At 53.4% G+C, this 138,955-nt stretch overlaps 2 protein-coding genes across 2 annotated transcripts; one reads left to right on the top strand and one right to left on the bottom strand.

Moving 5' to 3' along the window:
* The first annotated feature begins 36,043 nt into the window (after window positions 1–36,043).
* ZMAT4 (zinc finger matrin-type 4) lies at window positions 36,044–112,221 on the top strand. Its single transcript, XM_054396618.1, has 6 exons — window positions 36,044–36,154; window positions 49,316–49,405; window positions 56,408–56,564; window positions 62,850–63,077; window positions 71,495–71,591; window positions 112,005–112,221. The coding sequence occupies exons 1-6, from the start codon at window positions 36,053–36,055 to the stop codon at window positions 112,219–112,221; spliced, it is 891 nt and encodes a 296-aa protein (XP_054252593.1). The 5' UTR covers window positions 36,044–36,052.
* Window positions 112,222–117,380: 5,159 nt separating this feature from the next.
* TCIM (transcriptional and immune response regulator) lies at window positions 117,381–118,517 on the bottom strand. The gene has a single exon (XM_054396582.1). It carries the CDS (start codon window positions 118,483–118,485, stop codon window positions 118,165–118,167), a length of 321 nt encoding a protein of 106 aa, XP_054252557.1. The 5' UTR covers window positions 118,486–118,517; the 3' UTR covers window positions 117,381–118,164.
* Between the last annotated feature and the right edge of the window lie 20,438 nt (window positions 118,518–138,955).

The raw sequence follows: 138,955 nt of genomic DNA, 5'->3' as shown, positions 1-138,955 counted from the left end.
GACTCTGAGCTCTCTCCTGCACTGCTTACGCCTGAGTGTGCAGCTGGCAAGGCTCTCTTCAGGGCACAGAGCAGTCAGGTTTGGGCAGATTTTCAGTTTTTATTGTTTAAAAGACAGGAAGAGTGGAAGCAGCATCAGCAGTTCCTGCAAACCCCAGCCCTCGTCTGCTCCTGTGGTGCTTTGCCAGGCTGTGCCCTGGGTAGGAGTCAGGATGTGGCTGCCAGACTCAGCCTGTTTGCCCCTGAATGGAAACAAAATGGGAGGCTGTGGGGCCTGGGGTACACCACCCTGCACCCTCCTGTCAGAGCAGGGCTAGGTCTTTGCAGTGGGGAGAAGTGTGTGGTCTGGAGCTGAGTCTGTGTAAGGTACAGGTTGATGGTGCCACAGAATGGGTTGGGCTGGAAGGGACCTTCCAAGATCATCCAGGTCCAAGCCCCTGCCATGGGCCGGGACACTTCCCACCAGCCCAGGCTGCTCAAGGCCTCATCCAGCCTGGCCTTGAACACCTCCAGGGAGGAGTCATCCACAGCCTCCCAGGGCAACCTGTTCCAGTGTCTCCCCACCCTGTCACTGATTCTTCCTCATCTCCAGTCTCAATCTTCCCTCTTCCAGCTCAAAGCCATTGACCCTCATCCTATCACAGCCCTTCTAAAACATCCCTCCCTGGTGTCCTGCTCATTTGGAAGGTCAGATGATGCAGGACTGAGTTTGATTTCTTCCCCCCTCTCAGGTTTTTAGTAGCTGACAGTTGTTACCAGCGTGAGGCACTAACTTTTTATTCTGCAGGCACGAGCTGGGGCTGGTTAATCACTTCCAAATGCCCTCCTCTGAAGGCTATATTGTTTCAGCATTCAGCCACTCAGTTTTTGAAATCTCTGAAATAAGACTCTGCTCTTGAGCATGTGCTGGAGAGTTGTTCCTTTCCACTGTATTTTAAAAATATACATGTGGTTTAATTCAACCAGAGGGCTGGAGGGGACATTTTTCCACCAGGTTTTTTTCCTCCCCCCCCACCTCTTTTTCTTTAGAGCTTTGTCTGCCAAACCGCCCTGCTCCGTGCCAGCAGCAGCCCCTTGGATGATCCCAAATGCATTTGGGGGATTAAAAAAGGGGATGTTTTGGGGAAGCCCAGCATCACTGCCTTGGGATACAGACCTTGAGGTGCCCCAGGGGCTGTTCACACTGACCTGCTGCATAAGGATAACTGCCACCAGCTCTGGGTGCGGGTACTGAAGAGAAACAAGGAGGAGAGGGGAGATTGAGGCTGGAGATGAAAGAGAAATTCTCGACAGTGAGGGTGGGGAGATACTGGAACAGGTTGCCCAGGGAGGCTGTGGATGCCTCCTCCCTGGAGGTGTTCAAAGCCAGACTGGATGAGGCCTTGAGCAGCCTGGGCTGGTGGGAAGTGTCCCTGCCCATGGCAAGCGGTTGGAACTGGGTGACCTTGAAGGTCCCTTTCAACCCAGCCCCTTCTATAAAGGGTCTTCAGATGGGGTTCCGAGCACCTTGCAGACTGCCTGGTTGAAATAGGGACAGATGGACTGGACCTGGGGCCATGCTCCCCTTGTGCCCCTTGATGAGGAAGGTTCTCTATTCCCTCTGTCCCTTTGCCAGTGCCACTGTGCAGGGACAAAACCAATGCCAGACCAAACTCAAGAGCTTCATGATGTGGCTGCAGGCTGAAGCTCCGAGCTGGGCACACAGCTCAATGTGGCTTGTGTGGTACAGTCTGAAGAGCAGTTGGGTGCCACTGCTAAGGGAGCCTGGCATGCTCTTTGCACAGATCATTAAACAGCCTAAGGGCTGGGACCTGGAAGTTATCATCCTGTTGGAAAACTCCCAGTTTATGTTTCCCTGTAAATTATCCTCCTGGGCTTAAGCACCTCAGTCTCTCTGTGCAGGCAAGTTCCATGCAGATCCCCACAAGCCCCCTGCCCTTACCATAGGCAGAAAGGTTTCCCTCCAGGTACCTCCAGCTCTACAGGTGCCCTCCATCAAGCCTGTCCTCATGAGCAGCCCTTTCCCAGTCCCTCAGGAACACGTGCAGGTTAGTACAGGCTGAAAGGAAAAGCCAGGAGGGATTCAGCCCTAACCCCAAACACGGCCCAGCCCTTCCCATTCCCGTGCTTTCCCAGCAGGCTCCCTGGCTTTGCTGGGCTTGGTGTGGATGCAAATGGCATTGTTCATCTCGGCGGGAGGCTGGGCACGAAGGAACCAGTTTCATGTCTTTCAGAGTGGCTGCCTGGGCTGCTGTGCTGAGCAGACAAAGGCAGCTCCTCAGCCCACCTGGCTCTGCAGGCTGCTGTCCTGGTGCCTCAGCTCAGAGGCTTCATCTGGCCAAAGGAAGACTTTCCAAGCCTTGGGTTTCCCTTGGCAAATGTCTGAGTGATGCTTTCTTAGGGCACTTGAGATGCTGCACTGCTGTGCTTGCCAGGGCTGCCAGCTCCACGCTCTCTGCGGGCTTGCCACACAGGATCGCACTGGGGTGGGAGGGACCTGAAGGACATTCACATGAAGCCCCCCAAAGGTTGCTCCGGCAGCAAACTGGGGCAGAACTCTACTGGGGACGGTGACGAGGCACTGGGGACGTGCCCCCCACACCCGGTTGCCGCAGCTGCGGGCGGCTGGTGCCATCTCACGGCCACCGAGGGGAATGGGCCCGGGAGAAGCCCAGGAGCACCGTGATCTCCCTCGGGAGTATCCCCCAGGAGCATCTCCCCGGAAAGCGCTCCGTGCCCCGGTACAGCTCTGCCCCTGCCCAGCTCCTGCCCAGCTCCTGCCCAGCTCCTGCCCAGCTCCTGCCCAGCTCCTGCCCTCTCTGGAGCACATCTCTCCATTCCTTTGCAGAGGCTCTGGCTCGTCCTGCCCTCCCCTCCTTTGCCCTTGCTGTGACTGTGCTGTCTCTGTATCCCCTCCTCGCTGTGACCATTTTGGGTGGAAAAGATCCTTGTTTCCTCACAGACAGAGCCAGAGTGGCTGCTCTGAGCACAAGGAAGTGCTGCCCTGAGCCCCAGGCTCTCATGGATGGTTGCTCTGTCCCAAGGGTGGAGACGACTCAGGGGGTGACTGTCCCCAGTGGGGCTAGACTGCATTCTTTAGCAGCTGAGCTTCTAAATGCCTCAGCAGCAACCACCAGGATTGTAACCACGCAGTTTCAAGTCAGCTGAAGGGTTAACTACAAAAATCTCCACCACATCCATTCCTTTGACGTGACCTCTGCAGGGCTCTCCCAGAGATGCAGCTATCTTGTCTCCATGCTCCAGGAGACAGCACTTACCCTGGGCCTGACAGTTGGCTGCTGTCTCCAGACACTTCCTCAGCAGCTGGCTTGCATTAGCAGCACTATGTGGTACCTCACCTGCTCCTGCAAACTTGGCACCATAATCTATGGAGAGATTGAAGCAGTATCAGAGGGTCTCCTCCCCGAGGCTGGACAGGAGTTAAGCACTGGGTGTCAGCATGAGAGGATCTTCCCAACACAGCTCCTCCGTGAATTGCTTCGCTTTATGCCAGGTCTAGATCTGGCCCTGTGAAAGGGAAACATCTGTAGGAAATGCTCCTTTTTCCCTCCTGCAGCACTAGAAGGGTTGTGAAGCTCATTTTGGTGGATTCTAGAGCTGCCTTGTGCAGGACTCTGCTTGGTCTGAAGCAGGGAGGTGGAGGAAGCATACCTGATGGACACACACAGCTCCTTCCCTCTGCACTGCTTTGCCTCATAGCTTTTGGGAGCTGGGACTCGAAATAATCTCCAGCCTGGAGGAAAGGCCCTTGAGCAAGCAGTGCCAAGCATTCCAGTGCCCCCCCTGGGCACTCCCCAGGACCTGTGGGTCAGCTTTTTCTGGTCAGCAAGCCAGAAGCCTTGCCAGTGACAGAGCAGTGCTGCAGTCACTGCTGAGGTTGGACCTGGCTGGGGAGGTGGAGACCACAGTGGGCAGTGGGCAGAAGGCAAAGCTGCCTGAGGCTCATTTTGCAGGCCCAGAGGCCACTTGTTTCCCAGCTAAGCTCATGTCAGAGGTGTGATCCAGAGCTCTGCTCCTTCCTCTCTGCCTGGATGCTGGAGCCATGAGCTGCTGCCCAGGGCAAGCGAGGAATGGTCTCTGTGATCCCTGCTGTGGGACACACCAGCACTGTGTGCAGGGCACCACTGTCTGCTAGCAGCCCTCCAGATGTGTTTACACCACCCTGTCAATGAGTAACAACCTTGAAATAAAGCAAAAGCATCCCAAGGAGAGGAAAGGAAGGACCAGTTCAGTGAAGTTCACATTGGTTCCACTCCCTGGAAAAGCAACAAAGCCCCAAGCCACAACCAGCACACTCAGAGCCTCTCAGTGACAGAGTCCAGACCACATTTTTTTGGGAGCAGAAAACTCCCTGATAGGTTAAAACAAATATTGCAAAAAGGAAACTACTCATCACAGGCCCTCAGATGGCTGAAGGTTTCTTCCCACTCTTTCCTTGCGTCCTAGGCTGGCCCAACCACCTCTTTCTTGGAGATCTTTATATAGAATCATAAAGTCAAAGAATTGTTTGTGTTGGAAAAGCCTTCTGAGGTCACTGAGTCCAACCATCGACCCCCACCTGGCTCCAGCCCCCTCTCAGAGAGCAATGAGGTCTCCCTCAGCCTCCTCTTCACCAGACTGAACAACCCCAGCTCCCTCAGCTGCTCCTCCCCAGCCCTGTTCTCCTGACTCTTCCCCAGCTTCGTTGCCCTTCTCTGGACACACTCCAGCCCCTCCATGTCCTTCTTGGAGTGAGGGACCCAGACCCTGCCCTGCAGGGCCCACATGGACCAAGTGCTTCCAAGCAGCATGGGATCTGCTCTGCTGCAAGGATCCATCCTGAGCAGCCCCAAGTGCATCCTCTGAGCCCTGCCCCAGAGCTACTGCTCTTGTCTTCCTTGCTGGCTGGCTCTGCCAGTGTCACCTCTGCTGCAAAAGAAGGGTCACGGGATGCATCTCAGTCAGACCTGGTTTTGAGCTGCAGGGAGCAGCACTGAAGTGGCTTTCCCACCCCTATGCCCAGGGGCTCTCGCTGGAACTGGCTCTGCTGGCCAAGTGAAAGCTGGATGCAAGCTGAGGGGAAACAGATGGTTTCAAGATCAAGCTCATCAGAGGAACAAGAAGCCAAACTGCTGATGGATGGGGCAGTGTTTAGCTCAGGCAGAGAGCCAAGGGCAATGTTGTCCTTCCCAAAGTGTAGGGCTGCTGATGACCGAGAACACAAACCCTTGCTGAGGCCCAGAAGAGCCTGGCTGTAAGCATAGCCTGACCTAGCTGAGCTCTGGCTGTGTCCTTGCATCTCAGTCCTCCTGCAGCATCCTCCCACAGCACAGCCTCTGGAGCTCTGTTTACATTTCTGTCCCTGCTGTTCAGTTTTGGAGGGACAGCAGAATGTGAGCTTAGGAGTTGAGCTGTGGCTGCCTGGAAGCTGTCCAGATGTGGCTCCTGGACTTGCAGTTGTGGGGTGCAAAGCCTCCTGTGGGCTTTGAAGGGAGCAGAATGGGTATGGGGCTTTGGGGTCCTTTCAGTCTGGAAAAGAGCAGCCTGAGGGGGAGCTCATCAGTGCTGATCAATATTTCAAGGGTGGCTGTCAGGAGTCTGGGGCCAGGCTGTGTTCAGTGGTGCTCAGTGATAGGACAAGGGGCAATGGGCACAGATTTGAACATCAGAAATTCATTTAAACATGAGGAGGAGCTTCTTGAACTGAAGGGTGATGGAACCCTGGAGCAGGCTTCCCAGAGAGGTGGTGGAGTCTCCTCTGTAGACATTCCAAACCCACCTGGAGGTGTTCCTGTGTGACCTTCTCTAGGTGACCTGCTTTTGGGACTGAGTGATCTCCAGAGGTCCCTTCCAGCCTCTGTGATTCTGTGATCTCAGCAGCCTGCCAATGGGCACTGTAGGTTTTGTGTGCCAAGGAAAAGGCTGATGGTGTCATCTCTGGCAGAAAAAGGCTGAGAAAGATGCTCCAAGATGCAAAGAGGCACTGCCAACAGCCAACCCCTTCATCCCCAGGCTGCTGACCAGCACCTGCACTGCTGCACCATGCTCCTGGCTTGGTCTCTGGTGGCTAGGAATAGACACTGGCTCTGTTTTGGTGAACTCACACTGCACCTGGGATACACCACACAGGGAGAGAGGTCACTCATCACCAGCTCATTGAAGGCAGAAACCCAAATCCCAAGGGATTTCTGTGCTCCCTCTGCAAGGAGCCATCTGCAGCAAGCCCTCTGCAGCTGGGCTGTGGTAGTTGAGTGCAGGTTGTGCTGTGCCCCGAAGCTGTGGCCAGACTGGGTTGGTTTTATTATTTTTAGCATTCCTTACACATTTTTCTTTATTCTCCTCCTGCAGGACCAACTCTGAGGTTGTGTTTACTTCTGGAGATGCAGAGGCTTTGTTTCTGTAAGGTCCCCTGGCAGGGCTGTGTTGTGTTTTCATTTGCATTTTTCACGTGTAGCTGGGTACAGGAGTCAGGGAGAGAAAATGAGCTTCGTGCTTGAGAGTCTGCATGGCCTGGGGGCAGGAATGTTGCTCCTGGCTGTTGCTGTGACCTGGATGGGATCACCCTGGGACTGATCCATGGGGAACTGGCCTGGCAGAGGTGGCTGCCAGGGTGCCTGGGTCACAGGGCAGCTGGTGCAGCCCATGGCAGCAGGCTGGGAAGTGTCCAGACAAGAGCCATGGGAGTGCTCAGAGGGCTGGCAAGAGCCCCTGTGAGGAAGAGCTCAGAGGGCTGGGGCTGTGCAGCTGGAGAAGAGAAGGCTCAGGGCAGGCCTCATTGCCATGGAGCAGGACATCAAGGGTGGCTGCCAGCAGAATAGAGACTCCACCTTCACAAGGAGTCTGATGGAATAGACAAAGAATGATGGGGATAGGTTACTGCTGGGGAGAATCCCATTGGACTCCAGAGAAAATGTTTCCCCATGAACAGTCAGACACTGGAATCCCCTCCCAAGGGAAGCAGTGGGGTCCCCTCCATTGGGCAGTTTGAAGCTTCAGCTTGCCAGGGTGCTGGGCCCAGCTCATTGCAGCTCTGCTGTGACCTGGGAATATTGGAGCAGATGATCCCTGGGGCCTTTTCCAACCTGGCAGTCTGGGATTCTGGGATAATCTGGTGCAGGTCCATGCCCAGTTGCCTGCTCAGGGCAGGAGGGCTGCACCAGGAACATGCAGAGTGTGCAGCTGGCATCTTTCCCAGAGCATCCTCTCTTCTCCCAACAGTGTCAGCATCCTGCACCAGCAGGCACAGACTGCCCTGGGGAGCCCTCAGCCGAGGAGCTGCCTCACCTAAAAGGTTCCTTCCCCCTTTTCACCAGCCAGCACCATCCCCTTGCTCTGCCCCCATGGAAAGGAAGAGGGAAGGAGCTGCCTGCACCCCCACAGCCACCCCACACCCCTGGATGTGCACATCACTGCCCTCTCCCTTGTGGGGGGAATTCAGGCACTCCATATCCAGCTAACACATAGGCAAGGGCTTGATGTCCCAATCCATTTCCAGGGCTCACTCCCATAAGCTCTTAGCCTCACCCTCGCCCAGCTGTGCCTGCATTTTATGTGCTGTACATTAAAAAAAAGGCAGAGAACTGCACGGGGTGGAATGTGTTGGAATTGGCACTTTTGGAAAATGCACTCTCTGCTGGAATGTGCTAACATCCAGCTCCCACAGAAGGGCAATTAACTCTATTTATGTTCATGAGACTGAAGCTAAAACTGGCTTCAGCAAGCAGCTCACTCACATTAAAGGGCTTTATAATCATTATGCTCAAGGATTTCTTTTTGAAAACATTTTTCAGTTTCTTCAACAGTTAGGATATTTATAAAATATGGCATCAATTACTGCATATTTCTTTATTCACACTGATTATACAGCCTATAATTATACTTAAGCCTCTTATTTGTATATCATGGCAGCATTAAGCAAAGCTCTGTGATTTGTCTGCATCTTATTCTTTCCAAATAGCAGAGGGTTGCAGTCTCTTCCTTCCCCTGGAGAATTAGAACCTGGTTGTGTTGCCCAAACAACAGCAGCCAGGTGTCTGCAGAAGCTGCAGGCTGAGGCTGGCAGTTCTTCCTGACAGGTAATGTGTTGTTGTTTGGGCTCCCAGGGCTGTGTTTACTGCCAGCTTCTCACAACCTTTTGCTTGCAGGAAAACATTTTCCTGGATGGCTTTTGCTTGCTGCAGCACAGCCAGTGCTGGAGTCACAGAATCACAGCGTGGTGGGGGTTGGAAGGGACCTCTGGAGCTTGTTGAGTCCAACCCCCCTGCCAGAGCAGGGTCACCCAGGACAGGGCACACAGGAACACATCCAGCCTGGTTTTGAAAGTCTCCAGAGAAGGAGACTCCACAACCTCTCTGGGCAGCCTGCTCCAGTGCTCTACTACCCTCAAAGCAAAGAATTCCTCCTCATGTCTAGATGGAACTCCCCATGTTCAGGTTTGTGCCCATTATCTCTTGTCCTTTCTCTGGGGACCACTGAGAAGAGTCTGGCCCCATCTGCCTGGCACCCACCCCTTAGATATTTCTAAGCATTGATGAGGTCCCCTCTCAGCTGGGGAGATTCCCATTGGGCTCCAGAAGAAAATATTTGCCCATGAGCAGTCAGACACTGGAATCACTTCCCAAGGGAAGCAGTGGAGTCCCCTCCATTGGGCAGTTTGAAGCCTCAGCTTGCCAGGGTGCTGGGCCCAGCTCATTGCAGCTCTGTTGTGACCCAGGCAGGTTGGAGCAGATGATCCCTGGGGGTCCCTTCCAGGCTGGCAGTCTGGGATTCTGTGAAATGCAAATAAATCTGCTGAGGTCTCCAGCTTGTTTGTAAAGCTATGGAGCAAGCTGGTGTCTGACAAACATTGAGCAAAGCTCTGGCTGGGGTCACTGGAAGGTGTGGTAAGATGTGACAGGAACTGTGGTCAGGGAGTGTGGGATCAGACCAGAGGTCTGGATGGACCACTGGTGAGAGTTGGTCCCTGCAGATCCCTGCCCCCTGTCAGGTTGTCCTGCTTAGGGCAGTGCTGTGGTGGATCATGAATACCTTCTGAGAGACTTTACCTCTGAGCCAGGGCCATGGAAAGGAGGCAAAGAAACCTCTGCTCACCCTGCTGCACTCCTCAGCAGCCTTTCCTGTGCATGTGTGTGGCTGTGGAGGGGTTAAGGGAGCAGAACACTGAGATTTCAGTGCCTGAAGAAGCTGTGTGGCAGTGGAAGGGCTGCACACAGCTTTCCTTGTTACGCTTGACAGCTGTGCAACAATGGACAAAGAGTGCAAGGGGAGCGCCAGGAAAGTCAGGGAAAAGCTGCTGGGAATTACTGGCCTGGCTGGGAAAGTGAAGCTCTCCCGTAACAGAGCATTGTTCTCCTGGACATAAATCTCAGCTGAAACTTGGACTCCAGGGTTCCAAGGACTTCCCAAAGCTGGAATCTGCATCATCAATAACCAAGCCAAACGTGTCCTGCGTGGAGTCCTATTTATACTGAGGCATGAAATCCCCCCCCCCCACCCCGCGGGGCTGGGGTGACAAACTGGCTTTAACTGGTGCTAAACTTGGGGGTCAAGCAACAGGAAGGGCTGGAGGAGGCTTTCCTTGGTAGAATCCACAGCTGAGGAGTTGTGCCCACAGCTTGCCTGCAGCTCGGGAAGGCCCTGACAAGCTCATTCTACACCAGACTGGTGCAGCAGTGCTGCCAGCTGGGGCTTGGGGGAGCTCACCAGACACTGAGAATTTTGGGACAGGGCTGTCTGGTGTCTGAAAGTCCAACACAGCATCATCTCCAAACCTTCAGTGGTGGCTCTGCCCTTTGTCTGGGATGTGAACAGGAGCTGTGCTCTGCTCCATGTCTGCTGAGGGCTTCCTTCCTGCCCAGCGTGAAGCTGGCTGGAGCTAATCTTGCTCTGAACTCCTCTTTCTCCTGCCCTCCCTTTGGCATGTCTGGGTCCCCAGACAATGAATCCACACCTCGTTTGCTGGCAGAGCAGTGCTGGCCTAGATAAGGGACTTAGTGGCAGAGATAAGGACACAAGGAGCTTCCCCAGCACCAAGCACAACTTCCCTGCTTAGCTCAGGAGGAGTTCCCATTCTGTCCCAGTTCCTGGGATGTATGACTGGGGCTGGCTGAATAACAATGCAAAGGGAGGTGGACACTGTCCTTCTCCTCCCCTCAGGCAGCAGGGAGCCATCCATCCTGCTCCTTCCCAGCTGGCTGGTGAAAGTTCTCTGCTCCCTAGCTGCTCGCAGTCGGCAGCGCCGGGACCGGTCCCAGGAGGCAGCCTGGGATTCCTGCCGGGCTGGCACCTCCTCAGCTATTGTTTGTCTCCCTGACAGAAGGGCTCCTCGAGTCCCAGCACAGCATGGGCTGTGGATTCTTCTGGTTCTGTAAAGTTCTGCATTGTTTCTGCCTGACCTCTGTGCTCAAAATACTTCTCCTCTCTTGTGAAACTGCTGCCTGCCTGCCTGGAAAACTCTGCAAGGCTGAGAAGGTTGCACAGTGGCAGAACTGGAGCCCAGCTTTGTTTCCCCACCCTGTTTTTCTTCAGTGGTCCTTCTGTTCCACTCACTGATGGAATAGGAAGTCTGACAACGGATATATAGCAGGAGCAGACAGATTGGTCCAACTGAGAGCTTGACTCACTTCCAACATCCCTACAGCAGATTTCCCAAGCCACATCTGAGCCTTGAAGCTCCTCCTTCTCTGTGATTACCTCTCCTGTCTCACCTGGGGCCTCTCCTAAGTGCCCTTCTACTGCTCTTTCAGATCCTGCTGCACATCTGGTGCAGGTCAGGATCCTGCTGGAAGGAATGGCATGACCAGGCAGGCACCCAAATGCCCTTCTCCATCTCAGCCAGCTCCTTGCTCCATCAGGCAGAACAGCTCAGCTGGAGCTGGGGACTCTGCTCTCTGATAAGAATCTCAATAGCTGAACTGTTTAGTCAGAGTAAAGGGGACTTAATGGCAGGATATTGGTATCACTTCTGTGCAGATATCAGATTCCAGTTAGAAACCAAATGGTCTGCAATTACCTGAGTGAATCAAAGGGAAGGCAGAGAGCAGCAGGTAGCATGTGAACCAGGGGCTTTGTTTGCCTGCAGATATTAAAATTTCTTCAGCTCAGTCTCAGAAAAGCTCTCTTGTGTCTTTCAGAGTGGTACAGAATTTGATCTGCTCCTGCTTTCAGCTTTGGGATGGAGTCCAAAATTAATTGCCTGCGGATCATCTTACTTTATGAACAGGAGGAGCTCCTCCTGCAGTACCTGGGCTGAGAAAAAAAGAAAAAAACAACAGAGGGAATGCTGCTGGAGCTGGATCCTGGATCCAGGGTGCTGGTGGGCTGGGAGCTGATGCTGGGCTGCAGAGGAGCTGCCAAGGGAATGTGTGTCTGGAAAACTGCTCTGACTCCAACTACCCCGAAGTGGTTTATGCCTGACCCTCCAAAAGGCAGTTGTCCCCATTGGAGGCATGCAGGAGAAGGAATTCTTTAACAGCAGGAAAGGACCCCGGGACCGTCCGCATCCCTCCCGCGAAGCAGCGGGGCCCGGGCCGGTCCCTGAGCCGCGGGTGCCTCCTGCTGGCACAACTGCGCAGGGCGGGGGTGTGGAAGGGGATCCACCGCCCCCGAGGACCCCCGCAGGGTCCGGCAGCCCTCTCCCGCCCCACAGGCACCGGGCTCGCTCCCGGGCCGGTCCCGGCGGGAGTGCTGGGATCTGGGGATTTTACCCCAAAGAGGCGGCGCGTGCCGCGCGGGGGCGCATTGGTCTAGGAAACGGCGCGGGAGGAGGGGGGAGGTCTGAGCATCCCCCCCGTGTCCTCTTCTCTTTAGGGTGATGCTGCTGCAGCCACCCCAAGCCCCAGCTGGCAGTGTGGGACCAGCGCGGGGAGCTGGAAGTGTCCCCACACCACTCTACAGCCCCTAAAGTCCTTCTCTGCCAGGCTTGGGGCTTGAGTGGGGACACGATCAGTTTTAAATGATTTTTAATTGCAGCTCAGGAAAGAAATCTTGGCAAGATTAAATTTTCCCTAAATATTGCATTTTAATTATTTTTTCTTTTAAGGAATAAGAAATGCCAGAAGCAGCTCTTTGCAGGTCCTCTGCCCAGATAACAGCACCCAGGATGATTTATGCTGCCAGTGTGGGGCTGTTGGTGAGGAATTGCTTCTAAATTTTGCACATCTCCTGTGTTTTGTGTTTTTTTTTTTTTTTTTGTTTGTTTGTTTTTTTTTCCCCAGGATCAGGTGCAGCACTCAAAAGCTTCCATTCCTGTCCAATTAGGATGGTGCCTCTTTGTGGCATAACCAATCTGGACACACAAGCTGCTGCTTGATTCATTTCACTAATTGCTTGTGGCTGTCAGAGCTTTTCATAATTAAAAAAAAAAAAAAGGAAAAAAATTAAAAAGATTAAAAAAAAAAAAGGTAAAAGTCAATCCCCAGAAAATTCAGAAACTGATAACAATCTCAGTGCTGGAAGGAATAGAGATGAGAAGTCTTTTGATTTGTAATTTCTGGTCTAATAAACTAATTAGGAGGGAACAAAAAAAAAAAATGGAGGCCTTACTGGCTTTATTTAACATCTAAGAGAAAATCCAAGTGGGTTAATTTCTGCCAACGTGACTTTAAATGCTGGTTGTGTGGTGACTGCAGACCTCCCTTCACAGCCCAAGGGGAGGATGAGGAGGGCAAGGCTGGGGTGTCCCTGTGTGTGGGCACTTGAGAAAGGATGAGGAGTGGTGGCATCTGCCTGGTGCTGGTGGCAAAGTGGCCTGCCCCAAAAGCAGGATGCTCAGCAGGGAAACCAGATCGCAGAATCACAGAATGGTAGGGGCTGGAAGGGACCTCCAGAGATCATCCAGTCCAAGCCCCTGCCAGAGCAGGGTCACCCAGGGCAGGTCACACAGGATGCATCCAGGTGGGGCTGGAAAGTCTCCAGAGAAGGAAACTCCACAACCTCTCTGTGCAGCCTGCTCCAGGGCTCCAGCACCCTCACACCAAAGAAGTTTCTCCTCGTATTGAGGTGGAACCTCCTGGGTTCCAGTTTGTGTCTGTTGCCCCCTGTCCCACCACAGGACATCACTGACAAGAGCCTGGCCCCTTCTTGCCCCCCACCCTTCAGATATTTATAGACATTAATGAGATCTCATCTCAGCCTTCTCTTCCCCAGGCTAAACAGCCCCAGGGCTCTCAGCCTCTCCTCATCAGACATGTTCCAGTCCCTTCATCATCGTCATAGCCTCTGTTGGTCCTTTGGAAACAGAGGAGTTCTGCATCGAGGGGCACATCCTGCCTGCAGCCTGGTCCCTGCATGCTGTGGCTGCTGGGCTGCTGGAATGGTCTCCAGAACCTCCAAAGCCAGTCAGGATCAGGCTTGAGGTGTCACTGGGGTAAGGTGCCTGAGCATCCCCACTTGTCCAACACCCCCTGGGGCAGCCACAAGTGCAGACAGGACATGAGCCTGTTGTGTGGGTATGGTCCATGGAATTTAGACCCTGTGGAAAGGGGAGGGCAGCCCCTGGGCTGTGCTCTGAGTTTGATCCTTGCTTCTCTCTGTGCCTTGGTTCTCCTGACCCTGTCTCTGGTCCCACTGTGCACTTCATCTCTGTGGTGGAGAGCAGGCTCTCATACCAAAAGTCATGATTAAGTGATGGGGCCTGCAGCAAGGCTTAATGACAATTTAAATCGGGAACCTGAGTCGTGGCTTGGTAACTCCAGAGTGAAGCTATAATTAGGAAGGCAGCGATTTCCCACTGACCTTTTATCTTTTCAGTGTTCTGGGTGGCCCAACCCCCCCAGCAGAGCCCCCTCTCTCCCTCAGAAATTTCTCTAAATGTGGGTCAAGCCTCTGCTTGCCTGCAGGTGGCACAGGACACGATCTGCATCTTGTGCTCTCAAAGTTAAAGTGCCTTTGAAAGGCAATTTTCCATCTAAGGCTGCGATGCAATAAAAAGGCTTTAAAGAGCTGCTGACGCCTCGTGGAGAGCTGAAAAACGTTCTGGGGAGAAACAATTCCACTGGGTTGTCTTATCTGCTGCTCCCTTTGCTCGAGTTTGATAGCAAGGGGCACTATAAATATGTAGAGTTATACATAAAAATGAGAAACCTTGGCAACCACAGGGAAGGTTACTTCTTTCCTGGTGTTCCTTGGCTGTGGGCAGGTGGGTGACCCAGAGCTCATCAGCTGGCATTTCGCCTTCCCAGCTCCAGGAATGATGGCTGTGGCCCTTTGCTGAGTGTTGGGCTGAGAGGGAGTCATGTATCAGTGGATTCTTTTTTGTGTGTTTTGCTTTGGTTTTTTTTTTTTTCCTAGAGGTATTTGTTAACCCTCTAAAAATAGCAGCAGTGGTTTCTGGGGCACTCTGACAAGGTTGGCGGTGGAAGAGAAGCGAAGCTGTGCCTCGCAGCCTGGGGGGCAGGAGCTGCCATATGGCAGTGGGGGCCCAGCCCCTCTCCATGGCAGCAGGGCTGCGTGTGGCAGCTTCCCAGGAAGTGTGAGGCTGTGGGCTGGGCTGGGCTGGCCCTTACCCTCTTCCAGCTCCAAGCCCGCAAGTGTTGAAAACCAGGTTGGGTGTGGCCTTGAGCAGCCTGGGCTAGTAGGAGGTGTCCCTGCCCATGGCAAAGGGGTTGGAACAAGATGACCTTGAAGGTCCCTTCCAACGCAACCCTTTCTCTGGTTCTATGATTCTCTTGCCTTGAAGCCCCAGCAGTGCAGCTCTCCCAGGCTGCATTGGTCCTCTATGCCCTCCTGCCAGGCTGTTCTGACGCAGTGATGTCACCCCCCCAACAGGAACCACAAGGACCACTCCTCCCTGCGCTGAATTCCACAGCAATTCCTTTAACCTGAGCTGCAGAACCCCAAGCTGTTGCCTTATGGAACTGATGGAATTGTTACTGCCTCAAATTAGAGCTGACAAAGGGCAGGAGCTCTCCTGCAAGCCCTGACTTGTGTTGTTTCCAAAAGGCAAAGTAAGTCTCCTGATCCCTTCCCTTCAGATGGTTCCTGCAAAGCTGTTCCAGGAGCCCAGCAGATCCTACTGAGTAGTGCTCAGCCTCTACAGCACTGGATGGAAAATGTGGCTCCCAGAGGGCAAGCAGCAGAGGGAACCAGGCCTGGCTGCCCCTGCACAGTGCTGCAGTCACTGAACAAGGTGCTCCTTGGCTGCTAAGTTTCCTGGTAATTTTCCCAGGCAAATGCTGCACCTGCCATGGCCTCAGGAGAGAACACTTCTTGCCATGGCCATAAACCCTTCAGAAATGGAGAGCTGTTTTGGCAACAGAACCCTGCACTCCCCTCCAAAACTGCATCTTGCTCATGATGCAATAAAACAGAACTTAAAAGGCAGAAGGTGGCCTGAAAGTGCCATCAGGTGATGCAAGAAGTGCTCTCCTACTGCTGACATTTGGGGAAACAAGATCCCTTCTGCAGGAATGCTTGTGTGGCTGATAGCAAGTCATGTGGAACAGGAATGTGTGGACAAAAGGGAAGGGGATTTACAGCTCTGGCCTGCAAGAGCTTCTAGGAGCTGGTGGATCTGTGTGGAGGCGCAGGGATCAGGCTGCTCAGCCTGGGCAGTGCAGGCATCTGAAAAATCCTCCTTTTCAGTAGGACAAAGACAATTTAAAATCAAGAGATAATCAGGAAGCTGATATGGAACAGGTCTGCTGTGTGCTCAGAGGGAGCAGCACTTTGGGGTGGTGCAAAGCAAGATGTTTGCAAGGAAATGCAGCCCTCTGAGATGCCAACCGAGCCCAGAGGGATTCCTTTTGGTATCTTGGAGTAGGTGTGGGTGGGTTCCAGATGTGTCTCATTTAATATTAAGAAATACCTTGGTTTGATTTGCTTTGTTTAGTTTTGCTTTGTTTTGTTTTGCCTCACTTGTGGTTTGATATTCCTTGGAACTCTTGGAATGACTTCTGGGTAAGTTCTGCACAGAGCAGCTCAGCCATGCACCGGGCAGTGGGCTCAGGCATCTGCACAGCATCATTCCCCTGCCACCAGCTGATGGTGATATAATTAGAAAAGTCATTAATCCTTGCTCAGCAGTGCTAGAAACTATTTCTAGCAAGGCAGATAAATGTTCCCCAGCATTTTGGGCTAGGCTGGGGGTGGAAAATACCCTGGTGGTACACCTATGGTGGAGCCCAAACCAGAGCAAGTAATTTGCTTCTGAGGGGGAAATTCCTTCTCTGCCACATGCAAGCAGATGCAACCTATCCGCTCATTTCAACCTTTCTACATCCTCTCTACAGCTCCCTGAAAGGAGGCTGGAGCCAGGTGGGGGTTGGTCTCTTCTCCCTAGTCTCAGGTGATAGGAGGAGGGGAAATGGCCTGAAATTGTGCCAGGGGAGGGTTAGATTGGAGATGAGGAAACATTTCTAGTGGGGAAGGGGCAGCACAGGGCACACCTTGCTGGTGGAATGGAGCTCTGCAGGGTCTGTTAGTGGTGTGGGCTGGGAGATGGGGCCCTGTGTCTCCAAGCCAGAGGGCAAACTGAGGAGTTAGCAACGCTGGGTGAGCTGCAGGCCAAGGGAGCTGTTTACAAGCTTCCAAGATGCAACTCGGCCCGGGCTGAGGTCCACATTTTCCCTGTGCAAGAGCCAACCTTTGTGCCAGGCTTTCTGCTCCAGGGTGTCCATCTCCATGCTGCCTCCCCGTGCCTGGGCTGTGCCAGACCTCCCCACGCAACAGCAGCTTCTGTGCTCCTCTGCTGGAAGGGGATGGGAGAAACCCCAAAGCTGCTGGAGCAGCAGGAAGAGGGTGGCAATGAAGGACTGCTGGATGGTAAACAGTGTGTGAGGAGCCTGCAGAACTGGCATGCAGCTAATAATTGCTGGGGAGTGGAGTGCTGCAGGTGGCTGCAGGGGTGGGTGTGGGTGAGGTGCTGGGGGAGCCTGTGGTACTGTGCCAGGGTCAGTCGAGGCGGCTGTGTTCAGAGGAGTGCTCCTGTTGTCAAGTTAAACACTTGACTGGGTTCTGCCTAGTGGGGCACAAATTGCATGCCTGTGTGCTGGCAGCCAGGCATCAGGGGAACCACAGGGGAAATATGTTTCTGTCTGGGCTCGCTGCATCTTCCAGGTTTTGCTCTGAGGATTTCTCAGAAGAGTAACATTCAGTATTAGTTGGACCCAACCCTCCTGTCCTCAGGGATGGGCCTGCAATCCTTCACAGAGTGGTGGCTGGTGGCAGCTGGTCCAGGGTTCAGCTGCTGGGAAGGTGGGAGGGGACCTGTTGAAGATGTTTTGTAATCGCGGGGAAGTCCCCAGCGCTGCCTTTGGCTGACAAAAGCAGCGCTGGGCTCCACTTCCCTGGATGATAAAAGGTGACCTCGGAAATTGAGTTCCAAACATCTTCTCCTCCCAGTGAGGGATGGCATTGTTCCCAGTGTTTCAGGCTGGGGCTGCCTGGGGCTCTTTGTTCAAGCTCCCTGGGTGCTGCGGTTCTGATGCACAGAGCTGAAGATGCTCCTCCAGAGTCGGAGATCCTGGAAGGCAGCTGCAGTTCAGCCTTTTGTTATCCTGAGGATTAAAAAAGTGCAGCAGAGGATGAACTAAAGAAATCAAAGAAACCTGTCTGGGGACATCCTGCGGGCATGTTCAACAGTGTGATGGAGCTAGGGTCAGGCACCAGCTTGGGCTGTTTGAAACGGCACCAAGCAGCAGAAGGGTCCACGAACCTCAGAGAAGGACTGAAACGTGCTCAGCACACTTTGGCACAAAAGCAGCTGCTGCCTGCTCCAATTTCACTGCTGAATGTCAGGGAAGGAGAATCCTAAAGGACATCTTGCCTTAGAAGAGGATCTCCGTTGCTATGATCTCAAAGAAGCAGGGACTGCCCAGGTCCCTGGAGGTTGTTTGGTGCTGCTCTGGGTGCACAGAGGGTGGGCTCTGGGCAAGACCACGGACTGCAGCAGCAGCTCTGCCAGGCAAAGCTGAGGAGCAGCAGGATTGAGCAGAAAGAGCCTCTTGTGGGGCAAGCAGAAAGCATCTGGTCAGGGCACAGCCCTGCTGATGGGACCTGCCAAGGCTGTGCACAGCCTGAGTGTGCAGGTCCCAGAGCTGAAGCCTCTTACTGTTGTGCCAGACAGCATCTTCCCCAGGGCAGAGACTGTGCTGCTGGAGGAGATGGGCAGCACAGTGAAGGTGATAGGCAGCACAGTGAAGGTGACAGGCAGCACAGTTCAGATGCCATTCAGCCCTGCTTTGGCTTCTTTGCACGCTGGCCTGGCTGAAAGCACATCCTGGCACTGCGTGCCCATGCCCGCGGGGCTGTGACTCCATCAGGAAGCTTTGCTGAGCCTCTGTCTGTTTTCCCCAGCTCTTCTGAGCAGCTGCTGTGCCCTGAGCTGGTGCAGCTCTGTGCTCTGCATTGCTCTGCAATCTCTACTCTCATCAGAAATGGGAATTGGATTTGGGAGAGGAGTGGCAGCAGCGCTGGAGGCTGCTCTGGTGACTGCTGCAGCATTCACCTGCCCGCAGCCTCCACCTGCCTGCAGCTTCTTGCACTGGGGGCACACCAGGGAGGGGGCAGTGCCAGCCACTCAGTTGGTCCCATGTCTCGTTGGAAATGAGATCCCAGTTGAGGCAGAGTTTGCTGCAGGGATGTCTCATAAACAACACGCAGGTGACTCTGCTTTTGCCTACGGTTTCCTCTCCTCCTCACTCCCCCATGCCTGCCAGCTCAGAGAATGGAGCAGGGATAGCACAGAATAGCCCAAGGGAGGGAAGGGAAATAGCAAACGCTGAGAGGAATGCCAGATGTTGCTGCATTGCACAGCAGAGGATCATCTCTGCTCTCTCCTGAATTCACTCTGAATCCACAGGCTGACGCCCAGTTAGTGGCATTCTAGAGGGAGGCCTGGACCAGTGCCCTTTGCTGTCCCCTGGCTAGCCTGGCATTCACCACCTGTCAGTTGTTCTAATGGAATGAGACAGAAAGGAGATTTTTTCAAGTGCAAAATGCAGCTACCTCCAGCAGTCCCCCCTCTGTCTCACGAGGTGACCTGCACCTTGCTAGCCTTGATTGTTGTTCAGCCAAGGGCAGGCTGTGCACTGTCCTTTGAGATGCTTTGATGTGCAGGCACCAAGCTGTGGATGCACACAGGAGCTGGCTCTGCCTGTGCCTTGTGAAAACCCAAATACTTATACTTACTTTGCTTATTTCCCTGCCACCCCCTGCCTTTGCCATGCCCCCTGACCTGTGCAGTGATTGCTAATTAAGAAAATTACTTTGAAGACAGTGGGTTTCTTTTTCCCCCTCTCCTGGAGAAAGGGGTGAACAGAGCTTTTAAGCCAAGGACAGATCAATAGTCCTGCAGACCATGGTTCTCATCCATCCCCTGGCCACATCAGGGCATAAATTCCCCTTCCACACCTGCCCTAGTGCTGCTGCCTTGGCATTGCCCTGCAAGAGAAGCAAGGCTGGGGCCTCCCTCGAGGCAAAGAGTGACTGGAACTGGCCTGACTGGGCAGCTCCAAGGGGCACATTTGTCCTTGCTGCCTTGTTCAATGCTGTGTCCATCAGGCTCAGGTTGTGGAAACAGCCTCAGAGGGTTTGCAGCCTGGGCAGGATCAGGCCATGGTGCTGGTGAGTAATCTCCCTGTGCAGGTGGCATGTGGACATCTCAAGAAGCTTGCCAGGGATGTCAGTCAGACCATTTCCTTCTCTCCTGGGGGTAGCTTGGCAAGTTCACTCATCTGTCTTGATCTTCTGCTTCCCACAGGAACTGGATGCTCAGTACAGCCTGTCCAGAGCCTCTCCCAGGAGCAAACAGCCCTGGGTTTGCTCTGCTTTGTTCCATGTCTGTGGTAACCTCTCCTTCTTTGGAGAATAAGATGTTAAAGAGCCTTAGAAAATGATCAAACCCTTCAGCTTTACTACTGTGATTAATCAATCACAGCTGCTGCTTTACAGCTCCTTGTTTTGATGTGTTTCAGGTTGTTTCAAAGTTATCCCAGCTCAGGACCAGTAAACACATTCCTGAGCCCTGGCTGGGGGCTGGGCTGGAGCAAGAGTTGAATTTTCCAGCGCTGTGCTCTGCTGAAAGCCAAGGCTGCCCAAGTCTATTGGAGAAGGCCATGGGGCAGCCTGTTTGCTTGGCACAGAAGAGGGCAGGGATGAATCACTCATTCTCACCATTATTTTTCTGCAAAAGACAGTTCTGCTCATAGGCATTTTAGTCTGGGGAGCCTTGTGTGGGGTCCCTGGCACTGTGCCACGCTGGCACACTGAGCTGGCACCACGGGGACACTGCCAGGCTCTTGAGGAGACCCAGAGGAGTGTTTGGGGCTTTGAATCCCCAGGCAGAGGGAAGGTTCCTGCTCCCCTGTGTGAAGAAAGGCAGGGGAGAGAGACTGCACCTTGACAAATGCTAAAGGATTTATTCATTTTTGTTCTCCACCATTTCTGGTGCTGGTGCTGCCATCACAAGGGGGGGTGGAAGCTGCTGGGGGATTATATAATCCTAAAAATAACAAAATAAATGTAAAAAAAAAAATGTGAGGAAGAGATTTAAGAAATCTCTCTTCCCTGGATGGCAGCTGCAGCACTGCAAACATTCTCTGATGTGCCCTTCTTAGCTCTGAAGTATCTGAGGCTGCAGGTGGCAGCTCGAAGGAGTTTGTGTCAGTTTTGGAGGCTTAAATGCTCTTTAGAAGGTTTCTTTTTTTTTTGCTTGTCTGGGTTTCTATTTATTTATTTATTTTACAGCTTAAAGGGCCAAGAAGGATCATGAAGGTAGTTTGTAAAAGAAAACCAAAACCAACTGCTGTCAAATAGGTGAAGCTGGAAAATGGAAGAATTGCTGCTGAAGTCTTTTCACTCCTCTCTAACGTTCCTGTGGTAGAAGGTGATTTAAAGTCCATTTCACCACTTAGCTGAGGCTCCAGACACCCCGCAGCAGAAGTGCAGCACTGTGGCTGCTACTTTGTGCTATCAAAAATCCCTCAGACTCTCTGCAAGGTGGATTTGATCGAAAGAAACCAAACGAAACAGAGTCACTTATCAAAGGTACTCCAGGCACAGCCTCTTAGTGGCCATCAGCCACCCCTGACTGCTAAGTGCCTGGCACCCACTCGGGGTTGGCTGTTCTCTTATCTCTGTTACCTTAAGATCCAGGATTGTCATCATGCTGTGGCCAAGGTGATGCCTAGACAGCAGAGCTCTTCTGTGAGAGAAGGGAGAGGCCTCTAATCACTTTGATCAGCTGTTCTTGGAGGCATCTCCTAAAGCTGGCACAGCCACAGCTCATGGGATCTGCAAGGAGTGGGCTCTTGTTTGGCAATTTTGAAGAGCTGTGAAAGTGGGGGTGCAGCCAGGGGTGGGCAGGGCTGTCCTTCAGAGCAGGGTCCCTGTACCCCAGGGTACTGTCTGCTGGGCAGGGACTCTGCCACCTGCCAGGGTCAGCTCTCAGCCTGCCTGGGGAGCTCCCCACAGTGCTGTGGGGAGAAGCTGTGGGTGGAAGGCACCACCCCCAGCAGGGCAGGGCAGGGCAGGGTCCTTCTGCTGTCAAGAGGATCCTGTGTGGGTCAAAGCTGCTCACAGCTCAACTTACCGCTGAGCATTTCCTCTCTGGAGAAGACACTGAGACTCCAGTGCTCGGTAGCCTCTATCTGAGCTGCTTGTTGAGCCCCTGCACACCCTGTCCTCCATCCCTGCAGGGCTCCTGCTCTCCCTCAGTGGGTGCTTGCAGTGCCCAGCAATGTGCTCCATAAATCCAGGGTATTAAAACAAGAAGTGCCACCTGCAAAAGCATGGATCTGGAAGTCCAACGATCCACCCTGGAGCCTGGGATTATCCTTCACAGCCTCTGCCCTGAACATCACACCTGCACAGCCTTCTAAAATCTCCTTTGGATGCTCTGCTCTAGGCTTGTGTCAGGTATCTCTGCCATCCCCTGCCCTGCCATGCCAAGCCTGCTCCAGCCCAGGACCTGTCTCGGGCCGTGGGAATTGGTGCTGGGGAAGCTCTTGCTGTTAGTGGTAGCTGGATGCGGAGGGAGGCTGCTGGGACCAGTGCAGCCTTGCAGAGCTCGGCGGAGCCAATCGCTGCTGCTAGGGGTGGAGCTGGAGCGCAGCCGAGCATCGCCCAGCGCCTTCCCAGCACAGTCGGCCTGGGCTGCTGCTGGAGGAGCTGGTGGGGGAAAGGAGATCCGAGCTGGCAGCCCCGGCGTGCGCCTTCCCCGGCAGCATCGCTGGAGCCGCCCCGCTGCCCCCGCCGCCCGGCCCCGCCGCCGCGCAAGGTACCGCCCGGCCCCGCTCCCTGCGGGAAGCTGCTGGGGAGAGTTGGAGGAAAGTTTACCGGGAAACCCGAGCTGCTTCACGGCAGCGGTGGTGGGAGAGCGGCGGGAGGCTCGCCGGGATCAGGGGCCGGGTGCGGCGGGGCTGCCGGAGCCGTTTGGTACCGCAGCAGCTGCTACGGGGGGGGGGAGCCGGTGATGGGGGCCCGGCCCGGTACCGGTGACGGTTGTGCCAGCCTGGACCCGGGGTGGGAAGTGGTCCCTGTGCGGGTTGTGCCAGCCTGGACGCGGGATGGGAACCGGTCGCTGTGGCTGGTAACTGGTGCCTGTGCCAGTCCCGACCCAGGATGGGAACTGGTCCCAGTGTCTGGTGCCGGTGCCATCCTGGACCAGGGGTGGTGGAAAATGATCCCTGTGTCTGGGAACTGGTGCCTGTGCGGGCTGTGCCAACCCAGTGCCCGTGGTGCTCAGCAGACGCTGTGTGAGTGATCCAGCCCCGTGCCTGTTGGAATATTTTCCCGGAGGAGTTTTTGCTGAGCTCCGCATCCAGCTGTGAGCCGGACCGGCCCCTCGGGGCGAGCATCCCTCGGGAGGCAGCCCCAGCAGCGGCCACTCGGGAAACTCGGGGTGCTTTTCCTGCAGGAACTCTGCACAGGCATCCCCACATCCAGCGTGGGAACCGGAGCTGCCTGTGCCGGCAGGATGCGAGCAGGGATGTCTGCGGATGCAGGAAAACAAGGCTATTCTCTCCCTTGTTTGGGAAGTTTGGAGAACTTCCCAAGTCAGCATCTCTTAGAGAGCAAAAGCTCCGTTTCCAGGGAGGCAGCTGGGCGCAGGGCACTGGGGCTGCTGTCCCTGGGGACAGCCCTGGCCCGACTCACTGCAGCACCCGCGGGAAAGCAGCTGCCAGCCCGTATGGCAGCGAAGGGGAACGATCTGGGATCAGTCTGGCATCTCCGTGGGGCTGGTTGGCATCTCTGGGAGCTAACTAGCCCCACATGTTGCTCTGGAGTCATCCATAGGCTTGAGAGCCAAGCAGAAGCTGTCCCTTATGCAGCACGAGCGAGGTGACTGCTGTCTGGGACTGCACAGCAACTGACCCTTAGGCTGACTGAGATGCTGGTGATCTGCACTGATTAGTGAACCCAGACCTGGGCAGTGTCTCCTCAGCTCCTGGATGCTGCCCCAGGTGCTGCTCTTTGGGCAGCCACACTCTCCTCTTGCCTTCCTCTGATGCTGAAGTGACCTTAGCGTGCAGTGCTGGGTGAGGAGTGAGGTCTGCAAAGCCTGGAGGAGCCTGTTCAGAATCACCAGCCTGCATTTGCTGCCTGAGATGCTGCTGCTGGCTCTCGCTGGGGCACGTGCTGCCCATCTGCAAAACCAAACAACTGCCTGGGGAATGCAAGAGGTGAGCCCAAGGAGGTGGGGGTGCTGCTGGAAAGGGGAACGAGGAGCAGCTTTGGGGCTCTTGGCATTCCCCAGGAAAGGGACAGTGACCTGGAGCATCTCCTGCCACTTCTCCTTGCATTGGACTGCTGGGGACAGGGAGTGGCAGGGACTTTATCAAAATACCTCCTAGAATTTTTTTTTTTTTTTTTTTTTGTCAAGGTGCTAGACAGTGACTCATCTGCTGTAGGAAGGGACAGGAGGGAGGGGCAGCACAGCAGTTTCTAGAGTAAAAAATGGGTTTGTCCCCCCAGTTTAGCAGAAGGGCAGGAATCTTTTGTTACCTCCAGGGCAGTGTAATCTGTCCACTGTAAACCTCCTAATCCCAATCTTCTCACTCCAGCAACTCCTGCATCCCTGTCCCTTCGGAGAATCCTGCCTTCTGGCCACATCCTGGGGTGGGACTCTTACAACATTTGGATTGATTTCTGCCCCCTCAGCTGATTTTTATCTGACCACTCTGAGTCACTCCAAAGAATTAATCCTTTTCCCTACCCAGCAGTTTGCACCATGCACCTGGCTGACTTGGGGGTGAATGTTGCAGGAGTCACTTCTCTTGGCTCTGAATTGCACTGCCTTAACTTTCCTCCCTCATCCAGCCTTCCTCCCTCATCCAGCCTTCCTCCCTCATCCAGCCTTCCTCCTTCATCCAGCCTTCCTCCCTCAACCAGCCTTCCTCCTGCAGCCTTCTCTGCCCTTCTCTATACTCTCCTGTGCTGAAAAGCCCAGAGGAGGTGAGGTGCTGCTGCATTTCTGCATTTCCAGGTGTGCTGTGGAGCACATCCTGCACCTTGGAGAAGTCTCCCCAGTGATTCCCAGCGTTGCTGACCAACCCTTCTTCTAAAGGTGTCTGTGTGGAGAGGTTTTGCTGCTGTTTACCTGGATCTGCTGCTTCCAGTTTGGGAAGGGATTGGTGCACCCAGCTCCTCCTTGCTGACTTGCCACCTTCTGCCAGCGAGCAGCCCAACTTGATTTCTCTCAGGGCTTATGGCTGGGTGTGTGGCACTGCACCACTCACCTCTCCTTCCTCATGCCCAGAGATTCACCTGGCCATGCTGGTCCAGCCATGGATTTCTCATCCCCCTTTGCAGGAGTTTTGCAGTTGCAGTGGAAGAAAAATCCTCAAGCCCACCAAGAAACAAAGCAGCTGGGGCTGGCCCTGGCTGATCCTTGCCCTGGCTGGCCTGGCTGCTCTCGGAGCTGGGCGTCTCACTTTATCTGGGTTAAGCTCCCAAGGAAGGAGGTGTGACTTCAGATCCAGAACTGGTTTGAGAGATCAGAACTGGGCCAATTTCTAGGCCAAAATGGGGCCTCTGGTGTTCCCAAGGGTGGATTTGGGTACAGAAATGGAAGAAGGTCAGGGCTGCCACCTCCCTCCATTGCACAGGTGCCTTCCTTGACTGAAGGCAGAGGGGCTCATCTCCCTGACAGCAGGCAGCAGGACATATGGAAGCTTTGTGATTCCTCACAAAGTGTGAAAAACAGCCCTTGCTGAGAAGTTCTGGGGCTGGGTAGTGCAGATGGAGCTGTGCCCAGGAGCAGCAGCAGCTTCAGGACCAGAGGAGGAAGGCTTTCTTGCAGGCCATGCTGTCTTTTCTGGAGAGTGCTCATTCTGTTGTGTCCCCTGAAGGAAGGTTAAGGGGAGCCAGGCTTTGCTGTGTTGGTTTTGCAGCTGTGACCTTCAGGCAGCCTGTGCAGGGGCCTGGAAAGGCTCAATGGGACGGTGCCTCCCTGACCCTTTGTTTCAGTTCTCCTGCAATTTATTAGGCACTTTCTTGGCACCACACTCCCTGTCCTCTGCTCTCCAGGGAAGGACGTGCCAAGCACTCCTTCCAGATTTGCTGGGGTGATGGAGAGATGAGCTTGGGCAGGATGTGGGCACTCATGCCACCGTGGGCTGCTGAAGGTACCTTGTGCCCTGCCCAGGATTCAGGGGAGACCAATGCCCAGAGGACATCCTGCCCCTTTCTGCAGCTCCCTGAGCAGTTGGATTGAGTGGCACAAACAGGATTGAGGTTAACAAGCCAAGAAGAACTGCACTCAGGGTTTCCTGGGCTTTGTGGGAGCTGTGTGTAGGAAAACCAAAGGTTTTCCAGGGTAGCTGCTGCCAAGCTGGCTGCTGGTGCCTGCTCAGCCTGGCTCTTGAGCAGGAGCTTTTGGGTTTTTGCATTTCTGGTCACCTTGCCACAGACACAGGAGGTGATTTCTACTCTCCCTGCCTTTGCACCTGGTTCTGCTGACAGCTGCAGTTCTCCTCAGCTTGGAGGTGTGAATGCTTCTACCTGCCCCCACCTTCTGCTCCTGCAGAGCAGGAGATGGTGTTTTGCAGGGGACTGGGGGAGGTGGGGGGGGCCATGCCACTCTCCTCTTCATTTATTAATTAGAAAGAAATACAGTTGCAGGGAGATCAGATTTTGAGAAAGACCCAGAGTTCCAAAATGCTCCCAGAGGACGGCTCCCTAATTGCTCTCTAATTGCATTAGCGTTTAATTTGTTGTTGTTTTGACTGTAATGTTCCCATTTTTCTCGACAGTTTGCTTTGTTCCATTAAGCAGAAATGGCTGCAGATGAATATTCTCAATATTAAACCTCTCCTCTTCTGCAATGGGTGACAGCTTTCAGGCCCTGAATGTGCTGGTGGGGGATACTGTAGCTGAGCCTGTGCAGGGGGACTTGGTGCAGCCCTCACCACGGCAGTGTTTTGGCTCTGTGTGAGGCTCAGGACTCTGTAGACCTGGTGGCACAAAGCCAGGGCTCTGGGAGGGAGGCATGGTTTGTGCTCTGGGCACCAATGCAGGTGGGCATTGGCTGGGCACTGCTGCAGAGCTTGTGTTCCCCTGGCTAGAGCTGGGCTGAACCCCAGGTGGGCTTCACCCTGCTGGAACCATGCATCACAAGGATGTTTTCTACCTGCACACTTACCACCTCTTTGAGCTTCACAGAGTCTAGGCTCCTGTGGCAGCAGGTGGCAGAGAGTGCCAGGGCTTCACTTGACTTCAGGTGAAAACTAATTAATCAGTTTGGTGTTTTCCATCCTGCAGTGTCAGTGGGGAAAGCATCGAGATGCTAACTGTGGATCCAGCTGCTCATTTGAAAATGCCATCAGACAAGTGGATGACAACATCCCTGCCTGCTGCCAGAGACATTTCCTGGTACCACTAATTGGAGCAATAATTAATCTGCCTAATTTTCAAGCATGTGGCTGTAGTTCACAGGAGTCTGGCAGGGCAGGAACCACGCAGAGTGTGGGGACCTGTTACTGTCTCTCTTTAATTGGAGGAATTCTCTCTAAAAGGAGGAAGTTCCTCATGAGGAGGGTGGTGGAAAACTGGAACAGGTTGCCCAGAGATGTGGTGGAGGTCCCATCCCTGGAGGCATTCAAGGTCAGGCCTGATGGGGCCCTGAGCAAGCTGATCTGGTTGGAGATGTCCCTGCCGAGTGCAGGGGGTTTGGACAAGATGACCTTTGAGGGTCCCTTCCAGCCCCATGCAGTCTATGATTCTGTGCCTCTCAGACACTTTCACTGTCATGCCAGTTTGCTGTGCCAGCTTACCAATACCAGCAACAAGGCTCAGGATCCTCTGTGCTCTGTGGTGCTGCCCTGGCCTCTTAGCTTCTGGTAGGTAGGATGGGGATGGCTGAGATGTGTCCTCAGTTGGCTTTGTGGGAGCAGTCTGCAGCTTTTCAGAAGTTTTGGGTCTGTGTGGACACAATGCAGCAGTATTTCCCCACCCCTACTAAGGCACAGGGGAAGCTTTTGAGTTAGCAGAAGATACAAAAAAGCATTTTTCAGCCTTCTTTTGCCTCTAGCTTGAAAGGAGGGCAGATGGCCATGGCTGAAGGATAACTTGCAAACCCCATTCCTCATCCCTTGGTAAGGAACAGAGTAGAGTTGTGGGGTTTGGGTTTGTTTTTTTTTTTTTTCAGAAGGATGAATTTCTGAGTGCTTTGCCTTCCAAATACAAGGCAGGTCTGACATAAAACTTCAAAGTCCAGCATGCCTCTGTTCCATGGGAGATGCTCCTGCTTCTTAGAAGGAACAAATGCAAACAAAAGGGCTGTGAGTTGTTTTTTTTTTTGTGTCTGTGTGTTCTTTTTAAAGTCAAGAATGGGCAAAGAAAAGCTGTAGGAGGCATAGGGTTGTGCTGTGTTTTACTTGAGATAAAGCTGCTTGTTGTTTGCTGTTGCACAGAAAGCTAATTGACAGATGACATGATGCTAGGGAGAAGTTTAATGAAATCTGCTGATACTCTTTAGGGGCTGTGGTGTTTGGAGGTGCAGTTAAATCAGGCCAGGGGCTTAGCTCTTTGTTAACAAGGGGACTTAAATTCAAGACATTTGCATTCCTGGTGTCTTGTTCCTAAATCATTTCATTGATGACAAAAAGCTCTGCCGCGGCAGGGGAGCTGTAGCTGAAGGGAGCAGAGTCCATCAATCATCACAGGCAGGAAGGGTTCCTGGCCAGACTTGGACTTCTGTGAATCCTCACCGAGTGGCATCCAGTGAGGCAGCATGGGCTGGCCCCTGTTGGATGTGTCGCTGATGGACAGACTGTCCCCAGGAGGGGAGAGGAGCTCCTCCCGGGACTGTCCCTGGGAGGGGAGAGGAGTGAATCCCACCCGCAGGAGCTGGGATGGCAGTGAGGATAACCAGGAGCATCTCTCCTTCTGCTGGTGCTAACTTCATTAACCTTTGCTGGGCAGGGAGCTCTCAGTGCTGTCGGCAGTGACAGCAGTGACATTAAACTGATTGGGGGTTAGTGGTGCTGAGGCTGAAGCTGGGTTTGGTAGGAGATGCTTAGGCAGCTAGGCCAGTGTGGAGGCTTTTATCGTGGAATCCAGCATTAAAATAATCCCCCATCAGTGATGGGCAGATTCGTTCTCTGAAGGCTCCTTCTAAGCTCGTTGCCACCTTACATGGCTTTGCCTCTTGGGTGTCTGAGCTGAAACTGATGCAGAATGACAAGCCCCTGATTATGCAAAGTACCAGAGGCTACGAGCTGCAGGCACGGGATTCAGCTCCACTTGCTTGCTACTGTTTTGTACATTATTAGGGAGTCACAGGAAAAAGTAGGTCCTGCTTCTCCAAAAATAAACGTGGTGCCCTCATTGGAATTGCAGAGAGAGGCTGCACGGGAGCTGCTCTCTGGCTTCTCCCCTGGCATCAGCTCCCGGGGCAGGGCAGCAGCAATCTCCTGACTTTTTGGGGTTCCACAGGCTGGCAGCGTGGACTGGCTCCGGGGAGGCTCAGAGAATATTTATGCATCTTTTGGTGAGAGATCACCGTTTCCATGGCGACCAGCGGCATCACATGGTAGCCCCGGCCCCGCAGCGTGCCGGCCGCAAGCTGCCTCGCTGCACCCTGTGCTCCCGACGCCCCGACGCCTCCCGGGGGGCTCCGCAGGGGCGCAGGGTCCTTGGGCAGCGGGCATCCCCCGGAGAGGCTGCACTGTGCTTGTGGCTAGGGGCACCGTGAGAGCTACCAAAAATCATCCCTGGGTGGCAGGGTGGGAAGTAGCAGGGAGTAGTGGGAGGATCTGAAAGGGGAGGCACACGGGAGGGAAAGGAGTGGGTGCCAGGGCTTCATGCCAGCCTGTGTCAGACCAGGCTTCCTCCCCAAGGTGGGGCTTGGGGAGGGCAATCTGCTTCTGCAAGGAGGTGCCAGCAGCAGAGGTGTCCCAGACCAAGGGAGCTTCTTGCCTGTACCAGTTCTGCTGCCCAGGGCAAGTGAGTTCCTCACTCAGCCATCTGACTGCACCATCCCCTCCATCTCAGCATAGCCTCTGCCAAGCCTGCACAGGTCTGGTTTAACCCTTTCTTTCAGGAGAGTTCTGAGTCATCCCTGCTGCTGAGGGGGGCTGAGCTGTGCCACCCAGCTGTGCTGGAGTAAGTGCCAGAGCCCCATCCTCGAGGTGTGCAGGATGCAGGGTTTGGTCCCTCGAGGCATGAAATGTGATTGCTCTTCCTTGGGTTCCTACAAACTTTATCAAATCAGTCACAACAGATCAATCTCCTCTTTAAAATGTATTTTTATTCCAGTCAGCACATGTTTGCAATTAAACCCTGCACACAATGGAGGGTGAATAATTAGAACAATTCGTGTGCAGAACCGGATACAGGCACCGGGAGGGAAGGGATGGTGCCACTCACGATTGCACTGCAGCTCCCTCTGAACTTGGCAGCATCCTTCCCTCACCACCCCCCGAGGCACTCCGTGGCACAGGGGCCTTGCTCTCTGCTGTGCACAGAGCTCTTCCCTTTGCTCTCTAAACCTACGTGCTTGTTGTTTCCTCGGCTGGCCCTTTGTTCCCACCTCAGACAGGCAGGAGGTCAAAGAGGCACCGGCTGGGCTGTGCTGCCGCGAATGAGCTCAGTGGCTCTGTGCCAGGAGGGTGCTGTGTTGTGTGGTGCTGGCTGGGGGAGATGCAGAGCCTTGGCCTTGCTGCTGTTCTGCCTGGAAGGCATCATCCACCCCTCTGGCTTCCCTCTGGCCATTGGACTCTTTTTTTTTTTTTTTTTGCCTGCCGTGTTCACCATTTTTTTCCCTCCCTGCTTGGTTCTGCTCTCTGTGAGCTGTGCCTTGGTGATGCTGGTGAGGAGGTGGAAATGTTGGGCTGCTCATGAGACTCAGGGGAGTTTGGGAGACATCCTTGGAGAGATCTTGTTCCCACAGCTGAATCCCTTGTGGAGGAAAGAGGGCTTGGAGTGACAGGATGAAGGGCAATGGCTTTGAGCTGGAAGAGGAGAGATTGAGACTGGAGAATAGGAAGAAATTATTTAGAGTGAGAGTGGGGAGGCACTGGAACAGGTTGCCCAGGGAGGTTGTGGCTGCCTCCTCCCTGGAGGTGTTCAAGGCCAGGCTGGATGAGGCTTTGAGCAACCTGGGCTGGTGGGAAGTGTCCCTGGCCATGGCAGGGGGTTGGGGCTGGATGATCTTGAAGGTTCCTTCCAACCCAACCCATTCTGTGGTTCTATGAATAAGTTGTGTGAAGTTAGGTGTTTGGGGTGCTGGGCTTGGCTCATCTGCACTGAGGTTCCACCTCCTCCCTGCTGCCCTCCACAGCCTCTCTGTGTTTGGACACATGCAGCAGCCACGTGCAGGATCCCTCCTGCTCCCCAGCTCATGCCACACACAATCTCCTTCCGATTTGCAGGGCTCCAATAAGGCGTGTCAAAAGGCATCAGGGGCTGAATGCAGGACTGAAGCAAATTGACTCTGGAGAGGGTTTTCAGGAATGGAGGCAGCAGGGAGATGGCAGAAAAAAAAAAACCCTAAACCAAACCAGAACTGCAGGGAAGGTGAAGCGTGGCAGAGCTGGCAGATGTGCAGCACAGCTGGAGGGACAGGGAGCATCTTTGGGTTGGCAGGAGAACAGGAAAGGCTGACAATGGATTCTGCATCCTGGGAAGGGGAGGGATGAGGAGGGACCCCCTTGCTGTGTGCAGTTCCCTGAAAGGAGGTTGAGGTGAGCTGGGGGTTTGTCTCTTCTCTCTAGTCTCAGGTGGTAGAAGGAGAGGAAATGGCCTGAACTTGTGCCAGGGGAGGGTTAGCTTGGAGATGAGGAAAGATTTCTTCGCTGCAAGAGTGATCAGGGACTGGCACAGGCTGTCCAGGGAGGTGGTGGAGTCCCCGTGCCTGGAGGTGTTTGAGAACTGTGTGGCCATGGTGGTGTTGGGTTGCTGGTTGGACTGGATGCTCTTGGAGGTTTTTTCCAACCCAAGGAATTCTGTGATTCTGTGAACATTTGGTTTCTAGCAAGCTTTTGGTGGGCAGGACACTGTGCCCATCACCTCTCGGGTACAGGTCTGTCCTGGCTCTGTTGCATTACTTGCTGGCAAGGTCCCTGTCTCACCTCTGCTGGGGCTACAGGAGAAGCAGAAAATTCACCTGCTGGCACTAGGGGAGGCTGCAGGTCCTGCAGCTGCAAATTTGACCTCTTGCAGCAGGCTCCAGGTGCACTGAACAGGGTCCTGCTGGAGTTCCTGGGGAACTGCTCAGTGTTCCCTGGGGAAGCTTGGCAGTGCAGGGCTGCTCCATGAGCTGCTCCATCCCTGTCCTTTCCTTCTGGCAGCCAGCAGTGCTGGGAAGCTGTTCTGGGCTCCTGTGCCCCAAGCAGCAGCACTGAAAGCAGAAGGAGAAATTCCACTCATGGAACATGCTGAAGCATCCATCCTGCTGCTAGTGCTGGCAAGTCAGCCCCTTCAAAAGGCAATGTTTTGCATTTCTTGAGATGCCTTCCTTGTTTGTAAGTGCAGTGACAGAGCTGCTGAGAGCGCATTAATTATTAGCAAACCTCTTTTTCTTTTTATTGCAAGACAAATTAAACAACAGAATCAGCCAGGAAGTGTTACAAGAGATGTTAATCTGTGGGAGAGTGACAGCAGCAAAAGCCACAAATAATTCATAATGTGAAAATCAGGAAGTTTGGTGGGTTTTGGCTAGTTGGTGGCATCTGTGCATGAGCTCAGTTGCCACTTCCCTGGTGCTCCAGGATGGAGCTTTTGGAAGTTGTTAATTCTGGGGAAGGTGATTAAGGCCCTCGAGAGTAAATTGGATCAAGGGCCACAATTTGTTTTTCTTTTCCTCTTGACTGGAAAAATCCAAGTTGCTGAATTCAGTGCTTCATCCTCTAGTGCTCCTTGACTGTACTAGAGGGAAAATGAACCTTGTGATGTTGGTGATGCATCACAAGCAGCAGGTGATTGAAGGAGCACCTTGGCACCAAGGCTCAGTGCGAGGGCAGAGCATGCTGGTGTGAGCTGGGGCTGGACCAAGGAGCTGATGCACTCCAAGGTCTCAGATGCCCTTTGGTGCAAAGGCAATTTTCTTGTATCAGCTGATCTTGGGGGTGGGGGTGGGGGGGGGAGGGTGGGGGCTGCTCAGGGTCTGAGCTCACCTGGGAGTGGGTTTAGAGTCATAGAATGTGTTGGGCTGTAAAGGACCCTCTAGATTGCAAAAGCCTTCATTGCAGGTGCACTTCCACCACTCCCCTCTCAGCACCTCTCCAGGTCTGCTGGGATCCAGCTGGTGCAAAGCATATCCTTAAAAAGGGATTTGGCTTTGAGTTCATCTCTGATGTCAAGAGGTGGATTGCTGTCCTCTAAAACAGGATGCAACTTGGTTGCCTTCTCCCCGGCAGTTGCCAAAAGCTGGAGTCAGCCCCATCAAGCTGATTTCCATGAAGCTGTTCCAGTCAGTGAGAAGAATCACAGCCACAGGGCGCAAGGTGCTCAGAATGAAGTCCCTGCTGACAGTTTGCCATTCCTGGAGGTGCTGAGCTGACAGGTGCAGAGGTTACTGGTCTGAAGAGGGCAGAGGACCCTCAGCACTTGAGTGCACAAGGGCAGCACTGACAGCAGAGTGATCAATGTCTGTGGTGGAGACCCCACTGGTCATGCCCCCACCTGAGGAGGAGGAGGAGGAGACCAAGAGTTTTGGATATTCAGACACGGGGTGCAGCCCAAGTGCTTCTACTCAGCTGCACACTTCCAGTGGGTTTGCCATCCCAGAGGGGCTTTGCCAGGGGTCTCAGGCAGTGGCTCAGGAGCCTGCTGCAGCACATTCCCCTTGGCAGCAGAGCTGTGCTCACCTCAGCCCTGTGTGATGTCCCCACGCAGTCCCCACCGCTCACAGACCCCAAGGGCAGCGCTGGGGCCCGCACACCCTGGACCCAGGGCAGAAGTTACTGCTTGGAGAAGAGACATTAAACCCTGCTCCTCAAGGAGCCTGCTCAGCACTAAAGCAGGGGTAGACAACGCCATTCCTGTGCCCATGTGGCAGAGGCAGAACAGGCTTGGGATCTGTTCTCAGAGCAGCTTTTGATGTGCTCTGATTTTTGCGACGGTTTCTGCTGCCAGCGTTGCAAACTGCATGCAAATGAAGGGGAAGGTACCTGCCTCTGCCTTGGCTCCTGCAGAGAGCTTCTTTGGTTTGCCTGGTGTCAGTCTCTTGTATTTAAGTGAGATTTCTTTGCCCCACTTTGTTTTGCCTTTGATGCAATTTTTGCAACACTTCTTGTACTCTTAAAAGTGCCTTTGAAAGTTTCTCAGTGTTGCTCTCAACAGAGTAAATGAAGATGAAAACCAAGCAGCTAGCAGGGGAAAACAAGCAAGGGGCTTGGCAGAATCAGAGAGCAAGGACACGAGCAGAGGAGCTCTGAGATTTTTGTCTTTTGTCTGGTAGACAAAATGAACCTTTGCCTGGAGCTGGGGCAAGCTGGTGGCTCCAAGCTGGGAGTATTTGGGTGTCAGCCCAGGGCTGGTCTTCATAAAATGTGCAGGAGTCTTAACTGTGAGGCTGCAGCACGTTGGGGATTGGTGCAACCACCTCTTGCTGTGGGCTGGCAGGCAGAGCTGCACAGAAAACTTCATTCCCAAGGGAACAGGCACCATGGGGCTAGGGCATGGCCAGGGAGTCTGGGAGGTCCCCAGCCCCAGCACAGCCCAGCAGTGATCTGATTGTTTATCTGCTAATGAGATCTCAGGACTTGTTCTTTTCCATGTTGTTTTTATTCATAATCAGTGGAATAAACTCTCTAAAAGCTGTGTTATCAGTCTTCATTATGCCCAGGTTTGTTATGATGGTGAATTAATGGCCTTTATCTTGGCATTACTCAGAAGCCATCAGCCTCTGTTTTCCCTCTTCAATTGCACTGTTTTTTGGGGTTTTTGTTGTAATTCCCTGGCTGTGAAGCTCCTGGAGGTCTTTTCTGGCTCTGCCTGGATTTGGTCTGTTAGAACCCTCAACCTCCCTGATAGGTGTCCCTGTGGTGGGCACTGGTGAGGCAGCACCTTGAATCCTGGCTTTGGTTTTGGAACCTGCACTCCAAAATGGACACTGAGGGGTTGGAGCAGGTCCACAGTAGGGCAACAAAGCTGGGGAAGGGGCCAGGCAACAGGGCTGGGGAGGAGCAGCTGAGGGAGCTGGAGAAGAGGAGGTGGAGGGGAGACCTCATTGCTCTCTACAGCTCCCTGAAAGAAGGCTGCAGTCAGGTGGGGGTTGGTCTCTTCTCCCTAGTGACAAGTGATAAGACAAGAGGAAATGGCCTGAAATTGTGCCAGGGGAGGGTTAGCTTGGAGATGAGGAAAGATTTCTTTGCTGCAAGAGTGGTCAGGGATTGGCACAGGCTGCCCAGGGAGGCGGTGGAGTCCCCATCCCTGCAGGTGTTTGAGAAATGTGTGGCCATGGTTGGACTGGATAATCTTGGAGGTCTTTTCCAACCCAAACCATTCCCTCAGTTGTCAGGCTGCAGCTGGACACCTGCAAGGGTTTGCACCTCAGGGAAGGTGTGGTCAGAGCTGAGGCTCTCCTGTGAGGCAGCTTGCTCAGAGCTGTTTCTGTCAGTGCCAGGGTCCTCCGTGGGAGCTGCGGGGAGCACACAAATATTTAAACAGCTGCTTGGGAGCAGCAGAGCTCAGTAAATCACCCAAGCAATTTCCTTCCTTGTCTAAATTGAGAAATAGAGCAGAGCAGGCTCCCAGCTCACAATCACCTTCCTCCAGGTTGTAATGATGTTTGCGTTGTGTAGACAACTCTTTATCAGCTCTTCCACGCTGGGTAACGAATGAGTGAGGTGTTGGGAGCCAGGAGTGCTGAGCTCCCAGCTGCAGGGGGTGGTGTTCCCAGGCAGGAAAGGTGATGGAGAGCAGCCAGGGAGAGGTGCAGCTCAGACAGGAAATGCAATTGCAGAGCAGCACAAGACCCAGTGCTGTGCCCGAGGCTGTCCTGTGGGTTGGGTGCTCTTTGGGAGCAGGTGGCGATGTGGGGCCAGGGGAAGTGCTGCTGAGCTCCAGCAGTGCCTGGAGCTGCTTGGACCAGATGATCCCTGGGGTGCCTTCCAACCTGACATTCTGTGATTGTGCTGCACAGCCAGGGCTGAATATCTGGCACAGGCTGGGTCTGCATGAACCCCTGGACATGCACCTAGTACAGGTGATAGGAGGAGAGGAAATGGCCTGAAATTGTGCCAGGGGAGGCTTAGGTTGGAGATGAGGAAAACTTTCCTTGCTGCATGAGTGGTCAGGGGTTGGAACAGGCTGCCCAGGGAGGTGGTGGAGTCCCCATGCCTGGAGGTGTTCAGGAAAGGTGTGGCCATGGCACTTGGGGCCAGAGTTTGATAGCCATGGTGGTGTTGGTTTGCTGGTTGGAATGGATGATCTTGGAGGTCTTTTCCAAACAATTGTATGACTCTGAGTTGCAGATGTTTGAGATGTGGTGGGGACCAATCCTGCTTCACATTAGCATCTATAATATAAAGGTGGTTTCGTCCCCTTGTGGTGACAGGAACTGCTTCACTTTGAGTGTTGGTTGTGCTCTGTAGGGACCCTTACCAAACTGCTCTGCCTGCCTTTTGTAACCAGCTCTGCTTGTTGTCTCTTCTCTCTGTCCTGAACAGATGAAATCCTCTGACATCGACCAGGAGCTGTTCACTGAAAGCTACTGCAAGGTGTGCAGTGCTCAGCTCATCTCCGAGTCCCAGCGCGTGGCCCATTACGAGGTAGGTTGGATGCTCTTTGGTGACTCCTCCACCTTCACCTGCATCTTCTGCAGCTGCTGTGTCCCCAGCAAGTAGCTTCACCTGAAACCTCAACATCCCAAGGACTGTTTTCACTAGTAAGGTCTTTGAAGATGATGTCACTGCAGTGTTGTCTGTGCATGTCTGGTTTTTAGTTCTGTCTAAATTTCATGGAACCACAGAATTGTTTGGGTTGGAAAAGACCTCCAAGATCATCCTTTCCAACCAGCCACCAAACACTACCATGGCCACTAAACCATGGCCCCAAGTGCCATGGCCACATGTTTCTTGGACACCTCCAGGGATGGGGACTCCACCACCTCCCTGGGCAGCCTGTTCCAACCCCTGACCACTCTTGCAGCAAAGAAATTTTTCCTCATCTCCAACCTAATCCTCCCCTGGCACAATTTCCTCTCCTTCTATCACCTGAGACTGGAGAGATAGCAAAGCTGGGCTGCAATTTGAACCTGTCTGAAAGCTGTTTTTCCAGGCAGCATAGCAAGGAGACCGTTGAAGAGTTCAGAACAAGCTCAGGCCTTTGTATGAAACCTGCTGTGTTGTGCTTTGCTGAGCAGGAATCACTGCCTGTGCAGACAGCACATTAGTGCTCAGGAGGCTGTTTAAGCACTTAAGAGGTGGTCAAGCAATAGACAATTAGGGAGGATGAATTATCAGAGACGTGGTACAACAGCAATTAACTGCACTGCAGGTCTTCAAAACAGAGTTAAATAAATTCCTATTAAACAAGAGGCCAGCTCTGGGCTCCCCAGTTCAAGAGGGACAGGGATATACCAGGGAGTGTCCAGTGGAGGCTGTGAGGATGCTGAAAGGACTGGAACATCTGTCTGGTGAGGAAAGGCTGAGAGCCCTGGGGCTGGTTAGCCTGGAGAGGAGAAGGCTGAGAGGAGATCTTATTGATGGTTCCAAATACCTGAAGGGTAGGGGGTAAGAAGAAGAGGCCAGGCTCTTCTCAGTGGTGTCTGTGATAGGATGGGGAGCAATGGATACAAACTGGAACCCAGGAAGTTCCACCTCAACATGAGGAAAAACTTCTTAGTGTGAGGGCAGCAGAGCCCTGGAGCAGGCTGCCCAGAGAGGTTGTGGAGTCTCCTCTCTGGAGACTTTCCAAACCCATCTGGATGTGTTCCTGTGTGACCTGCCCTGGGTGATGCTGCTTTGGCAAGGGGTTGGACTGGATGACCTCCAAAGGTCCCTTCCAATCCCTGCCTTGCTGTGATTGTACAAAGGGAGGCAATCACTTAGGGATGTGCTGCTGTGAAACCCTCCACAAAAGGAACCTCACTGCCTGTCCACTGCCCCCCCTTCCCCTGCTCCCTGGGGCCTGGGCAACATGCAATTAGCCATTTCCCCAAAGTTTCTGCTCTGATTTGAGTGTTCAGCAATGGATGTACCAGGGAGAGATTTGTCTGGCTGTGCTCAGTGGAGATGTACAAGAAGCTTAATCAATGTACAGTGTCCAAGGATGCTGCATGAATAAGCAATGTGAGCAACAACTCACAGTCACTTGTAAGGCACTTTACGTGTCTGTTGTGGTGAATTTCTGAGGACATCTCCTGCCAGCACTCCTCTGGCTGCAGAGATCCTCAGCATGCTGTGGAGCTGAAGGCTGCAGTGCTAGGGACCCCCTTCCAGATCTTGGCAATGGGCAATGCAGGTGCCAGGTTTTGTCTATGGGAGGCAGGAGCATAGCTGTAGGGACTGGTGAGCAATAGGGGGAGCTCAGCCAATCCCTGCTCCTCTGTGCCTGTAAGTTGTAGGTAGGAGCTAAATCATTAATTCCTAGCAGATGTTTTGGAGATGTGGAAAACAACAGTGCTTGCTGGTGTGCAGAGCTGGTGTGAGGCTCTGTGCTCATTTGTCATCCCCTGTGAGATCCCAGCAGAGGCACAGTGTGTCACTGCCTGCCCTTGCCTGCTGTAAGGTGAAGCAGAGGGATGGGAGAGAGCAAGAGGGGCAGGGGGGCAGCCCAGCCCTGACTGGGGGGGCACTTGGGTGTCCCTGCAGCTGGATGTGCCTCTGTCCCAAGTTTGTGCTGCGCTTGGCTGTGTGCCTGCCGCAGGCTCTGCTCTCACCAGGGGTGCTTGGTGCTTTGGAGAGTCTGTTCTGGTCACCCTGGAGCATTACACACAGTGTCCTCATACCCCAGTCCCAAGGGCTGTGCAGTTAGAGACTGAAAATCCACCCGGAGATTTTACCTGCAAAGGCAGGGCAAGGGAGGTTCTCCTGCCCCTCCACCCTGCCCTAGTGAGGCCACATCTGGACTATTGTGTCCAGCTCTGGGCTCCCCAGTTCAAGAGGGATAGAGATATGCTGGAGGGTGTCCAACAGAGGCTATGAAGATGATGAAGGGACTGGAACATCTCTCTGATGTATTCCTCCATGCTGTGGCTTGCTTTGGTCAGCAGCATCCTTACTCCGAGCCAGAGCTGAGAGCAAAGGGAGTTCCTCTGCTGCCGTTCTAGCACAGCCGAAGATCTGCAGCCTTTGTGCCAGGCACTGAGATCTTGGCTCCTTTGTGCATGCAAAATAAGACATTTCCCTGTAAGAAAACAGAGGGAAACAGTGTCTGAAAGGGGCATGCTTTTATCTTGCCAAACAGCAATAGGCAGTTCCAATCTCTGTCTCCTCTCCTTCTCCAAATCCTCCACCCATAACTCTTTCCTTCTGTGCTGCTTTGCCAGGGATAAAAAAAAAAATTAAAAAATTATGTCAGTCATGCAATATTAAGTGGTATTATTTCCAAGGGCAAGTATAGTGGAAAAATGGCAAAATAATCAGAGTGTTTGCAGCACGTTTTTGCATCCCACTTGACGTGCAGCAAAACATGGCCCTTGTTTATGTGCTTTGTGCAGCCACGGCTCCGGCTGTGTCTGCTGCGCCTTCAGCTTTCCTCTCTATCCCTGCAGAGCTGCCAGGTGCTGCTCCTCTAGCCAGGTTCACCTTAGGGCAGAGCTGTTGGGAGTAGCTGGCCTCAGGATATTGACTCCTGATGAAGTTGCAGGTGCCCAGATGAGAAAATGCCTTAAAGAGCTCCCTGCACGCTGCGATGCGGAGCGGCACCAGGGGTTGCTTTAACCTGCGGTGAGGAAGGGATGAGATGGCTCTGAACTGGTTGTTGTCAGTGCCCAGAGATGCTGCCTTGAATTCTGAAAGCAAAGGAATCTCTTAATTTGTCTCCTGATGGACCAGAAAACTCCCTTCCCATTTCTGCTCCTGGAATAAAAGCATCTGAACATGGATGCCTAAGAAAATCCCTGCTAGGTGGCTGCTCACCGTGCTGCGATGTGCTGAGCATTCCTCATGTGCCTTGGCGCTGCCTTTGCCCCCAGGGAGGAACAGAGAGGGGAGGGATGGCTGAGGAGAGGAGGAATCAGGAGATGGGCAGTGCCATGCAGTGTGCTCCAGGCGACTGCTGGCCGCATCAGGCAGGTGGTGGCCAGGCGTGGGGTGGGGGCAGGGCGTTTCCAGCCTCTCCTCCTGCTCACCTGCCTGCTGCTGGGTGTGCAGAGACCACTGGCAGACCCCCTCCGGAATCAACACTTGACCTGCGTGAGGCTTGGACCAGCCTCCTCCTCCTGCAGTGTACAAGGAGCAGGGGGATGCCCGGGCCATGCCAGGGCAGCTCCTTCCTCTGCCACCTCTTCCTGCTGCAGGGTGGTGGTGGGAGGGGTAAGGTGGGTCAGGTCAGCTGCATAGCGAGGGGCACGTCTGCTGGTACCCTCCTCGTGGGGCACCTTCTGCTCTGGCTTCAGAGCATCACCCAGGCACAGCCCTTGGTGCCGTGCTGGGATGGCACAGACGGTGAGTGTCTGTCAAGCACAACTTTGAGATGCAGGAACTGATTTTTGGGTTGTTTTTAAATGACGTCTGTGGGTGGAAGAACCAGAAGGCAGCTACCCGGCACCTGCACCTTTGCGTGGAGCCCCATCTGAAGAGAGAGGAGAGTCTGGCAGGGGCTGGGATCCAGAGCACCTGGCTTGTGCTGCTGCGGCAGCTCCGAGGGCATCAGCTTCCTGTGACTTTTATCATCAAAGCATCAACACTTAAAGGCCATTCGCCCCTCAAAGGCACTGCAGAGCAGCAGCTGAGGCTGCTGCCCTGTGATCAGCAGCTCCTGCCGTTGTGTGGCTGCTTTATCAGGAGCTGAATACGCCCAGCCCTGGCTGGGGTCCTCGGCACAGGGAGGTGGAGGAGCAGTCAGGGAGGGTCAGAGGACACCGATGGTTTGGGAGGTAGCCAGAGCCACAGAGCTTGGTAAACAGGAGGAAAATAAAATGCTCTGCACTTGCTGCAGTGCAGCTGAGAGTCTGTGCCCCAGAGAGGACTTTTTCCTTCTCTGTGTTTCTGCATCTCACCTTCCTCTGGAGCAGGAATCCTTTTGCTGCTGGCTGTGCTCTCCATCACCTGTGATTTACCACTTCCTTCCAGCACTGTCTTTAAGAGAGGTTTTACCAACCACTTGGGTGAGCTGCTCTGTACATTTCAAAGCTTTCTTAGTCAGCTCTCAGTTCTCCTCTCTCTGTAGAAGTGTTTGCAGCATTAGGAACATGTCACCATATATTTTCAAGTTTCTCCTTGAAAATCCTGCAGGAAAATTGCCACATATGCAAAGCTGCTCTCAAATTCCACCCTGAGCTGCATATTCATCACCACATTTGTTCCTCAAGCTGCTACAACACTTTCCTCCATTGTAATCTTTATTGCTTCAGGTGTTCAGATGCTGCTCTGCTTTTCTTCTGGTTTAAAATGAAGAAATAAGGGCTGGGACTGTAGGAAGAAGAGCTTGGCAGTGTTGGTTCACCTTATGGGATGTTAGTTCACCTTAGTCTTCAGAAGAGGAGGCTGATGGGAGACCTCTTTGCCCTCTACAACCACCCCAAGGGATAGTGGAGCCAGGTGGGGGTTGGTCTCATCTCACATGTACCCAGTGACAGGTCAAGAGGAAATGGCCTCAAGTTGTGCCAAGGGAGGCTCAGGTTGGATATCAGGAAAAATGTCTTCCCAGAAAGGGTTCTCAGGCCCTGTCCCAGGCTGCCCAGGGAGGTGCTGGAGTCACCATCCCTGGAAGTGTTTAAAAGATGGTTGGGTGAAGAGCTTAGGGATATGGTCTAACAGTTGTGTCCAGGGAGATGCTAGGTTGTGGTTGGATTTGATGGTCTTCAGGTGGTGCTGAAGGCCATGGTTCAGTGGCAGTACCTCAGCAGCAGTGGTGGGACTGTGACCTCCAGGCGAGGTTGGACTTGGTGATCTCAAAGGTCTACTTCAACTCCAGTTCTATGGTTCTGTGTCGGCGTGAGCTGAAATTCCCCCCCCCACCAACAATAACCAGGCTAGCTCAGTCTGGAAGCAAATGAAAAGCTGTATTTACAAGCAGAGTCTAAAATCTACAGTGAAATGCAATGAATATGTACAAATATACAAAATTCACAACATTCACAAATATATACAATCAACAGAAAAAGCACAATCGATCTCCCTTTGCTTCCCCCCAAGGGGACCCTCCCAAAGGGGCCTCCCTCTCCCAGGAGCTTCCCCCCCAGACCCCCCTGGACAGAGAAGCAGAGTTAGTTAAGCAGAAAGTTGTTAACTTAGCTGCCAAGGTCAGTACGTGTTATCTTCAGCCAGAAGAGAAGAAGAAACAGCAGCCAGACAGCCCAGCAACTGCCCCCACTGCCGAACGCAGAATGTGCAGAGTGCCTACTTTGTTTTGGGTAATAGTTCTTAAACATTTCTATCTATCCAATGGAAGTGTTTAGAACAATCGTTATTTTGCTTTCTTACACCCAATAGTGACTTATTTACATTCTTTCACTTTCTCTGTTCTGAACTTTGCAAGGAAAAATTAAAAAGACAGTTTCAAACCATCACAGGTTCTATGAGGGAATGATGTTTAGATGCTTGCTGTGGAGCCTGTGGAACCTTGCTGTGGTGAGGGAGGGCGGAGGCCAGGTGTGTTCAAATTGAAATGCAGAAGAAACTGGGCAGAACAAATCAAGTGCCACAGCCTTTGGCTCTTCCCCAGAGCCCACTGCTCTCTGGAACGCCTCAGCCTGCCTGCGGCGCTCTCGACAGCCTCCTCCGTGCTCTGTCTGCAAGGGGCTGGAGCAGTGCTGGAGATCCTCTGCTTCCAGTGGGGCTGTCCCTTGCTGGAAAACTGCATCAAATGATGGCTTGTCTGAAGGAATGATAACCATGGCTTGCTGTTGGCACATCAGTGCCTGAAGGACCAGGAAGTGTGTGCTTGGAAAGGCAATCCTCTGCCTGAAATATTAATGCAGTGGAGGAGCACAGACTCTAACAAAACAAATGTTGCCCTGGAATACAAGGAGCTGGAATATTCTATGCCTGGTGCCAGCTGCCTGCACGAGGTGCTGCAGGTGCTTCCAGGCTGGAGGAGCAGGAGGAGCAGGAGGATGTGTTGGGGCTCTCCTGTGTCAGGTTCTGCTGCTGTTGGCTGTGCCTTAGTGAAGGGAGTGCAGTGCTTGGCAGTGCTCTCTCCTCCTGTGTGCTGCCACTCTGCTACCTACCTGCCAGGCTTTGGCATGCCTGGGGACAGTAAACTGGAAGCACTTTGGAAGGTGAAGGAGGAGAGGATGTCCTACCTGTTGTTCCCTTCTCTTTCCTTACAATGCTGGGAATCTGCTCTGCTGTGGTGTTCCTGTGCTGTGTGGTTTTTAGTGGCTGCTCAAATGTTGTTGTTCCTCTGCAGGTTGTGTTAGGGTTTGCCAGGAGAACCTTGAGAGGAAGAAAAAAAAAAAAAAAGAAAGGTTGAAGAAAGCTATTTTGTGGTTCAGCTGTAAAGGTGCTGATCTGGTTTTGTATGGAATCAGGGAATTGTTTGGGTTGGAAAAGGCCTCTGAGATCATCCAGTCTAACCAGCAACCCAGCACCACCATGGCCACTAAACCATGGCCCCAAGTGCCATGGCCACAGGTTTCTTGAACACCTCCAGGGTTGGGAACTCCACACAGACTTGCAGCCTGCCTTGGTACCCAGCTCATGTTGTGCTAACAGCAGCAATTAAAATGCATGGAGGTGAAGGTGGCCACAGCTTGCACATGGAAGAGCTACCTGGATAGCTATTTGATGGTGAGGAGCTTGTGCTGCCTCATCCCTTTTCTGCACACAGTGAGGGTAGGCTCACCCCTGCAGGCAGCCTTAGCTGCTGGATAATGGTGTGCTTCAGACCAGTGTAGATTAAATGGTACTTTACAAGGCTCCCTGTTCCCACTCTGTTGTCAACATTAATGGCTAAACATTATTTTTAATGCACTCCCAGTGTCAAAATCTATCACTGAACAGCAGCAGCAGCAGATAGAGCCCTATCACACAGCTCCCTTCCAAGGTAGTTCTGTGCAGAGTCCCATTGCTGGCTAAAAATAGGTGAAGCTCAAAGGTACCTCCAGAGCAGCAGTGAAATGCACAGGGGATGAGACCCTGAGGTTAGCAGTGATGAGGAGGCACAAGGGCTGTCACACTGAGCCTGCATGGAACTAAAGCAATGAATACATCAAAAGCAGATGGAAAGAGGGGATTCTGCCTCTCTGCCCTGCTGAGACCTCACCTGCAGAGCTGTGACCAGCTAGGGTATCCCCAACACAAGAAGGACATGGACCTGCTGGAGTGGGTCCAAAGGAGGCCACAGGGATGATCAGAGGGCTGGAGCTCTTCTCCTGAGAAGACAGGCTGGGAGAGTTGGGGCTGCTCAGCCTGGAGAAGAGAAGGCTCCAGGGAGACCTTAGAGCTGTATTTCAGTATCTGAAGGGGACCTGCAGGAAGGCTGTGGAGGGACTGTTCAGAAGGACCTGTGGTGACAGGACAAGGGGCAGTGGTGATCACTAACTGTGTGCAAGCAGCTCAATGTCCCAGCCAGGGACACCTCTACCTGTGGCTGTGAAGATGCCAGTTTCCTGGGGGGTGAAAATTCAGCTGCCAGGTGTTTGTGTGCCCAGAAAGTCACAGGCAGGAGAAGATGCTTTTAAAAGAATTAACTCACAAAGGGGAAAAAAAAAGAAAGAAAGAAAAAAGGGGAGAAGTGTGTAGAAATGACCATGAATTATAAACGAGGCTTTGCAGAAATGACAAAGGGAGGAAAAGGCTCTGGGCACCCAGCGGCGTCTGGAATAACAGAAGGGAGTTTGTCTCTGCAGGGATCTCAGCAGTGCTGTTTGCTGGTGCTGTGGGTAGGGGAGAGGCAAAAGAGGGAAGGCTTTGGCTGAAAAGACTTCTGTTATAAAAAACAAACAAACAAAAAGAGCAGGGGATGTTTTTGTGTCACAGGATGAGGGATGAGCTGGGTCTGTTCCAGCACTGGGAAGTTGGTTTAGGCAGATCTGGAGTGTCAGGGGTTGGCTCAGCAGGTCCAGGGAATTTGCAGGCAAGTGCTTGAAAAGAGCTGGGCTCACTCTGGGTGCTCACTGCCAGTCCTCCATAGAACCATGGAACTGTTGAGGGTGGAAGAGACCTTTGAGATCATCAGGTCCAGCAGCTCCCCCAGAGCTCACTACCCCAGCACTGCTGCGAAGCCATGGCTGTGGGGAAGGAGCTGGACTGCTTCTCTTCAGGAGAGCAATGGAACTGGCATCCTGCGTCTAGTTCAGAGGAGAGGTTGTAGCCACTTGACCTCTGCTGATGAGGTTACAAGTAGGGCCAACAGAGATGCTGAAGTTGGTGTGATCACAGGACTGCATGGTTCATGGCAATGCCATTAAGAAACTGCTAGCACACAAAAAATCCAACACAGTCCCCACTAGCAGGAACAAAACCCAACCAACAGGCTTCTGAAAAAGAATTTATTACCAAGTAGGAGAAGCCACAGCATTTGGGCTGCCACGCAGCTCCTTCCTTCATCTCCCATGCCTGGGTCTCTGTTGTGTGTCCCTCAGTGTGGTGGCTCTCTGGTCTTTGGCTGCAGAACAGGGGCCAGAGGTGGGAGAGCAAGAGGAGAGGCAAACTGACCAAAACTGTGCTGCTGCCAGCAGAGCAGTGAAGAAGCAGCTGATGAAGGGAGCTGTGGGGAATAGAGAACTGGATCAGGTGCAAGCACAGTGTGAGGCAGGCAGCAGAAGTGGCTGGTGTGAGCCTGGCAAGCTGGGCTGGGGCATGGGCAGAAGTCTCCTGCAAGATGGTGAAGTGTTTCAGACTGTCAGGTCAGCTCAAATCAGTGGTGCAGAGTGAGAGCAGAGCCTGGGTCAGTGCAGGCTGGTGGGAAGGCTGCTAACAGCCCTGGGGAAGGAGGGATCTGTGTGTGTGTCTCTGCAGACCCTGGGCTAAAGCCTCCCTGTGCAAGGGCAGACGTGTTGGAGGTGTCCAAGAAGCCTGAGGCTGTGGCACCTGGGGCCATGGTGTAATGGCCATGGTGGTGCTGGGCTGACAGTTGGATTTGATGATCTCAGAGGGCTTTTCCATGTTTCTGTGTGATTCTGTGTCCCTGTCCTCCCTGGGGCCACAGCTGCTGTTCAGTGATGCTGGTGGTGAGCAAACCCTCCCTGAACCACAGTGAGCAGGGCTGCAGCCCCCCCAGACTGGCTTGTCCCTGGCTCCCAGGGTCATTCCACTGCTCCAGCTGAGACTCCATTGCCCCTGTGCTGTGCTGCTGCTTGCTCCAGGCAGGACTGTGCTACAAACCCTGATTTATGCAAAACCAAATTGCATTTCATAGCACAGTTTAGCTCTGCTTTGCCCTTTTATGTTTTAGGGTGGAATTGCTGGGACTCTGCTGCCTCTGCCACAAAACTCTGTGTTAAAATAGATTTGATATAGATAGAAATGATCCATTTATTCTCTTTATTGATGAGCCTCCTCACAATAGCACAGAAGGCTGCAGTTGCTATGTGAGAGCAGGCTCTGTCTGAGCTCCCCCTCCCCTCCCAGAGGGATGTTTTTAAACACAGAGTATTTAAGTTGGAGTTCTTGCTTTCCACAGGGGCTGTTCCCAGATACTAGAGACAGAGAATTCAAGTGAAAGTGTCTTTGGCCTCACACTTTGTACAGCTACAAAAGAAACATCACAGGCATAGAAGAGGAAATATTCTCTTGGGGCACCCTGGGATCAGGTTGTGGTGGCAGCTGATGCCCAAGCAGGGATCTCCAGAGGCAGTGCTCTTGGCCAGGCTGTGGATTGAGGCAGGGGTCAAGGTTTTGTCTTTTCTAAGGTTTGTACTGTGGTGCGATGGATCAAAATGGGAGCTGGAGGTGGAGCAGGTCCAGAGGAGGCCATGAAGATAGCAGAGGGCTGGAGCCCCTCCCCTGGGGGCACAGCCTGGGAGAGCTGGGGCTGCTCAACCTGCTCCAGTTGGAGGTGTCTCTGCTGACTGCAGGAGGGTGGCCAAGATGACCTTTGAGGCTCCCTTCCAACCTGATGCATTCTGTGAGGCTGTGGTTCTGTAGCAGAGTGGTGGAGCCTGGCTGGAGCCCAGAAGGGCAGCAGGTCCCCTCCTGCCCACGGGGCTATGCCACCCCCTCCCTGGCACTCCCTCCTCTCACACCTCGGAGCTGCAGATTCCAAGTTGCTTTGTGGAGGGGAAAGGATAACCTTGGTTTAGAGGGGGGGAGGCTGTTTGTGGGCAGCACGCTAAGAATAATCACTTTGCTCCTGCCTTGGTGTTGGGATGATAAATACACATGGAAATGGAGAAAATTCCCAGGAGAAGCTGGGTGACAAATGTGCTGTGCTACCTCTGCTCCCCAGGTGGGAACGAGATGCTCCCTGCCTGCCTGCAGAGGCCAGGGAGGATTTTAAGCTCTGCTTTTCTAACCAGAGGATCATAAGGCTGCATAAGGAGCCATACAGTTTCAAATGATGCCAAACAGAAGTTATTTCTTCTCCTTAGCTTTCATAAATCCTAACAAATGCAGCAGTGAAGGTGAGAGGAGTTTTACAGGAGGCTGAAGCTTTGCTGCCTTTTAATGCTGACATTTGGACACTGTTTCTGTCCTAGCTGAGTGCCAGGGAAGAGAACATTAAAAATGATGACTGTTGAGATCTTACCTTTTCACCTCACAAAAAAAAAAAAAAACACAAACCATAATCCCAAACCCAGAACCTCCCCCCCACTTCAGACTTTTTCACCTCTCACTGCAGCAGGCTGTGGCTGTGTGCTGGCTGGCATCATGATGTGCTGGATTAACTCACCCGAGGGAAGGGCACCCGTGGAGAGGATGACTTGAGGCTGGTTGGCTGCTGGAGGGCTGGAAATACTCAGGGAAGGAATTCAGCTGAAGAGCTCTGACCACATCCTCTTGGTGTTGTCTTTGACTCTCCCTCATCCACAGGGTGTGGGGCAAGGCACTGTGGTGGCTCTTCCAACAGCTCAAGAATTCTTCCTACATTCCCCCTGCAGCTCCATAGAGTCAGGGAATTGTTTGGGTTGGAAGAGCCCTCCAAGATCATCCAGCCCAACCACCAACCCAGCACCACCATGGCCATTAAACCATGTCCCCAAGTGCCACCAAGAGACCATCTCCAGGGACAGTGACTCCACCACCTCCCTGGGCTACCTATTCCTGCTCCCTCTGCCCTGGGCAGGGGCTTCTCAGTGTGCAAACCTCCACAGCCTGGCACCAGCTGAGCTTCCCTTCAGGCAGAGATGAGGAGTGCCACCAAACTCAGGCTTCACACCTCCTGTCCTTTGCATTTCCAACACTGATTTTTTGTCATTTGTCATTTGTGCCATCACTGCTAATCACAGGGGGCAGGAGCTGAGGGGTTTCCTGTGCTTTGCTCTGCCTGCAGCAGGTCACAGCTCCTCCATGCATATGCAGGAGGACAAGTTAGGGCAAGATACATCTCTTGACTGATTTGCTCCATTAAAAACCCCTCTACTGCACAGCCACATTTCTGCATACAAATAGAGCTCCCTGCAAATTTAGCTCCTTTGGTTCACACCACAGGAAAAGAAAAAAAAAAGGGAAAAAAAATTTAAAAAGAATGTTCCAGAACATGCTAATGGTAATTTAATATTTTAAAATTGCAAATCTGTGATCTGAAATTATAATATTATGGTGCCATAGCTCTGTGAGGCAATCAGAAATGGAGATTCAGGGAAAACATTTGCATAATAATAGCTGCTGCAGGGCTCTGGGTGTGGGCATTTCATGGAATCCTAGAATGAGTTGGGTTGGAAAGAACCTCAAAGATCCTCCAGTTCCATCTCCCTGCCATGGCCAGGGGCACCTCCCACTAGCACAGGTTGCTCAAGGCCCCATCCAATCATTTGATAGTTGCAGTATTTTCCTCCTCAACATCTACTGGAGACCAGAGATGGCTGGAAGTTGTAGTGTGGAGGCTTTGTTTGTGCTCCTGCTGGGGAAGCTTTAAAATCTTCCTTTCTGTTCTGCACATCTCAAGGATTGCTGTGTCAGTTGGTGCTGCTGTGACCAGGACATCTCCCTGTCATCTCCTCATGTGCTGCTAAGCTCTGGCTGAGCATCCAGCTGGACACGAGCCAGCAGTGTGCTCAGGTGGCCAAGAAGGCCAATCCTGGCTTGCATCAGGAGTAGAGTGGCCAACAGGTCTAGGGATGTGGTTGTCCCTCTCTGCTTGGCACTGGTGAGGCCACACCTTGAGGTTAGCTCACTCCAGGAAGGACATTGAGGGGCTGGAGAAGGGCCAGAGAAGGGCAATGAAGCTGGGGAAGGGTCTGGGGAACAGGGCTGGGGAGAAGCAGCTGAGGGAGCTGGGGGTGTTCAGCCTGGAGAAGAGGAGGCTGAGAGGAGACCTCATTGATCTCTGCAGCTCACTGAGAGGAGGCTGCAGTGAGCTGGGGGTTGGGCTCTGCTCCCTAGTCTCAGGTGATAGAAGGAGAGGAAATGGCCTGAAATTGTGCCAGGGGAGGGTTAGGTTGGAGATGAAGAACAATTTCTTTGCTGCCAGAGTGGTCAGGGATTGGCAGAGGCTGCCCAGGGTGGTGGTGGAGTCCCCATGCCTGCAGTGTCCAAGAGCTGCATGGATGTTATTAGGTGGCAGCAGCGCTGGGCTGGTGAGCTCTGGGCCAACTCTTGGCCTCGATGGCTTCCAACGAAACCTTCACTGCAGGTTGGGTGTTGTGCAGGCAGCAATAAAGCCTTTTGCTTCTTGTCAACTGATCTCTCCCTGCTCTGTTTGCTTTTGCTGTGCTGCAGAGTCGGAAGCACGCCAGCAAGGTGCGGCTCTACTACATGCTTCACCCCATCGACGGAGGCTGCCCGGCCAAGAAGCTGCGCTCAGAAAACGTGGGTACAAGGGAGCTCCCTGCTGGCTCCTCTGCTCTCTGATCCTTGACTGGTTGTTAGCACACTTTTATGGTTTTGTTTTGTTTGGTTGTTTTGTTTTTTTTTTCCCCTTTTCTTTTCAGCCACAGCTGATCAGGTACCCAGAGGTAGCATTGAGATTGGCTGAGGAGTTAAGTAACTGGAAGTAATTTTCAATAAGCTGTATGAGAAATACATGCATCAGTGACAGTAATGGCCTTGTTAGTTAGTCAAATGTTCATTCCCAGGCAAAAATAATATCCCCTGACAGCCACTCTCCAGTGGTTCCCTGCTGCTGGTTTACTGCTGTGAGCTCCTGGGGGCAGGTGGGGCAGGGCAGTGGCTGCCAGAGCTGTTTGGGTGGTGGAAATGGAGAGCTGGGTCCAAAAGGCTCCTCAGCAAGGTCACAGAATGACAGAATGGGAGGGGTTGGAAGGGACCTTGAGTGTTCCCCCAGCCCAACCCCCCTGCTAGAGCAGGATCACCCAGGGCAGGTCACACAGGAATGCATCCAGGTGGGTTTGAAAGTCTCCAGAGAAGGAAACTCCACAACCTCTCTGGGCAGCCTGCTCCAGGGCTCTGTCACCCTCACAGTGACAAAGTTTTCCCTTCTGTTCCCATGGAACCTCCTCAGCTCCAGCTTGCCCCCATTGCCCCTTGGACATCACTGAGCAGAGGCTGGGTCCATCCCCCTGCCACTCACCCTGTAGATATTTATAAACATGAATGAGGTCATTGTGTCTGTGGTCAGTCTGCAGCTTTGAAAACTGGCAACTGAGTTCCTCAATCACATCCCAATAAACAAATGAACGTGAGGAAATTGGCCCAGCTCACAACCATTTGTCAGGCAATAAAAGGAGACTAAATTTATAAAGGACTGATTCACAGTGAATTATTCATTTAGCTCTTTCCCATATTCCAGGGCTGGTGTGAGAGCTGCTGATGAGGTTCCCAGCAGATAGCAGCCAAACCATTTCAGATCTACAGGAGTGTGACCACGGCTTAATGCTATCAATATTTAGTGAGAGATCCTCCTAATTAAAGGGAGAAGCAATGCAAGTTTTGCCAAAAGAGGATCTGGAAGTTCCTTCAGACAGTAATTAAAATGGTAGTGGAACTTTAACATTGCATGCAGGGTGATTGCAGATGCAATCTACCCCTTAACAACAGAATCTCAGACTATTTTTTATGGAGTTGTTAACTGCAGAGTGGAAGATGTGCAGTGGACATGCAGGCATAGGCTTGGAATGTGGTCCTCTGATGAGCTTCATTACACACAACAAGAAACCATCTAGCCCCAGGTGCTCCCTGGCACAGGGATGTGATGGACAGAGGACCAAGAAGCCCTCAGATAAGTCAGAGCTGACCTCCTTCCCATTCCCTTTGTGAAAGGCAGCAGTGAGAGCTAATTCTGTGCTGGATTGTGCCAAGGGCAGCCCTTGGTGGGGGGTGAATGAATGAGTCCTCATGCAGCAGGTGAACGATTGGCCATGCAAGACCTAAATTCTAAAATGGTTTGTGTTATAAAAATACAGCAGGGGAAATCTGCCAGCATTTGCAGCCCAAAATAGGCCTTGTTGCTGATCAGATGTTATCCAAGTTAAAGAGAACAGAAATATTCAGGGCATCTCTGGTGCTGCCTGATAGCATCACTGGCACCTGGAGTGTGGCTGCATTGCCCGGTGTGGGCATCCAGCAGTGGCACAGATCTGAGATGTTACAAACCTATAGCCCCTGGAAGGTTGCTCTGAGGTCTCCCCAGAGCCCTATCCTCAGACAGAAGGCTGGGGCTGGCCAGCAGCTGCTGCTGTTGTAATGTGCTCTGCCCTGGGGCACACTGAGGGGAAGAAGCTGGGGGCTCCAGCTGAGGAGTCACCCCCAGCCTCACTGAGCTGCCCATGGCTGTGTCCCTGTCCATGCAGGGACTGTGGGCCAGGTGCTGACCTTGCCAAGCATTCCCCTGGCTTGTCATAGATCACAGAATCCTAGATCATATAATCCTAGAATCTTAGCTCATAGAATCCTAGAGTCTTAGCTCATAGAATCATAGAGTCATAGAACCACAGAATCATAGAGTCATAGAACCACAGAATCATAGAATGCTCTGGGTTGGAAGGGACCTCCAAAGGTCATCCAGTCCAACCCCCTCTGCAGTCAGCAGGGGCATCCCCTACTAGATCAGGCTGCCCAGAGGCTTTTCTTCTGAGATGCTCTGAGACTCCACAAGTGTTCCAGACTCAGACGGCTTCACACTGGTCCTGGGCTGCTTGCTGGTACCACAGGCAAGCAGAGTTCCAGAATGGAAGTGGACGAAATTTCCCCCAGAGTGTTACAGAAAATAGCTCCTCAGCAGCCACACCTCCCTCCAGGCACAGGGAATTAACTCAGATTTCAAAGGTGCTTCACAGTGCTGAGGGGGCTGTGGTTTATATTGCTGTATTTCAGGGGTTTGCATAATCTTTTCTCCTCAGTAGAACCCAGGAAGTGAAGGCAGCAGATTTGTATCTGCAGGATAAAAAAAATCCTTACTTTTCCTGAGGATTTCTTAAGGAACATCCAGCAAAGGACTGAGGCTGCCTGGTCCTGTCTGAGGATTATGGCTTTTAGCAGCTTGTTAACAGGCATCTGAATAACTGAAGTTAATTCTGTTGGATGTACCAGGCTTGCTTTGAAGTTTCTGTTACAAAAAGGAGCCCTACAAATGAGGCTGGGGGGAAGATGAGAGGTGTCGGGGCTGGGAAGTGGAGCCTTTATCTGCCAGCCCCTGGGGATTTTGGTTTGTGTGAGGCCATTCCCCCTGCATCCCTGCAAAGGTTAAAGAAAGAGGATCCCCTGGAGATGTTTGCAGGAGCAAATGGCAGAAATATTCCTTGCACAGTGGCTGGCTTCCTGCAGCATGGGGTTAGAGAGTTGCTTGTGGGGGGTTTATGGAAACTAAATGGAGATGTGAATGCCTGCTGCTTGAGGCTGAGCTGGGTGCAGCAGCAAGGGAGGCAGAAAGGAGAGATGGACAGCTGCAGGATGTGTGCACACATGGGTGCAGAGCATTCCTGAAGATGGATGTGAGCACACATGGGTGCAGAGCATCGCTGGGGATGGATGTGTGCCCACATGGGTGCAGAGCATCCCTGGAGACGCAGGCTGCAGGTTGGCTGAGCCCTGTGCCCAGCTGATGGACTCCTCTGTTACTTTACCAGCTGGCTGCACACTCCTGTCAGCAGGGTGTCATTCATCAGGTGGCAAAAGACAGCAGGTCAGGTTCCCCCAGCCCCTCAGGTTACAGGTAGAACAGCCAGTGACAAATGAGAAGGTATAATTACCCTTCAGGGCTGCAGCTGGGGCAGGGAGGGTGGTGGTGGAGGAGGGAGGGGAATGGAGGCAGATTCTGCTGCTGCAGACCTTGGGTAAAAGCTTGCAAACACTGCAGCACAACCAGGTCCTGCCCTCTGCTAGCAAAGAGCAGCATCCAGTGCTTGAAAACCAGCTGGCCTCACGGGGTGAAGGCTCTCTTGTGTTCTGTGCAGAGGTTGGGACTCAGTCTGACTAAGAAGTTGGGGATAGCCCTCTGCTGCAGGTGGCCAAATCCCCACCCAGGCTTCCAGGAGCTCATCCTGAGGCTTGGTGTAACTCAGATAAGGTTCAGGGAGGATAAGGACCAGATAAGGATCAGGGCAGTTGTGGCTGCTCCCTCCCTGGAGGTGTTCAAGGCCAGGCTGGATGAGGCCCTGAGCAACCTGGGCTGGTGGAGGTGTCCCTGCCCATGGCAGGGGGTTGGAACTGGATGATCTTGAAGGTCCCTTCCAACCCTAACCATTCTGTGACTCTGTGCAGATCAAACCCTGGATGGGTGTGAATGGGACCTTGGGCTCCAAATGAGGCATCCAAGGAGGTTTAATTTTTTTTTTTTTTTTTTTTTTTCTTTAACTGCAGCCTATCTGTGAAAGTAGGTTGAAGGGGAAAAATGTCACTGAGGAGCAGAGCAGGCAAAGGAAGAGACCCTGGTGTGTAAACACTGAAGTGTATCAGCTTTTCAAAGGAGCTCTGTTGGAGGCTCTTTATGTGTTACCACTGCTGATGATCAATAGAGTCTGGGAATTTTTCACTCTCCTCTTAACTTTCAAGTGATTTCCCTTTGAAGACATAAAATATCTTGAGAGAAACCTATTTAAAAGAAGTGCAAATTACGCTCAGAACAGTACTTATCACCTCTCCAGATTTCTCCCCTAGGTTGAAGTTGATTTAGAGTTAACAACAACCACCAGCTCGGCCCCCTCTGGGTTCCCTGCTGCTGCTCTGCCTCTGCCTGGGGACTGGCAGCCGCTGCTGGGCACTGCTGGAGGAGCTGGCACTGCTGGGAAGGTCAGGGTGTGCTGCTTCCTTAGGGAATGTGGCAGGCTGCCCAGAGAGGTTGTGGAGTTTCCTTGTCTGGAGAGATTCCAACCCCACCTGGGCACTGTGACCCTGGGCAGGCTGCTGTGGGTGCCCTGCTGGAGCAGGGAGCTTGCAGTGGATGATCTCTGGAGGTCCCTTCCAGCCCCTACCATGCTGGGGTTCTGTGAACCTTTGCTGTGTATCTGAATCATCTGAGCATGACATTTGCACAAGGCTACTGGCTTCTGGATGCTGTTTGACTCTTCCTTGTCCCCTGCTGTCCCCTCAGCAGTGCCACCATTCCCAGCAGTGTCACAAGCTTTGTGTGCACCCAGCACCATGCCAGTCCTGTGCCCCACAAGTGCCTGAAGCTTTGCCTGGGGGTGAGCTGCAGACTGCGATTACAGCTTGCTGTGAAATGAAGATTGCAGCTCCTGAAGCAGGCTGTGCTCTGTTCTGGCTCTGGAATATTTGCTGGAATGAAACCTGACCATCTCCAGTTTGTCCCGGGGGGGGATTTTTGCTGTGGCACTGGGACCAGCCCTAACCAGTTAGTGGGTGAGGGGACAGACTGGGATGCTGACCACCTGCATGCAGCAGGCCATTCCTGGGCTCTGGAAAGGGCTTTCCCTGCACAGAGAAGTGTTTCCAACAGGGATCATTTAGGAATGGTGCTTTGGAAAAGGGAGGCAACTTCTCTGCAGCCCTGAAAGAGATTCCCACCTCCTTTGTGGGCTGGGTTGAACAATTAATCTGTGACTAATGATGCAAACCTGCTTTTTCCTCTGCTGGCTGTGTGTTTGTACACTTACCCCTGGATCTGTGGAAGCTGTTGGTAAACACTTGCTGGCAGCAGCAGTTGTGTTTTGCTGACAGACGCTCAGCCCAGGGGCTGTGTGTGAGCTCTTCTCACAGCCTTCCCCCCCTGCTGCCTGCTCAGCTCCTCCAGGCTGGGCAGAGGCACCTCTGAGCCTCCACTCAGCCTTCTGCTACCCCAGTGCCAAACCCCCTTGGAGTGGGGACAAATCCTGGCAGATCCATTCCATCTGTGCCTGGGAAGCAGAGATGCCCCCAGCCTGGGTGCACGGAGGTATTGGGGGGTAGAAGGATGCTTGGTGCCCTCCCCAGGTAAGGGGTGTGACATGAGGCAGTGCTGCAGGGTCCAGCATGGGTGGTGGCATGGGCAGTGAGGTGCCTTCTGCCATGGGAGGGACAGGCAGCCTGGAGCTCCAACCACTCCTCATGGGGTTTGCTTAGGAGGTGACAGAGCCCTGGAGCAGGCTGCACAGAGAGGTGGTGGAGTCTCCATCTCTGGAGACATTCCTGGATGTGTTCCTGTGTGACCTTCTCTAGGTGACCATGCCCTGGCAGGGGGGTTTGGTCTCAATGATCTCCAGAGGTCCCTTCCATTCTCTGAGAAGATCCAAGCTCATCCCCGCAGCTGGGCAGAGGCACAGCTGCCTTTTGTTCTTCCCAGAATAGCCATAATGAAGGGTGCAGACAATGCTCTCATTAAGTCAGGCTTTACTTGGGAAAATCAGGATGCAGCCAGTAGCAACTGTGCAGGGTGGCCCCTGCTGGTATTGCTGCAGCCGTGAGAGTGCTCAGATACTGAATGGTGATGCTCAGAACATCTTCAACTTCCACTCTCCTCCTAGCTGACCCCTAGGAGCTCTCTTGGAGTGTCCCCTTTGCTCCAAGGGGTTGCATTGCACAGGTCCTCTATCAGGGCTGTGGACCAGGGCTCTGAGCTGGCTTCAGGCAGCTTCAGGCTCTGGGATGTGGAGCTTTTACCAAAGGTTTGCAAAGTGTCTTGGACTTTGATGGTTGCCTTTTTTCATCTGGCAGCACTCAGGATCTCAACATCCATCTCTAAGAAAGGAGCAGAACCTTTTTTCTTTCCCTTTTCAAACCCTGCAGCAAGCACTTTCCCTTCCTTTAGTGAGTGCCACGAAACTGCTTTTGTCTCCAGGTTCCTCTCGTTAGCACCTGATTAGTGCTGAGGGGTAGGAACCTGGCTCCCTGGTGAGGGCCAGAAGTGGGGACCTGTAGGAGCTCCTCCCCAGTGGATAATAGGGGAGGCATAAGAGGGGATCTCCCCCCAGGGCTCAAGAACAAGTCAGGGGGGCAGGAGGGTGATTCTGTTGGGGGGACCTGCAGGAGTTCTGCTGCTCATTTGGTTCTCCCACCTGCACCGAGGGCCGACCACATCCTCTCCCCCCAGGCTGCTTTGGGGTCTCTCAGAGAGGTGTGGCAGGAGGAAGGGCCAGTGCCTGATGACAGGGACAGCCCCAGGTTTGTATGGCTGCCTCGGCTGAAGGGAGGGCTTGGTGAATGTGGTGGGTGAGACCTGTGGCCATGGGGAGCACAAAGCAGCAGGGTGAGCTCCCAGTGTGTGATCAGCACGGAGGAACTGAGGGCTTGGGAGCATCCCTGGGCTGAGCAGGGCTGGGGCCAGGCAGGAGTGAGTCTGGGGGAGACAAGGAAGGGGAAAATCCTTTGGGATCCCCAACCTTGGCCTCGCAACCTGGCTGCCTCTCTCCTTTCTCCAGGACTGCTGGGTGGGCTCATGCACCTCTTTTTGTCTGTGTTTTTGTTTTTGTCTCCACCCAGGGCAGTGATGGTGACTCAGTGGATAAGAACAAATGCTGCACACTATGTAACATGTCCTTTACCTCAGCAGTGGTGGCTGAATCGCATTACCAGGGGAAAATCCATGCCAAAAGGTTAAAACTGTTGCTAGGTGAACAGCCAGCACTAAAGGCCACAGGTAGGTGCAGGGGCAGGGAGCTGGAGCCAGAGGGTCTGGCACAGGGTGGGAGGGGGCTCACCGTGCCCAGGGCACCCAGAAAAGGACAGCTGGAGGCCAGGAGAAGCAGCGTTCATTTGTGCTGCTGTCACAACCACCTTTAAAACTGCTGGTGCTGGTTGTTGTCTGCTCTGCTCACGGAGATTAGCACTTGACAGCCAGGGCTGGCCCTGGGAGCAGAGCTCCATCTCTGCCTCCATGCTTCTGAAGTGTTGTGCTGGGAGAAAGACAACCTCTGCTCTGGGCACAAGGGGCCAAACCTCACTGAAACCATCAGAAGTTGTTCAGCAGCTCAGCTGATGCCATGTGTGGTGGCTCACAGCCCCCCAATGGAATTGTTTAGAATAATTATTAATTTCCTTTTTACACCCAGCAGTGATTTATTGACATTTTTCCTACTTTCTGCTCAAGATCTGTGACAAATTTTAAAGGCATAGTTTAAAACTACCATCCCATAGAATCATGGAATGGTTTGGACTGGAAGGCACTCTAATGTTCCCATGGGCAGGAACACCTCCGCCAACCCAGGTTACTCAGGGTCACATCCCGCCTGGCCTTGAATACCTCCAGGGAGGAGGCAGCCACAGCCTCCCTGGGCAACCTGTTCCAGTCTCTCCCCACCCTCACTCTCAAGGATTTCTTCCTCATCTCTACTCTCAGTCTCCTCTCTCCCAGCTCAAAGCCATTGTCCCTCATTCTGTCACTCCCAGCCCTTGTCAAAAGTCCCTCCCCAGCTCTCATGGAGCCTCTTCAGGTACTGGAAGGCTGCTCTGAGGTCTCCCTGGAGCCTTCTCTTCTCCACACCTCTCCCAGCCTGTCCCCACAGGGGAGGTTCTCCAGCCCTCTGCTGATCCTTCTGGATGATCACAGCTGACTTGTGGCTCAGTTCCTTTCTGCTTCTCCGGCTCAGTTCCTGGTGAGTGGCAGTGACAAAAAGTTGGGTGCCCTTTAAATCCAGCTATGAATAAAAAGCTTTGCATGCAAGAAAGAAGTCAAAGATTAGTTCATTGCCAGAGTGCTAAAGTGTTTCTAACTTTGTATTTTGCTTCTTGCAGCAAAGTGAAGCTTTCTCACTTCCCTCCCACAGCAGCAGGGACTGTAAGGCAGACTCTCAGGAGCTATTTAGCATGCTGGAGGACTTGAAATAGTCAGACCCCAGCAGATTTCCTGTTTGTGTTTTCCATGGGAAAAACATTTTTGAACATTTGATGTTTTGTGAGTGTTTGTTATTAATTTTCCTGTTGCTGCTCAGGGGATGAAGAGATTTTTTTTACACACACCCCCCCTGTTGTGTAGTAATTAGGTAGCAGGTATCAAAAGGATGAGTGGTGGGGAAGTCAAACTTTCATCTGTTCCTTGTCAGGAGGGTTTGGAAGGTCCAGGATTTTTGCAGAGGTTCAGAGGGCATGAAGATGATTGTAGGGCTGGAGCACCATCCCTGTGGGCACAGGCTGGGAGATGGAATTGTTCAGCCTGGAGGAAAGGCTGCAGAGAGGTCTTAAAGCAGTCCTCCAGTGTCTGAAGGGTTCTACAGGAGAGCTGGGGAGGGACTGTTTACAAAAGCATGCAGGGACAGGGGCAGGGCTGATGGCTTCCAAGGGGAAGAAGCTGCATTTAGAGGAGACATGAGGAAGAAGTCCCTCCCCAGGAGGGTGGTGAGGCACTGGAACACTTCTGGAGGTTCCAGCCCTTGCAGGTTCAAAGCCAGGCTGGATGGGGCCTTGGGCAACCTGGTCTAGTAGGTGTCCCTTGCCTGTGGCTGGAGGGTTGGAACTGGATGTCCTTTAAGGTCCTTTCCAACCCAAACCATTCCTGCACTGCTGTTGGGTGAGCACAAGGCCACCAATGTCAGAGGGCCACTGAGCCGTGGGGCTACTGCTCTGGCTGGGCAGCAGAGGATGCTTCAGTCGTGCTTCTTTAGTCAGTGGGAGATGTAAGCCCTGTGGACACCACCAGCTCTCGGAACTTCAGCCTCCCTGGTTGCCCTCAGGCAGCAGCTAACATAAAAACAAGGAGAAAGCTGAGCAGAGGATCTGATTTCACTTCCTAGCCTGGGGCCTGCAGGGCAGCAACTCAGATCCGTCACAGAGCTGCTGGGCTGCAGTGGCAGCAACTTGCTCACAGAGCTCCAGATGCCCAAATGGCTCTGCAGCCCAGCCCAGGCCAGCCCCGCCCCGGTGCCTGCCCTCTGCAGCCCAGCCCAGCCCCGCCCCGGTGCCTGCCCTCTGCAGCCCAGCCCAGCCCAGCCCCGCCCCGGTGCCTGCCCTCTGCAGCCCAGCCCAGCCCAGCCCAGCTCAGCCCTGGTGCCTACCCTCTGCAGCCCAGCCCAGCCCAGCCCAGCCCCGGTGCCTGCCCTCTGCAGCCCAGCTCAGCTCAGCCCTGGTGCCTGCCCTCTACAGCCCAGCCCAGCCCAGCCCAGCCCCGGTGCCTGCCCTCTGCAGCCCAGCCCAGCCCAGCCCAGCCCAGCCCAGCTCAGCCCTGGTGCCTACCCTCTACAGCCCAGCTCAGCCCTGGTGCCTACCCTCTGCAGCCCAGCCCAACCCAGCCCCGGTGCCTGCCCTCTGCAGCCCAGCCCAACCCAGCCCCGGTGCCTACCCTCTACAGCCCAGCTCAGCCCTGGTGCCTACCCTCTACAGCCCAGCCCAGCCCAGGTGCCTGCCCTCTGCAGCCCAGCCCAGTCCAGCCCCGGTGCCTGCCCTCTGCAGCCCAGCCCAGCCCAGCCCAGCTCAGCCCTGGTGCCTACCCTCTGCAGCCCAGCCCAGCCCAGCCCCGGTGCCTGCCCTCTGCAGCCCAGCTCAGCCCTGGTGCCTGCCCTCTGCAGCCCAGCCCAACCCAGCCCTGGTGCCTACCCTCTGCAGCCCAGCCCAGCCCAGCCCCGGTGCCTGCCCTCTGCAGCCCAGCCCAGCCCAGCCCAGCCCAGCCCAGCTCAGCTCAGCCCTGGTGCCTACCCTCTACAGCCCAGCCCAGCCCCGGTGCCTGCCCTCTGCAGCCCAGCCCAGCCCAGCCCAGCCCAGCTCAGCTCAGCTCAGCCCTGGTGCCTACCCTCTACAGCCCAGCTCAGCCCCGGTGCCTGCCCTCTGCAGCCCAGCCCAGCCCAGCCCCGGTGCCTGCCCTCTGCAGCCCAGCCCAGTCCAGCCCTGGTGCCTGCCCTCTGCAGCCCAGCCCAGCCCTGATGCCTTCCCTGTGCCCTGGCACTGCCCAGCCCCATCCTGGGGCTGGGTCCCTGTGGTGTCGTGGGTCTGGGTGCCCACAGCAGACCAGGGTTTGGGTCTCTAAAATATCCCAGTCTGGGTGCAGTCCTGCACAGGGCAGCCCTTGGCACAGCCTCAGGGAGTGCTGGTGGTGGTTCCAAAGCCATGTGAGCATTACTGAGTCAAGCACCTGCCTCCTCTTACTGCTGTCTCCTGACTTTCATGTTGATCACTGTGGGCACCTTGGGGGGGCTGTTGTGTCTCTCCTGCTGGAACCATTGATGTTAGGAAAGATGTTTTTAGGAGCAGTATCCAGCTGCCTGCTGCACACCAGCTCTGGCAGAGCTGGGATGTGCCCAGTTGTGTCCCTGGCATGCTGTAAGGAGCAACAGGAGCCCAAAGCAAGGCAGAAAGGGTTTTTTTGGGGTTGTTTGGTTTTTTTTCATTCCCTTTGCGTTCCAGAGGTTGGTGCTGTGCTTGGTTTCTAGGCAGGCTGGTTAGGCAGGGGGCAGGCAGAAATCAGGCAGTGGAATCCTCTGGTGGGGTGGAAAGGAGAGGGCGGGCAGCTCGTGAGACAGCAGAAGGAGGAGAAGAAATATCTGCCAGGGGAGCCAGTTGTGTAATCACTTCATTAACCAATCCCCCAAGGAGCTGCTGCTGCTCCTGCTGTTGAGTGCTGGTGGAAGCAGCAGGAGAGAGGAAACTTCTCCAGAGCCAGGCTGGTGAGGAGGTGATGGTGCCTCACCCAACCTTCCTGGCCATGAAACTCTGATTCCTTGGCAGTTGACATCACAAACAATGGAAGCTTATAAACCCCTGGGAATGGGTAAGGTTGTGAGTAAAGTTGTCTGTGAGGTTTCCTTGAAGGCATTTAATGGACAGCCCTTGCTCAGCAGGTCAGAAGATTTATAACGATATTAACTTCCTTGAGCTGTGGGACCAGTCCCAGGGGGCTTCAGGCAGAAGTCAACCTCTAAACATACCACAGAATGCACCAGGTTGGAAGGGACTCCTGAAGGTCATCTTGTCCACCCCCCCTGCAGCCGGCAGGGACACCCCCAGCTAGAGCAGGTTGCTCAGAGCCACATCAGGTTTGACCTTGAATGACTCCAGGGATGGAGTCTCCACCACATCTCTGGGCAACCTCTTCCAGGATTTCACCTCTCTCATTGTGCAGAACCTCCTCCTGATGTCCACCCTAAATCTCCTCTTCAGGTCCATGTTTGGCTTGCTGCTGCCATTCCTGGTGCCAGACTGGGGTGGGTTTGTCACTTGCCAGCCCTTGCTCCCCACAGGGCTCATCCAGAGCAGCATGGAGCCTCCTGATCAGAGAGCCACCAAGCTCCTCTTCACCCCCTTCAAACCTGCCTATTCTTGCACCATGGAGGGAGCAGTTGGTTAATTATTTAGAGACGCAGGCACTGCATCTGGAAAAGAAAAGGAAAAGCAGATGAAAGGGAATTTTTGCATGAGGTGTGATAATTAAGCTGCAGTCATGGTGTGGTTTTTGTATCCCAGTGTTAGCTGAAGTTCAGTTTACTTCAAACTCTTTCTCCCTGGGGTTGGCCCTTGGCTGTGCAAAGCAGGAGAGCTGTGGCACATGAGGAGCAGCTCTGTGCTGTAAAGACTCAAATATCCATTCCTTCCCTTGAATTCATTTGGGGATCAAGTTTGTGTCCCCAGGTGGCCTCTTGGTGAATCTGAAGGGAAAGATTAAATTAGGGTCATGGGCTCCTGGCACCTGTCAAGTCACAGAATCACAGAATGGTAGGGGTTGGAAGGGAGCTCTGGAGGCCAAGTCCAACCCCCCTGCCAGAGCAGGGTCACCCAGGGCAGGGCACACAGGATGCATCCAGGTGGGGCTGGAAAATTCTCCAGAGATGGAGGCTCCACCACCTCTCTGGGCAGCCTGCTCCAGGGCTCTGCCACCCTCATACTAAAGTTCCTGCTCATGTTTAGGTGGAACTAAGATGTTCAAGTTTGTGCTCATGTCCAGTCTCTGGGGACCTCTGAGAAGAGCCTGGTCCCATCCTCCTGACAGCCACCCCTTAGATATTTGTGAGCATTGCTGAGATCCCCTCTCAGCCTCCTCTTCTCCAGGCTATGCTCACAATGTGCAGACACCTGAAGCAGGGCACTGGCTGTTGGGTGTTGACTGATCTGTGACAGCTTTCCCTCTTCTTCCAGAGACCAAATAAATTGAAAAATAAGATCCCTGAGATAATGATGAATCTGTCTCTATCTTGAGCAGGAGACGGCTTTGCCTGTTTTGTTTATTCTCCCCTGGCAATTTTTTCCTGGAAGTAGCAATTTAAGCAGGATAAGTTTAGCAGCTTTAGTCACAACAGTGATGAGTAGCTGCAGTGAGAGCTAGTGAGGGCTGAGAGCAGTCCTGGGTTCTCCTTTCTTGCTTCTTCCTTTTATGAGCAATAGCAGATTTCTGAGCAGTACCATCCCAGATATCCAGTGGGACTCTGTAACTGCTGCTAATTGTTCCCTGTGTCTAATGTGGGATCTGCCTCAGGCTCTGCTGTTACTCAGGCAGCAGCACCAGCCTGGAGAATTACAGAATCACTTCAGCTGGAAGAGACCTTTCAGATCATTGAGTCCAACGTTCAACCCAAGAACACCGTGGCCACAAGTTCCTTGAACGCCTCCAGGGATGGGGACTCCACCACCTCCCTGGGCAGCCTGTGCCAGTCCCTGACCACCCTTGCAGCAAAGACATTTTTCCTGATCTCCAACCTAACCCTCCCCTGGCATAACTCCAGGCCATTTCCTCTTGTCCTATCACTTGTCATTAGGGAGAAGAGCCCAACCCCCACCTCACTGTAACCTCCTTTCAGAGAGCTGTAGAGAGCCATGAGGTCTCCCCTCAGCCTTCTCTTCTCCACACTGACCACTCCCAGCTCCCTCAGCTGCTCCTCCCCAGCCCTGCTCCCCAGACCCTTCCCCAGCTTCTCTGCTCTTCTCTGGACCTGCTCCAGCATCACAAAGCCTTTCCTGTAGCGTGGGGGATGGCCCTGTGCTGATGTCTGCCCTTTTGCTTCTACAGACAGCACCCTGAGCTCCCTAAAGCAGCCTCCCCCGGAGGGTGCCCCGGCGGTGCCCTCTGTGCAGCAGCGGAGGGACTCTGACCGCTACTGCCAGCTGTGTGCTGCCTGGTTCAACAACCCCCTGATGGCTCAGCAGCACTATGATGGCAAGAAGCACAAGAAGAACGCGGCCAGGGCTGACCTCCTGGAGCAGCTGGGGAAGACCCTGGACCTGGGAGAGCTGCGAGGTGAGAGCCCTGGCACAGAGAGCAGGGACCTGCTCCCCATGGGGTCTGGCAACCACATCACAGAAGGGCTCAGGCTGGGAGGGACCTCAGAGGTCATCTGCTCCAACCTCCTTCCGTGGGCAGGGACACCCACCTCCTACCAGCCCAGGTTGCTGAAAACCTCATCCAGCTTGGCCTTGAACACCCCCAGGGAGGAGGTATCCACAGCCTCCCTGGGCAGCCTGTTCCAGAGTCTCACCACCCTTGTATTGAAGAACTTCTTCCTCAGCTCCAATCTAACCCTGCTCTCCCTCAGCTTCAAACCATTCCCCCTTGCTCTGTCTCTAGACACCCTCAGGAAAAGTCCCTCCTGTAGGATCCCTTCAGCTATTGGCAGGCAGCTCTAAGGTCCCCCTGGAGTCTTCTCTTCTCCAGGCTGAACACCCCCAGCTCCCTCCCCCTGGCCTCACAGCAGAGCTGCTCCAGCCCTTGGATCATCTTTGTGGCCTCCTCTGGACTCTCCCCAGCAGCTCTGTGTCCTTCTTCTGCTGGGGACGCCATAACTGGAGGCAGGCTTGGAAGTGAGGTCTCAGCAGAGCAGAGTCAAGGGGCAGAATCCCCTCTCTTGCCCTGCTGCCCACACTCCTCCTATTCCTTTAGTGAAGTGGTGCAGAGGAGACCACGGTGCTCATGCTGCTTTGAGAGACTCCCACTGGTTAAAAACCAGTCCCTGCCTCAAGGTGACAGCTTGCAGAGCAGCAACAGCTCTTAGAGGCTGGTTCTGAGGTTGCCTCTACCTTGAATTGTCCCTTCCATCAGCACAGCCACCAGTCCTGGAGCAGATGTGGCCTGGCCCTGCTTGCTGCCAGAGAACACCATAGAGTGCTCGGCCCCATGGTGGCTGGGGCTGTGCTGCTGGAGGCAGAGCATTGCCAACATCTCCCTGATGGAGAGCAGGGCAGCTGCTGCCTGCCCTGATTCCATTAAGTGCTTGTAAAACACTGTCATGGCCCTGGGTCAGCAGCAGCGAGGAGGAGCTGAGCACTTGCTGTGGGAATGTTCAACACAAGTGTGCCTTGCTCCTGCTGGAAGGAGAGCAGCCTTCTGTCCAGTCCTCTGCCTGTCTGTCCAGCCCTCTGCTTATCCATCCACCTGTCTGCCTATCCTTCCATTCATCAACCTGTTTATCTACCCATCCACCTGCCTGTCTGTCTGTCCATCCATCCCAGCCCCACTGTGGGGTGTGGGGGAGGTCTGGCGCTCATGGAATCTCTTCAGGGTGACCCAGATTTGGGCCTTGAACCCCTCCAGGAGCCCACTTTGTGCAGAGCCACAGCTGCAGCCTGCCTGGTAGCCACCACTGCTGGAGCTCCCCAGCACCTCCAGTCCCTCCCAGTCCTACCTGGCACTGGTGGGAGCTCAACTCCCTCGTGCTGTGCCTGTTGATGGGGATGTGCTCATTTATGGCAGCTGAGGCTGGGTTCTGAACAAAGCAGCTTTGTGATCTCGAGGTGGAATGATGGGAGGAGAGGTAGGAGGCTCCTGCTGGAAGTTCTTTCAGGACTTGGTTCCCATCCCACCTGCACACAATGCAGCAGGCTGAGGAACCAGTGCAGGGTTGGTTTGCAGAGCCACAGAACTGTAGGAGAGACCTTTGACATCCTCAGGTCCAACCTCTCACCCAGAGCTCTCCTTCCCACCACTGCTGCTGAGCCACTGCCACTGCACCACATCCCTCAGCACCACGAAGAGCTCAGCACTGCCAAGGCATTAACATTTCAAAGCACCTTTAGTCCCCCCCAGTCTGATCCTGTTCCTTGCTAAATGCAATAATTCCCCTTTAAATGCTCATGCCTGGGCAGCATCTTTTGCATGTCTTGATCTAACTAAACCTTGTAATGGTGATCCAGCTCCTCCCTGTGCTCCCCAGTGTGACTCACAATGCCATCAATGATTCATGGTGCTGAGTCACTGCCCGCTGCTGAAAATGTGCAGGGAAATCAAACCTGGGACAATACCATGGAGGTGCTTAGGACTCTGAGCTGTGCCAAGCTTAGGAGTGGTGGAGGATGGCATTAATGGCAAATCAATCCATTAGGAAGGGTTGGATTCATTTAGTTGGTGCCTTGGAGAGTTGGAGCTGGAAGGGCTCTGCCTGCTCATCAGCTCAGGCTGGTCCTGACATTTGGTGGTTCTGTGTGTGGTTGAATCACAGAATGGAAGGGGTTGGAAGGGACCTCTGGAGATCATTGAGAGCAACCCTCCTGCCAAGGCAGAGTCACCTAAAGAAGGGCACACAGGAACAGGTCCGGGTGGCATTGGAATGTCTCCAGAGATGGAGACTCCACCACCTCTCTGGGCAGCCTGCTCCAGGGCTCCAGCAGCCTTGAATTAATGAAGTTCCTCCAGATGTTGGAGGGAGGTTGGACTGGATGATCTCCAGAGGTCCCTTCCAACCCCTTCCATTCTATGATTCCCATCTCAGAGGCTTCTCCCATCCCAAATTAAGTATTAATTCTATTTTGACTGCTGCAGGAGACGAACACTTGCTGCATTGTGTGAGCCTGGAACGAGCAGTGGCAGTTGAAGTACAACATTTCAGCAGCCTTTGATGTTTTGATAATGGCTGTAATAAAATATTTATTGATAAATATGGATGTGTATTTGGAGAAAGAAGGAGAGAGAGATATTTTGGGCCCAATGATATTTATAGGATACAAAAGCATTGATTCTTCTCGCCAAGCCCTCATCCTGCAGCTCTGAAAGTCCTATTTTCTTCTCAGAAATGAGAAAGAGGACAACAAAAAGAAAAAAAGGCAGGAGAAGGCTCCTGAGCAGCTCTGTTTCTGTTCTGAGTTGAAGCCTGAGGGTTTTCAGCAGCCTGGGCAGGGCCCAGCCTGTCTTCCTGAACAGGTTCCTATGGATTTCCAGCCTTTCTAGCAGAGCTAGTCCAGGACACCTGGAAACCCTCTGCTTCACAAGAAGGACCTGGAACTGTTGGAGTGGGTCCAGAGGAGACCACAAAGATGCTCAGATCTATGCTCAGCCTATGGGCACAGGCTGAGAGAGTTGGGGCTGTTCAGCCTGGGGAGCAGAAGGCTCCAGGGAGACCATAGAGCAACCTTCCAGTACCTGAAGGGGCTCCAGGAGAGCTGGGGAGGGACTTTTGACAAGGGCTGGGAGTGCCAGGATGAGAGGAACCTTTGCATTTTCAGGTACCTGGTGGCTGCAGAAGCTCTCCTTGCAAAATCAGGCAAAGAGCTGAGTTTCTTTTTCCCTTCTCAGCTCCTGGTTTCTTTGTCTGCCTTATAAACACTTCTGGTCCTGTGCTGTCACTTTGGGTTAGTAAAAAGCAATTGAGGAAGTGCTCCCCTGGACTGGCTTTGAATGCATTTCATGCAGAGTGACATTAATGACTGGAGTTGTTAATATTTTATTTAATGGCTCTGGGAGCACATTCAGCTTTACATGAATGTGTGTCATGGTGCAGGGGAGGGAAGGCTGAGGATGCAGGAGCAGATGTGAGTGCAGCATTTCCCAACACAGGCTGCTCTGGCAGGGACCACCTTCCTCTTGCAGGGTGTCTGTGGTGCTCCTGCTCCTCTCCAGCATGCTTTGGTTGGCTGTGTTTCAGCAAACCACAGTTCCAGCCAAGCTGGCAGCTTTGGTGAGCTCCAGCGAGATCAAATCCTGCTCATGTTGGCATTCTGGAGGTGACCCTTGCCTGTGGGTTCATCCTGCAGCACACCTGAGGCCAGCTTCCTTTCTCCAGGTCTCATTTTGATGGAGCTGATGTCACACTTGGGATTTTTCCTGTGCAAGTCCATCTCAGGATGCAGGATTTTAGCTGAGAGGTCCTGCAGCCCTTGTCCTGCCATGGGAGGGTGTGGGAGGGCAGCTGCTTTGGGGTAACACAGTGGTGAGGAATGTGGTGCTGGGGAGCACAGTGATGGAGAGTGTGGGGATGGAGAGTGTGGTGCTGGGGAGCACAGTGCAGCTCCTGGCATCTTCCCAGCTGGCTGGCCCAGCCCTGGCAGTGTTGCCAGGCTGTGTGGCACGAGTGAGCTCACAGACTTGCCACAGCTGCTGCTGCAGCACCAAGTCCCCACAGTGCTGGATGAGGGGAGGAGGCACAGGAGTGCTCCTGTCCATCATCATGAGCAGCCTGGACGTGCTGGTGGAAAAAAACAGTGTCCCTGGTTTGGAGCAGTAATGGTTGGTGGCATTTCCACCTACACAAGTAATTAAGATTCAATAAGCTGCTGTTAATGTGTGTTGTTAAATTAGCTGCTGAGCGTTGGAGCCTTATTACCTTAATTTAAAGCATTCTCAGGCTCTCACCTCCCCACCGCTGGGCTCTGCCCTGTGGCCATCACTGCTTGGTCTGAGGGCTCAGGCTGCAGCAAGGCACTGCCCCCTGCCCCTCTCATGGAATAGAATCCTGGAGCCATGGAATTGCTGGGTTGGAGAAGCCCTCTAAGAGCATCCTGCCCAACCATCAGCCCAACACCACCACAGCCCCAAGTGCCATGGGCACATGTTCCTTGAACACCTCCAGGGATGGGGACTCCACCACCTCCCTGGGCAGTCTGTGCCAATCCCTGACCACTCTGGCAGCAAAGAAAATTGTTCCTCATCTCCAGCCTAACCTTGCCCTGCCATAACTTCAGTCCATTTCCTCTCCTTCTACCGCCTGAGACTAGGGAGAAGGAAAAGAGACCAAGCCTCAGCTCACTGCAGCCTCCTTTCAGGGAGCTGTAGAGAGCAATGAGGTCTCCCCTCAGCCTCCTCTCCTCCAGGATGAACACCCCCAGCTCCCTCAGCTGCTCCTCCCCAGCCCTGCTCTCCAGACCCTTCCCCAGCTTTGCCCTTTCAAGGTCTCACAGAATGGGTTGGGTTGGAAGGGACCTGAAAACTCATCCAGTGCCAACCCCCTGCCATGGGCAGGGACACCTCTACCAGCCCAGGCTGCTCAAGGCTTCATCCAGCCTGGCCTTGAACACCTCCAGGGAGGGGGCAGCCACAGCCCCCCTGGGCAACCTGTGCCAGTGCCTCCCCACCCTCCCTGGAAAGAATCTGAATCATCTGAATGCTTTCAGAATATTTTTGCCAGGGTGTTGTTTATGTTGGGCCAGATTCTGAGGTGAGGGCTGTGAGAGGTGTGTGAAATGTGTGGGCCTGGTGGTGTAGCTGGTATCTGATGTTCAGGAGGAGACAAATGGGGTTTGGATTTTGGTTTTTTTTTGGGGGGGGAGGGGGGAGGGAGGCTCTGGTTATGTAGCTGGGGAGTGGCAAGCATGTGCACAGCCTCTGCAGTTAATTATGGTGAGCATAAACTGATCAGAGTGTGGAATGCTGCATCTTGCTTGTTCTAAATGACCTGTTTTAACAGTTCCTGCAAAGGAATAATACAGCAGAGAGGCAAAAGAGGCTATTACATGGTACATTAAAACCATTCCCAAGGAGCTCAGCAGCCTCTGCTTGAGAGTCCCACAACTGTGGTATTTTTAAGCAGAGCCCTTCAATTAAGCTGGAAATGGTCTGTTCAGATCTTCATGGGAGTGAATCAGTGCACAGCAGAAACATGACCACAGAGACTCAGATTTGCAATTCCTGGTTGGGTTTTTTTATTTTCTCTTTTTATTTTCTCTTTTTCTTTTCTTTTCTTTTCTTTTCTTTTCTTTTCTTTTCTTTTCTTTTCTTTTCTTTTCTTTTCTTTTCTTTTCTTTTCTTTTCTTTTCTTTTCTTTTCTTTTCTTTTCTTTTCTTTTCTTTTCTTTTCTTTTCTTTTCTTTTCTTTTCTTTTCTTTTCTTTTCTTTTCTTTTCTTTTCTTTTCTTTTCTTTTCTTTTCTTTTCTTTCCCTAGGGCAGGGCAGAATTCCTTCAGCATCAGTGACTTGGTGTAACAGCAATGTGTGGATGTCAGGGATGCTGATGCAGGCTGTGATGCCAGGGGAATTATTAGGGTGTTAAGATGGAGAGGAGAGAAGAGGGAGAGGGAGAGGGAGAGGGAGAGGGAGAGGGAGAGGGAGAGGGAGAGGGAGAGGGAGAGGGAGAGGGAGAGGGAGAGGGAGAGGGAGAGGGAGAGACCTCACCTCTCCCTGACACTGAGCACAGTATGATAGAGAAAGAGCAGGATCAGGGGCTGGAAATGCTTGGATTTAGACAATTCAGGTCAGGCTTTGCCCTACATACCAGGAGCAGGTGCCCTCTCAGGGAGGTCCAGAAGGGCAGCAGGAGGTTGATGTATGTTTGGCCATGCTCTGTTCCCTTCTGCAGTTGTTGGTGCTGTAGTTCCTAAAGAAGCTTCTCATTTCCCCCTTAAAAACCAGATTTTGAGCTCAGGCAGTGATGTCTCTCTTGGCTCAGGTCCCTTCCCTCACTCCAAGGAGGACATTGAGGTGATGGAGAAGGGCAAAGCTGGGGAAGAGCCTTGAGCACAAACCTTGTGAGGAGCATCTGAGAGAGCTGAGATTGTTGAGTCTTCAGAGGAGGAGGAGGCTGGGGGAAGACCTCATTGCCCTATACAACTCCTTGAAACTAGGCTGGAGCCAGGTGTGGGTTGGCCTCTTCTCACATGCAGCAAGGGAGGTGGTGGAGTCACCATCCCTGGAGGTGTTCAAACCCAGATGGGATGTGGCACTTGGAGCCATGGCTCAGCTGTCAGGAGGTGTTGGGTAAGAGGTTGGACTCGATGATCTCTGAGGTCTTTTCCAGCCTGGTTGATTCTGTGAAGGGACAGGACAAGAGGAAATGGTTTCAAGTTGTGCCAAGAGAGGTTCAGGGTGGATATTAGGAAAAAGATCCTCACATAAAGGGTTCTCAGGCACTGTCCCAGGCTGTCTATTGAGGTGCTGGAGTCACCATCCCTGGAGGGGTTCAAAAGCTGTGTGGATGTGGCGCTGAGGGATGTAGTGCAGTGGCAGTGGGGTTGGGAGCTCTGGGTGAGAGGTTGGACTTGGTGGTCTCAAAGGCCTCTTCCAACCTCAGCAGCTCTCTGGTTCTGTGATTCTCCTCCTGCAGAGTCTCTGCTTGTCTTCCCTGTGCACCTCTTTGGCTGGATCTGTGTCTGCCCTGCAGTGGGTGTCTCAGAGAGGTAAAGAAGTGGAGCATGGGCTGGCTGTGTTGGGTTTGGTTCTCCAGCTTGGCTGTTTCCCAGTCAATGTGCTGAGAGAAGGTTTCTGTGACTTTGCTTGTAAATGGCTTTCAGCTTCTCTTTGAGCTGTGCAGGAATCTGCTTAATTGCCTTCTTTGCCTTCCCTGCAGTCTGTGCCCAGAGGCAGAGCAGTGAATTAGGGAAGAGTTGCTGTTGAAATCCAGAGCTTTCCCTGCACAGCCAGCTGGGGGATGCTGCTCCTGGAGGGGCTTAGTGGCATTTCCATGCCTCCAGCAGCCCCTTCTGAGGGGGCAACTTTTGCCCTTCCATGACCCAGGGAGCAGGAGGAGCTGAGGTCCCCATTTCTGCTGCTCTGGGGCCGTTTGTGTGGTTTGGTGCTGCTGATGCCAATCATGTCCTCTGTGCTAGCAGGAGACAAACCAGCCCAGCAGTCCCCTTCCTGTCCACTCCTGCCTTAAGATGCTCAGCCAGCAGCTCTCAGATCTTGTTCTCTGCAGTTCACATCACAAGAAAATCCAGTGCAGGATATCTCCTTAGCAAACCACTTGTAGCTGTGGCAATTAAACAAGCAGGGCCAAGGGAAGCAGCAGAGGTAGCCCAGAGGTTTCTTAGAAGATGAAAAAAACTCAGAGAAAAAAAAAACACCCCCACCCCCAAACCCAACCACCAGATTTCAGCATGTTTCAGAGCATCTCCCCTGTGAGCCCACACTGAGAAGTTATTTCTAGTTCTGTGCTACTTGGCCAGCAGCAAGAGCAACAGCTTTGTGAATCGTTGTTTGTTGTTGTATCTGTGAAAGGCTAAAATTAGCCAAGTGAAGGGCTGCTGGGCAGCCAGGGGCTGCAGCCAGGTTCTGCAGCCAAGAGAAAATCCATCAGGCAGAGGAGCTCCTGAGGGTCCAGCATTTGGGTGGTCACCTGCAACCCACACCAGGCTCCCAGCTCTGACCTCCAGGAGTCACTCAGAACTCAGCAAACACATTTGGTGTCTACATCACAGTGGATCCCTCTGGGGGAGAAATGGCCTGGAGTTGTGCCAGGGGAGGGTTAGGTTGGAGATGAGGAAAAATTTCTGTGCTGCAAGTGTGGTCAGGGATTGGCACAGGCTGCCCAGGGAGGTGGTGGAGTCCTCATCCCTGGGGGTGTCCAGAAACCTGGGGCCATGGCGCTTGGGGCCAGGGTTTGGTGGCCACGGAGGGGTTGGGTTGCTGGTTGGAGTGGATGATCTCAGAAGGCTCTTCCAACCCAGAGTGTTGTGTGGTTGTGTGGAAGCTGCCAGCTGGTGGGGGCAGGGCAGTGACTGTCTCTGGCTTTCCTCCACAGGCCTGAAGCGCAGCTACAGCTGCAGCACCTGCGGCGTCAGCCTCAACTCCATAGAGCAGTACCACGCGCACCTGAAGGGCTCCAAGCACCAGACCAAGTGGGTACCTCAGCTTTGCCTGCTGGCCTCCTGCCTGCCTGGCTCTGCCTGGCTGAGCAGACAGCTGATAATGCCTCTCACTGCCCTAACCTGCTCATCTGAGGAGCTCTGGGGGGTTAGCAAAACACAGGCATCAGAGGTGCCTGCAGGCTGAGAAGGGCAGGGCTGAGCCCAGCTGGGCTGCTGCAGCAGAGTGCTGCTTGCTCTCCATTCCCTGCCAGGCACCACATGCCCCAATGGAACCTGCTGCCAGCTGATTGCTCTTCCTCCCAGCCCTGCTGCAGCTCACTGCTGAAGCTTTAGCCTGGTTTTTCCTGGGTTCCTGCTGCAGACTTCAGGACAGTCCTGCAGGTTCGTGAGCTGCAGCTGTCTCAGGGCAGGGGCTCCTGCCTGGAGAGGTGCAGTGTGCTGGGGGCTGTCCTGCTTTCCTGAACATCTTCCTTCCCTCCTGCCTGTGGGGATAGGATGAGGGGCAGTGGTTTGATACTGGAGCAGGGGAGATTATTTAGGTTGGACATCAGGAGGAAGTTCTGCACAGTGAGGGTGCTGAGACACTGGAACAGGTCACCCAGGGATGTGTTTGAGACTCTGTCCCTGGAGCCCTTCAAGGTCAAGCTTGAAGGGGTCCTGAGCAACCTGCTCACCTAATTGGAGATGTCCTTGCTGACTTCAGGGGGGTTGGACAAGATGCCCTTTGAGGGTCCCTTCCAACCTGACACATTCTGTGATTCTGTGTTGAGGACCCCCAAGTATCTCCCTGCCCTCCCCTCACACTGGGCAGTGCCTGCTGGTTTGGGATGGATTGAGAGGAAATGGGCAGCAGTGGCCCAAAACATGAATGAGGTCTGGGTCTTGGTGCCACCAGCACAGTTTGCAGCTTCTTCCTTGTGTTAAAGCTCAGGAGAGGCACTGGGAGTGCAGTGGGATTTAGGGGTTTCCAGGGGAAGGTGTTTCTGCTGTGGCTGAGGGCACTGCTGCATTTCTTACCCAGCTCTGAGACCTGCAGGGAGTCTGCCCTGCCAATTAATGCAAATTAGTGAAATGAAGTGACAGAGAGAGGTGGGAGCAGAGCGAAGATTAATGAACTAATCTCTCTTAATACACTTACATGTGAGCTCTGGGAAGCCTTTCAGGCTGAGGCACTCAGGACTGCCCACATTAGAGGGGGGATATAAAAGGTGTCATTAGTTCCTGACATCCTTCAGGTAGCTTTAGGAACAGCCTGAAAGATGAGGCAAGATCAGAACCAGCACTAAGGACCAATGTCTCATTTAGCTCCAGCTGCCAAAGGATAAGCACAGACTTCCCCAGAGGATGTTGGACTTTCCAAGATTCCCAGTGCTATCCATCAAGGATTCCCAGTGCTATCCACCTTGGCTCTATCCTATTAATTCAGGGAGCATCTGAAGGCCATCTAAATGCTATCTGCTCTGTGTGTGGTCACACTCAGGAGCTGAGGGAGCAGGAGGAACTGATGGTGTCAGACTTTGAGGCCTTCCAGTACCCAAAGGAAACCTACAAGAAAGCTGGGGAGGGACTTTTTACAAGGGATTGTAGTGACAGGAGGAAGGGGAATGGATTTGAGGTGGAAGAGGGGAGATTCAGAGGGTATCTGTCTCATCCTCTGCTTCCTTTCCACACCATTTGCTTCTGTTCCCCATCCCTGGAGCCATTTGAAGCCCTGAGCAGCCTGATGTAGCTGCAGAGGGGATGGACAAGATGATCCTCAAGGCTCCCTTCCAGCCCACTGCCACTCAGTGGCACTGTCAGCTGTTCCCAGGGCTTTCTGGAGCTCTGGAAGTCCATGAGTTATTGATGGGAAGGTCCTTTTCTCATCACCCAGCCTGTGCAGGAGCTCTTGAGCAGCACAGAGGCATGAAGAACTCCCAATTTTCTTTTTTAAAGACCTTCCTCTCCTGGAAATCAATATTCTTATCAGCCTTTCTAAATTTAGGTTTTTATCATGGATTCATAATGGCTTAGGTCTGGTCCCAAGAGCTTGTCATGGGTGTGGGGTACAAAAGGAAGCAAAGGAAGAAATTCCAAATGTTACAAATGCAATAATGGACTCCCAGTTAGAGACATTTGTCTGACAAACTTCGATGGCAAATTGCTCTCATTATTCTATTTCCTCCACCCATTGTTCATTCTTCTGCAATTTTCTTTGAGGCTCAGCATCCCAGCACAGCAGGGGTCACTCCAGTGCCTGCAAGGAAGCTCAGAACCACAGGAGACAATGGATTGGCAGCTTGGGATGGAGCACAGCAGCAGCTTGTCCCCACCCTGTCATCACTGTCACCAGACTTCACTCTCCTTGCTGCAAGCTGCTTTTGCAGCTTCCTTGTGCTCTGTGTTATCTGTTGTGGGAGAGCTGGGCTCTAGGACAGGCAGGCAGCAGGTCCTCACCCATGTCGGTCACAGAGTGGGAGAGGTTGGAAGGGACCTCTGGAGATCATCCACTCCAACCCAACCCCACCAGGGACACCAAACCATGGCCCCAGGTGCCATGGCCACAGCTTTCTTGAACACCTCCAGGGATGGGGACTCCACCACCTCCCTGGGCAGCCTGTGCCAATCCCTGACCACTCTTGCAGCAAAGAAACTTTAACTCATCTCCAACCTAGCCCTCCCCTGGCCATTTCCTCTCCTTCTATCATCTGATCCTAGGGAAAAGAGGCCAACCCCCACCTGGCTCCAGCCTCCTTCCAGGGAGCTGCAGAGAGCTTTGGTAGCTTTCTACAGGCAGTTAGCTCTTCCCTACAAAGAAAGTCCCCTTTGAACCCCAGACTTGGTAGATCAGCCAGGTTTCCACTGCTGCTCTGCCCTTTCAAGGCTGGATGATGGCAGCTCTGTGGCTCTTGAGTGCAGGGTGCAGAAATGTGTCTGTGCTCCAGGGGAAGGAGCTGAGCCTCCTACAGCCATGGGTGAGAGCTCTGCCACTGCCTTGTGCTGTTCTCATTGCTGCTGGTTAGTGTCAGGGGTGCCCTCTTCCTTGCAACTGGGTCTGAAGCCAGTGGATTGCAGTTGCTAAGGCAACAAAACATTTTGTGTAGCTCTCATACTTCATACAACTACAAATAAAAAATTAAAAGGGGGTGGTGGGGGGGGAGCAGGTTGGAAAGGAAAGGATTTCCCTCTGGGATGGGTGAGCAGGGAAGGGGATTGGAGGCAGGAAGCTGGTAGCACCCAAAAACCCACCAGGCCAGATGAGTCTTCTGCAAAGCTGCTTTAAGAGAGCAGAACTTTGATGAGGAATGAGTCAAGTTGTGGATATTTATTACAGTTCTTGAGAGCTCTCCAGAGAGCAGCACACAGCCCAGCCACGGCTGCAGCTGCTTTAAATAACCAGCAGTCAGCAGCCCTGGAGCTTCTCCTCAGCAGGCTCTGTCCTCTGGACCTCCATCACTTCCCTGTGTGGGTGCTGGTGGAACTGGAGCCTTGTCAGTGAGGCAGGAGCTGAAGGTTGTGTCCCCTGCAGCTTGACCTTTCTCCCCTGGGGTGGGCAGGGGGGGGTCTGGTGGGCAGAGCTTTGGTTTTTCTTTACTGGAATTCCACCTGAATGCTTCTGCCTGAATCAGTTTGGCCAAAAAGGTGGAGGAAATGGGGGTTGGTGGGGAAAGCTGGGAGGGTTTTGGTGTTGAATAAAAGATGAAGGAGCAGGTAGCTAATATTGAGCTAGTCCTTATCCCCCTGGCCAATGAATATGCTAAACAAGACAAAGTCTGCTGGCTCCTGAGTTGTCTCCAGGGTGCAGGTGCTTTAAGCCATGCATTTAAAAGAAAAAGGGAAATTTATCCTTTCTCTATCCTGTCACCAAGTCAGGAATTGGGGCAAGAGTCAGGCACAGGGCAGTATTTCTTTGAAGGCATCACAAACCTGGCAGCTGCTCGGCTTCAGTGGGGGCTCAGCTGTGTTCATGTCCCTAAGCTCCTCAGCCAAACCTCTTTTAGACACCTCCAGGGATGGTGACTCCACCATTGGGCAGGGTGTTCAAAGAAATGCTCCTGTGGAATGTGAACTTGGGGCTTTGCATGGAATCATGGAATTGTTTGGCTTGGAAAAGCCCTCTGAGGGCATCCAGGCCAACCATCAACCCAACACCACCATGACCACTAAACCATGACCCCAGGTGTGTTCAGTTTGGGTCCTGCCACCACAGGAAAGACATGGAGGGGCTGGAGCATGGCCAGGGAAGGTCTGGAGAGCAGATCTGGTGAGGAGCAGCTGAGGGAGCTGGGGGTGTTCAGTGTGGAGAAGAGGAGGCTGAGGGGAGACCTCATTGCTCCTGAAAGGAGCTTGCAGTGAGGTGGGGATTGGTTTCTTCTCCTCAGTTTCAGGTGACAGAAGGAGAGGAAATAGCCTGAAATTGTGCCAGGGGAGGCTTAGGTTGGAGAGGAGGAAAAGTTTCTTTGCTACAAGAGTGGTCAGGGATTGGCACAGGCTGCCCAGGGAGGTGGTGGAGCTCCCATCCCTGGAGGTGTTCAAGAAAGCTGTGGCCATGGCACTTGGGGCCATGGTTTAGAGGCCATGGTGGGGTTGGGTTGGTGTTGGGCTGGATGCTCTTGGAGGCCTTTTCCAACCCAAAAAATTCCCTGGTTCTATCAAATCACTTTTGTCTTACCTTGGTGGCTGCAGGTTCTCCTGGTAGCACTGACAGCTCCATGTGCTTCCTGTCACAAGGAGTGGCTGATGCCTAAACTCAAAAGCAGCCTTTGGAGTGATAATAACCCCAGAAGATGAATTGTTATAAAAGGTGGATGGGATTGAAAGGCATTTTAATTTGTCATTATTTCAGTTCCAGAGAGCAGCTGCATAATTACTCTGCCTGTGAAGAGAGAGCATGTAATACTTTCTCTCATTATAGGATTAAATTGTCTCCCTTCCCTTTTATTGTGAGAGAAGATAACCACATCTCTGATAGCTCCTGGTTTGATCATCAGCTGAGAGCCCAGGGTGGCTCCTGCAACTTTGTTTTGTGGTGTGTTGGGTGGATGGATTAATTATTGCCATGGAAAGGATAAAAATGGGCCTGGTTTCATAGGATCAGGGGCTCAGGGAGTTGTCTGGGTTGGAAAAGGCCTCTAAGAGCATCCAGTCCATCCACTGACCCAATCCCACCATGGCCTCTAAACCATGGCCCCAAGTGCCAGCCTGGCTGAGGGAGGAATTCCCTGCTGGCCAGAAGTGTGTTGGGTGAGGAGCCAGCAGGGCTTGATGGGCTCAGATGAATGGAAGCTGAGGAGCTAAAGGAAGTTCTCCTCTGGAAAGCTGCAGCTTCAGGTGCTGAAGGAGGCAGCATCCATTGGGAAGGGCACTGGTGGGCATGGGGATCTTAGCAATGTCTATAAATATGTGAGGGGTGGGTGCCAAGGGGAAGGTGCCAGGCTCTTTTGGGAGGTCCTCAGGAGTAAGAAAAGGAACAACAGGTACCAGCTGGAACCCAGGAGGAGAGACTTCTTTGGTGTGAGGGTGCTGGAGCCATGGAGCAGGCTGCCCAGAGAGGTTATGGAGTCTCCTCCTTTGGAGACTTCCAAGTCCCAGCTGGATGCATTCCTGTGTGCCCTGCCCTGGGTGAGCCTGCTCTGACAGGGGGCTTGGACTGGATGATCTCCAGAGGTCCCTTCCAACTGCAGGGACTCTAAGATTCTCTGGTTCTGTGGTTCTAGGATTTTATGGTTCTATGGCTCTGTGATTCTATGATTGTGTGATTCTATGGTTCTATGTCTCCATGACCTCTGGCTCTGTGGTTCTGTGATTCTATGATTGTGTGATTCTGTGGTTCTATGGCTCCATGACTCTGGTTCTGTGGTTCTATGGTTCCATGACTCTGTGGTTCTAGGTTTTTATGGTTCTATGGTTCTATGATTGTGGTTCTATGGTTCCATGACTCTGTGGTTCTAGGTTTTTATGGTTCTATGGCTCTGTGATTCTATGATTGTGGTTCTATGGTTCTATGACTCTTTGGTTCTGTGATTCTATGATTGTGTGATTCTATGGTTCTATGCCTCCATGACCTCTGGCTCTGTGGTTCTGTGGTTCCATGACTCTGGCTCTGTGGTTCTATGGTTCCATGACTCTGGCTCTGTGGTTCTATGGTTCCATGACTCTGACTCTGTGGTTCTGTGGTTCCATGACTCTGACTCTGTGGTTCTATGGTTCCATGACTCTGACTCTGTGGTTCTGTGGTTCCATGACTCTGGCTCTGTGGTTCTATGGTTCCATGACTCTGGCTCTGTGATTCTGTGACATGGGGGCAGAGCTCAGAAGCCAGCTCTGAGCCTGGGGGTGGCACACTGAGGGTGACCTCTGCTTCTTCTCTCTTGCAGCTTGAAGAACCAGTAGTAGTTCATCAGTGGAGAGAAGGAGAACCATTGAGGCCTCTTCTGTGGAGAGGAGCTGGTCAGCAAGGAGAGGATGCTCCCTTGGACAATGATCCCTTGTGGATTCAATAATTAACCTGTAACTAACCCTCACTTTGGACAAATACATGGAATTTTTTTTCCTTTTTTTTTTTTTTTTTTGATTTTGTGGTGAGTTAAAATATTTCAATGGATTTTTTTACCCTTTCCAGATAATATTTATTCAGCACAGAGCCTAGAGTATGATAACTCCCCTGTAAATACAGCACCTCACCATCACTCATCTTCAGAGACAGCTGGAAGCAAAATATTTTAGGGTTTTTTTTTTTTTTTGGTCATATTTATTCTTAGATTTCTCCTCAGAGTATTAAATGATTCCATGCCATGATCCATGCTAGTGATGTAATCAGTCTTCACTCAGAAATAAACAGACTTCCTTCACCTTCTCCAGCATGCTTTGTGTCAACACATAAAGAAAGAGCAGCAAAAAAACCCCAACCCCACAACCCAGCACAAAGCCCACCATGAATCATGAGGATTGCATAAGGGAGGAGGTTTTTCATGCCTTTCCTCTTGGTCTTCAGAGAAACAAAACAGGTCACTGAGCAAGGAAAACTGAAGTGAAAGCCTAAAGCCCTTTCCCCAGCACCAGGATTCCTGCAGGTTAAGTGGAAAATCTTCACTTATCTACCCAAAGCCCTTGCTCTGCCCTCCTGCCCTGCTCGGGGGGAGCTACAGGAACCTGCCCTCCTGCCCCACCTGGAGTCAGCATTCCTCTGGGAGAGCTACAGGAATCTGCCCTCCTGCCCCACCTGGAGTGAGCATCCCCCTGGGAGAGCTACAGGACCCTGCCCTCCTGCCCCACCTGGAGTGAGCATCCCCCTGGGAGAGCTACAGGAACCTGCCCTCCTGCCCCACCTGGAGTGAGCATCCCTCTGGGAGAGCTACAGGAACCTGCCCTCCTGCCCCACCTGGAGTGAGCATCCCTCTGGGAGAGATACAGGAATCTGCCCTCCTGCCTAACTGGAGTGAGAGCTACAGGACCCTGCCCTCCTGCATGTCCTGAAGTGAGCATCCTCCTGGGAGAGCTACAGGACCCTGCCCTCCTGCCCCACCTGGAGTGAGCATCCCCCTGGGAGAGCTACAGGATCCTGCCTTCCTGACCCACCTGGAGTGAGCATCCCCCTGGGAGAGCTACAGGAACCTGCCCTCCTGCCCCACCTGGAGTGAGCATCCCTCTGGGAGAGCTACAGGATCCTGCCTTCCTGACCCACCTGGAGTGAGCATCCCCCTGGGAGAGCTACAGGACCCTGCCCTCCTGCCCCACCTGGAGTGAGCATCCCCCTGGGAGAGCTACAGGATCCTGCCTTCCTGACCCACCTGGAGTGAGCATCCCCCTGGGAGAGCTACAGGAACCTGCCCTCCTGCCCCACCTGGAGTGAGCATCCCTCTGGGAGAGCTACAGGATCCTGCCTTCCTGACCCACCTGGAGTGAGCATCCCCCTGGGAGAGCTACAGGACCCTGCCCTCCTGCCCCACCTGGAGTGAGCATCCCCCTGGGAGAGCTACAGGATCCTGCCTTCCTGACCCACCTGGAGTGAGCATCCCTCTGGGAGAGCTACAGGAACCTGCCCTCCTCCCCCACCTGGAGTGAGCATCCCTCTGGGAGAGATACAGGAATCTGCCCTCCTGCCTAACTGGAGTGAGAGCTACAGGACCCTGCCCTCCTGCATGTCCTGAAGTGAGCATCCTCCTGGGAGAGCTACAGGACCCTGCCCTCCTGCCCCACCTGGAGGGAAAGCTACAGGATCCTGCCCTCCTGCCTCACCTGGAGTGAGCATCCCCCTGGGAGAACTACAGGAAGCTGCCCTCCTGCCTCAGGACACTCCTGTGCTGCAGCCAGCCTGGCACTGTGAGAGGTGAACTGTTGAGCAGGGTCAGGTCTGCTGGCAGCACTGAGCTGGAGGTCTTAGACACCTTCTGGGTGCTGGGAGTCTGCACCCACTGCCCATGCAGGGCCCCCAGTTTGACAGCTCTGCCCCCAGGGACCCTGTGGCAGGGACTGTGGCTCTGGGGGTGCCTGCTTGCAGGGATGAAATATCTCAAAGGGTTTAAAGGGAGAAAAAAATGGAGCAAAGCCCATCCCTGATGGTCCAAGAGGAACAGGACACTGCCCTGCAGAGCCCAGCCAGACCCAGGCTGCAGCAGTCTGATGCTCATCTGTAGGAAGATGTTTCCTTCTCTCTGGCTTTGAGGGGAGCAGAAACAACAACTCCATCCAGTGGGAAGAGGGAGCTCATGAGGATTTCAGTTTCCCCACTGCAGTGAGCACAGAGATCAGGTTTCTTACCTAACCTGCTGCAATGGCCAGAGCTGCAATGCCCATCCCCAGGTGGGTACCAGCTGACAGCAGCTCACTGAGGGCACACTGCATGCAGAAACCCTGCCCTGTGAATGCTGCTAGAGGCCCAGCAGCAGCTCCTCAGAGTGCTTGGGGTGGGTGATGTTTGTGTGGTGGTGCTGAGGCTGTGCTGCTGCAGCTCTGGAGTCCCAGCCCTGCCCTTTGTGTGTGGCAGGAGGCTCTCTGGTGTCCTTGGAGGGGAGCAGTGATGTGTGTGGATCCATCAGCTCACCTCAGCATGCTGCAAATCCACTTCCCTGCATCTCCAGGAGAGCAGAGGATGTGCTGCTGCTGCTGGCTCTGCATCAGGGACACTCTGAATTGAATCCACAGCTCAGCACCATGGCTGCAGGTTTGTGCATCTCCCACCAAGGGAACAAATCACACACAGACCATCAGCCTCTGTCCTCCACCTGCTCTTCTCTGCCTTCCTGAAGCAAAGCAAAGTGGAATCACAGAATGGGTTGGGTCGGAAGGGACCCTCAGGATCATCTGGTTCCAACCCCCTGCCATGGGCAGGGACACCTCCCACCAGCCCAGTTTGCTCAAGGCCTCATCCAGCCTGGCCTTGAACACCTCCAGGGAGGGGACATCCACAACCTCCCTGGGCAACCTGTGCCAGTGTCTCCCCATCCTCACTGGAAAGAATTTCTTCCTCATCTCCAGTCTCAATCTGCCCTCCTCAAGCTTCAGTCCATTCCCTCTCATCCTACCACTGCAAGCCCTTGTACAAAGTTACTCCTGAGGGCAGAGAAGGAGCCAAGTCAGAAGAGGAACCTTTGCTGTCCTTCATCCCAGAGCTCTGCTGCTAGGGAGCCGCAGCCCCAGCTGGGCTGTGCTGGTGCCCTCAGTCCTGGAAGGGAAGGGTCAAACCTGCTGCAGAATCTAATTGTTTACACCCCAGGGATGGTAAAAGACACTGAAGAAGCTCTCTGTGATTAATTTGTGTTCTTGCATCAGTGCCTTTTGTGTGTGGAGGAGAATGAGTTGTTCACAGCTGAGTAAGCTTCTCCTTAGGTCTTGTAGCTGTGGGGCTGCTTTTGTTTGGTGTGGTTTGGGTAACAACAGAAGACTCCAGAGCATCTCTGGAGCTAAATTGCCTCTTGGAGAGATGATGATCTCCAGAAACAGGGCACATCCTTCATGCCTGTGCAGCCTCATCTTCCTCAGCCTCCTTCCCCACCCCAAATCCTTCCTTCCTGCAGCCCAAGCTGTGCCCAGGCTGCTGCAGAGGTGCTTTTGCCAGGGCAGGGAAAAAAAATTCTTCTGACTTGTGTGCTCAAGTAACCACTGCAGGCTAATTGCAGCAAATTAATGACAACACAAATACAATTTCTTTCCCTAGGCAGGCGTGGAGACAGCTCTGGTTTGCCACCAGCCTGGTTGTCCTCTCCAGCTGGAGCTGGTGGCTTGCTTGGTCTAAGGGATAACCAAAGCCAGAGGACTTGTGTCTGATGCAGAAAAAGCTGGAGGCCTGTGCCCCTCAGGGGGTTTGTCCTGTGGCTCTGCAGGAGGGCTGCAAAGATGTAGGTATGCAAGAGCAGGGAGGGCAGAGCTGCAGGCAGGACCCAGGCCACCAGCCCTGGTGATCAAGAGGCTGGTGAGGAGAGAATGAGAAGCTGCATCACATCTCCTGCCCTGCCCTGTTTCAGGATGGAGTAACCACAGCAGCTCAGGATTTGCATTTGCTGCCAATATTGTCCTGGTCCAGTCAATCAGGCTTTGGTCCCTAAAGCCTTCTAATCTCTTGCTTTCCCTAAGTTCATTAGGCCTTCAAAGGAAGACATAAAAACCCCAAACCTCCTCCTGGTCAGTGATCCCTACAGAAATGCCTCCTGCTCTTCTCTCATGTCCCATCCCAGGCTCAAATGCTGTGTTGGAGACCTTGGAAAATGGACACAGGGCAATGACTGCATCCCCCAGGGTTACTCTAAACTGAATCACAGAATGGCTTGGGCTGGAAGGAACCTTCAAGATCATCCAGTTCCAACCCCCTGCCATGGGCAGGGACACCTCCCACTAGCTAGCTCAGGTTGCTCAAGGCCTCATCCAGCCTGGCCTTGAACAGGCTGCCCAGGGAGGTGGTGGAGTCCCCATCCCTGGGGGTGTTCCAGAAAGCTGTGGCCATGGCACCTGGGGCCATGGTTTGGTGGCCATGGTGATGTTGGGCTGATGCTTGGACTGGATGATCCCAGAGGGCTTTTCCAACCCAAACAATTCCCTTGTTCTCTGTAACAGAGCACAGACAATACCTGTGGCTGCACTGACTTCTTGTGCTAAGGCAGTGGAGCTCTATGGCAACAGTGTGTAAAGTGACTCTACCCTGGGACATGCTACTTAATACAAAGAAATTAATCATGGAGAAGAATGCTCCCAGTAGGTAAGTGCTACTGTCTTTGTTAAGTTCCTATTGCATCAACTTAATTAGCAAGCCCTGGCATTTAAATCCACCTCCCATAATCTTCAAATTATGGATGTGAAAGGCTGAGTTCCTCCTTGGGGCTGGACTGGCTGCTCCCTGCCCTTGGCTGCCTTAATTTGAACTCTGCAAGTCTGTGAGCAGCTGAAAAAAGTCCTCTCCCAGCAGTGAGAGGCTGGTGGGAACCTCCAGACCTCTAGCAGAGACAGGGAGGACCCAATTTGGTGGTTAAACATTCAGGATCTCCAAAGAGGGAAAGCAAATAGCCATTAACATTGCAAAGTGTTCCCAACATAAGTGACTGCACTGAGCTCAACTGCCAGACTTTAGGATCAATTTTCTGCTCTCATTTCAATTTCCAGTGTCAGAGCAGGGATGATGGAGCTGCTCCTCTTGACTTGGTGATGTTCATCTTCTTCTGGCTTTGAGGAGCTGGGTCAGGAGGCAGCTGCACAACACCTCCAGCCAGAGCAATGTGCTGTAATTTTATGCTGCTCTCATACATATTACCTGTACCCTAAGTCACAGGAGATCTAAAGCAAACTCCATAAAATTCCTTCTCTATATCATATCCTCATTTTCCCAGCACCTTTGTGCATCTCATAATCCTGCCAGTGCCACTAAAAAACATCTCTGAGTGCAGCTGCCTTCTGCTCTTGCCAGGAGCTCATTCCACACCCTGCAGCAGAGGGGCTGCAGGTTGGGGGTTTGCTGAAGGCACAGGACAGCTGGTGCTGAGTGCTCATCCTGGATGTCTCTCCATGATGCTCCTGGCCATTTGCACCCCCTTTGATCAGAGACAGGCAACAAAGCTGGGGAAGGGGCTGGAGAACAGGGCTGGGGTGGAGCAGCTGAGGGTGCTGGGAGAGAGAAGGCTGAGGGGAGACCTCGTGGCTCTCTGTAGCTCCCTGAAAGGAGGCTGCAGGGAGCTGGGGTTGGTGTCTTCCCCTTAGTGTCAGGCAATAGAAGGAGAGGAAATGACCTGAAATTGTGCCAGGGGAGGGATAGGTTGGACATGAGGAAAAGCTTCTTTGCTGCAAGAGTGGTCAGGGATTGGCACAGGCTGCCCAGGGAGGTGGTGGAGTCCCCATCCCTGGAGGTGTTCAGAAAGCTGTGGCCATGGCACCTGGGGCCATGGTTTGGTGGCCATGGTGGTGCTGGGTTGATGTTGGACTGGAGGAGCTCAGAGGCCTTTTCCAACCCAAACAATTCTCTGATTCTGTGCTCTGTAAGAAGCTCATTCAGGAGGTTTGCAGATCCTGTCCTGGAGGCTTTGCTCACTCAGGTGCCATTGCCAGTGCCTCCCTGCTGTGGGCTGACTTTGCTGGCCTGGTGCTGGGAAGGGAGCAGTGTGAGCAGCATCCCCTCCATGGCCCACTGCTCCCTCAGGGAGCCTGGCAGCCTGCTCCTGGGTCTTTGACAAAAGCCTTTGTCTAATATGTTTTTAATCAGTGTGTGCATTTCAATTTGCATATTAATAGCAGGGAGCTGTTGTTACAAGGGGATGCTGAGGAGATGCTTGTCAGGCTCTGTCTTCCTAGGCTGAGGAGAGAAAGGAGCTGCATCTATTGTAGAGAAGAAATGACACTGCAGCAAACACATGTTCAGCATCTACCTGTCCCTGCCTTGGTCTTTCTTTATCTCTGCCTTTATTATCTGGATGCATTCATGAGGCTTTTTTTTTTCCCCTCCTGAGAGCAAGGATCATCTGAGAGGAGAGCAGGGCAGAGTTTGTGTCTCTTGTCACAGCCCCAAGCAGCACATTGGTTGCTGGGCATCCCTGGCTTGCTGACCCAGCCTAGGAGCCTGTTTATTGCAGCTGACCCCAGCAGAATGATTCAACTCCCAGGAGTGGCCAGGGGCACTGCTCCCTCTCCTGGGCCTGGCACTCACAGCAGCTGGAGGTGTTGGCTTCATCAGGTGCCAGCGCCCAGGACGCTGCAGCAGAGCCACTCCTCGTGGTCCATGCAGGGGGCACTGGGGGAGGATGGAGCATGGTGCAGAGGAGGTGAGCAGGGCAGAGTGTGATGAGTGAGGGCTCATGGAGCAGCTCCCAACAAGCCCCAGGTGCAAACTCCTCCTGCTGGCAGCGTTTTCACCTTGTCAGCCACAGAAGAGATGCTCTGGGTTTGTGCTTCACCTTCCCTCCCCAGGCTCAGCAGCACAATGGCATGGAGGCAAAAAGCCAAAAGGCAAAGGAGAGAGTAAAAGAGAAACTCAAGAAATTGGAAATGGAGCAGGGCTGGGTGCTGGGGAGCAGGGCTGGGTGCTGAGGGGCAATGCTGGGTGCTGGGGAGCAGGGCTGGGTGCTGGGGAGCAGGGCTGGGTGCTGGGGAGTAATGCTGGGTGCTGGGGAGCAGGGCTGTGTGCTGAGGGGCAATGCTGGGTGCTGGGGAGCAGGGCTGGGTGCTGGGGAGCAATGCTGGGTGCTGGGGAGCAGGGCTGGGTGCTGGGAGGCAGGGTTGGGTGCTGGGGAGCAATGCTGGGTGCTGGGGAGCAGGGCTGGGTGCTGGGAGGCAGGGCTGGGTGCTGGGGAGCAGGGCTGGGTGCTGAGGAGCAGGGCTGGGTGCTGCAGGGGAGATGGGAGCAGCTTTAAGTTAAGATCAGGTTTAGCATCACTAAATTTTAAGGCTGTTCTCCTGCTCTGGGCTCAGAGGGCACAGCCAGAGGAGGCCCTGGCAGGGCAGATCAGGCAGGTTGCTGTCCTCCATTCTCCCCTGCCAGCAAAGCCACCCTTGCTGATCCTGCTGAGGAGCAAGGGGGGGAGCTCCTGCAGCAGAAGCAAGGTCCCCCCTGCTCCTGTCTGTGGTTGCTGTGGGAGGAGCAGAGCAGAGCAGCAAGCAGGGGAAGCACTGCCAGCCCTTCCTGGAGCATCCCTGCTTGCCAGGCAGAGCGACAGCAGCAGGCACCTGAGTGGGGACCAGAATAGGCTCTGCTGGGGTAAATGCTCCATAAATATTGAGTGAGGATGTGGGGAGAGAGGAACCTCCCAGGGATCTGTGCAAGGGGAGGCAGCACAGAATTAGGGGTTTTCAATCACACCAGCTCCAGAAGAAAGGAAACACAACAGCTGCTGATCTGAAATCAGTCTGCAGCTTCTGCAGCCACCCACTGCAGAGTGCAGGACAAAAGGAGCAGTGTGAGGTGGGAAGAAAGCCTCTGAGCCTTTGCTGGAAAGAGAGGAGAGGCTGAGGTTGTTTAGTCTGGGGAAGAGCAGGCTCAGTGGAGACCTCCCTGAAAGGAGGTTGAGACACTGGCACAGGTTTCCCAGGGAGGTTGTGGATGCCTCTCCCTGGAAGTGTTCAAGGCCAGGCTGGATGAGGCCTTGAGCAAGCTGGGCTGGTGGGAGGGGTCCCTGCCCACGGCAGGGGCTCGGAACTGGATGAGCTTTGAGGTCCCTCCCAACCCAACCCATTCTGTGAATCTGATTTTCCTAGGATGTGGCAGCCCTCAGTGCTCAGCATTGTCAGAGGCAGGGGTCAGAGCCATGCCCCACTCAGCTGGCTGGGGAAACATCCTTCCTGCTCAGCACCCAAGGGCTCCTGCCCAGCACCCAGGGGCTCCTGCCCTGGCAGAGGTGCAGGGAGTGCAGCAGGGTGACTCCAGGAGGTTTGCCCTGGGTCCCAGGCTGGTGGGGACTCCCTCTCCATCCCTCTGTGGGCACTGGCAGTGGGACCCTCCCCAGTGCTGAAGTTTGAGCAGTCCCCCCACATGCACCTGGCATTTGTGAAGCTCCAGCAGCACCTCCTGATGCCAGAGCACAGCAGGGCCCAGGCTGTCTGTCTGTCCTGGCTGTGCTCTGCTGGGGCAGGGGCTGCTCCCTTTGCTGAGCAAAATGCCCACCCCAGCTCGGTGTGCAGGCTCGGTGTGGGTGAGCTGTGGTGGGAAAATGCTGCTCTGGGAGGTGAGATGAACACCTTGGGGTTGGGAGGAGCTTTCTTTTTCAAAGGCTTGGAGACAGCTGGTGCTCAGAAATAGATCAGAGCAAGGCTGTCTGTCCAGGAAGGGAGAAAGAGTGGCAGTAAAGTGGGTTCAAAATAGCATCTTCTGTACAGTCCTGCTCACACACACTCCATAATGAGCCCCTGGTGCTGGGCTTAGCAGACAAATGACCTCAATTCACTCCCAGCTCTGTGCTATTGATTCAGGAGCTCCTCTTAATGAGCAAATTATTATCTTTGTTAGGGAATGTGGAGCTGAGCAGGTGCATGGCATTAAAGAATGAAAAAAACAACTTTGCCAGTGCCAGGGACGTGGTGGTGCAGTGCCAGGGGGGAGTGGGGGCCTCAGATGGACTCTGTGAGGATGCTTCCTTTCTGTTTGGCCTTGCAGAGCACAAAGGCTGAGCTTCCTGTGCCACTGGGCAGCTTGGATCAGGCTGCCAGGAGCAGGGCTCTTGATTTAATAGGCTCCACTGTGGATTCTTCCTCGAGCCTGCCCTTGAAAGCAGTATGAGGTCCAGCCTGTGCCCTCTGCTCTTCCTGCAGGTTGAAGCAGCAGGAACCTTTAGAGAGGTCTGGCCTGAGTCCAGCTTAGATCATGCATCTTTAAATCACCAGGAGGGCTGTCTCAATTGCTTCCCCCCTGGGTGAGTCACTTCCTAATGCAGAGGTTCAGTTCATTAGTGCAGTGATGCATTAAGATGAAGATCAGGAACAAGTGCTCCTTTCAAAAAGCAGAACCCAAACTGTTCTGCCCTGGCCCCAGACCAAACCCTCAGGTTTGTTTTTGCCTTGAATCAGGCAGAGGGAAGGAGCCATCAACGTTCAACAAAATTCCATCTGGATCCCAAGTGGAGCTTGGCACAGCCAAAACCCTTCCTGTACCCAGAGAGCAGGAGCTGCATGGAGGGACCCCCTGGTTAAGTCCACTGCATGATGCTGCAGCTGCTCCAGCCATCAGCTGGTGCTCACTGGGCAGTCCTGGGTCAAGCCCTGAGCACTCTGTGTGTGCTGCACTGACTTCAGGATCCACCACCACGCTGGAAAGAGACTGAGTGCCCCTCGTGGTTTGATTTAGCACTGCTGCAGTTCCAGGCACTGGCACAGCCTACCAGGGAGGTGCTGGAGTCTCCATCCTGGAGGTGTTTCAAAGCCACATGGATGTGGTGAGAAGGGACGTGGTGCTGAGGGATGGGGTGCTGAGGGACGTGGTGCTGAGGGATGTGGTGCAGTGGCAGTGGCCCAGCAACAGTGCTGGGGCTGGGAGCTCTGGGTGAGAGGTTGGACTTGGTGACCTCAAAGGTCTCTTCCAACCTCCCCAGTCCCACGGCTCTGTGATTCCATGGATCAGGTTGGGTTTGCTACCTGACTGCACTGAGCCCAACAGGAAAAGGCAAAGTTCAAAGGAGGATCAGGAAGCTTCCCTGGCTGGTGAGAGCCAGAATCAACTTGTAGAGGGAACCAAAATCCCCACTGAGCTAAGACCTTGCAGAGCAGACCAGAAGGGGAGGTGCTGTGCCCTTTTCTAGTGCTTTCCCTCAGCAGGCAGTGGAGCACAGCTGATGAGCAGGGCAGAAGCAATCAGCAAGGGCTCTGCCAGAGCCCAGCAGGCACCCCTCTGACCCGGGGAGCTCGTTAAGCCAAGCTATTAGAGCACTTGGAGGAGAAAAGCAGAGAAGCCCTGCTTCAGCAGCACACAACTCATCTTCATCCTGAGTGCTGTCCTGCTGCATCCCTGGCCACCTGCCAGGAAGTGTCTGCAGGCTCTGAGAGCAAGGCAGGACCACAGCCCTCCTGCTGCCCTGCAGCCTGAGGATGCCCAGCACGGGGACTGCTGTTCTGAGGACAGGATCTGTGTGCATGGAGCAGTTCTGGAGTCAGCACAACTTCAGCCTTGTGTTTCAAAAGGGATGGTAAGAAATAAATAATCTGAAATCTGCTCCAGAGTTGGAGTCTCTTCTTCTTCTTCCCCCCTCCCCTTATCAGGATTCACTTCAGTTACAGATCTTCTTCTTTTTTTTTTTTTTTTTTTTTTTTTCCCTTTTCAGGATTCACTTCAGTTACAGCTCTTCTTCTTTTTTTTGTTTATCTTTTTTCTTTTTTTCCCACCAGCCAAACTCTGCTTCCCTCAGAGATGCTCTGGGATGTTTGGTTCACAGACACCTTATAGCCACCAGAACCCACTGCACCTCTCTGATGTTCCACAGAATCACAGGGCTTGGAAGGGACCTCTGGAGATCCTTGAGTCCAACCCCCTGCCAGAGCAGGGCCACCTAGACAGGGTCACCCAGCAACCCAGGTTGGTTTGAATGTCCCCAAAGAAGGAGAGTCCACCCCCTCTCTGGGCAGCCTGCTCCAGGGCTCTGCCACCCTTAAATTCAAGAAGCTCCTCCTCATGTTGAGATGGATCTCCTGCTGGTCAAGTTTGTGCCTGTTACCCCTCACCCTGTCACTGGGCACCACTGGGCACCCTCCCCTTGGCACCCTCCACGCTTGGGTTGGGTTTTGCTTTCACCCCTCCTGTGAGTGCTCCTCAGCTCCTGCCAGAACACAAACCAGAGCTGTGTCCTTCCCTCTGAGCAGGGCCATGCTAGCACAGGCCAGAAGAAAAGGCAGCTGGCAAAGCTCAGCAGTCCTTCACCCACTGGTGGGGAACACCCAGCCCAGGCTGCAGAGCATCCTATTCCTGCCAGCAGCATCCATGACCTGCTCATCCTGCTGGGATTCAGCATTCTGCCCTTAGCCACCATCTCAGTAAGCCCAGCAGTCACTGGGAGGGCTGGGAGATACAAACCATGGCTAGAGGATTACGCTGGGTGCTTCCCATGTGGGCATTGCCAGGGACACTGCCAGTAGCACAGCCCAGCACCAGGCTGGGTCCTGTGCAGCACTGACCTGGGTGAGTTCCTCTTTCTCCCCCTGCTTGTTGCATTTCTTCTTCTTTCTCCCACAGCTTCAGCTGGGCACTGCAGGCTTTGCCACTTGCTGTTTTCCCTTTCCTCACAGAGCAGTGATGGCCACACACCGGGAGCTGCTCCAGACCCCAGCAGGCAGGGCAGGTGGCTTTGTAATGCCAGCCACTGGTGGCAGCTCAGCAGATCTTTGCTAGGGCTTTCACATACGCAACCTGGAGACTGCAGGTCATGGTCCATGGATCTGCAGAGCACAGGGTGAGGATGCCAGCCCTGGCTGGCAGGGATGGCTTTTTGCCTGCTCTGCTGCTGCAGAACCCTTTTAACTCATTGCTCTCCTGCAGCCTTGTGGATCTGCTGCTCTTGCTTCTCCTCTGCAATGTCTACCCAGCATGTTCTTGGCTACTGCAGAACCATTTGTTAATCAGCAGAGCAAAAATAGTGCTCTGGAGCTTCCTACATGATCAGCTTGAGTGACTTCTGCAAGGAAAATATTGGCCACAAAATGAATCCCAGGGTGAAAAATGTGCAAAATGTGCTGGGTTTGACTTGTTGCCTGCACTGCTGTTTATCCCTCCCTCCACCCAAAAATAGCAGGCTGGAGATATTTAGTGTTTCCCTCTTCAGCAGCTCGTAACACCAATGTTCCTGGTTGTCTAGCAGAGCCTCTCTGATCTGCAGAGCAGTCTCTGCCACCCCTGGCAGCTGTGCTGAGCTTTCATTTTGCAGGGTGGTGACTGCCTGGGGCTCACAACGTTCTGTGAGCCAAGTTTCTGCTGGTTAGCAGCTCCTGAGGAGGCATTGCCCACACCTGTGAGCCCAGCTGGCCCCCATGGGGTGTGGGTTAGTGCTTGGCATGGATGCAAAGGCAGGACAGAGGTCATCTCCATTCCTCAAGAAAGGCTCCTGGTCTGGGTGCTGCTGGCTGTACCTTGTGAGGTAAATCCTTGAAAGGAGGCTGGAGAGGGGTGGGGGTTGGTGTCCTCAGTATCAGGAGGTAGGACAAGAGGAAATGGCCTGGAGTTGTGCCAGGGGAGGGTTAGGTTGGACATGAAGAAAAATTTCTTTGCTGCAAGAGTGGTCAGGGATTGGCACAGGCTGCCCAGGGAGGTGGTGGAGTCCCCATCCCTGGAGGTGTTCAAGGAACCTGTGGCCATGGCACTTGGGGCCATGGTTTGGTGTCCCTGGTGGTGGTAGGTTGCTGGTTGGAATGGATGATCTCGGAGGGCTCTTCCACCCCAAACAATTCCATGATTCCAGGGTGCATTCCATCAGGGTGAGCTCTGCAGAGTGCCCTGAGCTGGGCAGTGGCACTGCAAAGACCAAAGCAGACAGGCACAGAACCTTCCCAAGCTGAGCCCCCTCCAACTCAAGCTGTGACAATTGTTTAGCATGTCTGGCACTGCTGCAAGGATGTTTACAACCCCAAACCAGCTGAAATCTCGGCCAGAAAGGCTCTAACTGGCAGCTTGATGAAGTCTGCTTCTGCTTTTGCGAGAGGAGAAGGCAGCAGAGGGGCTCACCAGGGAGTGCTGCCGTGGTGGTGGCCGGGGGGAGCAGTGCTCATTAACTTGCTCCTCTCCCCTGGGGGTGCAGAGCAGATTGTCTGCCAGGCACTTGTAGGCACGAGCTGGCACAGACAATTCTGCTGGGCTCCTGCTGGAAAGGCACAGAACAAGCCCCTTGGAGACTCCAGCGTGGAGCACTCAGTAATCTGTCCTCATCGGTGACCGTGCGGAGGAAGCTCGGCCAGGCGCTGGGGATGAGCCGCCAGGCTGCACTCGATAGCACCACGAGTTCATTACGGAGGAATGAGAGAACAGCCAGGGAAATTCTGCTGCAGGAGGAGGCAGGAAGCTCAGCTGCTTCTCCTCTGCCCCCAGCCACCGCAGCTCAGCCTGCTCTCTGACTGCCTCCACTGTGAGCTGTGCAGTGAGCTGGCTGCTGGGCTCCTGCCCTGCACTTGGAGCAATGCTTCCTGTGGCTACCTCACAGCAACACACCTGAGCTCCTGATCATGGCATCACTGAGCTTGGAAAAGCCCTCAAGAATCACCAAGGACAACCATCAACCAAACCCCACCATACCCACTAAACCATGTTGCAGAACTGCAGGGGCTGGAAGGGACCTCTGGAGACTGAGTCCAACCGCCCCCTGCCAAAGCAGAGTCACCCAGGGCAGGTCACAGCCAGGTGGGGCTGGAAAGTCTTCAGAGAAGGAGACTCCACAACCTCTCCGGGCAGCCTGCTCCAGGCCTCCAGCACCCTCACACCAAAGAAGTTTTTCCTCATGCTGAGGTGGAACCTCCTGGGTTCCAGTGTGCATCCCATCACAGGATACCACTGGACAGAGCCTGGCTCCTTCTTCTTGCCCCCCACCCTCCAGCTGTCTATAGACATTGATCAGAGCTCCCCTCAGGAAAGTCTGCTGCCAAGAAGAGACCCTCCCCTCACCCTAGGGAAGAAAACCTGCAGTGCTGAGGTGTCTGCAGCCAGGGTGCTTTCCAGAAGTGCTTTGCTGACAGTTCTTCAGTGTTTGCTAAACCATTTCCTTTGTTTTCCTTCTGAAACTGAGCTGTTTGCCCACACACACTTGTTCAGCCACAGCAGCAGGGGCTCTCACTTTTCACATGGCTCTCTTTTCCTTTTTTCTCAAAGTTGTTTGCTGTTTTTGTACACCAGTGGATTTCTAGCAGCATCTCCTGCACACTGCTGTGTGGCTCTGGACTGTGTCCTTGATTAGATGCATGGACTGAAAGTTGCTGCTTGCTGTTCCATTTGAGCTGAGCTGGGGTGTGAGAATGTGACAGGACAGGAAGGTAGAGGTTGGAAGGGACCTCTGAAGATCATCTGGTCCAATCCCAGCCTGCTAGGACAGGGTCATCAGGAATAAATCACACAGGAACATGTCCAGGCGGGTTTGGAATGCCTCCAGAGATGGAGACTCTACAACCTCTCTGGGAACCTGCTCCAGGGCTCCAGCACCCTCAAAGTGAAATTCTTTTTCCTTATATTTATGTGGAATCTCCTGGGTTCCAGTTTGTGTCCTCTGCCTCTTGTCCTGTCCCTGGACACCACTGAGAAGAGTCTGGCTCCATCCTCCTCCTCCATCCACCTCTTTAAATGTTTATAAGCACTGAGACCCCCCTGCAGCCTCCTCTTCCCCAGCTGATCAGCCCCAGCTCTCCCAGCATTGCTTCTTGCTTTCTAAGCAGCAAAGTTTGCAACCCTGCTGTCTAAAACTTGTCCAAGCAGCAAAATGAGTTTCTGCAGCATGGTTTGCTCTCTGGCCCTGCAATCCATCCAAACTCCTGCTCCCTGTCCCCCCTTCGCTCCCAAATGGGTTTCTCCTGCTGTGCAGAAAGCTGCTGCCTTTTGTCTCACTCTTGTCAAGCCTGGTGCCTCCTTTGCAGACAAGTGGTCTGAAACCAAAGCCATCTGGGTGCTGGCAGAGCATCAGGTCCCCTGGGCAGGGAAGGCACATCCTGGACAAATGCTCCATGTCACAGCCAGGGACTGAGCCACTTTGTCTTGAGGAGCTCCCTGTGGCTTCAGGACAATTAATGGCACCAAAACACCCTCGTCTAGCCCTGAGATCTGTTGCTAGGCTGCAAAGTGACTCTTCTCAGGGTGCCCACACTGCAGTGCCCACTGTGCCCCACGTCCCTGGGGATCTTCCATGCTGCTGAGACCCCTTCCAGACCCACCAGCTCCAGGGCACTTCCCACAGCAAGGAAACTGCAGCTTGAGGCAGAGAGCTGCATTTGGAGAGGGAGCACAGGACACAGGCTGGGGATGAGAGGGAGGTTTGTGACAGGGAGAGGTTACAAAATGGGGCAGCAACAAGAGGAGAGGCTGCAGGAGAGCTGAGGGCACTGAACCCTTCTGGTGAACTGCAATAAGAACACTTTGCAGTTATCTGCTGCCTTTCTCCTCAGGCTCTCCAAGCTCCATAGAAATATTAGCTAATTAAACCTCCTGTGTTAATTAACCACACTTTGCTAGAGGAGAACCAGGTCTAGAGAGCAGCTGCCTGTTCTCCAGACACTGCCATGTCCTCATTGTGCTTTCTTGCAGTGAGGAGGACTCTGGTGGGCAGGATGCAGCAGTGTCCTGGTGTGGTGGTGCCTTCTTGCTCCCACCTTGTCAGCACCAGGGGGGAGGTGCTGGGGCTTGGCTGCCTGGGCAGCCTTTTTCTGCTGGGATAGAGGAGAGCACAAAGTGCCCATGTTTGGTTTCCTCCCATCTGGCTCCTTAGCAGCTTTGTTAATGCAGGAAAAGGCCTGGAAATGGGCAAAAAAAAAGGTGTAAGCTGAATGTGGAGCAGATCCCTGAAGGCTGGGAAGGAGCTGGGATAATGTTGGGCCCTGGGCTGTGGTGAGGAGCTGCAGAGCTGTTGATGCAGCCATAGGAAAGCTCCAGGAGAAATCCAGGATGACACAAGGAAGCTACTCTCTGAGGAGCCCTGCTCTGCCTCCAGAGAGGTCCCTTCTCTCTCTCCAAGCTCTAGGCTTGGGGTGCCAGGATGTGAGTTCTCCCCAGCTCGGGGTTCTCCCTGCTGCACCTCCAAGTGTCAGGCACAGCAATGGGAGCCAGCAGCTCTGAACTGCCCTGCAGGTCTGCTTTTGCTCCAGCCAGGCTGTGACCTCATCTGGAAAGCTCTGAACACCTTGGGTTTAGTCCCTGGATGTGACACTGAGCCATGCTCCTTCCCCCCTTCGCTCTGCCTTTGGCAAGAATTATTCTTCCTCCCCAAACAGAATGTATTCTTCTTTCTGAGAATTTGTTCTGATTCCCATTTCCAGGCTGGAAGTGCTGCTTTCAGTTTGATTTGTAATTGCAAGGCTGGAGGGCAAAAGCAATCAAAGCACAGGGTGTGAACTGTAACTTGTAGTGTGGTTAGGAAAAAATAAAGGGAAAGAGCCAGAAAAATCACCTTGCCACTCACCAGTGACTTGTGTGCTAAGCTGGGCTCCATCAGAAGTCCAAGTTTCAGTTCTTGTGATCAGGACAAATCCCAGAGGGTTGCGGGAATAGATGAGTCATGGAATGGTTTGGGTTGGAAGGGACTTTAAAGCTCATCCTGTTCCAACTCCCCTGCCACGGGCAGGGACACCTCCCATTGGAGCATCTTGCTCAAGGGCCACATCAAGTTTGACCTTGAATGTCTCCAGGGATGGGACCTCAACCACATCTCTGTGCAATTTGTTCTAGGATTTCACCCCCTCCCTGTGAACAGCTCCCTCCCGATGTCCAACCTAGATCCACCCTCCTCCAGTTTACAATTTCATGATCTTTAAAATCTCTTCCAAACCAAACAGGCTGGCTTCAGGATCAAACCTCTCCAAACCTCTGAGTGCTGGGAGCAGGAGGCATCTGGGGAAGGATGGAGGGAGCTGGGGAGGATGGAGGGAGCTGGGGAGGATGGAGGGAGCTGGGGAGGATGGAGAGAGCTGGGGAGGATGGAGAGAACTGGGGAGGATGGAGAGAACTGGGGAGGATGGAGGAAGCTGGGGAGGATAGAGTGGGCTTGGGGAGGATGGAGGGAGCTGGGGAGGATGGAGGGAGCTGGGATTATTGCTAATAGATAGGATCAATGGTATGAAATGTATCATCCCTCTTCATTTGCTCATCATGGTGAAATCAATACCCTGCCTCGTGCAGGGGCTTCCGGCGGAGGCTGAGCTCATTCGTCATGGCACAAAGCTGCTGGGTTCTCACCAAGTGCTGCATTTCTCCCATCTTATAAAAAATAAGCTACTTGTCAGGGCTGCTGATAGCCTCCTGGGCTCCTCACCTCGGAGCAGCTGCACCAAAAATCCTTGCTGTGTGCAGCAGTGATTTACCCTGCAGGCTGTCTGCTCTCCTGTGCTGCCCGGGGGCTGTTTGTCACTGCAGGACAGGGCAGTGTGGCTGCTCCCCTGGAACCTTGCACCTCTGTGGATGGGAAGTGTGGAAGGGAGAGAGGTTTAAATAGTTATTGAGGAATAAAAGCTCACTAAACGCTGGGAAAAAAAGGGATATCCATAAAAGTAATTGCATCAGACTCCTGCTCAGCAGGACACACAAGGTCTGGGGCGTGCCTGCAAGGTGCAGGGCCAGGACAAGAGCAAACAACCTCAGGTTGTGCCAAAGGAGGCTCAGGCTGGATATTAGGAATAATTTCTTCCCAGGAAGGGTTCCCAAGCACTGGAACAGGCTGCCCAGGGAGGTGATGGAGTCCCCATCCCTGGTGGGGTTCAAGAAAGGTGTGGCCATGGCATTTTGACACCAAAAGCTTTGGTTTTTTTCCTTAGCAGCAGCTTCCCCCTGCTTTAATTCCTCTCCAGAGGCAAAGCTTGGGCAGGAAAGGGCTCCTGCAGTCCTGGCTGTCTCCTCATCACTCTTATCTGCTTGCAAATGAGTTTATTCCCTGGAGAGATGTCTCTGGGCTACGGACAAGGCACAAAACAGGGAGACAAAGCAATGTCTTGTCCATCACTTGTCTTCCCTGCTCCTGCTTTGTGTGAGAGGAGGGCAGGAGCTGCATTTCCAATGAGCAGATTCCAGCCCTGCTGGCAGGAGGCTTTGCTCCTGGTGGCTTCCAGAGCCTGCTGCCTGCAGAGGGGCAGCTCTGCCTGGTCAGATGCTGACTTGTTTAGCCCAAGGTAATTACTTTTATTCCATAAAACTGACCACATCAAAGGTTGGAGAACTGCACTTGCTTGATAAGGAGTCACTTGTAACACCTTGGTGCTTGCCCACTTCCAATTATGCCTATCAGGCCGTGCTGGTAATTAACTTTGTGTGCAAGGCAAGCACTGGTGTGGTGCCCAGGAAGCAGATGGAAATCTCTCCCTGGTAAGGCTGGAGGGACATCCAACCCTCCTGCACTGAGCAGGGACTAGATCAGGCTGCACAGGGCCACATCAAGTCAGGAGGAGAGGGCTGGAGCCCTATGGGGACAGGTTGGGAGAGTTGGGGCTGTGTAGCCTGGAGAAGAGAAGGCTCCAGGGAGACCTTAGAGCAGCCTTCCAGTACCTGAAGAGGCTCCAGGAGAGCTGGGGAGGGACTTTTGACAATGGCAGGGAGTGCCAGGATGAGAGTCAATGGCTTTGAGCTGGGAGAGGGGAGACTAAGACTGGAGAGGAGGAAGAAATTCTTTAGAGTGAGGGTGGGGAGAGACTGGAACAGGTTGCCCAGGGAGGTTGTGGATGCCTCCTCCCTGGAGGTGTTCAAGGCCAGGCTGGATGAGGCTTTGAGCAAGCTGGGCTGGTGGGACGTGTCCCTGCCCATGGCAGGGGCTTGGAACTGGATGAGCTGGATTCTGAAAGCCATTTGCTGCTGGGTGTGCAGCAGAGGCTGCATCCTGGGTTACTGCCTGGCTTTTGGGTGACTTTCCAGAGGCATTGAAGCTTTTTACTCTGCCCCTGGTGTTAGGTGTCTGTACCCCTTACAAGCAACCTGCTAGCATTTTGGTTCAAAAAAAAAAAAAAAGAAAAAAACAAGGCCCCAAAACACTCAGCCAAAAAAAAAAAAAAAAAACAACAAGTCATTGAAAAAATGTTGAAACTAAGTGCAGAGGGAGAAGCAGAGAGAATAAAAGCCTGAGTGCAAGGACTGGGTGATGTCTTATCACAGGGCTGCAGGCTGGAGCTGGAAATGGATTGAAATAAATACATGGAGGATAGAAGAGTCACAAGGTGCAGGAGAGGAGCTGTGCACAGCCTGGGCTCCTGCCAGAGCACAGGAGGCAAGGCAGTGAGGGTTGCCTGAGCTCAGTACCCTGAGCGTGGCCAAGCTGGGACCCACTCAGCTCTCTCCATGCTGAGCAGCTCAGCAGAGCAGGGATGAGCTGGGCTGAGATCCTGCAGGTCCCAGCACTTTGGGTTTGCTCTCCCTTGGATGTCTGGTGTGGAGGGTGCCAGCAGCCCTCTCTGCTCCTTGTTCCTCGAGGCTGGGGAGGACTGTCTGTCTGTCTGTGCAGGTACCAGTTCAGCCCCAGGATCCCTCTCCTCCAGCATTTGCTGTCACTGGGTCCAGTGGATGCAGGCTTATGAGGAATACCTGAGGAGCTGAGGCTGTTCAGCCTGGAGAAGAGGAGGCTGAGGGGAGACCTCATCACCCTCTACAACCCCAGGTGGGAGTTGGCCTCTTCTCACATGCACCAAGTGCCAGGACCAGAGGAAATGGCCTCAAGCTGTGCCAGGGGAGGTTCAGGTTGGATATTAGGAACATTTTTTTCCAAGCAAGGGTTCCCAGGCACTGTCCCAGGCTGCCCAGGGAGGTGGTGGAGTCCCCATCCCTGGAGGTGTTTCAGAGCTGTGTGGATGTGGTGCTGAGGGATGTGGCTCAGTGGCTTAGCAGCAGTGGTGGGACTGTGAGCTCTGGGTGAGTGCTTGGACTTGGTGAGCTCAAAGGTCTCTTCCAACCTCAGCAGCTCCATGGTTCTGTTATGCTCTCACAGCAACAGGACCTCTCTGTGGTGCTTCAGTCTCCCCTGGGCTGTTTCCAGTCCCTGTGTTTGTTTGCACATCTGTGGTGCCCTGCACTGCTCTTTCTTCCAAGCAAAGCCTTTGTATCCATCCTCCAGCTACTAAGATCCATCTCTGCTGAGCATGGAAGGCACAGCAAAACTAATTAAATAACATCCCAGAGTTTCAGCACTGCTATTTATTACCATCCCAGAAACACATTAGCCTGTGAGGAATGGCTCCTTCAGGCTCCCAGCAGGGTGTTCACAAGCAGCTAATTTCTCCTGTGATGGAAGCTTCCCTTCAACACAGGAGTCAGGAGAGAGCAGGCTTGTGATGGAGTCCCACAGAGCAGGGCAGGGTTGGACCCACCCCAGCAAGGCCAGGACCTGAGCAGGGATGCACCAAGGGAGGATGCACAGGGCACACAGGGTGCTGGGGCCAGATCCTGTCCTTGCCAGAGCCCAGATGTGGTGTCCTGGGCTGCTCTGACCTGTTCCCATCAAACCTCTCTGCCACTGCCATTAACTCTTGGAGGAATAAAACCAAAGGGAAGAGAAGTGGCAGCTGTGGAGGGAGCTGTGTGCTACAAATGAGCAATTCCATGCAGAGACCTCCTGGATTTCACAGGGGGTAATGGATTAAATGAAGTGGAAAGCAAGGCATGAACTGGAGATTTGCTGTGGTGAGTAATGCAATTAACCCTCAGAGAAATAATTAGGCCTCCAAACTGATGCTGCAAGAGTAGCACAACCAAAAGGGCAGGTGGAAGCTGGACCCACATCAGCTGTGGCCACCTCCCTGGGCAGCCTGCTCCAGTCCCTGACCACTCTTGCAGCAGAGAAATTTGAACTCATCTCCAACCTAACTCTTCCCTGGCACAATTTCAGGTAATTTCCTCTCCTTCTATCACCTGGTCCTAGGGAGAAGAGATCAACCCTCACCTGGCTCCAACCTCCTTTCAGGGAGCTGCAGAGAGCAATGAGGTCTCCCTTCAGCCTCCTCCTCTCCAGCTCCCTCAGCTGCTCCTCCCCAGCCCTGTTCTCCAGCCCCTTCCCCAGCTTTGCTCCTGAACCCCTCCTTGGACAGGTTGCTAGCAGAGTCCTGCAGAACAAGAGGCAGCACAGGCAGCTCTGCATTGCCCAGCAAGCCTCAGCCCCAGCCCCAGCATCTGCACTCCCTCTGCAGCAGGAGGTCAGACCCTGGCAGAAGCAAACAGGATTCTGATCCAGGAGTGAATCTGAGCTCATTTAGAGCTCAACAGGTTCTTCTTCTTGGCACCCAGCCAAACTCATCACAAGGGGCTTTAACTCTTTGCTTTAACTCTGCCTTCAGAGCAGTGGCCAAGCCCTGTGATGATGATGATGCTGGAGACATTTAATGACTGCAAGTGAGCACAGCCCTGCCTGCCTCCTTTGCTCCCCTCTGGCCCAGGCAGCCATCACTGTGCTGGAGTTTGTTACCCAGGAGCTCTGCCATCCCTCCCTGCTGTGAGCACAGCACTGGGGCAGGGCTGTGCCCCTAGAGGGGTGCCAGGTGTTTACTGAAGACACTGTTGGGTAAGTAGCTGCCCTCCAGAAACTGAAGCAGTATTTCACAGCAGACAAAGCCCAGGTGCTGGGGCACTGGGAGCACTTCTGCAGCATTAAAAGCTCACCAACTGCACAGAAATGATGAGGGAGTGGAGAGATCAATTCCCAATTACAAGTGACTGATCCTCACTTCTTATGCCAGGACATATCTGCCACGTGCAGAGGGACTCAGCACAAGGCCTTAGCTTTGTTTTCTGATCAAACTTCTGCTGTCAGCACAAGGCTTGGGCTCTGCTAAGCCCCAGAGCAACCCCCAGGCACAGGGAGATCTCCTTGGCCTTGAGCAGCCTAGGGCTAGTGGGAGGTGTCCCTGCCCATGGCACAGGGGTTGGAACTGGATGATCTCTAAGGTCCCTTTCAACCCAAACCATTCCATGGTTCAGCAGCCCAAGCCAGGGAGGAGGAGGACCTTTGACTGATGGCTTCTGCTCAGAGACTTACCCCTGGAGCAGGGTAGGTGTAGGTGGGACATCAGGAGGAGGTTCTTCACAACGAGGGTGGTGAGACACTGGAACAGGCTGCCCAGGGATGTGGTTGAGGCTCCATCCCTGGAGCCATTCAAGGTCAAACTTGAGTGACCTGCTCTGGTTGGAGGTGTCCCTGCTGACTGCAGGGGGTGGGACAAGATGCCCTTTGAGAGTCCCTTCTGACCTGATGCATTCTGTGATTCCGAGCTTTAGTCAGGGGAGTGAGCCACAGGCTCCTGAGGAGGTTCTGGAGACACTCATTGCCTCCTGAGCTCCTCTGGCCTCCCTCTCCTTCAGCCTGATGCCACCAGCTGGTTGGGAATGCTGCAAATGAATGTTGTCAGCACTAATTGCTGCTGGGGGGAGGTTTGTGCAGTCATGTAGCCCAAAGTGTCCAAATCCTCTCTGACGACATGTGCAGGGGGGGAAGTGAGACAGTTCTCACCTGCTCAGCTCTTCTGCAGCTCACTGGGGCACTTCCTATTTTTAACTGCAGCTGCAGCTGAAGGAATAAACTTGTAAAGTCCACCAGAAGGCACTAACCAAAGGAGGTCATCTTTTTAGCTGCAGATCTGTCTGATTTAGTGAAGATGGTGAAGGTTTTCTCCAGCAGAATGTTGCCTCTCAAAGTACAAGACAAAAACCTGCAGCAATGGGCAAGGCTGTTCTCAGTCTCCAGTCTCATCATTAGCATTTTGCTGTCATTAACCTTCACAAGATAAATTGCCTGCTTATGAAAAATAAAACTGAAAAAGGTTTCTCTGCTGGGCATTGGCAGATCTGCTTCTGGGCAGGGATGTGGGGAGCAGGCCCTGCAATCCTGCAGACATGAAGCATGTGTGGTTCTGAGATGGGAGGTCCAGATGGGAATCAGTCTGGATCTGATCTGAATCGAGGCTTAGGGATTTAAAGACGTTCTTGGGTGTTGACTCCAGTGGGAAGCAATCAACTCCTGGCCTGTCAGAGGAGGGACTGATCAGCTCCTTGGGGCTGTCCCACTGCTGCTGCAGGCAGAGACCACTCCATCACCTGCCCCGAGGCTGGGAAGGAGCTCTTGCTGCTGGAAGGGAAGGCTCTGACCTCTTTCCTCTCCTTCCTTGCACTTTTCCTCTGGTCAGGGCTTTAGAGAAGCTGTTTGTGCATTTTTTCTCCATGCACATGTCCCCATCTGCCACTGATGTCCTGCTGGACATGCTGGGGGAGCAGGAGCTGAGCACTTTTCCTCTGTCCAAGGCTTCAGAGATGCTGCTTGTGCATTTTTTTGCCTGTGCCTGTGCACGTGTTCCTCATCTGCCACTGGCATCCTGCTGGGCAGGCTGGGGGAGAGAGGGCTGAGCTGGGATGCTCTCTGGGATGCCAGCCTGGGCTGGGAGTGCTGGAGGGGCAGGCGAAGCGCTCCGGCTGCCAGGAAATTAGCTCCACATTTATTTGGGGCTCTGTAGTACACAAATCACTTTAATAACCATATTCATCTAAAGGCTACAGCAGTGGCAGTGGTACTGCCTGTTCCCTGTTGAATGCCAGTTAGTGGGAATGCTGTTATTAACATTTAGCAGGAGCTCCAGGTCACCTTGATATAATCGAGCTAACACGCATTTTAATGGCTGCTTAATTAGATTTACCATAGGCAGGAGGCCGTGCAAGGAGGCTGCATTCCTGCTTGCACTGCTTCAGAGGGTGCCTGGATTCAGAAAAATGCAGATAAAAGTCTGCCAGCCTTAGACAAAGGGGAGGGGAGGAGTTTTTTGCCTCGCTCAGTATCATTTTGGGGGTTGAGAGGAGGTTTTTGCTGCTGCAGGGGTCAGGAAGCTGCTGCCAGGCCCAGGGGATGACTGCAGCAAAGCCTTGGGGCTGCTCCTCAAAGGGTCCTTTGCTTGGAGGGTGACCCAACCTTTGAGCACCTCACTGTAAGGCTCTTAGTGAATCACCAGGAGAGAGCCTGCCCCTGTGTTGTCAGCAGGGCTGAGGCAGAGGGAAGGAATCCCTCTGGTTTTCCGGGGGCAATTTCTGGATATTATGGCAAACTGGTCCCTGGGTTAGAGAACAAATAGCTCATGTCCATCCCCCATCAATTCTGATCCCTTCATGAGGCTATGGGAAGCTCTGAGGAGCGTTCTGTAAAGCTGCCAGCTGCTCCTTCACAGAAAATAAACCACAGAAACATATTGCTGTGAAAGAGATGACACTTCCCTCCCTGGATTTATTAAGAGGACCCCCAGAGTAAAGGGCTGTAAAATCTGATCAAGTCAGCAGCTCCAGCCCTGTAATTGAGATCCATTATTTCCTATTGACTGCTGTGCAGGGCTTCATTTTCTCTAGCATCCACACATTCCTCTTCTGCCTGATACAGAGCAGCTGGGGGTTCAGCAGGAATCAAGGCTGATAGCAAACTCAGAGCAGGGATGGCCTCCTAGGGCCAAGGTGTTTCTCCTCAGCTGCTTCCCATAAATGCTCACCTTGATCCTGATCTACTCCACTCCTCCAATTGCTCCCTTTGCAGGGAGCATTTTACACATAGGCTGTGGCTCTGCTGAGGAGCTGAGACTGGGAGAGAGGTGTTTGGGTTTCCCTCCCCTTCCAGGTGATGTAATTCTTCTCAGCTGCTCCACTTGATGGCAATTTTATGTTGGACTGAAGCAGGAGAATTTGGGTCCCCTTTCTGCTGAAAGAAAACAGACAGAAGCTGTCCTCAGCACATGAGTTGGTTTTGGTAGTATTTCTCCAGCCAGCAGCCCAGGATCCCACTGGGAATCATGGAATAACAGAACTGTTTGGGTTGGAAAAGCCCTCTGAGCTCATCCACTCCAACCAGCAGCCCAGCACCACCATGGCCACCAAACCATGGCCCCCAGTGCCATGGCCACAGCTTTCTTGAACACCCCCAGGGATGGGGACTCCACCACCTCCCTAGGCATCCTCTTCCAGTCCCTGACCACTCTTGCAGCAAAGAAATTTTTCCTCCTCTCCAGTCCAACCCTCCCTTGGCACAATTTCAGGCCATTTCCTCTTGTTTTGCATATTCCAGCTCTAGAAGCACTTTTGTCTCCCTTCTCTTGGCTGCTGCTGATCAGCATCCTGGGGGGGGTTGTGTTCCACCACACACTTCAGAGCCCCACAGGTGGTTCTGCTGCACCCTCTGCAGCTCTGCCCAGCTTTTGGGCTGGCCTTGTGCCCATGCCAGCCTTCTCCTGCTTGCCAGGGCAGTGCCAGGCAAAGCAGCCATTTGTCCTTCTTATTATTTAAAGCTTTGCTGTGCCATTGACCTCCTGCCCCTTCCTCCTGCAAATCATTTGCTTTTCCTGATGTTTCATCTCAGCTTGGGCCATTTGCTTTCTTTTTCTTCTGCTTTTTCTTTTTTTTTCCCCCCCTCCTCTCCTTATCTCACCTCAGGGAGCAGAGGGATTACCTCATTCCCACTGCCTCAGAAATAAATCCTCATTATGGATTTGTACCTGGGGAGGACAAAACTGATTTCCACTCCCAGCCATTTCAGAACAGATATGTGAAGGTAATTGTTCAGTCCAGGGACATTTCACACCTCTAATAACCATAAAGAGAGCCTTCATTAGTGCTGTGCTGGACATTGGGATGACTGAGAAGATATTTATGGGGCAGCCAGGACTGCAGAAAACTGGAAGGTGGGCATCAGATTTATAATTTTGCTTCGAGGTGGAGCAAAGGGGAAGGACCTTTTGCAGAGAGATCCAGACAGGCTGGCTCCATGGGCTGAGGCCAAGGGCTGAGATTCCACAAGGTCAGGTGCTGAGTGCTGCACTTGGGCCACAACAACCCCAGGTAGCATCACAGGCCTGGGGCAGTGTGGGTGGGGAGCTGCTTGGTGGAGAAGGACCTGGGGGTGTTGACTGATGGTTGGCTGACCATGAGCCAGCAGAGTGCTCAGGTGGCCAGGAAGGCCAACAGCATCCTGGCTTGGATCAGCAAGAGTGTGGCCAGCAGGTCGAGGGATGTGATTGTGGCCCTCTAGTCAGCACTGGTGAGGCCACACCTTGAATTCTGGGTTCAGTTTTGGGCCCCTGACTCCAAGAAGGACATTGAGTGGCTGGAGCAGGTCCAGAGAAGGGCCACAAAGCTGGGGAAGGGCCTTGAACACAGATCTTATGAGGAGCAGCTGAGGGAACTGTGAGAGTGGTCAGCGATTGGCACAGGCTGCCCAGGGAGGTGGTGGAGTTCCCATCCTGGAGGTGTTCAAGCAAGCTGTGACCATGGCACTTGGGGCTGTGGTTTAGCAGCCATGGAGGGGTTGGGCTGATGGTTGGACTGGATGCTCTTAGAGGCTTCTCCAACCAGACGAGTTCTATGACTCTGTGGTTCCTGCTTTGCTATTTCAGTGAAGCATCTCAGCAGCCCTGCTCCAGAACAAGCTGCAGGTTCCAGGCCAGCTCCAGCAGAAAGCACCTGGCTGGTCCCCACTGAGCTACTCACTGAGTCTGCCCTGGGTAAAGATTTGACTCCTGCTTTTATGTTTGTGTGGATTGGTTTGGGGTTTGTTTTGTTTTGTTATTTTCCTGTTTAAAACCTCCCTGGGAGGGCAGATGTTGGTGCAATGAATTCTCCTTTCCTCGTCTCTTTCTTTTACCGGTTCCAGTCAGAGTACAGCCCCAGCTCAGCATGCAAGTCCCTGCAAACCCACGTAGTCCAGCTCCACCTGGGGGCAGATGGTCAGAAAGCTCCAGCGTCCTACTCCACCGCGGCTGCAGCTGGGACTGGGACCTGCAGTGGGGACGTGGGACTGGGGGAGAACTGGGTTCTGGGGAGAAGAGAGGCTGGGGTAGAGCTGAGGCTGGGGGAGAACAGAGGGAGGCTGAGTGTGAGCACTGCTGGTAGTGATGGGCTCAGAGTTTGTTCACAGGCTGACAGCAGAGGAGGTTCACGACATGCTGAGGGTTCTGCAGGAGCTGAACAGAACTTGTGGTTCTATTTCATGATGTCAATGAGCTGGGCTGGAGAACCTCCCCTGTGGGCACAGGCTGGGAGCCTTGGGGATGTTCAGCCTGGAGAAGAGAAGGCTCCAGGGAGACCTTAGAGCAGCCTTCCATTACCTGAAGAGGCTACAGGAGAGCTGGGGAGGGAATTTTGACAAGGGCTGGGAGTGCCAGGATGAGGGACAGTGGCTTTGAGCTGGAGGAGGGGAGATTGAGACTGGAGATGAGGAAGAAATTCTTTAGAGTGAGGGTGGGGAGAGACTGGAACAGGTTGCCCAGGGAGGCTGTGGCTGCCCCTCCCTGGAGGTGTTCAAGGCCAGGCTGGATGTAGGGGTTGGAACTGGATGATCTTTAAGGTCCCTTCCAACCCAAACCATTCCATGATCTGAAACTGCTTTGCTTCTGGTGGTCTCCTACCCCAGACACAAGCACCAATGTGGGCTCTGCTGCAGTGCTACAGGTGCCCAGGAAGGGAAAGGCCACATAGACATCACAACCTGCACCAGCAGCTCTGCAAGGCCATTTTCTGCTGATAACTTCCTAATGGGGAATGGTTGAAGGAGAATTAGAAGAAGCAGGGGAGCAGGACACAATTAAAAGCAGCATCTCTGAACTGGAACCATGAATTGGCCATGCCTGAGCCCAGTCATGGCTGAGCAGAGCTATTCCACTCACTGCTGGATTAACTCATCAGCAGAGAGCCCAGAATCTGATTCAATTTGAAAGACTACAAAATTATATTTCTCTGCTGATTTTCCAGGTGGCAGGATTAGATGTGGAGCTTTTAGTTTTGCCACTACTCCCTTTTAACTTAATTTGACAGAAGTGGCTCTCTGTACAAGACAATACTTGATGGGCACTGCACCAGGGATAAAGGAAACCTCAGAGAAATGGCAAAGCAGAAGGGGGGAGCTTGTTTTCCTCTCTCTAGAAGGCCCTGGGTGGATAAACCACGAAGATAAAATTCCTGGAAGAGTAGAAACCAGGGAAATGTGCAGCCCTGCTGGTAGCCTTGGTGGTCCACCGGAGCAGCACCTCCCTCTGGGGAGGTTTTTAAGGCCAGGATGGATGTGGCTCTGCTCAACCTGATCTAGTGTGAGGTGTCCCTGCCCACAGCAGGGGGGATGGAACTGGGTGACCTTTGAGGTCCCTTCCAGCCCTGACAGCTCTGTGAGAAGAGGGAGGCCAAGAGCTGCAGCAGCATCTTTCATCATGGGACGTGGGAAGGAGGCTTTGCCTAGGTATGGTCACAGCCATGGCAGCTGGAGGGGAAGGGAGGGTGGTGGGCAGGGAGAGGGAGAGGGATGGCCACAGGGAATGGGAGCTGCCCTTCCTCCTGACTCTGCTGATTAAGGAGGTCCTTTTTTCTTTTGGCAGTTTGAGGTGGAATTAAAATGTTGTAGGGAGGGAGACTGGGGACACACACACAGGGGAACAGCTTGTTCCCAGCTGCCTCAGCACTTTCCTGTTTGCAATTCCACCTACCAGAGCTCAAAAAAGGCTCCTTGAAGGTGGCTGGGTGCTGAGCTGACATGTTCCAGTGGCCCCCAATGCCTGGCAGACTCTGATGCCTGGAAGCCCTTTGCCTGGGTTCCACCATGGGCAGCTCTGTTCATCCCTCTGGGAAGGCAATGGTGCTCCCAGGGTACATCCTGCTGGAGAGTGGCATTGGAGCAGAGGTGGAGGCAGGAGAAGGCTGTGCCCAGGCTGGTTTGGGAGTGGTTGTGTGAGTGCTGAAGCCAAGGAGCAATTCTGGCAGATGGTTTTCCATTAGGAGTTCAGTTCCTGGTGGTAGTTGAAGCACCCACAGGTATGGAGCAGAGCAAAAATGAAACAAGTTCTGTGCAGACACTGACAGCAATCTGGGCCAGGGGATGGAAGGACCCCACCAGCTCTGCTTTCTCACCTCCTGACAGCTCTTGGCTTGTTCATGCTCTGTGGGCACATCAAATCCTACCCAGAAACCTATTTATCAGGTAAACACAAATGCATGAAAGCCCCCAGCTGGCAGAGTGCAACCTGCAGGCTGAGCAAAAGGCAATATTTGGGGCACCTACTCTCTTTTAGGAAGCCATTCTTCCTCTGGGACAGTTCCAACCCCAAGTAAATCGATCCCTGCACACAACTCCCCTTGCCCTTTCCTGCCAGCCCCTCAGCAGAGCACTTTGGCTGGCAAATGGTCTGGAAGTCTGCAAGCAATGTGCTTACCAGAGGCAGCTTTCTCTAATGCCTCCCCAACCTGAGATTTTCTCCTTGTAAGTGCAACTAGGTCTCAGTGTCTCTGATCAGTCTCTTGTGAGGAGTTCCATCTGCCTGCCTGGGATCAACACAGACCTAAAAACCCTCAGCCCCAGCCCTGCAGCCCACTGTTTTCATGCTGAGTTTTGTTCATAACAGGAAGTTACTTAGAAAACAGGAAGCTCTTCCTTGTTCCACTCAATTTCTTGGGCTTATTTGCCATGAAATGTCACCTTCCCAGATGAAAGGCTGGGATTTATCACAATTAAGGGAGGCTCTGACATGTCCCTCCAAGTGAATCCAGGGTGCTTTTGATATTGAATCTGCAGAGGGCTTTTGTTGCTGCAACAAAGCTCCCTTGCAGTTTATAACCCTCCTCAAGCACACACAGGTTCTTGGGCAATGTCTATGTGATTCCTGTTGCTTCCAGCACTGCTGGCTGTAGAGAGCTGCTGTCTGTGGCCCCAGGAAGAGGCTCTGCAACGAGTGCCTCAAATGAAGGCTTCTTTCCACTCAAGCAAGAATTCCACCACGGCAATGCTAACCCACAGCAGTGAGGGAAGCCCCAGGATGCTGTGCTGTGCCTCAGCAGGGCAGCTTGTCCCACCAGCAAACCATTGCTCTCAGCTTTCTCTCCAGCTTCTGCAGCAGCTAAAAAAATATAATAAAAAAAATCACAACAATAACTGAGGCTAACCTCTCCCCCCCCACCCCTTTTCCTGCTGTTGCTGTTGTGCTCCTGCTGCTGCTTCGGGTGCCAGGGGGCAGGATTTGGCCGTGGCAGAGCCCAGGCAGGGCTGTAGCTGTGGGCTCGTTTCTTCGGTTGTGCTGCATCAGGATTGTTTTGCAGCCGTTTCCATCCCGACTGGAGCAGCTCTGCAGCCACGGGAGGGCGGCACCGCCGCAAGCTGCGGCAAGGCTACTTCCAGCTTGCCCCTAGAGCTGCTTTGGCTGGAAAAGAAAACTTCTGAGCAGCAGGAAAAGGGAGGAAGCCTCAGATAGCCCTTCACGGTGCTCAGGGCACTCGGGAAAGCCTTTTGGCCACACTGCCCGGGCTCTGCTGCTTGTGTTCAGGGTTGGTGGAGCAGAAGAGAGCTGGCTGGGGCTGTTTGGCTTGGAGAAGAGGAGGCTGAGGAGGGATCTGATCAATGCTTATGAATAGCTAAGGGGAGGGGGTCAGGAGAATGGGGTCAGGCTCTTCTCAGAGATGTCTGGTGGCAGCACAAGAGGTAGTGGGCACAAACTTGAATAGGGGAAGTTCCATCTAAGTATGAGGAGGAACTTCTTTACTTTAAGAGCAGGGCACTGGAACAGGTTGCCCAGGGAGGTTGTGGATGCCTCCTCCCTGGAGGTGTTCAAGGCCAGGTTGGATGAGGCCTTGAGCAACCTGGGCTGGTGGGAGGTGTCCCTGCCCATGGCAAGGGGTTGGAACTGGATGATTTTGGAGGGCCTTTCCAACCCAAACCATTCTTTTGATTCTATGAAAAAGCAAATTGGTGCAGTGTGGATGTGGAGATCTGGGGGTCTGAGGAGCTGTTTTTTGTTCTCCAGCTCCAGGATGCTCCAGCAGTACTTCAGGAGCCCCCAGGGATAGGTTTTAAGGACATCCACACACAGTGCTCCTGATTTAGATAAATAAAGAGAAAAATGATGTAAATGAGATGGAATCTGCAGTTGCTGGCCAGTAGATCTCAGTACCCAGCTGATGTTTAACCTGAACTCTTGCCCAGGTAAATGGGACTTTGCCTGGGCAGGGGTGTGTGAGGGTAAGGCCAGGCCAGGCTTGGCCAGGCCAGGGATGTTTTTCTTAGCTAAAGATAATCTGAGTTTGCTCAGTCAAAGCTCAATCAGCAGCAGAGCAAGGGAGCTCTCTTCCAAGGTTTGTTTGGACAGCTCAGATGAGCTGCTTCTGAGAAAGGTCTCTGCAAGCAGCTGGGTCATGGTGGGTGCAGCAGTGAGCTGAGGAAGACCCAAGCCCATGGCTCAAGGTTATGCAGAGAACTAGAACAAAGCAACATGGAGCAGGACGTGGGGACACAATGGACTGATCTAGCCCAAGCCTGATAAAACAAGCCCCAAAGTGGAATTACTTTATGAGCTCTCCTTTGGCATTGATCATTGTGGACTCTTATCTGCAGCTGTGTGGGAAGAGATCAGGCTGCAAATGTAATTCCCATAGGATGGGACTCTGAGTAATGGGTTAAAGGCCTGTGCTTGAACCTCTGAAGAAGAAGGACCCAAACATGTTGATTACATAATGGGTTACAGCGAGCCATGTTGCAACAGAGATGAAGACGATTAGAGGGCTGAGAGGAGCACTTGGCCTAAAATAGTCCACAGAAGGGTTGAAGTTTGTAAGTTTGCAGTAAGCAAAACCTGCTGTGTGCAGCTGAAAGGAGAGGGGAGGTCAAAGCCAGGCTGGGAGCCAGCCTCTCCAGGTCTGCAACTGGGAAGTTATCCAAGTGGTGTGGGGTCAAGTAACATCTTGAACAGGCATTGGAAGAGGCTGCCCAGGGGGGTGGTGGAGTCCCCATCCCTTGAGGTGCTCAGGAAACCTGTGGCCATGGCACTAAGGGTCATGGTTTGGTGGCCATGGTGGTGGTGTGTTGCTGGTTGGACTGGATTCTCTCCCAGGGCTTTTCCAGCCAGAACAATTCCATGATTCTATGTCCCCTCAGTCCTGGGAATGTGTGTTATAAACCTTGGCATGCTTGAGTGCAGGGCTTGCAGCGTGCCCTAAGTAAATACATGAGGCATAATTTAATAAGTGAGAGTGAGATTTACTGCTCCGTCCCTTACAGCTCCTCCTGTGGGTGCTCAGGAGCTGTGCTCTGAGCTCCATTAACTCACGCAGCCTGCAGGGCTCCGGCTGCCGGCTGCCGGCTGCGGCGGCAGCACCGCCTCGGGAAACCTCCCACCACCTCCAGCCTGATCCCCCTTTTCCTGGCGTGGGGGTGAGGAATTGGGCTCCCCTGGCTTTAAGGAGGCAATTATTGCTCTTTGCCTGTAATTAAGGGGCAGAGGCACAGCCACCCACCCCATCGAAGGGCAGAGTCCAGAGTCACCACACAAACCCAGGCTGTTTTGGCACAAGCCATCTGAGGTTGGCTGCTCCAGACCAAGCTTTAGCTTTGCTGTTCCCTTTGAGACCCTTTTCTCTGGAATAATGGGAATTGGTTTTGTAAGAGCATAGAACTACAGAACCCAGCTCCCTCAGGGGCTCCTCCCCAGCCCTGTTCTCCAGACCCTTCCCCAGCTCTGTTGTCCTTCTCTGGACCTGCTCCAGCCTCTCAATGTCCTTCTTGGAGTGAAGGGCCCCAGACTGTCCCCAGTACTGGACATGTGGCCTCACCAGTGCCCAGCACAGGGGCACAATCACTTCCTTGGTCCTGCTAGCCACACTGTTCCTGATCCAAGCCAGGATGTTGGTGGCTTTCTTGGCCACCTAGTCACAGACTGGCTCATGTGCAGCTGCTGTCACTCAGCACCCCCAGGTCCTTTTCTGCTGGATAGTTTTCCAGCCACTCTGCCCCCAGCCTGGAGCATTCATGGGGTTGTTCACCCCTCAGAGGTGCTTCTAGGGACAGGCTGCTGCTGCTGCAAGTGTGGTCAGGAAAGGCTGGGGGTGGTGGTACCCAGCCCCAAACAGCAAAATGAGGAGGGGGCTGCAATGCTGCAGCAAGCAGGGCTGTACCTTGTGGGTTTGTCTGCATGGGTCAGAGGGAGCTGGTTCAGGTGTCAGGAGCAGGTTTTTTTTCTCCCTCCCCTGCTGTTAATTCCAGAAGCAAATCATGTTTTAGTCACTTGCTGGTTTATTTTTTGGCCAGGTAGCCAGGGAAAAACATGCTCCTGGACTTTGATAAATGTCTCTCTCCACCCTCATAAAGCATTTTTACAAACCTTTTTTTATTGCAGCGAAACCACTCAGTGTTTAGGAAGAGGTTTGTAGTTGGAATCAGGATAAAACCAGTTTGTGTCTGGCAGCTCTTTCTGCAGAGTGTACTTAAGGCTCTCACTTCCCTACAAAATCCTTCCAGTCTTCTGGATTTTTTCCATGGGCTGAGCTCAGGGCAACATTTTGATGTGGTTTTGAGTTGTGGAATTGTCCCTGAACCCTCTGGCATCCCTCAGAAATGGGCTCAGAAAGCAGTGGTTGGGTGAGGTGGGTGGGTGTAAATCAGCCTGCCCAAAAGCCTGGCAGAGGCTGTGGTAGCTTCCCTGGCATGGCTGGGAGGTGATAAATCCTGTCCTGTACTTGGCAGTTTGGAGAGAGGGGGAGAAAAATCACACCTGGGTTAGAACCTTTTTACTGTTCAGGCTGGCAAGTGAATTTTAAATAGAAACCCAGCTGGGGAATACAGAATCATGGAATTGTTCTGGTTGGAGAAGCCCTTCAAGATCATTGAATCCAACCTTCAACCCAACACCACCATGGCCACTAAACCATGGCCCCAGGTGCCACAGGTTTCTTGAACCCCTCCAGGGATGGGGACTCCACCACCTCCCTGGGCAGGTTGTTCACACAGTTTCTTGCTACTGTCCCACAATGCAATCAGGTCCTGACTGAGGGTCACAGCTGGAGGGTGACCCCCAGCGTGGTCTGGCAGCGTGGTGCCCGTGGGAGGGAGGCAGGGAGCAGGGCTCAGCAGGAGCAGCACAGCTGCTGGAGCTGCTCCGCGCTGTTTCCAGCGGCTGTTTTGGGAACCGATTGCTTGAGTGTGAGTCAGCGACCCCCTGGCCCCGGGCCCGTGCTCGGTCATCCGACGGAAGCGGCTTTTCCATGGAGGAGGATTCCCAACAGTCCCAACAACAGTCCCGGCAGTTGCTGGGTTACCGGAGCCTCCACTCCCCGATGATGCTGCTCCCCGTGAGTGGGCGCTCGGCGGAGCCACAGTCCGGGAGGTGACGCTGGCTGCCTCAGCTCTGATTCACTGCCCACACCCTCCCCTCAGCGCCATAAAAACCTCCTGGCTCGTAAGTGAACCTCTCTGCCAGCCCTCCCTGCTTCAAACCGCTCCGTGCCCTGCCGCAGTGCCCTCCTGGCCCCCCCGTGCAGAGCAGAAGGGCAGATGAGGGGTGATGGGGGGTGATGAGGGGACTGGAACGGATGAGGGATGAGGGAAGGCTGAGAGAATTGGGGCTTTTATGTCTGGAAAAGAACGGCCTGAGGGGAGATCTCATCAATGCTGATCAGTACTTCCAGGTGGGTGGCAGGAGGAGGGGCCAGGCTTTTTTCAGGGGTGCCCAGTGACAGGACAAGGGGTAATGGACACAAACTTGAACGTCAGAAGTTCCATCTAAACATGAGGATGTTAATGTAGGGGTGACAGAGCACTGGAAGGCTTGAGGCTTTTTTGGGTCTGGGCGTTAAGATTCTGGTCACAGCCTAACTCTTGTTTTCCAGCAAAGATATATGGCAACTGTGCCATCTCCTGTTGGCTACAGCATTTCAGAGGCTTTTCTTCTTATAAACAGCCTTGGCTGTCACTTCCAAGTGACACTGCAGCAGCATTTTGCTGCATGTGAGGCGTTTGTGCTTTGAGAGCCCAAAGCAGCTTCCTTCCACAAAGCCCATCCTAACCCAGCCATAAATCCTTACAGCTCCTCACTCACATTTAACACACTTTATAGCAGAGGTTTTCCTTCTGCAACAGACTTTGTCTGTACCTTTTCCTGGCAGCAGTGGAACCATCCTGCACTGGTGCTGAACTGGGTTTGCCTGCCTGGGCACCACTGCACTCACACTCCTTAGAATCCTGAAACTGTTTGGGTTGGAAGAAGCCTCTAAGCTCACTGAGTCGAACCAGCAACCCAACCCCACCATGGCCACCAAATCATGGCCCCAAGTGCCATGGTGTCACCTTTCTGGAACACCTCAAGGGATGGGGAATCTACCACCTCCCTGGGCAGCCTGTGCCAATCCCTGACCACTCTGGCAGCAAAGAAATTTTTCCTCATGTGCAACCTAAACTTGCCCTGGCACAATTTCAGGACATTTCCTTTCCTTCTCTCACCTGATCCTAGGGAGAAGAGACCAAGCCCCAGCTCACTGAAGCCTCCTTTCAGGGAGCTGTAGAGAGCAATGAGGTCTCCCCTCAGCCTCCTCTTCTCCAGACTAAACTCCCCCAGCTCCCTCAGTTGCTCCTCACCAGCCCTGCTCTGTAGACCCTTCTCTGGACCTGCTCCAGCACCTCAATGTTCTTTTTGAGTCTTGTGTCTGGTGGAGGCTGAATGGGTCCTAGTGCCTCCAGAGCAAGGCTGGACCACCTCCAGCCCAGACACTCTCCAAGCCTGGGCCTTCCCAGGCTGTAGTGGGAGGCATGGTTTTCCCCAGGCCCTTGGTGTGCCATGGCAGTGCCCCAAAGCCAGTTGGGTCTGGCACCAGCTGGGTGTAGTTGCTGCTGGAGTTTCGCCACGCAAGCAGAAAATCTTTTAGCTTCCTGCTCAGCAGTGAGCAGAGCTTGGGAGCTGCCAGCCTCCAGTGTCTCCCCTTGTGTTGTCCAGGGGTGGGTGGGCAAGTCAGGGAGGAGCTGGCCTTGCCCTGGACCAGCAGACACTTGCCCATGAGTGCCAGCTTCCCTGGGTGCACCCAAAGTTTGCAGAGGGGAGTCTGTACCTCCAGGCAAAACAGCTGCAAGTCTAGCCAGGGAGTCAATTTTTAACTTGCCCCATTGCTCAATGGCATGGAAGGGAAGCTTGCCCAGGAGATATTGCCCTTGGCTTGGAGCACCCTGTCCCTCCACACACAAACACTGCCATGTGGGGTCTGGCCCAGCTCCACATTGGACTCTGGTCGTGCTGTGTGTATCTGGTTTCAGCAGGTACCAGAAGGTCACAGTACTACATGTTCAGACCCTGGGGAACATCTCCAGCTCTTTCTGAACACAGCAGAGAGGCTGAGCTGGGTGCTGACCTGTTCCAGCACCATCTTCTCATCACACAGCATCACAGAAGGGTAGGGGTTGGAAGGGACCTCTGGAGGTCATCAAGTCCAACCCCCCTGCCAAGGCAGGGTCAGCTAGAGAAGGTCACAAGGAACATGTCCAGGTGTTTTTGAATGCCTCCAGAGATGGCAAGACCTCTCTGGACAGCCTGCCCCAGGGCTCCATCACATTTAAATTAAAGAAGTTTCTCCTCATGTTTAGGTGGAACTTCTGACATTCAAGTTTGTGCCTGTTACCCCTTGTGCTGTCACTGGTCACCACTGAAGACAGACTGGTCCCATTCTGACACCTAGCCTTGAAGTGTTATCCAGCATTGGTGAGGTCCTCCTCAGTCTGCTCTACTTCAGACTAAACAGCTCCAATTCTCTCAGTCTGTCCCTATCAGAGATGTTCCAGTCCCCTCAGCACCTTTCTAGCCCTTTACTGTCCCTGTCCTTGAATCAGAGCAGTTATGGGGTTGGATGTTTGATGGGAGGATAGAGACCATGGAACCTCTGTGCTGTCTTTGCCCTGGGCTGCACCCTATGAGCTGCTCCTCACCTTCCTTGGTCTGTCAAACCAGAGCTTGGGGAAAAAAGGTTTCTACTCATTTTTGGTCCTGTGTTTCTGTGGCTTCTATTCATTTTTGGTCCTGCATTTCTGTGGCCTCCACTTATTTCTGGCCCTGGGTTTGTGTAGCTCTCCCAGCTCCTTGCAGCAGGGAGCCCATCGGCATGCTCTGGGCACAGCCAGCGAGCTGGAGGCACCCAGCCGCTCCTGTGCTGCTCTCTGCGGCAGAGCATCGGTACAGGTAGATAAAATTAGCTGCTCGGACGCATGTTCCTCAGGATGCCGGGACCCAGGGACACCCAGTACAGCCAGTTTGACTCACGGAGAAGAATTAATGGAAACGCCCGGCTCCTGGAGGGAGGAAATTCCTTGCACAGCCTTTTCCTCCGTTTGTTGCGTGGGGCGGCTGACAATGGCCCCGCGTCTGGCGGCAGCGCTGCCGGGCGGCCGCAGGAATGCGGCACCCGCGGCACGACAGACACCGAGTCTGCGGCACCCAGCGCGCAGGAAGGGCCAGGCACACCCCGGGGACCTGCCCCGCACCTCCCTGCACGGATCCTGGATGGCACTGGTACCAGCGGTGCTCTGCTCAGCCCAACCTCTGCAAGCCTTGGGTGAGCAGGCTCTGGACATGTGTGAGGGGTCACAGGTCCTGTTGTGGACAGTGCCCTGCTGGCACCCTTGTGTGTGTCCTGCCATCACCCCACCTTTCCCCAAAGAACACGGAGTGCTGGAGCTTCAGTCCTTTCCTCAGCCCAGAGCTGCTTTGGAACTGGGGGCCAAGAGGCGACAAGACTGTAACAAAACACATCTGGCCCAGGCACAGAGGGAGCATCGGTGGCCCAGAGCAGGGGAGATGGGGAGAGCAAAGTCCCAGCAGAAGGATGAGGGCTGTGGAAAGCAGTGGTGCAACACGAAGCTGATTTGGTACCCATGGGGGGGTTCTGAGAGCATCCCCTGGCAGCAGGGCTGTTGGGTGCCCTCACATAACACACCCCAGAGCAGGATGGGGTTGGAGGTTGCATCACCCTGCTCAGCTGTTTTGAGTGTCACAGGAGAAATGGCTCTGATGGGGAAGCCTGCTGGACTGGGAGGAGGGGGAGCAGCAGTGACCCAGGCATGGAACAGCCCTGTTTGGCCTTTTTGGGACAGAGCAGTTTGTGTCACTAGGGATGGCTGTGTGGGGATGTGTCAGGAGTGGGTGAAGCAGCTGAGTGTGGGACACTGCACTGGAATAAGGCAAATGTTGGGAAACAGGGAGCTGCCTCTGGAGCAAATCCCACTCTGCAGCAGATCTTTGTGAGCAAGGGCAGTTCAGAAAAGCCTTCGGAGGCTCTTTCAAAAGGGTCCATCCTAGACCAGGTGTGACCCCAGGTCTCTCTAGGATAGCCTCCTGGGAGCAGAGACCACCCTGCCTCACCCTCCCCTGCCCCAGTGAGGTCTCTGCAGCTGATGCTGAGTGTGGAAGTGCTGGGGAGCCCAGGGTGGGTACACCCCAAAGTGCCCCCCAAAGTGCCCTCCTGCTGCCAGTTGGTCCTCTCATCATCTGGGCCATGGTGAAGATGCATCTTCCACCTCCTCCTGCTCTCAGGATGCTGGAGCTGTGCTAGGTGGCCCTGGGGATGCTCCACACTCTGGGAATCACATTCATAGGGTCAGAGAATGATAGAATTGTTTTGGTTGGAAAAGCCAAGTCCAACCTTCAACCTAAGACCACCACGACCACTAAACCACGAACCCAAGTGCCCCTGGTGCTCTCAGGGAATGTTTGGATGTGCCTCACCACACTGCAAATCATTGCAGTTATCCTTCTCTGAAGTGATTTAAAAGATTCGTTCTGCTGTCCCTGACTTACAGGCAATTTGGAGCTTTTACTGTAGGCAACCCCCCCCTCCCCCCTGTAGCTGGTTTATCTTTCTTCTGAACTCTTTCTTCTGAATTCTTTTATCTTTGTTGGTCTAAGCAGAGTCATGGGAATGTTGTGGGTTTGTTGGTTTGGTTTTTTTTTTTTTTCCCTGAACCAGCAGGTTATTAGAGGACATTTGTATAAATAACTGCTCTTGGCTATTTTTAAGTATTTTCAACATAGTCCATCATGATAGTATGGCACAACCTGCAAGAAAAACTCACTCCAAGCCCACTGCCAAAGTGTCCATAACTCATTCCTGGTTCTTTGGAGCCAAGCCTGAGCTCTGGGCTGTGCCAACTGAACCCACCACCCACCACAGCTTGGGACTGGCCATGTTCTAAGCTGGTGCAAGAGCTATAATTCTCCTTTATTGCTCTGGAGAAACTGACAGCTGGGTTTGATCTGCAGCTAAATTTGGTGGGGATGTCAGAATCACCACAGCAAGCATGGACCAAGCACTGGTGCTGCTGGGCTGACTGGTGGGACCATGGGAAAGCCAAGGCTGGAAGCACAGGGAGTTAAGGAGAGGTGTAGGCAGAATGAAACTATAGGAAATGACCACGACCCCCCCACCCCACCCCATCCCACCCCCCCAAAAAAGGGCAACCCCACTCCTGCAGGAGAAGTGAGCATTTCAGACAAGAGAATTTCTATTTACTTCATAATTTATTCCATTCCAAATCACCATAGGCAATAAATTATTGTTGATATCATAAAAAGGCTGTCATCAAATATTAACCACCAAGTAGTTGTCTAAGATCTGTTGTAATCTATACAAACAAAAACTCTCCTTAATGACACTTTGGGTTTTGGGTTTTTTTTTAGTGGTAATGGGAAGTGAACCAAAAATTTTGAGGAACTTCACAGTAAACTCAGGGAACTAGGTCATTATTATTGCTTCTGTGCAAACAGTCTCTCCTGCACACATACAGCTTGAGAAGGAAAAGGTAGAGTTGCGTGGTGGTGCCTCTAGAGCAGTTCCTGAAGCCTGGGCTCCCTGCACCCCCCGTGGTGCACTTAAGGCGTTTTAACAAATGCAGAGTGGTCCCTGCTCAGTCTCCAGAGCCTCCCTCCCAGCCACCACCGTGGGGCCTGGCGAGGGCTTTAAGGAATCAAGTTTGGAGAGGCAAAGCCCACAGGCAAAGCCAGCAAACACCGAGGCCACCAGAAGGTCTCAAGTGATGCTCAGGTGCGGGGCGGGGATCTCCCCATGGCTCAGTCCCACTGCTGTCCTGAGCAGCCTGTCTGCATCCCCCTGGGAGCTGCTCACCCACCGCGATGCCACCGTCGGCGCCGCCGCGGTTTGCTGGGTGCTCGGCCGAGCTGCAGCCCCGTGGAGGGTTTGCAGTGTGCCCTGTCCCACTGGCAGTTTGCAGGGCAGCAGCTGCTGCCGTGCGTGGCAGAAGGTCCCAAAATGTTCTCCTCCATCACTGATCCCCGGGCCGGCTCAGTGGACTTTGATGGAGTATTTCCGAAGCGTCAGGAACTGCAGCAGTTTGTCTTTCCTCCTCTGCTTGAGAGCCATCAGCGCTCTGGTTTTCTCCTCCAGGTCCTGGTCGGTGGCGAGGATGATCTTGGCTCTTTCCTCAGCTTTCTTGTCCCCGGAGTTTCTGAAGAGCTTCTGCAGGGACTCTTCGTTGACGCTTTCGAAGATGTTGGCCACAGCTTTCTTGCGCAGGGCGGTGTCGAAGCGGTAGCCGTGGACCGAAGGGCTGACGCGCAGGGAGCTGGACATGGCTGGAGCTCCGCAGCTTCTCTTCGCTTTCATCTATGTGAGGTGCTGCTGGTTCGCCCCGGTCTGAGCAGAGGGATCTGTGCTGTGCCGGCTCCACGGGCCGCTATTTATGGGCAGTCCGGAGGAAAAGCCTTCAGGCTCAAGTTACGGCACTGAGCTCACGCTGATGTCAACGCCCAGCACTCGCAGGGCAGTTTAACAGTTGAGCTGCCAACCTGCCTCTGCCGTGTGCAGCCCGCAAGAGAAGTTTTCTGGCTCTGCCACGGGGATAGTTTCACAGAATCACAGAATTAACCAGGCTGGAAAAGACCTTCGAGATCACCGAGCCCAACCTATCACCCAACCCCATCTCATCAACTAAACCAGGGCACTAAGTTCCTCACCCAATATTATTTTAAACGCTTCCAGGGAGGGTGACTCCATCACCTCCCCGGGCAGCCAATCACTCTTTCTGTGAAGAGTTTCTTCCTAACATCCAGCCTAAACCTTTCATTTGATCTGCTACACAACAGGCTTCACGCGACTTCAAACTTCACCACAGGACTTGGAGCAGCTGCAGCTCAGACTCTGCTGCTGGCTCTGCTGCCTGGGGGAAACCTCTGAGCCTGGAACAGACAATAAAAGAAAACAGTTAAAGTGCAGGTGGGAGCCAGCACAGCACTGTCAGGAGGTTCTGGCTGGAGCCTGTGCCTGCAGACTGCACTTGACTGTGGCTTGGTCAGGCAGAAGTTGCCCAGAGAAGTGGTGGAGTCCCCATCCCTGGAGCTATTCAAGAAACCTGTGACCATGGCACTTGGGGCCGTGGTTTGGTGGCCATGGTGGTGTTGGGTTGATGGTTGGACTGGATGAGCTTGGAGGTCTCTTCCAACCCAAGCAATTCTGTGATTCTAGAAGTGCAGCAGCACAGCCAAAGCTTCTCAGAGCTGGGCATGGGATGCTTGCTGCTGCTTCCCAGGTGACACAGCTCATGTTCTGTGCTCACAAAGCTCTGCCAGGTGTTTACCAAAGGCAAAGTTCTGCCTCTGGTGTCCTTTTTCTTTAATTTCCAGCTCATTGGTGCAGCTCCTCTGCTCCAGAAGAGTTTGTGCTCTCCACCCCACCCTTGGCCAACACCAAGCCCTTGGGCTGGGAGGATTTGCCCTTAGTCATTTGGATTAGTTGTAGGTAACCCTGTGAGGAGCAGGGACTTGAGCTCGATGCTCTTTATGGGACACAGACACAATGGTCCTTGTGGAGGCTGCTGAGCCCCTGTGGTGTCCTGCTGGGCTTAGAAATCTGCTGTCCCTGAGCACAGCTAAGCCTGGCCCAGAGTTGCAGTGGGTTCAAAAGTCACTTGAGCTGGGGAGCCAGAGATAAGAGTATTTTGGGGAAAGGCTCAGAGGTGGCCGGATGCTGCAGAGGCAGTGTTTGGAGAGCCAGTTGCTTGTTTATGGGTTGTGTTTCTGACCCCTATTACTCATCTCCACTCCACAGCTCAGTTACAGAAACTGTTTGAACCAACAACCCCAGGGCTTTCCCTGATTTACCAGCAAGCTGGGGAGGTTGGTGGTGTTCTCCTGCACTTCACTCTTGGGCTTTGTTTCCTGTGTGCTTAAAGACTCTTCAGCCTTTGACCTGGATATTTTTATTGTTGTTATTGTTATAATTGTCTCCCTGACATATTTTCCTGCCACTTCTGCATGGTGTAGGGTCTTTTTTTTAATGAGTCTATCCAAATCTCTGCTGTGTGTGCTGGCTGTTAGGTGCTTGGTGTACAAACAACTGCTTTGCAAACCCCCTGTGATCCTCCTCCTGCCAGCAAGACTTAAAAGCTTCTCATTTTCTCTAGCCTTGCTGAATTTGTGAGAATCATGCATCAGCTGCTCTTTGCTCAGCATTTGTAGGGCTGGTAAAGTCTACCCTGGAAAGAAGACACTTTTGATGTGGTTGCCTCCTTGGTCTCTGTGAAAGAGCCTTGTTTTTTTTACAGACATCCTTGCACATGAAGGACAACCAAGCTAGGGAAGGGTCTGGAGAACAGGGCTGGGGAAGAGCAGCTGAGGGTCCTGGGGTGTTCAGTGTGGAGAAGAGGAGGCTGAGGGAGACCTCATTGCTCTCGACAGATCCCTGAAAGAAGGCTGAGGTGAGCTGAGGGTTGATGTCTTCTCCCTAGTATTAGCTGACAGAGCAAGAGGAAATGGCCTGAAATTGTGCCAGGGGAGGGTTAGGTCGGAGATGAGGAAACATTTCTTTGCTGCAGGAGTGGTCAGGGATTGGCACAGGCTGCCCAGGGAGGCGGTGGAGTCCTCATCTCTGGAGGTGTTCAAGAAACCTGTGGCCATGGCACCCGGGGCCATGGTTTAGTGTCCATGGTGGGGTTGGGTTGCTGCTTGAACTGGAAGACCTTACAGGGCTTCTCCAACCCAAACCATTCTGTTATTCTATGAGGCACACGGAGAGCAGGAGAAGCAGGGACCACACTCACCCCCTCCTGCATGGGATGCTTGCAGCTGCCTGGAGCACTGCGTGAGGGGAAAACTCACCTGTGACAAGGTCTGGCAGAACCACTGAATGTCCTTTGCTTCAGTGGACAGATCACAGAGCTTCAGAGTACTTAGGGCAAAAAAATATTGCCAGAACATCTGCCATGATCTGGTGTCTGCAGGAAGTGAGCTCTGCTTTGGCTGCCCCTGGTTGCAAGGGAGGGCTGAGCCATGCTAGCAGACGCAGGTTGTCACCGCTCCCCTCGCACACGGAGAGCTGCTGCAGGTATTTGCAGAGCCATGGGCTGGGGGAATAAATTAGCAATATTTGTGGAAGACACAGAGCTCAGAAAAGGATCTGCCATGGAAACCAAGACTCAGGCTGATGCTTTAGGAGGAAGACATCAGGGAGCTGCCAAGATGAAGCATGCGTTTGCCTGTGAGCTCATCCTGCACTAAGCACTAACAAATGGCTTTGCCCCTTCAAACTTCTCTGCCCACTTTGTATAAATTTAGTTACACTCAGCTCTGGCTGAGAGATGGAGCAGGGCTCATCTGCCTTTTCCCAGTAATTTTTGTTTAGATCACTCTTTTAATGTCTCTTTCCCAGCAATGCCTTGGAGGAATTATTCATGGATCGGACTGGATTAGAGCAAAACTTCAGAGATGTTGATTTCTGTCATGGCTCTCCTGCTATTATTGGATAATTGCTTTGTGAAACACAAATGATCCATCCCACCCACTACTGGCAGGATTCATTCCTACCCAACACGTCCCAGACTGCACTCTGCTTCTCACCATGGGATGGACTTGGAGCCTCCAGCTGCAGGGACTCTGCTGTTGGGGGGATAGGCCCAGTTCTGGGGTTTGGGGACCCTTCTGAAGCACCTGCCAGTGCTGCTTGCTGAGCACCCCACAGGCACAGAATCATGGAGTGGGATGGGTTGGAAGGGACCTGTAAAGCTCCTCTGAATGAGCAGGGACATCTGCAACTAGAGCAGGTTGCTCAGGACCCCAAACAACCTGACCTGGAACGGTTCCAACATCTCATCCCAGGTTGTGGCCGTGAAGGTTTTGAAGCTGAAGCACTTAGGATTTATTGTAGGCTAAACCAAGCCTCTTGCCATCAGAGCAGACTGTCCCCAGAGGGAAAGATTGGGGAAGATGGAGGGAAGGACTGGGGAAGGATGGAGGGAAGCTTTGGGGAGGGCTGGAGGGAAAGTTTGGGGAGGGCTGGAGGGAAGGTTTGGGGAGGGCTGGAGGGAAAGTTTGGGGAGAGCTGGAGGGAAGGCTTGGGGAGGGCTGGAAGGAAGGGCTGGAGACAGCTGGGGACTGGGCAGCCAGGACTGTGCTCCGCTGGCAAGGCCAAGCCTGTTTCAATAGACCAGGAGGCATCTCTGGCTGAGTGGATCCCACCTGCCCCCTTGTAGGGGAGAGGCAGGTAAAGCAGGGAAGAGGGGGAAGCCCCCAGCCCCGAGAGCAGGAGGTGGAGGGCAGGACAGGGCTGCCTTCCACGGCAGGGGCAGCTGGAGGAGCCAGCCCTGATCCTGCAAACCCTCACAGGGAACGCAGTCGGCATTTCTGTGACCATCCAAAAGCTCTCCAAAGAAGGTCATCTGGGATGCCTTTGCATTTTGCTGGGGCATGTTTTGCATAGCTTTCCTTTCACTAGCCTGCCTCAGCCTGCACGTCTTGGAGCTCCCTTTGGCACTTGGAGATGCAGCAGTGGCCCAGGAGAGCATCGGTGCTGCAGGGACCTTCCAGCCATCTGGGAATATTCAGAGACTTGGACTTGGGAAGGGCACCCAGAAGGCTTTGGAACAGGAGAGGAAAGTTAAATAATTGCCTTAAGTGTATTTATCTATAAGTGGGCTTTGTCTTGAGTTTGTTCAGTGGAAAAACTAAGAATGTGGAGTGTCCAGGAGCCTCAGAGCCTCTTCCCATCCTCTCCCTCCCTCCATGGGCTTGACCTCTGGCTCACTCACAGCCTTTGAGTCTCCAGCTGGAGAATCCCTGCCCTTCTCTGGAGCAAAAAAAAAAAAAAAATGCTGCTCCTTGAGTTTGCTCTTTGTTGGGAACTGTGTCCAAGGTGGAGTGCTCTGCAGCAGAGACAGCTGCAGGATGGCTGGAAGGTCAAAGAGGAGCCAGCTCTTCATGTTCCTGGTGGAATACACATTCCTGGGCAGCTGCCAGGCACCCAGGTCATGCGAGTGGCAGTGCCTGCCCCGGCTCTCCAACCTGCCCACAGCCTCTTCCCCTGCAGCACAGGCTCCAGCTGGGCTCCTCTGTTTGGGTGGTGGTTTTGGGGTGTTGCTGGGGTGGTTGTTTCCTCAGCACAGCATCTGGGAACACTCGTCCCAGGTCTCACGGCAGGATGCGGTGCCCTTTACTTGCAAAATCCAGGAGCTTGGCTTGGCCCTCTGTGGTTCCCTGAGACTTGTCCTGTGCTCCCCAGCTCAGCTGTGCAGTGCAGTGGGATGTGTTTGCTCTGCTGCACCTCAGTTACTGGGAAGGCAGTACTCAGACAGTCCTGATCCCAGCTTCTTGCCTAAAACCAGAGGGAAAGCTTCTGACTTTCAGACACCACCAGCAAATTCCAACTGGAAAGTCTTTAATAGGGAAAAAAAATTTGCAGTGTCTGTTTAATGCTTTCCTTTATCCTGCTTGTGAAAGCTAAATTAGAGAATAGAGCTATAGACTTGTTTGGGTTGGAAAAGCCCTCTGGAATCATCTACTCCAAGCAGCAACCCAACCCCACCATGGCCATCAAACCATGGCCCCAAGTGCCATGGCCTCACCTTTCTGGAACACTTCCAGGGATGGGGACTCCACCACCTCCCTGGGCAGTCTGTGCCAATCCCTGACCACTCTTGCAGCAAAGAAATTTTTCCTCATCTCTAACCTAACCCTCCCCTGGCACAACTTCAGGACTTTCCTCTCATTCTATCACCTGATTCTAGGGAGAAGAGACCAACCCCCAGCTCACTGCAGCCTCCTTTCAGGGAGCTGTAGAGATCAATGAGGTCTCTCCTCAGCCTCCTCTTCTCCAGGCTGAACATCCCAAGTTCCCTCAGCTGCTTCTCCCCAGCCCTGTTCTCCAAACCCTTTTCCAGCTTCCTTGCCCTGCTCTGGACCTGCTCCAGCACAAGACTCCTGTCCCCATTTAGGCTTCACATCCCCAGCCCCTGTGACAAGAGCCATCTGGTGCAGAAGTCACCATGTGCTCAGCTCAGCTTTGCTGACCATGGGGCTGCTCTCAGAAGGTTCTGCCTGTTAGAAGTGCCAGAAGTTTCTGTTTCTGTTCTGTTTCTCCCTGGGCATGATTTACTCCCTGTAACTGGCTATCCTTTATGTCCTGCCCTGCGTTATTAGCTTGGTGATCACACAGTTAGCAGAGAATTTATGGGATGTGAGGAGCCATCCATTATCAGGAGCACCACAGATTTACTCTTATATGGTCTCCCTGCACAGAGCCCTGCTGGGCGCCTGCTTACAGCCAGACAGCTTCAGAGGCTTTCTGGGGCTAGTCCTGCAAAGCTCCAAGGCCACAGCTCCCCTCCTTCAAGCCACTCCAAGCTGCACCCATGGTGTCCCCAAGCAGGGATGGACCTGCCCACAGGGACAGGTCAAGGTTCTGCTCTGCCTCTGTACCCCAACACTTTTTAGCAGCTCCTCCTACTGAGACCCAATGGAAATCTGCTATTCAGGTTGGGGAGGAGGAAAATCTTCATTGCTGCAAGAGTGGTCCGGGATTGGCACAGGCTGCCCAGGGAGGTGGTGGAGTCCCCATCCTTGGAGGTGTTCAAGAAAGGTGTGGCCATGGCACCTGGGGCCATGGTTTGATGGCCATGGTGTGGTTGGGTTGAAGGTTGGGCAGGATGCTCTTGGAGGCCTTTTCCAACCCAAACAATTCCATGATTCTGCTGTTACTTCAGGCTTCCCAAGCTGCCTTGCTGAGGGAAACCCAAACTCTGGTGCTCCCCACTTGTAGTGGGAGCTAATGTCTGGAGAGGATGGTGGCAGGGTGCCAGCCAGAGCATGCAGTGCAGCCAAGAGCCAAGCTGGCACCAGAGCAGCTGTGTCTAGCAGGGGTGTGAGTGCTGGCAAACGATGCCCTCAGAGCATGTGGGCAGCTTAGCAGTGAGCTGGCTTGCTGGCACCCAGCTGGTCACTGGAGTGGACTGGGGTGACCCCACAGCCAGGCTGCTCCATGAGGTGGGTGCCATGCACTGGCAGGCTCAGCATCCTGAGCTGGCACCTAACCATCGGGTTTGCAGAGCAGCTCACCACGTCCTGCTGTGCCCATGGGAGGCAGGGAAAGTATCTTCATGTCCTGACTTCAGCATCTTCCTCTGGGGTCAGCCAGACTGGGCACGGCAATGAAAGTTTAGACTTTGGCGCACGAACACCCTCTTTCTTTCGCTGCTGAATTTCCTGTTTGATCTTCCGGAAGGTCCCCGAGTACCCCTGCCTGGAGAAGGGTGAGGGCAGAGTTGTCTCCAGCTGTCAGACAGCTCATTGTCTGCTGCCGAGGGGACGGGCTCACGGGAAATCCTGCCCTGGGGCTGGGGCGCGGGGCTGGCTCGGGTCATTGTCACAGCCCAGCCCGCGGGCGACAGTACCAGACACACGTCCTGGTGCTTAAGTGCCCCCCTCGGCAGCGCTCTAATCTCTGCCGAGCTGCTTCCTCTGCTGCAGAAGGGCTGGCAGACAGGATGTGTGCCTTTGTGCTGCTGCAGCTTCGGGGGGCCCTCGGTGTCCCCCAGCGCTCCTGGAGCCACAGCGGCTCCAGCCCGGGGCTGTGTACGGGGTCAGCTCCAGTACAGCATCCCTGCACCAGTACAGCATCCCTGCTGGTACCAGTACAGCATCCCTTCTGGTACCAGTCCAGCATCCCTGTACCACTACAGCATCCCTGCTGGTACCAGTCCAGCATCCCTGCACCAGTACAGCATCCCTGCTGGTACCAGTACAGCATCCCTGTACCACTACAGCATCCCTGCACCAGTACAGCATCCCTGCTGGTACCAGTCCAGCATCCCTGCACCAGTACAGCATCCCTGCTGGTACCAGTACAGCATCCCTGTACCATTACAGCATCCCTGCACCACTACAGCATCCCTGCACCAGTATAGCATCCCTGCTGGTACCAGTCCAGCATCCCTGTACTACTACAGCATCCCTGCTGGTACCAGTCCAGCATCCCTGTACCACTACAGCATCCCTGCTGGTACCAGTAGAGCATCCCTGTACCACTACAGCATCCCTGCTGGTACCAGTACAGTATCCCTGTACCAGTACCACATCCCTGGTGGTGTTCATGTAACCTATGACCATGGCACTTGGGGCCATGGTGGTTTTGGACTGGACAATCTTAAAGGTCTTTTCCAACCCAAACAGTTCTGTGATCCTTCTGTGATCCTAATGAAAATGTCAAGGCAGCTCCATTCCAGTGTGCTCAGCCTGGAATCTGCTTCTGAGCTGCATCTGCTGCTTTGAGTCATCTGCTGGGGAGCAGCAAGGCTCTTGGCCAGCTCAGGGACATGGGCAGTGCCAGTCCCTCACACCTCAGAGGCACAATGCCAGAAAAGCAATTTCTGAATCTGCCTCCCATCACCACTGTCATCACCAGGGTGGCTCTGCAGCCTCAGCCTCTGCAGGGCTCTGCCTTCACCCTGCCTGCATCCTGCCTGGCCGCTGCCCACAACAGTGGTGTCCAAGCTGCAGGGGACTGGGGGCTGCCTACAGCTTTTTGGGGGTGGCTTTGGCATGCTGAGGTCCTGCTGCTGCTTGTCCCAGGGGCTGGCCATGCCCCTGCTGTCTGGGGGACAGGGTGTGGCACGGTTTCAAGACTTGTGCAGCCACCGGGGCCGGGCTCGGGCTGTCCCCAGGACCTCTGCAGGTTGTGGCAGGGAACTGAACCGGCAGCGGTTGCTGTCCCAGCAAGCCACGATGCGACATCAGCTCCCCTCCCAGCAGCAATCTCGGGCTGTAAAGCCTATCTCTGGGGCAGAGGTGAGGCACCAGGCTGGCGTCACCTGTCTCAGACGAGCTCTGTGCCAGGCAGAGCTGGAGCTGGGGAGACCTCATCACCACCAAAGCACTGAGTGCAGCACGACATGGACCTCTTCCAGGCTTCCTGAACATCAGCCCTCTGAGAGCTCTGCTCTCAGACCTGCTCCTGCTCATCTCCTGCAGTGAAGCCTTCTGGATGTTGCCCAGCCCTCAGGTTGCCCTGATCCAAGTGCCTGATGCCTTGCTTACAAGGAAACCTTCTCTTGTCCTCCACATCTGCCCTCAAATCCCTGTGGAGCATCAGCACTGGTTTATGGCTGCCTGAGTTGGGAGGTTGAGCCAGGCAGTCCCAGCCAAACAGAACCAGTTCAGAGCTGCAAGTTTGTTAGACATCAGAAGTTCAATCTGACATCAGAGGCTCCATCTCACATCAGGACTCCATCTAGCATCAGAGGCTTCATCTGACATCAGAAGCTCCATCTGACATCAGAGGCTTCATCTGACATCAGAAGCTCCATCTGACATCAGAGGCTCCATCTGACATCAGAGGCTCCATCTGACATCAGGACTCCATCTGGCATCAGAGGCTTCATCTGACATCAGAAGCTCCATCCAAACATGAGAAGGAACTTCTTTAGGGGTGATGGAGCCCTGGAGCAGGCTGCCCAGAGAGGTGGTGGAGTCTCCATCTCTGCAGATGTTCCAAACCCACCTGGATGTGTTCCTCTGTGACCTTCTCTAGGTGCCCCTGCTCTGGCAGGGTGGGGGTTGGACAGGATGATCTCCAGAAGTCCCTTCCAACCCCTACCATTCTGTGACTCTGTGACTGGGCTTCATGTGGGAGGGAGGGAGAGGGGCAGGAGGTGATGCTGGTGGCTGTGCATGGGGATGGCAACGTGGGGCTCTGGTCTGAATCCTCCTGAGTGTCTGCAGTGCTCCAGGCTGCTCATTTTTGCTCCATGAAAGCAGGAAGGAGAAAAAGCTGAGCAGTGAAGGGTGGAGCAGATCCTGCCCCTGTGCTGTGCAAAGAAGAGGCAACTGGAATCCTAGAATCATAGAACTGCTTTGGGTGGAAAAGGCCTCCAAGAGCATCCAGTCCAACCATCACCACCATGGCCACCAAACCATGGCCCCAGGTGCCATGGCCACAAGTTTCTGGAACACATGGGTGGTGACTCAAGGTTTGGATGTTGTCATGGCTGGGGGTGGTCTCTGCTGCTGCTGCTGCTTAAATCACAAATTACTGTTGGGATGGTGGCCAAAGTGTGGTCAGCTTCATGCAGGAGGGGCAGGAGGAGCTGGTGATGCATCGGGGCCCTGCGCAGGCTGTGCTGACGTGGGGCACAAACACAACTCTGCCACCCTGCCCCTGGGTAAACAGCCTCCAGGTGACGTCAGCTGGTCAGAGCTGGTCTGCAGAAGCCTGGTCCTGGCAGAGAGCTGACTCAGTTCTGACCACCATGAGGTCCATGGAAAGAGATTTCCCAGAGCTGTTTAGGGGAATCTTAGCAGAGGAAGTAAACAAAATCCAGCAGAAATCACACCCCAAAGCCCTGCCCTGCCCCAGGCATCACAGCAGCAGCCAGGGGAGAGAGGAACTCTTGGGGAGGGGCTTTTGACAGGGGCCTGGAGGGACAGGATGAGGAGCAATGGCTCTGAGCTGGGAGAGGGGAGACTGAGAGTGGAGATGAGGAGAGTGAGGGTGGGGAGACACTGGCACGGGTTGCCCAGGGAGGCTGTGGATACTTCCTCCCTGGAGGTGTTCAAGGCCAGGCTGGATGAGGCCTTTAACAACCTGGGCTGGTGGGAGGTGTCCCTGCCCATGGGCTTGGAATTTTAAGGTCCCTTCCAACCCAACCCATTCTGTGATTCTATGAGCTGGATGCACAGAGGGGATGGTGCTTGCCCCCCTCACAGGCAGGGCTGTACCCACAAACCTGGGGGAGGCTGGGATGGGATGGGATGGGATGGGATGGGACGGGACGGGACGGGACAGGACGGGATGGGATGGGATGGGATGGGATGGGATGGGATGGGATGGGATGGGATGGGATGGGATGGAATGGAATGGGATGGGATGGGTTGGGATGGGACGGGACGGGACGGGACGGGACGGGACGGGATGGGATGGGATGGGATGGGATGGGTGGGAGCTGCCCCAGGGAGGGATGGTCAGTGGGGTGACCAATGTCCCTTGCCTTTGTGCCACCATCCACCCCCTGAGACAATGTGCCTCCCCGGCACTGTGTTTGGCCAGCATGGGGGTGACCACACAGCTTCTTGTTCAGTAAATTAATTGGATAGAAAAATTCTGACTGGCTTTGCTGCCAGGTGCCTGCCATGCAGCAGCCCTGTCCCAACTTGCCTGTCTGCTCCCGGGACCCCCTGCTGCCCTGTGGCTCCTCTCTGAAATAGTTTCCTCAGGGATGTCTTCTCCTCCCCCGGGGGCCATGGGGTTCCTCTCTGTTGGGGAAATGTCTTTGATCAGTAGAAATGAAACCAGGCAAATATTTTCCATTTGTGACAGGATAAAAATGGCTCAAGCCAGGCGTGATTGATTGCTGAAAAAAAAAAATCAGAGCAGCCCCAGTGCCGTTTGGAGGCTTCCTACTGCTCCTGCCTACAGTAAACAGAGAACAGATTTAGCAGCAGAGCCCAGCATGAGCCAGCCTCTCACTGCAATTATAGCACTGCCTCCACTACTTTCCCTTCTGATTGTTTTTTCATGGAATCATAGAATTGTTTTGGTTGGAAAAGGCCTCTAAGAGCATCCAGTCCAACCAGCAACCCACCCCCACCACGGCCACCAAAGGGCCATGGCCACACATTTCTTGGACACCTCCAGGGATGGGAACTCCACCACCTCCCTGGGCAGCCTGTTCCATCTCTGACCACTCTTGCAGCAAAGAAATTTTTCCTCATCTCCAACCTAATCCTTCCCTGGCACAATTCCAGGTCATTTCCTCACCTGATCCTAGGCAGGAGAGACCAACCCCCACCTGGCTCCAGCCTCCTTTCAGGGAGTTGTAGAGAGGTCTCCCCTCAGCCTCTTCTTCCCCAGATTCAACACCCTCAGCCCCCTCAGCTGTTCCCCCAGCCCTGTTCTCCAGTCCCTTCCCCAGCTTTGTTGCCCTTCCCTGGGCACACTCCAGCCCCTCACTGTCCTTCTTGGAGTGAGAGGCCCAGAACCGACCAGAGGACTCGAGCAGGGCACAGGTTTCCTCATCAGACAAGGTCTGCAGGAGTGGGGGTCTGCCCCCCACAGCATCACCCCCTCGAATCCCAACAAGAGAGCCCTGCAGAGCCACAGTTAGAAGCAGGCCGGAGGAAGGGGTTGCTGATCTGTTGCAAATCTTGGTGTCAGACACTCCAGACAGCACCAGCTGGGCGAGAGACATTCTCTTGGTATTTATCCATGCAAATAGCAGCCATGATTTATTTATTGGGAACCTCATAGCTCATAATAATGCACTTTCTTCCTGGTATTTATTATTCAAATTGCTGTAGCACGTTGTCATAAAGCAGGAACCTGCTGTGCTCGTCTGCAAGTAAATACAGAAAACCATCCCAGCCCCAGACAGCTCCTGCTCCAGGGCTGGGGGTTCTACCACCTCCCCTCTTGGCTCTTCTGCCAGCCCAGGAGCTGCTCTGGCTGTGGGTGCATGGCCAGCAGAGCCAAGCAGGCTTGGGGTGGGAACATGCAAGGTCAGGGAATCCCCAGCTGCCCTTCCCCGGGGTGCACAGGGACCCCATCTGCTCCCTGCATTCCTTTAAGGATGCCCAGAGTGGGGAATTAAAGCTGAAGGCTGGACTGGATAATCCTGAGGGTCAATCTCAACCAAATAGATTCTGTGGCTCTGTGGTTCTGTTGTTCTGTGGCTCTGTGGTTCTGTGGCTCTGTGGCTCTGAGGCTCTGTGGTTCTGTGGTTCTGTGGTTCTGTGGCTCTGTGGCTCTGTGGCTCTGTGGTTCTGTGGCTCTGTGGCTCTGTGGCTCTGTGGCTCTGTGGTTCTGTGGCTCTGTGGTTCTGTGGCTCTGTGGCTCTGTGGTTCTGTGGCTCTGTGGCTCTGTGGCTCTGTTGTTCTGTGGCTCTGTGGTTCTGTGGCTCTGTGGCTCTGTGGTTCTGTGGTTCTGTGGCTCTGTGGTTCTGTTGTTCTGTGGTTCTGTGGCTCTGTGGTTCTGTTGTTCTGTGGTTCTGTGGTTCTGTGGTTCTGTGGTTCTGTGGTTCTGTGGCTCTGTGGTTCTGTTGTTCTGTGGCTCTGTGGTTCTGTGGTTCTGTAGTTCTGTGGTTCTGTTGTTCTGTGGCTCTGTGGCTCTGTGGTTCTGTGGTTCTGTGGTTCTGTGGTTCTGTGGCTCTGTGGTTCTGTGGCTCTGTGGTTCTGTGGTTCTGTGGTTCTGTTGTTCTGTGGTTCTGTGGTTCTGTGGTTCTGTGATTCTGTGGTTCTGTGGTTCTGTGGTTCTGTTGTTCTGTGGTTCTGTGGTTCTGTGGTTCTGTGGTTCTGTGATTCTGTGGTTCTGTGGCTCTGTGGTTCTGTTGTTCTGTGGCTCTGTGGTTCTGTGGTTCTGTTGTTCTGTGGTTCTGTTGTTCTGTGGTTCTGTTGTTCTGTGGTTCTGTGATTCTGTGGTTCTGTTGTTCTGTGGTTCTGTGGTTCTGTTGTTCTGTGGTTCTGTGGTTCTGTGTTCTGTGGTTCTGTGGTTCTGTGGTTCTGTGGTTCTGTTGTTATGTGGTTCTGTGATTCTGTGGTTCTGTGGTTCTGTGGTTCTGTGACTCTGTTGTTCTGTGGTTCTGTGGCTCTGTGGTTCTGTTGTTCTGTTGTTCTGTGGTTCTGTGGTTCTGTTGTTCTGTTGTTCTGTGGTTCTGTGGTTCTGTTGTTCTGTTGTTCTGTGGTTCTGTTGTTCTGTTGTTCTGTGGTTCTGTGGTTCTGTTGTTCTGTGGTTCTGTGGTTCTGTGGTTCTGTTGTTATGTGGTTCTGTGATTCTGTGGTTCTGTGGTTCTGTGGTTCTGTGACTCTGTTGTTCTGTGGTTCTGTGGTTCTGTGGTTCTGTTGTTCTGTTGTTCTGTGGTTCTGTGGTTCTGTTGTTCTGTGGTTCTGTGGTTCTGTTGTTCTGTGGTTCTGTGGTTCTGTTGTTCTGTTGTTCTGTGGTTCTGTGGTTCTGTTGTTCTGTTGTTCTGTGGTTCTGTGTTCTGTGTTCTGTGGTTCTGTGGTTCTGTGGTTCTGTTGTTCTGTTGTTCTGTGGTTCTGTGGTCTGTGGTTCTGTTGTTCTGTGGTTCTGTGGTTCTGTGGTTCTGTGGTCTGTGGTTCTGTGGTTCTGTGGTTCTGTTGTTCTGTGGTTCTGTGGTTCTGTGGTTCTGTGATTCTGTGGTTCTGTGGTTCTGTGGTTCTGTGGCTCTGTGGTTCTGTGGTTCTGTGGTTCTGTTGTTCTGTGGTTCTGTGGTTCTGTGGTTCTGTGATTCTGTGGTTCTGTGGTTCTGTTGTTCTGTGGCTCTGTGGTTCTGTTGTTCTGTGGTTCTGTGGTTCTGTGGTTCTGTGGTTCTGTGATTCTGTGGTTCTGTGGTTCTGTGATTCTGTGGTTCTGTTGTTCTGTGGTTCTGTGGTTCTGTGGTTCTGTGATTCTGTGGTTCTGTGGTTCTGTGGTTCTGTGATTCTGTGGTTCTGTTGTTCTATGGCTCTGTGGTTCTGTGGTTCTGTGGTTCTGTTGTTCTGTTTTTCTGTGGTTCTGTTGTTCTGTGGTTCTGTTGTTCTGTGGTTCTGTGGTTCTGTTGTTCTGTTGTTCTGTGGTTCTGTTGTTCTGTGGTTCTGTGGTTCTGTGGTTCTGTGGTTCTGTTCTTATGTGGTTCTGTGGTTCTGTTGTTCTGTGGTTCTGTGGTTCTGTTGTTCTGTTGTTCTGTGGTTCTGTGGCTCTGTGGTTCTGTTGTTCTGTTGTTCTGTGGTTCTGTGGTTCTGTTGTTCTGTTGTTCTGTGGTTCTGTGGTTCTGTGGTTCTGTGGTTCTGTGGTTCTGTGGTTCTGTTGTTCTGTGGTTCTGTGGTTCTGTGGTTCTGTTGTTCTGTTGTTCTGTGGTTCTGTGGTTCTGTTGTTCTGTGGTTCTGTTGTTCTGTGGTTCTGTGGTTCTGTTGTTCTGTGGTTCTGTGGTTCTGTTGTTCTGTGGTTCTGTGGTTCTGTTGTTCTGTTGTTCTGTGGTTCTGTTGTTCTGTGGTTCTGTGGTTCTGTGGTTCTGTGTTCTGTGGTTCTGTGGTTCTGTGGTTCTGTTGTTCTGTGGTTCTGTTGTTCTGTGGTTCTGTGGTTCTGTTGTTCTGTGGTTCTGTGGTTCTGTGGTTCTGTGGTTCTGTGGTTCTGTTGTTCTGTGGTTCTGTTGTTCTGTGGCTCTGTGGTTCTGTGGTTCTGTGGTTCTGTGGTTCTGTTGTTCTGTGGTTCTGTTGTTCTGTGGTTCTGTGGTTCTGTGGTTCTGTGGTTCTGTTGTTCTGTGGTTCTGTGGTTCTGTTGTTCTGTGGTTCTGTGGTTCGGTGGTTCTGTGGTTCTGTTGTTCTGTGGTTCTGTTGTTCTGTGGTTCTGTGGTTCTGTGGTTCTGTTGTTCTGTGTTCTGTGGTTCTGTGGTTCTGTGGTTCTGTTGTTCTGTGTTGTTTCTGTGGTTCTGTGGTTCTGTTGTTCTGTGGTTCTGTGGTTCTGTGGTTCTGTGGTTCTGTGGTTCTGTGGTTCTGTGTTCTGTGGTTCTGTTGTTCTGTGGTTCTGTGGTTCTGTGGTTCTGTGGTTCTGTGTTCTGTGGTTCTGTGGTTCTGTGGTTCTGTGGTTCTGTGGTTCTGTGTCTGTGTTCTGTGGTTCTGTGGTTCTGTGGTTCTGTGGTTCTGTGGTTCTGTTGTTCTGTGGTTCTGTGGTTCTGTGGTTTCTGTGGTTCTGTTGTTCTGTGGTTCTGTTGTTCTGTGGTTCTGTGTTCTGTGGTTCTGTGGTTCTGTGGTTCTGTTGTTTGTGGTTCTGTGGTTCTGTGGTTCTGTGGTTCTGTTGTTCTGTGGTTCTGTGGTTCTGTGGTTCTGTGGTTCTGTTGTTCTGTGGTTCTGTGGTTCTGTGGTTCTGTTGTTCTGTGGTTCTGTGGTTCTGTGGTTCTGTGGTTCTGTTGTTCTGTGGTTCTGTGGTTCTGTGGTTCTGTGGTTCTGTTGTTCTGTGGTTCTGTGGTTCTGTGGTTCTGTGGTTCTGTGGTTCTGTGTTCTGTGGTTCTGTGTTCTGTGTTCTGTGGTTCTGTGGTTCTGTTGTTCTGTGGTTCTGTGGTTCTGTGGTTCTGTTGTTCTGTGGTTCTGTGTTCTGTTGTTCTGTGGTTCTGTTGTTCTGTGGTTCTGTGGTTCTGTGTTGTGTTCTGTGGTTCTGTGGTTCTGTGGTTCTGTGGTTCTGTTGTTCTGTTGTTCTGTGGTTCTGTGGTTCTGTGGTTCTGTTGTTCTGTGGTTCTGTGGTTCTGTGGTTCTGTGGTTCTGTGGTTCTGTTGTTCTGTGGTTCTGTGGTTCTGTGGCTCTGTGGTTCTGTGGTTCTGTTGTTCTGTGGTTCTGTGGTTCTGTGGCTCTGTGGTTCTGTGGCTCTGTGGTTCTGTGGTTCTGTGGTTCTGTGGTTCTGTGGTTCTGTGGTTCTGTGGTTCTGTTGTTCTGTGGTTCTGTGGTTCTGTGGTTCTGTGTTCTGTTGTTCTGTGGTTCTGTGGTTCTGTGGTTCTATGGTTCTGTGGTTCTATGGTTCTATGTTTCTATGGTTCTGTGGTTCTGTGGTTCTCTGAATCTGTGGTTCTGTGGTTCTGTGGTTCTGTGGTTCTATGGTTCTATGAATCTGTGGTTCTGTGGTTCTATGTTTCTGTGGTTCTGTGGTTCTGTTGTTCTGTGGTTCTGTTGTTCTGTGGTTCTGTGGTTCTGTTGTTCTGTTGTTCTGTGGTTCTGTGGTTCTGTGGCTCTGTGGTTCTGTTGTTCTGTTGTTCTGTGGTTCTGTGGTTCTGTGGCTCTGTGGTTCTGTTGTTCTGTGGTTCTGTGGTTCTGTGGTTCTGTGGCTCTGTGGTTCTGTGGTTGTGTTGTTCTGTGGTTCTGTGGTTCTGTGGCTCTGTGGTTCTGTGGTTCTGTGGTTCTGTGGTTCTGTTGTTCTGTGGTTCTGTGATTCTGTGGTTCTGTTGTTCTGTGGTTCTGTTGTTCTGTTGTTCTGTGGTTCTGTGGTTCTGTGGCTCTGTGGTTCTGTTGTTCTGTGGTTCTGTGGCTCTGTGGTTCTGTTGTTCTGTGGTTCTGTTGTTCTGTTGTTCTGTGGTTCTGTGGCTCTGTGGTTCTGTTGTTCTGTGGTTCTGTGGTTCTTTGGTTCTGTTGTTCTGTGGTTCTGTGTTTCGGTGGTTCTGTGGTTCTGTTGTTCTGTGGTTCTGTGGTTCTGTGGCTCTGTGGTTCTGTGGCTCTGTGGTTCTGTGGTTCTGTTGTTCTGTGGTTCTGTGGTTCTGTGGTTCTGTGGTTCTGTGGTTCTGTGACTCTGTGGCTCTGTGGTTCTGTGGTTCTGTTGTTCTGTGGTTCTGTGGCTCTGTGGTTCTGTGGTTCTGTGACTCTGTGGCTCTGTGGTTCTGTGGTTCTGTGGTTCTGTGGTTCTGTGGTTCTGTGGTTCTGTGGTTCTGTGACTCTGTGGCTCTGTGGTTCTGTGGTTCTGTTGTTCTGTGGCTCTGTGGTTCTGTGGTTCTGTGGTTCTGTGGTTCTGTGGTTCTGTTCTATGGCTCTGTGGTTCTGTGGTTCTGTGGTTCTGTTGTTCTGTGGTTCTGTGGCTCTGTGGTTCTGTGGCTCTGTGGTTCTGTGGTTCTGTGGTTCTGTTCTATGGCTCTGTGGTTCTGTGGTTCTGTGGTTCTGTTGTTCTGTGGTTCTGTGGCTCTGTGGTTCTGTGTCTGTGGTCTGTGGTTCTGTGGTTCTGTGTTCTGTGGTTCTGTGGCTCTGTGGTTCTGTGGTTCTGTGGTTCTGTTCTATGGCTCTGTGGTTCTGTGGTTCTGTGGTTCTGTTGTTCTGTGGTTCTGTGGTTCTGTGGTTCTGTGGTTCTGTGGTTCTGTTTCCTGCTGCTGTTCCTAGGCACAAAAAGCTGTTTCCAGCTGCTGATGTATTTTCACTGCAGGGCAGGGGGTTCACGGTGCCCCCCCCTCATTTGGGTGCATGTCCTGAGGCTGCTGACCCAGTCCCATGTCCTGCCATGCACTGTCTCTCAGGACACTTGATGAGCAGGAAAGTGTCCCAGAAACCCACAGAACTCCGACTGCCAAGGGAGATGCCAGAGCTGCTGGCAGAGAGCTGGGCACAGGGCTGCAGGCGATGCTCCTGCAGGCACTGTGATGTTCACAAAGCTAAAAGCAGGTCAAAGACCTTTGTCAGGACCTGCCTTTAGCTTGTTGACAAACTCTGCTTGCCCCATCAAAGCTGCTTTTTTCTTCATGTTTTGGTGTCTTGTTTCCTTCTGTTGCCAAACAGCACCAACCAACAGTGCAATGGTTGATAAATGCTGGCTGTGCACCAGGGCTGGGAACAAAGCCCTTGGAATCATGGAATGGTCGGGGCTGGAAGGGACCTCTGGAGATCATCCAGTCCAACCCCCCTGCCAGAGCAGGATCACCCAGGGCAGGGCACACAGGAACATGTCCAAGAGGGGTTTGAAAGTCTCTAGAGGAGACTCCACAACCTCTCTGGGCAGCCTGCTCCAGGCCTCCAGCACCTTCACACCAAAGAAGTTTCTCCTCATGCTGAGGCAGAACCTCCTGGGCTCCAGCTCATGTGGGTTTGTGTCACAGGACACCATTGAACAGAGCCTGGCCCCTTCTTCTTGACACCCACCCTGCAGATGTCTATAAACATTAACAAGACCTCCTCTCAGGCTGCTCTTCTCCAGAGGAGCAGGCAGTGCTCACAGTCCCAAGCCCAAAGGGTTTCCTCCCCAAAGGGCCCTCTGGGTGTCCCTCCAGCTGGCTGGTGATGGAGAATGGGAATGCAGCTTGCATGGATGGAGTGGTGCAGAGCAGGAGAGGGATCCTGGTGCCTTTAGCAGGGATGCTGACCTGGTCTAAACCAGTTCCAAATCTGATCAAAAGCTAAACCACAGGAAAACCCTAGAAATATCCTGGAGGTCACACAGGGAGCAGAAACAAACCCATCCCTTCCCTGCCAGAGGGGCTGGTGGGGCTCCAGGGCAGGTCCCAGGGACACCTGGAGAAAGAGAATTGCCGGTAGGGGAGGATGAGGCAAGCTGCAGAACCGAGACAATGCTGGCAGGACATCAGTGGCAGCCTCGGGGCTCTGCGTCCGGCGTGTCCCCAGCTGAGCCGTGCCGGTGGCCAAGGCCAGGCCAGCCCCATGGTCACCAGCCCTGTGCTGATGACTTTCCAGGCTGCTCCTGCCTCCCATGGTAGGTGTCACTTAGCAGCTCCCTCCTCCTCCTCCTTCTGTGCTGTCAGGAGCACTTTTTGTCCTGCCTGAGTCATGTCCTTTAGCCCTATCTGGGCTGCTGCCACTCCTGCTGAGGCACAGCTAAAGCTCTCTGCCCACCTCGTGCCTCTGCCAGGTCGAGTGCCCAGAGGGACAGGGTGCTCTGGGCATGCACCCAAGGCACCAGCAGGTCTTGGGCAAGTGGCAGCACCAGCAAGGAAGTGAATGCAGTTCTGTCCTCACTGCAACCTACTCTCAGGGAGCTGTAGAGAGCAATGAGGTCTCCCTTCAGCCTCCTCTTCTCCATACTAAACACCCCCAGGTCCCTCAGCTGCTCCTCCCCAGCCCTGTTCTCCAGACCCTTCCCTAGTTTCATTACCCTTCTCTGGGCCTGCTCCAGTCCCTCAAGGTCCTTCCTGGAGTGAGGTGCACAAAACTGACCCCAGTACTCGAGGTGTGGCCTCACCAGTGCCCAGCACAGGGAGACCATCACTTCTCTGAGCAATCCTGGCACAAAACTGAGCAATCTTGGCACAGAACAGGAGCACATGGGGAGGAGCAGCAGACACACTTCAGGCTGGAGCAGGCAATGGCTGGGATGGGACCTTCAGGGCTCTAACAGCAGCCAGGGGATCCTGAGACCTCCTGGGCACTTAAGGAAGGTTGATTATGAAACATTTTATAGCTTATGAGGGGCTTGTAAGGCAGCCAGGCCCTGGGTAATGGGGGGAGGGGGAGGGTTTAATTACTTGGCTATTGATGGACATAACAAGTGTGCAGCAAACCACAAAGGGAAACCTGTGGCTGGAGGGGAGAGGGAGATTGATCTGCAGGCAGCATGTTAAATAACTGGAATCGTTCAGAGCCTCCTCTGGCCCTGCTGCCAGGAGCACAGCCAAGTATGATAAACAGGGTCGGGGCTGGGAAGTGTCTAGAATCCAAATGTTTGTGTTCTTGTTCGATTTCAAATATTCAGGAAGACAAAAGCAGCAGCAGGAGCCGCAGCAGAGCAGTTGGCTGTGTCTGCCCGAGGGCCGTGGGGAGCAGGACCAGCAGCCCAGCCACAGGGAAGCAGCTGGCACTGCCCTGAGGCATCTCAGGAACTTTTGCACAGTGGTGGAAGGTGACCTGGGTGAGACCCAGGCAAGGCGAGCAGGGAACCAGAGGCTGAAGCAATCGAGGAGCAGGATGGAAAGTCTGAGCAAGCAGCGTGGGTGGGATGGTGGCCGCGGGCTGGGCACGGCACCGGCAGCAGGGTGTGGGCAGGGCGGGCTGGGGACCGCACCAGGGAACAGGCAGGATGAGAGCAGAGGGGTGCTGGGTGCTGCTGGGGAGTCTGTGCCCAGGGGACCCTCCTTAGCTGCTGTTGTGAGCCACAGCTGAGAGCTGGAAACACTTTTGTGCACCCCAGAGATGCCACTGCAGGGCAGGCAGGCACCTTGCCTCCTCTTCCTTGTTAGTGCCTCCCACACGGGGCCTGAGGAACGGACAGTGTCCTCCTCCGGCACACCAGGAGGGGGATTTTGTGCTCAGAGAGGCTTCCCTGGACTTCCCTGGGCTGCAGAGGAAAGGGAGGTGGTCCTTGGGCAGGGCTCCTCGGGGACGCCTCAGGAGCCAAGTGCAGCCCACGGGGCTCC

Source organism: Indicator indicator, chromosome 38 (genome assembly GCF_027791375.1).
Source record: "Indicator indicator isolate 239-I01 chromosome 38, UM_Iind_1.1, whole genome shotgun sequence".
Classification (NCBI taxonomy): Eukaryota; Metazoa; Chordata; class Aves; order Piciformes; family Indicatoridae; genus Indicator; species Indicator indicator.
This window is presented reverse-complemented; position numbering and strand designations above follow the sequence as displayed.

Excerpts from the sequence above, each read along its gene's own strand:
- ZMAT4 (XM_054396618.1), top strand. The coding sequence starts at position 36,053 with ATGAAATCCTCTGACATCGACCAGGAGCTGTTCACTGAAAGCTACTGC. Across the intron at positions 49,406-56,407 it reads AGAAGCTGCGCTCAGAAAAC|GGCAGTGATGGTGACTCAGT; the intron begins GTGGGTACAAGG and ends GTCTCCACCCAG. Across the intron at positions 56,565-62,849 it reads GCCAGCACTAAAGGCCACAG|ACAGCACCCTGAGCTCCCTA; the intron begins GTAGGTGCAGGG and ends TTGCTTCTACAG.
- TCIM (XM_054396582.1), bottom strand. The coding sequence starts at position 118,485 with ATGAAAGCGAAGAGAAGCTGCGGAGCTCCAGCCATGTCCAGCTCCCTG.